General features: G+C 41.3%; 8 protein-coding genes across 18 annotated transcripts; 5 read left to right on the top strand and 3 right to left on the bottom strand.

Annotated features, from left to right (window-relative positions):
• The first annotated feature begins 1,987 nt into the window (after positions 1–1,987).
• On the top strand, positions 1,988–33,864 carry LOC138207386 (tenascin-like). 4 transcript variants are annotated; one of them, XM_069164570.1, is made up of 29 exons: positions 1,988–2,267; positions 8,235–8,791; positions 9,298–10,611; positions 10,905–11,168; positions 11,242–11,357; positions 11,987–12,140; positions 13,475–13,744; positions 14,458–14,643; positions 14,735–14,824; positions 15,057–15,320; positions 15,724–16,122; positions 17,300–17,728; positions 18,569–18,847; positions 20,155–20,427; positions 21,238–21,513; positions 21,605–21,877; positions 23,140–23,448; positions 24,377–24,649; positions 24,980–25,102; positions 26,249–26,392; positions 26,497–26,616; positions 26,773–26,916; positions 27,606–27,736; positions 28,693–28,825; positions 29,204–29,355; positions 29,508–29,604; positions 29,688–29,849; positions 30,992–31,155; positions 32,196–33,864. In XM_069164570.1, exons 2-29 carry the CDS (start codon positions 8,314–8,316, stop codon positions 32,304–32,306), a joined length of 7,128 nt encoding a protein of 2,375 aa, XP_069020671.1. In that variant the 5' UTR covers positions 1,988–2,267; positions 8,235–8,313; the 3' UTR covers positions 32,307–33,864. The 4 variants fall into 4 exon arrangements, with proteins under 4 accessions (XP_069020671.1, XP_069020681.1, XP_069020690.1 ...); XM_069164580.1 differs by lacking the exons at positions 20,155–20,427; positions 21,238–21,513; positions 21,605–21,877; positions 23,140–23,448 and having other exon boundaries at positions 1,990–2,267; XM_069164589.1 differs by lacking the exons at positions 15,724–16,122; positions 17,300–17,728; positions 18,569–18,847; ... (2 more) ...; positions 21,605–21,877; positions 23,140–23,448 and having other exon boundaries at positions 1,993–2,267.
• A 20,535-nt stretch (positions 33,865–54,399) lies between these two features.
• LOC138207363 (anthrax toxin receptor 1-like) lies at positions 54,400–69,188 on the bottom strand. 4 transcript variants are annotated; one of them, XM_069164552.1, is made up of 19 exons: positions 68,913–68,978; positions 67,496–67,692; positions 66,294–66,365; positions 66,120–66,191; positions 65,930–66,011; positions 65,784–65,817; positions 65,451–65,530; positions 64,904–64,972; positions 64,742–64,822; positions 64,562–64,622; positions 64,258–64,356; positions 62,075–62,144; positions 61,378–61,456; positions 60,918–61,013; positions 60,696–60,737; positions 60,500–60,592; positions 57,976–58,140; positions 57,191–57,271; positions 54,400–55,909 (listed from the first exon to the last, which is right to left on the bottom strand). In XM_069164552.1, exons 4-19 carry the CDS (start codon positions 66,176–66,178, stop codon positions 55,532–55,534), a joined length of 1,569 nt encoding a protein of 522 aa, XP_069020653.1. In that variant the 5' UTR covers positions 66,179–66,191; positions 66,294–66,365; positions 67,496–67,692; positions 68,913–68,978; the 3' UTR covers positions 54,400–55,531. The 4 variants fall into 4 exon arrangements, with proteins under 4 accessions (XP_069020653.1, XP_069020635.1, XP_069020645.1 ...); XM_069164534.1 differs by lacking the exon at positions 67,496–67,692 and having other exon boundaries at positions 68,913–69,188; XM_069164544.1 differs by lacking the exon at positions 68,913–68,978 and having other exon boundaries at positions 67,496–67,825.
• Positions 69,189–71,810: 2,622 nt separating this feature from the next.
• LOC138207355 (bone morphogenetic protein 1-like) lies at positions 71,811–86,203 on the top strand. The gene is made up of 20 exons (XM_069164522.1): positions 71,811–71,940; positions 75,640–75,750; positions 75,830–75,979; positions 76,108–76,225; positions 76,903–77,081; positions 77,158–77,263; positions 78,334–78,458; positions 78,642–78,757; positions 79,581–79,683; positions 79,770–79,886; positions 80,041–80,186; positions 82,298–82,493; positions 82,600–82,725; positions 83,320–83,483; positions 83,605–83,785; positions 84,048–84,173; positions 84,605–84,732; positions 84,820–85,033; positions 85,248–85,498; positions 85,588–86,203. The coding sequence occupies exons 1-20, from the start codon at positions 71,811–71,813 to the stop codon at positions 85,720–85,722; spliced, it is 2,922 nt and encodes a 973-aa protein (XP_069020623.1). The 3' UTR covers positions 85,723–86,203.
• A 57-nt stretch (positions 86,204–86,260) lies between these two features.
• On the bottom strand, positions 86,261–90,267 carry trim69 (tripartite motif containing 69). 3 transcript variants are annotated; one of them, XM_069164495.1, is made up of 6 exons: positions 89,534–90,267; positions 89,051–89,146; positions 88,631–88,864; positions 87,905–87,927; positions 87,693–87,826; positions 86,261–87,577 (listed from the first exon to the last, which is right to left on the bottom strand). In XM_069164495.1, the coding sequence occupies exons 1-6, from the start codon at positions 90,161–90,163 to the stop codon at positions 87,033–87,035; spliced, it is 1,662 nt and encodes a 553-aa protein (XP_069020596.1). In that variant the 5' UTR covers positions 90,164–90,267; the 3' UTR covers positions 86,261–87,032. The 3 variants fall into 3 exon arrangements, with proteins under 3 accessions (XP_069020596.1, XP_069020604.1, XP_069020612.1); XM_069164503.1 differs by having other exon boundaries at positions 87,693–87,808; XM_069164511.1 differs by having other exon boundaries at positions 87,067–87,459.
• Positions 90,268–96,092: 5,825 nt separating this feature from the next.
• Positions 96,093–111,307, top strand: LOC138207320 (calsenilin-like). 2 transcript variants are annotated; one of them, XM_069164474.1, is made up of 9 exons: positions 96,093–96,444; positions 99,885–100,059; positions 106,719–106,843; positions 108,850–108,919; positions 109,154–109,224; positions 109,320–109,427; positions 109,531–109,635; positions 110,276–110,338; positions 110,438–111,307. In XM_069164474.1, the coding sequence occupies exons 1-9, from the start codon at positions 96,439–96,441 to the stop codon at positions 110,483–110,485; spliced, it is 771 nt and encodes a 256-aa protein (XP_069020575.1). In that variant the 5' UTR covers positions 96,093–96,438; the 3' UTR covers positions 110,486–111,307. The 2 variants fall into 2 exon arrangements, with proteins under 2 accessions (XP_069020575.1, XP_069020584.1); XM_069164483.1 differs by lacking the exons at positions 96,093–96,444; positions 99,885–100,059 and adding an exon at positions 100,540–105,499.
• Positions 111,308–115,430: 4,123 nt separating this feature from the next.
• On the bottom strand, positions 115,431–117,513 carry LOC138207313 (calcium-binding protein P-like). Its single transcript, XM_069164461.1, has 2 exons — positions 117,419–117,513; positions 115,431–116,965 (listed from the first exon to the last, which is right to left on the bottom strand). Exon 2 carries the CDS (start codon positions 116,959–116,961, stop codon positions 115,525–115,527), a length of 1,437 nt encoding a protein of 478 aa, XP_069020562.1. The 5' UTR covers positions 116,962–116,965; positions 117,419–117,513; the 3' UTR covers positions 115,431–115,524.
• A 2,617-nt stretch (positions 117,514–120,130) lies between these two features.
• LOC138207306 (protein phosphatase PTC7 homolog) lies at positions 120,131–128,940 on the top strand. Its single transcript, XM_069164448.1, has 6 exons — positions 120,131–120,671; positions 122,356–122,535; positions 123,533–123,731; positions 125,452–125,575; positions 125,680–125,809; positions 126,234–128,940. The coding sequence occupies exons 1-6, from the start codon at positions 120,266–120,268 to the stop codon at positions 126,290–126,292; spliced, it is 1,098 nt and encodes a 365-aa protein (XP_069020549.1). The 5' UTR covers positions 120,131–120,265; the 3' UTR covers positions 126,293–128,940.
• Positions 128,941–129,670: 730 nt separating this feature from the next.
• On the top strand, positions 129,671–138,978 carry LOC138207296 (TBC1 domain family member 10A-like). Of its 2 annotated transcripts, none has more exons than XM_069164428.1 (9): positions 129,671–130,372; positions 132,547–132,646; positions 132,847–132,954; positions 133,373–133,479; positions 133,579–133,693; positions 133,896–133,961; positions 134,434–134,623; positions 135,428–135,582; positions 135,790–138,978. In XM_069164428.1, exons 1-9 carry the CDS (start codon positions 130,206–130,208, stop codon positions 136,192–136,194), a joined length of 1,413 nt encoding a protein of 470 aa, XP_069020529.1. In that variant the 5' UTR covers positions 129,671–130,205; the 3' UTR covers positions 136,195–138,978. The 2 variants fall into 2 exon arrangements, with proteins under 2 accessions (XP_069020529.1, XP_069020537.1); XM_069164436.1 differs by lacking the exon at positions 129,671–130,372 and adding an exon at positions 131,063–131,224.
• The last annotated feature ends 2,810 nt before the right edge of the window (positions 138,979–141,788 follow it).

Raw genomic sequence — 141,788 nt, 5'->3', positions numbered from 1 at the left:
ACCTGACTGCACCACATACCTGTCAATCAAACAGACACGCCCCAAAAAACACAACTTTTTGAAGCTTATTTTCTAATTAATGATGGATTATTTTCAGATGGACCTCCAGAAAAGTAATAAGGAATGACTTAAGCTAAAAACACAGAGATAACTGGTGGAGACATTTTATTGACTTTGTATTTGATGAGAGAAGTTGAATGGGAGTCTATGGAGCCGGAGGCTTTTTGGAGCCGACCTCTAGTGGCACACGATGGTATTGCAGCTTTAGGTACTTCTGCATCAGCCTCATTTTTTAGACCAGGAAGCTTCGAACACTTTTCTATACAGACTGTGGTCGTAACGAGCTGCTCGTCCCAGAGACTGTGGGGTCGTTTGTTGGCACACCATCTGTACGTTGGCTCTCAGTCATGTTAAGTGGGAGACATGGTTGCGCAAGTGTTTTGTTCCACTGTTGGCAGACATTCTTCAGATTGTCTTGTTTAATCATAACTGCCATTTGTTTATAGTTTCAGTAGCAGCATCTTGAAAATGTTAAATGGTTCGAGTCTGAACCAGCTGAACTTCTCTGCAGCGTTTCGTACATGTGAAACATGTGCAGCCATTAAAGGGGTCACAGTGTGTACTTTGTTCCACACACATTCTCTCGTTCTTTGTGGCCCCCTTCAAACCGGATCCCTGGGGTCTTCTCGGGCTCGGCGGATTTGATCTGATGAAGGGTTACAGATTTTAGGATTTATCCTGTGCATGTGAGCGGACTCTTCATCATGTACTTGAAAGCCATTCCAGACACATTTCCTGCTTTGCATCACTTCAGCCTGCGCTGCACACACTTGTGTTGTTTTCCAGACTCGACCATCCAGCAATGAAACGTGACAAATCTACTTAGTGTTGTGTCTTTAGGGTAATCAGGATTTATTGGTTCAGTCCATTAATTTAACCCTTTCAGGTTCGCCGTTCTTTTCAGTCTGCAACAGACTTTGTTGATTGGCTTGTTTTGCTTGCTTAAAGGATGTGCATCTCAAATCACAAATAACCACATTAATCCACACATCCATAATACTATTGCATTTGCATCTTTGAAGTCGTATCTTTGTCCTGATGACAGCGGCAGACAAAATGTGTTTTGGATGAATCCTCTGAGGACCACGCTGCAAGAAAAAAAATCCCAGCAGCCCATCCACTGGTTGTTGAGACGTTTCATCAAAGTGTCGGACTGACTGACACTGACTGTGTTTCTATCCACTAACGTAGCTCTCTCCCACACACACACACACACACACACACACACACAACCTCCCAAAATGATCCTCTTTTCCAAAAACCAACCGTAAGTGTGTCTTAAGCAACGTCTCCAGAGATTTAAAGTGACCCCTCTGATCCTCATCTAATCACATTAAGATTAAACTGCGGCGGCTGCGTCCGTATGGTGGCATGTTGCCCGTTTCTGACTCCGTTTCACATTCACGCTTTGTGTTGGCTTCAACTGATATCACAGATTCGCTTCCCTGTCAGCGGTTAGAGAAGAAGAAGCTGTTCGTTTCCTGCTCGTCTGTCTGTTAAAGGTGCGAAAATATAACTAAATATAACTGAGCAAAGAAAACGTAATTTCCTTCAGGAACTGCAGATCGACTTCCCTGTTTCATATTTATTTGTCACTTTTATTAGATTATTATTCAACCAGGAAAGAGTTCTTGGAGGGATTAATGGGAAACATGGGAATGGATGATGGATGGGCAATTCATTTAAATATGACATGACAATTGGAGTTAATTTAAGCTTTATTTTTGCTGCTGTATTGATGCAGTAAAATATCCTAAGTCTTTTTTATGAAGTGAATCTAGTTGAAGGCATCTGTCTGCCTGCCTGCCTCTCATCACCCGCCTTCCCCTCTAATTTCTCTGCACAACCACAAGCGCTGCTCCGTCTGTCATGACTCCAGGACGGTGGCAACTCATCTGAAGGCAGCAGCGCTGCATCCATTAGCTACAGCAGAGGGAGGGAGGACGGGGCTATTAAAGGCAGCGGGGGTCTGACCTAAACACTCGTCACACTTTTAAAAGACATTTACTCCACTTTCTCTCCCTTCTGCTGTGGACTCGTCTCTCTGTCAGGGAAGGAGCTGAACTGCGTCCCAGCTGTCAGAGCTGAGGGAGACGAGGAGCTGCTGAGAGTCGGCGCTTTAGTGTGACACAACAATCACTGTGCTCGTGAAGACTCGGGGGAGAGGCTCATGTTACCTGCAGGAACGTGTGATCACATGTGTACAGGTGAGAAGATGTATTCGTGTATTTCTCCTGATTTAAATGTAATTTCTGAATTGTTTCTGTCTTTGAGATGGAAGTTCTGAGACTTGTTTCTACAACAGTGATTCTAGTTGACTTATTATGGAGGTTCATTCTTGGTGTATGCTGCACCTTCTTCATCAGTGGTAGCAGCCAGTGCAGCGATCAGAGGGCAGGATGAACATATGGGAGAGTGATCCTCAGTAGAAGAAGGGCCAGCAGGCAGCGCACACAAACAAAATGCTCGCAAATGTTGTCAGGTTGTAGATCAATACTCTGAAAAATATAAATAAAAACTGTCCATCTGTGTGCATTTATGCTCGGAGGTTCTGCAGCCTGATGATTCATTGCGCATCTTTCGTTGTGCATCATTTTCCATGATGGAGATTAAAGAAGTGGGCGATGGTTGAGGATTTACAAACGTGGGCAAAAAGGAAAATAAGAGCTTCATCCTTTCAGTCTAATTGAAGTGTGAGTGTGTCTGACAGGAGTTTTAACTGTTTCATTGTGTGCTGGGTTGGAGTCACCGCTTCCACATTCAGCAGAAATAAAAGCTGAGGAAGATCCAAATCATTCAGTTCTTTTAGAATTCTTCCACTCGTATCTAAAATCCACATCATGTGCTGTCTGCAGTTCTTCAGGCGACTGTGTTTTACTGCCTCTCTTGCTATGTGCTGCTGTCCTGGATGTGTCTCTGCAGCAGTCATCAAGGTGTCTGTCGGAGGGACAGCTGGTTCAGGAGCTGCAGCTCCCCGGGGCTCGTCAGACAAAACTTCCCTCTGCGTGACTTTCAGTCAGAGCCAGTGGTCATCATAACTCAGCATCACACACCTCTTTATTTCATGTTAAAGTGGCTGGACTCTTCTTCTAATGGCCCAGTTTCCGAAAGAGGTGAAGGCTGACGTTGCCGACGGTCCGTGAAGGCATCGTGCTTGTGTAATAACAGTAATCTGACTGTCTTCAAAGCCTGAATGTACCAGCTGATGTCCTGAGTTTACAGTAGAAGAGACTTTAATTAATGGATGTATATCATTATCGAAGATTCGGTGGCTGTCAGCGTGTTTGACCTTTAACTCTGTAAATCTGTCTGGAAGCAGGTGTGTTGTTCTGAGCACAGATGTCTGTCTGTTCACATCAGTGGAGGAAGATCTTCAACAGTAGTGATAGTCACACCCTTCAGTTTATCTGGTTTCTGGAGCAGATTAGTTGATTACAAAATAATAAAAGGAGACGTGAAGAAGATACATGATTACAAACAGCAGCTAATCCTGGAAAAGTACATTTTTGTTTGAACTGGATCCAACTAGTGATCAATCAGCTCTATAAAAGCATGTCCCTTCATACACATCTTTAAATGTGGAGAGACTCGATAGTTACCATCATACTGAAGCCTGCTTCCTGTTCAGGGTCGCCACAATAAAAGTCCGGTTTATGGCTCCAAAAGTCCTCCTGTGGATATGTGAATGCAGCAGCGGGAGAGTTTGTAAGCTGTTAATGAGGTGATTTCTGTTTCTACAGTTACTGCTCCAGTTAACTTTCCTGATGATTTCCAGCTGCAATGACATTCAGGCTTAGCAAGTCATGGGCAATTCAAATGTTGATAATGACAATGTTTCAGCTGGCTGCACAGAAAGACGCCATCACAGACGACAAACTGCCTGCAGCAGCACTTTCACTTTTCCTCAGGGTAGATCTATGATGTGGACACTGGACAAGCATCTTGGTGCCTTTACTTTCTTTGACGCGGCAGAGCAGATGTGGTCCGTCCATGGCCAACATTTCTCCGTTGGGAAAGTTCCTTTCTCGCTGCCAGCGTGGGGGAAGAGTGCTAAAACTACAGCAACTGGATTATAGCTTAGTGAACAGGTTATATTTATTTCAATTTTCTCCCCAAATCGTCTTCCCACGTCCCGCAGTCACAAGGTGTCCTCGGTCCACCCCAGCCCGACTCCGAATTACGTTTTCTTCTGACTGTAACCTCGGCTGTAGTTTAATCGGCTCTTTATAAACAGGGTGTCTGCAGCAGGGGTTGAACACTATAAATGCTCTGGTAGTTACCTCAAAAAAGCCTCTGAGTGTATTAAACGTCTTCAATTTCACAGCTTAAATATGTTTCTACCTGCTGTAACTTTTTAAAAAGTTTGGTCGCAGGGTTTTGGACGACATTAAACATCTAATGTTCAGATCTTCAGCTAATGCTGCTGCTAGCCAGTTCACAGCAGCTGGAAGCTAAAGGACGCAAAGGGATTCACTGCGTTTGTATTGGAGGAATTAATGGTCGACGACCATTTAGGAACTAAATAGACAAAATTGTGATACATATGTCAATGACTCAATGTTCTTAACAAATTAAAATAATAAATACAGATATTTATTTGATTACTTCTTAATTAGTTCCTCCATCCATCAGTTTCCTGACACATGAACGACTGCGTTGGAGCCCAAATTACTCGATTAATAATGTCAATTAATAATTGCAAGTTATTGTGAAACACAACGTGAAAGTACTAATAAAATAAATATCAGTACGTTGTTTTTTTTACTTTGTAATTTTCCATGTGTTTGACTTCATAAAGGTATTAGGTTGCATTCTTTCTGTTTTTTAAATATAAGACCTCTACCGTGAACACGAACACATGCAGTCAGATTCTGTCTTCTCCTCCAAGACTGCAGATTGTAAGTCTTGTAAAGTTTTCTAGAGAAGAATCTGAAACATACTGCCAGACACCGTTTTCAGATTTACAGCTGCAGTCCGAACCCACCTTCATCCTGCCTCTCACCAGATGTGTGAGAAGTCGTGAAACTCAAGCTCAGTTTTATATCTGCACCTTAACCAATCAGATGAAGGGAAGAAGATGAAAGAGAGGTTAGGTCAAAGGTCGCGAGTGTTGAAAGGAGGTCTACCTGCATACCTGTATGTCAAAGCACCGCGCTGACGGTGATGGAACATATTTATCGTCCTCATCATTCAGGGAGGACATTCTTCATCCAAATATAACCATAAACAGCAGGGAACCCTCAGAGTCATCGGGCATGCTGCATTCAGTGTTGGCTCTGAACTCTTCGTTCCTTCTTCTTTTGTTTTATTGATTTTCCACTAATATAAATCTTTTCAGCACACCTGGACCGTCTTCATATTTTGGAGCCCACCTCGTGTTTCACACACGTTGATTTTTGCTTCAGTTCACCGTCCGACTATTACTGCGTAATCTTGTTGGCTTTTATTGCTCTGACAGTGTGTAGTTGTCGCCTGTTTGAGTAACGTTGCCTTCACTTCAACTGTCTACCGTTTTATTCCGCTTTATGTGTAAGGCGGGCAGAGCTTCTTCCTTCATCAAACAAAGAAAGTAGAGGAGAGAAACTAGCGTAACCATCACTGACCGCAAAACAACTTGCTGTCTCTGTTTCAAATTAAAAGCCCTCAACCACATCGGAAGTTTTGACAAAGTATTTCTTCGAGGGGGACGGTGGTCCCGATGGTAGCAGGAAACACTGGGTTTGAACTGAGGAGATCTTTTATTAGAACTTCTGACTCTTTTTAAACTAAAAGAGTTGAGTTCACTACAGTAACTGAGAGGACTCGATGCTTCTTAACATTTACAGATGCAGAGTGAGGCATTTACGGGACATGCGTCATGTTTATCTTTGTTCGTTGTCATGGCTTATCATTGCTTTTTATTTATGTCTTTGTGTTTAATTGCTTATCTTGTGTTTGATGGGATGTGTTTGTTTTTCTGAGGCCCAGCATGCACATGAGGCCCAGCATGCACCCACCCAGCACAAGTGGGAAACACTGAAATATATTCATGTTTCACAGACAATCCAACCATTGGTTCTGTCAGGACCACCAGAAGGTGGAACAACAAGTTACTACAGTTTGTCTCTTCTCAGATTAATTTCACAAAGTCTTGAAAGACATCCAGAGTCAGAAGACATGCTGTGGTTGAGAGTCAGAGGTAGAAATAAGGTTGAGAGATGGCTTTTTGTTGTTTGAAGATGCAGTGGGAGAAACAAAACTGTATTTTTGGCCAATTTTCATTCAAATTAGAAAAAAAAATAAAAATAAAATCAAGTAATGTAAATCTGTCAAAATCCAGATGGGGTGCTGAATTGCGAGGGAGATATTGAATGGGTCAAACCCAATATTTGTTTATGTTATAGTATGGCTAGTGGTGGTGGTGTGGCTCTCTGGTGTTATAGTGCGGATCAGACTTGATTCATGTGTAGGTGTTTTGATATCTCTGGAGGATGAAATATGTCCTACTCATTAAACATATGAGAGAAGAGAGGGTGAAGTCATGGTTGACTTCACTCATAGTTTCCAGACGCTGTCGTGAGAACGTACCATAAATCCACCTCTCATGTCTAGAAGAGCATAGATTCCCTTCTGGAAGTCTTCTTTGATTGGTTTGCACGTGCAGACGGCTACCAATCAATTGGGACAAAATCCTGCTGCACCTTCAGAGATGCAGCTCTTTTATAGACATGTAGTTTTCCAGACACAGCAGCAGACAAGCACGCGTGTTGGCTGGTGAACCGTTGATGATGAAATGTTTAACATGACATCCTGAACGACTCATCTGAAGCCAATCTTGTTCTGTATTAACAACCATATCAGAGCTTTTATACATCTCAGGGAAGATGTGCGTAAGAGGTCAGGACTGTATTTGGACCTTCGGTTCAGAGGTCAGGACTGTATTATATATAATAATAATAATAATATATTTGGACCTTTGGTTCAGAGGTCAGGACTGTATTATATATAATAATAGTAATAATATATTTGGACCTTCGGTTCAGAGGTCATGACTGTATTTGGACCTGTACAGAGGTCATGACTATTTGGACCTGTTCAGAGGTCAGGACTGTATTATATATTATAATAATACTATATTTGGACCTTCCTGTTAGTTTTCAGCTCCTTTGGAGACTCATCATGATCCAAGCAGACTTTCCCACGCTGAGGAAGAAGCTTCCCACAAATTATAGTGTTCCTGGTTTCCAGCTGATGAAGTCATCCCAGAGACGTGTGGGCGGTGGGGTGAGGGGTATGGGGTTAGCTGGGGTGATGTGTATGGCAACAATTATTCCTTTTCAGTATTTTTTTTCAACCCTTTATATGTATAGGAACCAGAAAATCCCACTAATGTGCTGCAACATGCAAAACAGCTGAGATTTTCCAGAGTTGACAGCCAGCACAGCTGTGAACTTTTTTTTTTTTTTTCTTTCTTTTTTTTTTTTCAGCAGAACATTCACAGGACATTTAATACGGTGATGAATGATTATTTACATCGTCAATTAATCTGCAGACTATTTTCTGGCCTAATCGATATTAGTTGTTTGGTCTAAAAAAATCAATAAAATGGTGAAAAGGCCTGACATGATTTACCTGTAAGGGCATATAACATCTTTAGAAACACAGAGACCCTCAGTCTGTAATGATATATGGAGGAAGAACGGCATTAAATCTGCACATTTAAAGAGCTGGAAACGGTAAATGTTTGGCAATATTACCAGAAAAAGGAAACGATCATTTCCTAGTTTAGTTGTCTGATGATTAGCTCACCGATTCATCAGCAAATCTTTTGATCCTTTTCTTTGTTTTTGCTACTAACTTCTACGGATGGTCCAAAGTTGTAGTGCAAAATAATAGGAAGACTCGTGTACCCTCAGAGGTTAATGGAAGTCGTTGGTGTGTGTCGTGGTTTATGGATCATTGCAAGCTTTTTTATTTCTAACATGGCACACATGCTCAGACGAACACAGATCGACTGTTTCAGCCTTCAAAGAGTTTAAAAAGTGGATCCCTCATATTCATTTAATTCTCAGATCTAATGTGTGCGCACATCGAACATCACCTTCAAGCTGTTGTCTTATACATTAGTTGTATTTTACAGCATTGAGTTGACTCTGCATTTGTTTGATTTTCTGTCTGTCTGTCTGTCTTTCCAGAACGTCATTAACCAGATTGGCCTTCAGTCAGAGGTCCCAAAGGATATTTATTTTACTGAATCCTGGTCCCACCTCCAGAATGGCTCCACCAAGCCTTGTGGGCTGCCTCCTCCTCATCGCTCTGATCAGTTTATCACATGCTGGGCTGGTGAAGAAAATCTTGCGGCATCGCCGACAGACTCTGGCACCCAGTACAGAACATAACATGAGCCTCCCCAGCGCGGCGCATCCTGTGGTTTTCAACCACGTTTACAACATCCACGTTCCTGCCAGTCCTCGGTGCTCGGTGGACCTGGACGCCCCTGAGAGCTCACAGTTCTACCCCAAAGATGCAGCCGTCTCGTCGGGCCATCGTATCACTGAACACAAGATAAACGGAGAGGACCAGATCGTCTTCACGCACCGCATCAACATCCCCCGGCAGGCCTGCGGGTGTAGCGACGACCTGCCCGGCCTGAAGGAGCTCTTGAGCCGGCTGGACATGTTGGAGGGAGAAGTTTCAGCTCTGAGGGACCAGTGCAGCAGTGACGGAGGATGCTGTGGTGCGCAGGCTGCAGGTAGGTGGGACGTCTCAGTCAGCCAGCACATAGAAATAATCCCCTGTTTATCTGAGACGTGCTTCACCAAGAAAACTACACGTCAACCGAGTCCGCTTCATAAGTCACATCTGTGGAATTTAAAGTGGGTTTTTCATTTTCATACTCATCTAGTAACTCTGAATTTTGGCTCCCAGAAGCATGACATCACTGAAAGTAAGAAGAGCAGAAGCTGCTGAAATAAGCCTCAGACCTATTAGTGAATAAAACACCATGAAGGAGAAGTTTAACATTTTGTATATATATATATATATATACACATTTTCACTATCTGTCTGCTGGTTATGAGTTCATACTGACAGAAAAGTGGCATCTTCATATCGAAGACAGGAAAAGCAGCTGATTTTCTGAAGGTCAAACTATTGCTGCAAAGACACAAAGTTTGGAGCTAAAAAAAATCTTACTTTGGAGGATCAGATTTTGACCACAACGACCTGTTAAACAGTCAAACATTTCTTTTTATAAAGGTGCGCTGGGAACGAAGCCTTTCTGCAGCGGTCATGGAAACTACAGCACTGAAACCTGCGGCTGCACATGTGAGCCTGGCTGGACGGGTCCCAACTGCACCGAGCCCGAGTGCCCCGGTGACTGCCAAGACCGAGGCCGCTGCGTGGACGGAAAGTGTGAGTGCTCGAAGGGCTTCACGGGAGAAGACTGCACGCTGGAGGTCTGCCCCACCGACTGCGGCGCACACGGCCGCTGTGTGGGCGGAGTCTGCGTCTGTTCAGATGGTTTCTCCGGGGAAGACTGCTCTCAAAGCAAGTGCCTCAACAACTGCAGAGGCCGCGGCTACTGTGACGACGGGTACTGCATGTGTGATGAACCGTGGACCGGCCTCGACTGCTCTGAACTGATCTGCCCTAAAGATTGCTACGACCGCGGACGCTGCCTGAACGGCACCTGCTTCTGTGATGAGGGATTCGCCGGGGACGACTGCGGAGAACGCACCTGTCCCAACACCTGTCGTGGGAACGGTTTCTGCGTGGATGGCCAGTGCGTCTGCACCGCCGGCTACGCCGGTGATGACTGCTCTCAGCTCACCTGCCTGAACGACTGTAACGGAAGAGGCACGTGCTTCAACGGGATGTGCATCTGCGACTCAGGCTATCAAGGTGAGGACTGCAGCCAGTTGGCCTGTCTGAACAACTGCAACAACCGGGGCCAGTGCATCAACGGACAGTGTGCCTGTGACGTGGGCTTCCAGGGAGACGATTGCTCCGAGCTGTCGTGTCCCGGCAACTGCCGGGACAGGGGGCGCTGTGTCAACGGCCAGTGTGTGTGCGAGGAAGGCTTCGCCGGCGAGGACTGCAGCATCCACACCTGCCCCTCCAATTGCTACGGCCGCGGGGAGTGTATCGAGGGACGTTGTGTGTGCCACGTGGGCTTCACCGGCGAGGACTGCGGTGAACTGAGCTGCCCGAACAACTGCCGGGACCGCGGCCGGTGCATCGACGGGCAGTGTGTTTGTGACGAAGGCTTCTCCGGAGAAGACTGCGGTCAGAAGGCTTGTCCCAATGACTGCCTGGCCCGAGGTTACTGTCTCGACGGCAAGTGCATCTGTCAGGAGGGCTACTCAGGAGACGACTGCTCGGTGCTCGCCTGTCCAGAGAACTGCAACAACAGGGGGCGCTGCATCAAAGGAAGGTGCACGTGTGAGAATGGATATGAAGGGGAAAGCTGTGCAGAGCGCAGCTGCATCAACAACTGCCAGGACAAAGGGCGCTGCGTGAACGGTCAGTGTGTCTGCGATGAGGGACACATCGGAGACGACTGCTCAGGAGGTAAGAAGCTCTCTGCTCAACTCCATGTGTTAACTCGATCTACTATAAAATCCGCAGTGACGTCATTTCCTTCCGTTCTGAAAAGTCCCCCACCACTCCTCCTAACAGACACCATTTCTAAAAGGTTCTGGTTTGTGTGTTCTCAGTTTGTTCTCTTGGCACTTCTTCACTCTGCAGCCAGATGCGTTTCTGGAGTTCACATTAACTCTCTGTGGTGGATACTTGCTGACTGTGGCCTTAAGAAACCATTTGACACCACTCCCACATCATTCCTGTTCCTTTCATGTTTCCAGTGTCTCCTCCGAAGGACCTGACCGTGGGTGAGGTCACTACTGACACCGTGGACCTGTCCTGGAACAACAACATGCTGGTCACGGAGTACCTCATCACCTACGTGCCCACCAGTCCTGGAGGTCTCCACCAGGAGTTCACCATGCCTGGAGACAAAACTGCTGCCACCGTGAAAGAGCTGGAACCCGGCATCGAGTACCTTATCAGTGTCTACGCTGTTTTGAGCAACAAGAGGAGCATCCCTGTCAGTGCGAGGGTGGCCACAGGTAGATCCTCATCATTCCTGCATTAGTTAATCTTCAGAAAACACATGCTGAACATTTCTCTCTTTCTCCTCAGATCTCCCGCAGCCAGAGGGTTTAAGGTTCAAGTCTGTGAGAGAAACGTCAGTGGAGGTGGTGTGGGACCAGTTGGACATCTCCTTCGATGGCTGGGAGATCTATTTCCGCAACATGGTCAGTCTGCCTCTCCTCTGAACTCTGGCTCTGGATTAAAATACCCATCAGGGAGTGAGGTGATAAGATGTGGCAGCTTACTGGAAGTCTCAGCACAACATGGATTTACTTCAGTGCTCACCATTAAATTTGCTTTGACATACGGAAAACCTCAGTGAGGTTCAGTCTGGATGTCGTAGAACTGCAGCAAAATCTGCTGCTTAAAATCCAAGGCAGAAAGTCGTTGTAGAGAAATGAGTGTTGGCTGATAAATATGTTGGACTTCTTCCTGAAATATGTGCCCATGGACCCAAATGTCAGTCAAAGCTGCCCCGCGATGATTATGGGTATCTGTAAACTCAAATACAGTTTAAATGGTTATCTTGGTTAACCAGCTATCTTAATGCTAAAATAGCTGTGTCCTGGATTCTAGTTTAATATTTAACAGGCAGGTGTCAAAGTGGTTCAGAAATCTGAATGCTGACCTGCTGAATGTAAACAGACTGATGAAGTGACTGAATGTAAATGTGCTGATTTCCTGCCTTCACCTGCTTCTCACAGTAATCTGGCCTCCTGCGTGTTTTTATTTTTTTTATTTTTTTTTTACAGCATATTTCTACATTGGTTTATTTTCCATGTTGTCTTGGCAGAAAGAAGAAAATGGAAAAGTGGTGAGCACCCTTCCATCCTCTCAAAACCAGTTCCTCCAGTCGGGACTTGGACCGGGACAGGAGTACGAAGTCTCCATCAACATCATCAAGAACAACACCAGAGGACCTCCAACATCCCAAACAGTCACTACCAGTGAGTCTTTAACTCCGATTATTTACAGTCACTACCAGTGAGTCTTTAACTCAGATTATTTACAGTCACTACCAGTGAGTCTTTAACTCTCAGATTATTTACTACCAGTGAGGTAGTTTAAAATCCTCCAGAGAAGTTCATGATGAAGATTTCTGTCATTTATCTGCTCTGTCACGTTGTTCAGGTTCAAATAACCTTCACGCAACTGACACAGAATAAAAACACATGAATGTCACAGAGTGAAACTCCACAATGAAGACTTGGAGCAGACATCCCTGATGGTTCTCCGTACTAACAGATTTTAGATAAAGAGTAATAACTCAAACACATTGAATCTCAGCCCAGCGGGACTCTGTCTCAGTCGTTTTTTTACTTTCACTAAATCTGGCTCTCAGTGCTCCGAGACTTTTTATTGCAGCGTGACTCCATACATTACACTGTGACGTGCTTCCAGCTCCTGGCACAGCCGCGCCAGGACAAACCGCTTTCTTTGTGCATGGAAAAGTAATTTAGTTTGCAGGGCAGTGTCGACGGACTCTCTGAGTTTCACACTATTTCACTGCTGATGTCAGTTATTTGCTCAGGCTGAAGCTCCCACACATGAAGGATAGAAGCGAGATGAAATCTTTCACATCCTTTTCTACCCCCAGAGCTCATTTTAGCTCCAAAACATGGATGACAGACATCTCATCCTCGTGTAAACACAGGAGGTTTGTCAGGTAGCAAACACTAAATGGTCACAATATATTTCTCACTGGTCTTTCCTGTGTCGATCCAAGTTATTGCTTCATTTTATGAGAAAGTTTAGGCTCTACTTGAATTTTCCTTGAACTATTTTTTTTACTGTAAGACACTAAATTATTCCTACATGGATAGATTACATTTTTGATCAAGACTCTTCTTAAAAATCTTAAATATTGTACATTTAGTGCAATATTTTGGGAAATGCACTTTTTTTCCCGTTTGCTAACGATTATCACATGCTGGGCTGGCACATTATTATCATTTTTACTTTAGCATGCTAATATTAGTTAATCACAAAGTATAACTTGCACTGAAGAGAAAGTTGTTAATTTTGAATGTTAAGGGGGAATAAATGTTGAACAATCTGCACTGAAAGTGATGATTAGTTCTCAAATAGAGCAGCAGAGGCCGTTGAGACGGACAGGAAACGGTCCCTCTGTTTGTCTTCCTCAATGTAATCTCAATGCTCAATTTTCAAACATATTCACATCTTTTTGACATTTGTGTGAGTCTTCCACCGCAGTAATTCAACACGCTGCGTTTGACATGATTTCTGATGTGTCTCCGTCCCTCGTGTCCAACTCATCCAGAGATTGACGGGCCGCAGCAGGTGGAGGTGAAGGACGTGACGGACTCCTCGGCTCTGATCGGCTGGTCTCAGCCGCTGGTTCCCATGGACACAGTCTCCATGTTTTACAGGCCCAGCTCCGACCCCTCGGACCAAACCTCGGTGGATGTTTTCCCGCCAGACAAGCAGCACAGCATTGCAGGTCTGAAGCCAGACACGGAGTACACGGTGTCGCTGGTTTCCAGGAGTGGAGACGTCAGCAGCGAGCCAGTCACCGCCACCTTCACCACAGGTCAGCTTGTGATAACAATAACCAGGAAATGTCACATGATGCTTTCCTTCAGTTAACAGCTGCATGTGTGCATGTTCTGGATGAAATATTGTGGTAAAAAACACTAAAGATTAAATGTCTTGAAGTGAAATGAATGAAGTGTGCTGATCCTTGGAACAACTGACAATTTATTGAAACCCTTTTATAACCTTATTAATATTCAACATTCACACAGTTGGACACCATTTACTGCTGTTTCAGTGACGTTTGTTTGTGTCCATTTATTGAGCTTGGACAAGTTTGAGGTAACGACGGGGTCGAGAAGACAGAAAATATAGACTTTAACTGTTTAAACACACAAGTAATCTGTGCAGGACGTTCGTTAGATGTTACGAGTCATCAAACTGCCATAAAATAAAGATAGTTTACTGTAAAGTTTTCACAGTTTTCACAGACGTGACGTGTTTTTTTGTGTTGGGTTAACAGCTGCTGACAGTTTGTTTTACACAAAATGTAAAATACCACCAGTGAAACCACATGCTGTTGGGTGGATATATTTGACCACATTTATATTTATTTTCTGTTATTTGAGGGACGGCACTGTTCATTTGCAGACTGGAGCAGCTTGAGCTCCAATGATTGCCAGAATAGTGACACTAAAGCTCAGTGTATGTTTGCAGATCTGAAGTTAATCATTATTAAGTATAATTAATGATAAAAACGTGTTCCGGCAGCCCTGGATGCCCCCGCGGCCCTGCAGCCGGTGGCCCAGACTGACAGCAGCATCACTCTGGAGTGGATCAACAGCCGAGCTGACGTCAGCAGCTACCGGGTGAAATATAGCCCCATCTCTGGAGCGACTCACGGTGAGGAGGTGTTCCCACGACGACCGGGAGACACCACACAGGCTACAGTCAGCGGTGAGGGTCAAACAGACCACATTCATGAAGTAGCACCACACACAACATGATCATATTCGATTTGAATTCAGTTTATCTGGTGGTGTCGCAGGTCTGCAGCCGGGGACCGAGTACGGAGTCGGAGTGACTGCTGTGAAGAACGAGAGGGAGAGTCTCCCCGCGACGACCAACGCTGCCACCGGTGAGACACGTCCTTCATTAATACACAGGCAGACAGACAGTTGTCCTTCATTAATACACAGACAGACAGACAGTTGTCCTTCATTAACACACACACACACACACACACACACACACACACACACACAGACACAGACAGTCGTCCTTAATTAATACACACAGACAGACAGACAGTCTAGATTGTTGGTATGAAATTAAACCATGTCTTTGCTGATCCACGTTTCTGCTGGCAGACATCGATCCTCCCAGAGATTTCCAGGAGGTCGAGTCCACGGAGACCTCTCTGACCGTCAGGTGGAACAAACCTCAAGCCAAAGTGGGCGGATACAGGCTGCTGTACGCCTCCAGAGACGGACAGGTGGAGGAGGTGGAGGCCCCGCCCACAGCGACCAGCTACGTCCTGCTCAACCTGATTCCTGGAATGAGCTACAGCCTCACTTTGACTGCAGAGAGGGGACTCAAGAGGAGCTCTCCTGTCTCCCTGGCTGCGTCCACAGGTGGGTAGAAACAAAGATTACAATGAATAAGAAGTGAAACATGATGTCATGTCCTTCAGGATGATTACAAGGTTTTAAAAGTTTTTAATGCAGGTGGAAAGAAGACCTTCAGCTGTTTCTTTTCTTTCAGTTTTTATAGTTCACACCAACATTTAAGTTGTAATCCAATCTCATTTCTGTGTTTGTTGGTCAGCTTCAATTCTGTCTAACTGACGTTTACAGTAACGAGATACTCCAGCTGTTCTATTTACAGTCAGCTGTAGTACTAAACTGCACTTGCTGTTGCCACGGTAACCACAGCTGCGTCAGTCAATCAAGCAGTCGATTTTAAGAATTATGACTACATGTTTTGGTGGGTTTGTCGGCAGGAAATAAATCTTGTGCCTGTTTGTTTTTCTCGTAGCCTCTTTCACTTTTTATTCAGCCACTTCAGATGACCGTGAGCTCTCGACTCCCGCAGGCTCCGAGGACGATGTCCTTAGCTTTGTGTATTTAGAGCCCTCGGAGTCCCAGTTTTCTGGGACGGAGCCTGAGGATGAGGTCGGAGCGCTGACCGTGTCAGGCATCACGCCTGATGGATTTGACCTGTCCTGGAAACTCGAGACTCGCCGTGTCTATGATAGTTTTACAGTAGAATATAGAGACACTCAGCGATTATGGGATGTGAAAGAGGTCCAACTTCCTGGAGATGCCGGTGGCTCTAGAGTCAACGGCCTGAAGGCAGTGACAGAATATCAGATCAAACTTTATGGAGTAACGAGCAGCCAGCGATCTGCCCTGCTCGAGGCTGTCGCAGTCACAGGTACAAGTTTCTCTTCTAGTGTGGATGGAAATCAGAAGTGCTGCGTGTTCGTTTCTCAGACGGCTGCTAGGAGGTCAGACGTGCATGCAGGTCGTAGATTTCCCATCAAAATATCACCTGCATGACTCACAAAGAACTCATTTGATCTCCTCCCACTCATCCTCTGCCACAACTTCAGTACTGGCAGCATGTGGATTCCCAATTACAATAAGAAATCCAGAGCCATGTAAACCTGCAGGAACACCAGGTTTACTCCATGAAAGCCCTGTCCACTAACTCCATCCACATTTTTCATCTTCTTCAATCCCATAAAAAGATTTACAGGGTTCCCACGGGTCAGGGAATATCAGGGAGTTTCAGGGAATATCAGAAAGTTTCAGGGAATTTTAAAAACTCTTTTCCAGACAGGGGAATTTCATAATTTGTTTTGGGCCAAGTCCTGGAATATCAGAGAATTTTGTTTTGCATGTCTAAATTTTAGTTGCTATTTCTCAAAACATAATATTTTCCATGTAGCTTTTTTAACACGTTATTTAACATGTTGTCTGAGTGGTTTTATCCTCTGCTCTTCAGTAAAGATGCTCTTTCTCTTGTAGCTGCTTATGAATGCAAACATGCAGGAAAATGTAGATTTCAAGAAGGTTGGCCACAAAATGAAGAATTCACAACAGCCTGTTTTTCAGTGAAAGTTAATGACAGTCAGAGAGTCTTTGAGAGTTGATAACAAACGGTGACATTAGTGAGTTATACCTTTGACTTGGAGTGGGAACCCTGGATTTAAATGATTCTGTAGCAGTCAGACAAAATTCCTCCGAACGTCACTCGCATGTCATGAAGCGACTCGACGGTCTTTCTTCAGAGCGGCTGTGCATGGCTTCATCATCATTTTGAAGATGACTGTGTACTTCCACTGCGGTGGACTACTCAGAGCCTTCAAACACTTAATGGCACTGACTCAAGTGGCATTAATGTCTCATCAGCTGCTTGGCGATTTTAAATGTCATGGAAAAGTAATAATAATCCCTCCGAGAAAACTTCAGGTCAAGGACAGAACTTTGTGCACATTAATTTAATCTGTGTTTTTATTTTAATCCAGTTTTTTTCTTGCAGGATCTTTTACAGTCCTGACCAGAGGCAGTAAGACATTGATTCTTTTACCTGCTTTTATTCACTGTAGCTCCGCAGCCTACCTCTGCAGACGTACTAGCGCTGGGCATCAAAGACGCCCCAACAAGCCCACAGTCCGCTCTGGATAACCAAGTAGTTCAAAACCCAGAACCCCTACATCCTCTAAACACTCCTGATGCTGGTGTGATGAGCTCAGGGGTGGAGCCTGACAGCTCAGGGCCCAACCCACTGGGGCCCCTCACGGTCAATGTTACCGCCAGCAGTGTAAGCCTGGCCTGGTCGGCGGCCGACGGGGCGTTTGACGGCTTTGTGGTGGAGCTCAGTGCTCCGTCGGCGAAGCCTCGTGTGACTACTCTGCCAGGAAGTGTGAGGAAGGCTGAGATACACGGGTTGTCCCCCTCCACTCTCTATGATATTACATTGCAAGGGCTGGTGGAGGGCAAGCAGTCTGTACCTCTGACAGTTTTTACTACTACAGGTACATGGAGCAAATACTTCTTATTGTAGGTACTCATCACAACCCATCGTCCAAATAACTAAGGTGGCTTTTTGTCAACAAATGGTTCATATTTTACTGTAAAAAAATAATCCTCGTCTCATTTCCTCTTTTGTTCAATCTTTACAACGAAGTATTAGGGCCAAAAAAAAAATCTGAGAAATGTAATTCATGAAAGTATATCTCAAAATTAATGTTGAAATGCTACAAGACTTTTGCAAGAAGTTTTTATATTTTAAGATTAAAGTCAATTTCAAGAATTTTTTACTATTTCAAGATTAAACTCATAATATAGATTTATCATGATTATGATATGATATATCAGGGTCAGTTATATTTTATGAATAAACTGTAAGATTTTGTCCTAATAGAAATCAAAATCTGAATATTTTGAGAAAAAAGTTTTAATATTTGAAGGGATGTAACTCAATATTATTAAATTCATGATTAGTCAATACAATTTTGAAAAAGTCATCTTAATTGTGAATAAAGTGATATTTCAACATTTGGGCCACAATATTTTGAGAATTTGGGGATTTTGCAAAAAAATTCAATCTTTTTAAAGAAAGATCTGTCCTAAAAAAGGGAATACTTCTTTTTTCTCAAAATATTATGACTTTATTCCTCTAAATTCTCAAAATATCCAGATTTAAAAAAAAATAAATAAAATGATCATATAATTTCTTTTGTTGACTTTTGTAATAGTCCCAAAAAGAGAGAGATTTGAACATCCGTGTCTCGGCCCTGATGCTCGGTTGTACTTGTTGCTTGTCTTAAAGTGAACGATCGAGTTGACCCCAGTCTGATCTGTCTATCTACCAGAGGAGCTGCAGCCCACGGTGGTGAACCTCACCATCTCTGACAATACATGGGATGGCTTCACTGCGTCCTGGAGCCCCTTGGGTGGGGGGGACTTTGACAGCTTTGTCATTGAGGTAACAAACTTGGAGAATTTGTCAGAGAGCCAGAACCTCAGTCTGTCCGGAGACGCTGTGAGCCTGGGCTTCTCCGGGCTTAATCCCAACACCAGCTACATGGTTGGGCTGTATGGGATGTATCAGGGCTCCTTCCTTGACCCCGTGTACAGTCAAGCCACCACAGGTACCTGCAGCCTGCGGCGGTGCAGCATTTTGTCCTCTAAACTTTATTTCTCTCCATTAATAACTCTTCTGTTTCAGTCCACCTCTGTTGTCACAGACCTTACTGCATGAAACCAGAACATAATAACCCACCGTGGTCACAGTGCACTGTACTGCTTCATGTTAACCACCATTCCTCACCCTCCAGCCACTGTCTGTCTCTGAGAGAGGCGTCGGGTGATGACATCACATCACTAGGCCGAGCGAACGCCCCTCAAACGTTCACTCTCACCATCCCAGTCAGCAACGTGCATGAAGCCCCTCCCCCTGCCATCCTTGCATTGTGGTCAGGTCTGATGCTGATGTGCTGCAATGATTGCAAAAGCAAAACCAATAACTACCCCACCCCACCCCCATCATACAGCGACAGCGTGACCATCTCATTTCATCCCATCAGCTTCTCATTCAGCGTGTAATTGATTAACCTTGAGCTGTCCTTTGGGTGTGTAAGTGCTCACACTATGTGTCATCTATGTGATACTATGTGTATCATGTCATTCCAGTTCTTCTAGTTTGTGTGGGTGACTGAGTTTTATTTTCAAAGAGCATCATAGTAAATATCCTCATTTCCTTTTGAACTACTAGGTGGCAAATGATTAAAGCTTCTTGTCATTTTCAAGGTAAAAAGATGAAGATATAATCTGAGGTTAACAGTAACACCACCGTGTTTTACATCATAATTTAACTGTCTGCTGCTTGTTTGAATGCATGACTGTATTTCTAATGGCATGTAAATTTACCTTTTTAGCTCAACCTCTCGCTTTGAATTGCTCGTGTGCGACATTTTGCCGGATTTTCCGTCATCAAAATGAGCAGATCGGCTGCATGATCTCATCGAGCTCCATATGCATGAAATCTTCCTCCTTAATTACGTTTTCACTTTTAAATCAATTTTGAATTCCTTTAAACTTACAGGCCAGTATTTTCAGCTATTCACCACAAAGGCTTTTTGAGTTTCTCTCCTTGCTTTACATTATTTTTAAAGAATAGAATAGGGTTAATTGGTTTAAATTAAATCTGCCATTTAAATTGTGGTGGAGGATTTTCTATTTGCTTTTTTTTTTTTTTTTGCAAAAATATTTGCATGTATTTAATCTTTTATTAAGCTAATCAAGAATTGCTGTTGGTTGTGGTGAGTGTCCTGTAATGCTACATATTTCTTTGACTATAAAAGAATCCAACGAGCTACCGATAATCTCTACACTACTTAGACTAGATAGTTCTGCAAAATGGCTTTGATGAAAATCTAACCATGGTTTCTATCTTTAGTGAATCAACCGGTGGTTGGAAAACTGTATATCTCAAACTTAACGTCAGAGAGCTTTTCAATCTTCTGGAACGGCACTGAAGGAAACTTTGATGGTTTTATCGTGGAGATAATTGATTCTGATTGGCTGATGGAGCCAAAGGAATATAACATATCCCACAATGTAAAGTCCCACGATGTCACAGGGCTCAGGCCCAGCACTGATTACATAGCCTACCTCTATGGGACATACAAAGGATCTCGAACAAGTGCTGTCAGTATTGTTGCATCAACAGGTATTTGGATTTTATGTGTATTCAATTATTAGTTTTACAGAGAATTGGGTTATTTACGAGGGGCGATCCAAAAGTTCCTGTTGTGCATGAAGAGTGATACGCACAGTAACATGCACGGAGGAGGAAGCAATAACGTTATTGAGTCTGTTCCAAGTGTCGTCTCTTGAACAACATCATCACTGAGTTCAACATGTTAACGTGACCACTGGATCGTGAACATCTGTGATGTCACCCTGGACCTAAAACTGGAGCAGAAAAATATCAGATTTATATCAAACTCTGTAAATGGTCAACAGAGACCCTTGAAATTCTTCAGAAAGTCTACGGCGATGAAGCGAGGTGTTCTGAGTGAAATTCACATTTTAAGAGGGGTGGAGCTTCACTGTCCAAGACCGAAGAAGGCGCGTCAGGTCAGGAGACACCAGGTGGGTTTTCTTTGTGTCACTGTGAGTCAACACCGAGTTCTACTGGGACCTTCTGAGGGGAAACATTCACTGTGAACCACCTGAACTGTGGCTCTTTGGTTCTCCATGATGACGTCACACCTGCTCACAGCATGTTAAAAACATCCACTAATGTTCACGTACCAGTGGTCACGTTAACGTTGAACTCTGTGATAATGTTGATCAACCGATATAATCATGGCGATGGTTTTGTCTTGAAACTTTTTGATCACCCCTCGTATTTTTGGAAATATTCTTCTATCGTTACCTGTACTGTAAAGTTGACTTGGGCCTGTATTCATACACTGGAGACAAATACATGCTTTTTATTTCTTTCTTTCTACATTTTTTTTTCTCTCCCCTGTAGTTGAAGAGCCTGATTTGTCCAAGCTAGTTGTTTCTAACGTTACCTCAGACAGATTCTCTCTGTCGTGGCGGACAGGAGGGAAGGCTTTTGATAAGTTTATAGTAGAAGTCAGAGAGTCTGCTTTGCCCTCGCAGGCGATGGGGCGAGCTCTGCCAGGAGACCTGCGCTCCACGGTAATGGCCGGGCTCAAAGCGAGCACAAGCTACAACATAAAGCTGTACGTCAGTGGTGGTGGTGGTGAGAACACACAGCCCCTATTCGCTGTAGCTACAACAGGTATTTCTCGACACTACCTGTACCAACCACATTGTTACGTACGTGTACTTGGGACAACATAACTAAAAAGCCTTGTTCTTCTTTTATTCAGAGGATGTCCCACAGTTGGGGCCCATAGCTGCTTCATCTGCCAGTCCACATAACCTCAGCTTGTCCTGGAGCACTGTGTCAGGCCATTTTGATGGCTTTGTTATCCGGGTCAGTGACCCTGAGCAGCAGTCTGATACGCTGGAGTTCAAACTGCCGGGTGAAACCCGTGATATTACGATCTCTAACCTGATGGATGCCACAGGCTATGATATTGAACTGTACGGTATTTCTCATGGGCGCCACACTCCCTCTGTGTTTGCCCACGCTGTCACAGGTACTATGTATTTTACTAATATCTTGTACTTTAATAACTTGCAGTTAAAATTTTGGTTTTGTATCAAAACTTTTAATGGACTAAGTCACCTTTTTGGGATGTTTGTCTCCTGGAGCTTAATGTAGCATAGTAACTCAAAAATTATTGCAAATGAAAATAATTTTGTTTTCTGCAGGTTTAAAGCCTGAAAGGAGCTTTAGGAGCAAAAACGGCATGCATCATGAGCAGTAGTCTTTTTTTGGTGCACAAAATTATTTATTTGATTCAAAGAGGTCACGTGGATGTTGAAGTGAGCATGCACAAATGCTTTTAAGAGAGGAAACCATTTTTTAAATCTTAATTATTGACAGAAAATGACAATAAAAAGTAGTCTCCGGATCTGAAAAGAGTAGCCAATGCACTTAAAGTGCAATACCACTAATGGCCACAAGGTGCTGGCTCCAAAAACCCTTGGGCTCCCATAGACTCCAGTTCAAAAAGCATCAATGTCTCATGAAATAAATGGTCGAGTGATTATGGTGTCATTCACTAAATTCATTCCTTCCAGTCGGTATTCTGGTGGTCTTCAGGAAAATGATTCCATCATTTATAAGAAATTAGGCCTCAAAAAGCGGAATGTTTTGGCGCATGTCTGGTTTGATTGACAGGCCTGTGGTGCAGTCAGATTTTTCCTATAGATGGGCGGGTGTAGTGTTCGAGTTTTCAATCAAAGTGAGTCAGATTTACCACAGGTTCCTCCCCAGCTCATCCAAATATGGTCACTTCCTGCTCCAAATTATTAAAATGACGGTCAAAATGGCAGTTCACAAACCAGTGGGTGGCATCATGGTGGATTGCAGCTTGGCTAAAAGCTATAGCCAGAGCAGAATTCTGTTAAGATGCAGTACCAGTAATCACCACAAGATGTCTAGGTTCTACACAATTTTTTTTCAAGGAGCTTTTGTCATCAGACCTTGTGATATGTCTTGCAATTATCTCAGATAGCGTTTGGTTCCGCGTTTTGGTTTTATGTTTCTAGACTGTTAGCCTGAAGCCAAACCTCAAAATGTCGCTTTAGCAGCTTTGGGTAAGGAAGTGCGAAGTGCTATGATGCATGCCAGATTTGCCTTTAATGTGTTTTAAAATTTTGAAGATAAAGTAGTTTTTACCTGGTAACAACTTTAAAATAATAGCGCACTGGAAGAACTGGTTCTGTCTTTTGCAACCATTGCACACATTATCCTCCTAACGCAATCCCCCCCAATCCCTTACCCCCCTCCCAGCTCCATTGCCTAAAGTGGAAAACTTGACCATTTCCAACATAACCCCCTACGGTTTCCACGTGTCGTGGGAGGTGAAGCGGCCGCAGCAGCAGGAGGAAATATCCCCCTCTAGTGGCGGTTTCAGCCATTTTCACATAGTGGTGACAGACTCCGGCTGGCTGCTGGAGCCGCAGGAGTTCACTGTGCCAGGAAACCAGACCCACCTGGACATGTGGGGCCTCATCACCGGCATAGGCTATGAGGTCCGGCTGACCGGGGTGTCCCTGTCAGGGCTCCTCTCTCGGCCTCTGACTACAGTGGCTGTGACAGGTACCACTCAGTGCACTGCAAGGCCCCTCGTCTTACTAAGAAGTCCAATTCCTTATTTTTTTGCATCTGCTGTGTGTGTATATATAAACTTGTCAATACAGTTCTGAAGTTTCACTGTCGCAACTGGCTCAGTTCCTTCATGTTCATGCATTATTTCTAGCAAACATTAGGATTAGTTATGTTATTTGGCATTAAGTATTGATACATGTTGGTTAAGGCCGTGTTTTGATGGTGAGACTTCAGCTCCGTACTCTGATCTAACCCTAATTGCTGTTCATAACACAATTTTTTCCAGAATATGTAAAGCAGTTTCTTGGAATGCAGCTGCGTCATCGGGAGGATTGTTTCCTCTCACCTCCAAAATATGAGCAAGCATATTTGTTTGTTTTCATATTTAAATGTGTTTTCCTCCACTTTTTTGATTTGTGATACACAGATATCTCTGGAAGAAAGTTAAAACTCCAGTGGATGGACACGAGCCACTGATTAAAACTTAAAATTATTAAAAAAAATTGTACGCAGGAAAACACTGATAAATCAACAGATTCTGAGCATGAAATGTCTGCTGATTTAACTTCTGATCTTATTTCTTTACCTTTGAATGCACTGAATGCGTCGAGGCTGGCCTTCAGGACGCAACTAGTGTCTACTGAAATCCTTCCAACGGATTCATTAACTGACACAAACATCTACAAAGTGCATCCTATCTTTGAATTCTCCCAAACGTATGACTTATTTACACTAACGGATGCCCGAGCATGGCAGATCAGTGGTGGTGGACTAAAGGTCTCCAGGCTGGAATCTAATCCCTGTCCGCCTCTCGGAAACCTTCTTGCCTGGTTGCTGACCTCTTCCTTCGTCTCTTGAGGTTGATGACGTTAGCTGGGAAAACTCCTTCTGCAACGTTAATGTCTTCTTGTCTAACCAGAGGCCGAGCCGGAAGTGGAGCACCTCTTTTTCTCGGACGTCACGGCGGACAGTTTCCGTCTGTCGTGGACGGCTGATGAAGACTTGTTTGACAGATTTGTGATCAAAATAAGAGACAGCAAAAAGTTAGCCCACCCTCAGGAGTACAGCGTCCGTGGCGATGAGCGGACCAAGGTTCTAACAGGACTCATGAGTGGCACTGAGTATGATATCGAGCTTTATGGTGTCACACTGGACCGACGCTCCCAACCTATTACAGGGGTTGCTCAGACAGGTATATGAAAAACGCTGCCGAGTGTGCAGTTTCGTACTAATTACTAAACTTTCTGAGCTTCTGGTGTGACATCACTTTTCAGAGAACTGAACCCAGAGTCCCACTAATCTTCTTTACTCCTCTGGTTTGGGCTAAACTCTATCTCTGTCTCTAATGTAAAACTGTCTTTTGGGAAATGCTATGTCTTGAGTTTTATTTGGATTCCCTGAGCTGAAGGTTTCTTTTTTTTTTGGTTCTGTTTTTACAGTGTTATTTGACATATTTCCTTCACTGTAATTAACCTCTTTATATTGATTTCCTGTCTGCGTATATCCATTTGCACTTTGCTAGGCCTGAGCACTCCAAGAGGACTTCACTTTTCTGAGGTGACTGATTCTTCAGCCATAGTTCACTGGTCCACGCCTCGCTCTCCGGTGGATAACTACCGCATCACCTATTTGCCTTTTGAAGGAGGTAAGAGATCAGTCAGGGTTTGAATTGTATTTGCAGGTTAAATTTACATTTGAACATGTGTAGTTTTGTTCTCTAAAGGTTCTCCACCACTTTGGTTCAGAATGAAATATCTCCAACTATTCAATGGATTGCAGTGAAATTCAGTGCAGACCTTTATGATCTCCAGACAATATACATTTGCAATGGCTGTGGTGATTTCTCTGAATTTTCTTGGGGCGTTAACATGATGCTGACAATTTGGATCGTCAGTCAAATGTCTTGACAACTTCTGGACGGATATCAATGACATTTAGTGCAGACATCCATGTTCACCTCAAGATTAGATTGTTATGACTTTGGTAATCCTCAGACTTTACATTCAGCATCATCATCAGCTTAAACTAATGTCAGTCCCCTCTCCCTCAGCTGTACAGATGTGAGCATGCTAACCCACCGTCAGCATTGTGGTTTTAAGCCATTGACTGTACACAAAAGTGTTCGAAGCTTTGGGGTCTGAAAAATGAGGCCGATACAGAAGTGCCTTGAGCTGCAATACCACCGAGGGCCACTACAGGTTGGCTCCAAAAAGCCTCCGGCTCCATATACGCCCATTCAATTTCTCTAATCAAATATAAAGTCAATAAATGTTTTTCACAAGTCACTACGGTGTCTTTCACTAATGTCACTCCTTATCAGTTTTTCTGGCATTCCATTGAAAATACATTTATCATCAGTTAGATATTATGCTCAAAAAGACGCATGTTTGATTGACAGGGCTGTGGTGAAGTGAGGTTTCTGCTCGTTTTGTCCCTAGCTTGTCCAAATATGGTCACCTCTGGCTCCAAAAAAGCAAGATGACGACGGCCAAAATTCCAAATTCACAAATGGGTGACTTGTTTTGGAGCCAGCCCCTAGTGGTCCTCAGTTGTATTACACTTTAAGGCACTTCAGAATTGGCTTCACTTTTCAGAAAAAAGGCAGGAGGCGACATCCATTTTTATATCTAGTGTGTAGGGCAGCTTCACTGCGCTGTTCTTAGCCGTGATCGCTTTTAATTTTTTACCACCGCAGTAGGCGAGGAGCTGCACTGCCGGATAAATTGTTTCACCACTGGACCGAACTCATGTTCCTAAGTACACCGTTCGTTTTGTTCTCTGTCCTCCACAGGAAGCCCAATGACCCTGACTGTGGACGGCGGTGTGTTCGAGGCGGTGCTGCCCAACATGGTTCCTGGAAAATTGTACCAAGTAACAGTCAGTGCTGTGAAGGGTCTGGAGGAAAGTGACCCCAACACGGACACAATAACCACAGGTGGGCTTCCTCCTGTCCTTTAAAAACACCGACACTCCAGACGAGTCAGATCGAAGGACTCTTATTTCAAACCTTTTTTCTGTATTCCTGTTTGTGTTCTCCAGCTTTGGACAAACCGCAGGGCCTCACTGCAGTGAATGTCACTGACACTTCAGCCCTGTTGTTATGGCAACCATCTGTAGCCACTGTCGAAGGCTACGTCATCACCTACAGCGCTGAATCCGGTGCGTTTCTATTCTTACTTCTTACTTTGTCTGTCGACAGTCATGAGTTTTATCTTCATCATCGCCTAATAAAATCAGCAGGTTCGGTAGTGCAGCGTGAATCAGCGACATAAGGTTGCTTTGGTCTGATTGGATGGTTTGATTCCTGCCTTGCAGTGTCCTCGGTGGTGAAGCATGTTTCTGGGAACATAGTGGAGTTTGAGATGAGCTCACTGGTTCCAGGAACCCATTACACAGCCGGAGTTCATGCTGTGAAAGAGGCTCAGAAGAGTGCTTCTTCAGTGACTGAATTCACCACAGGTACTGTTGTATTAATGAATAATCCCAATACTGAGACAGAGACTCTTTTAGGTTCCAAAGAGTCATTTGTTTTTAATACGTCAGATACGTTTCAGAAAACAAAGGTGGGTCAGAGAGTCATCATTATCCCTTAATTAGGAACTCTAAGTATTTAATGTGTCTTTTGATCTCCACTTCAAGGGAAGTCCAGAAACATTGGCAGCTCAGAATGTGCTAGCTGTGAGATGATGCAGATCCAAGCGGGTGCAAGGTTTTCAAGACCAGAATCAGTTATAAAGAAGGTCTGCAGCTAACGGTAGAAAATTTGCAGTGTTGAAACAAAAACTGAGTCCAGAAACAGGAGGAGTCAGCGACGGGTCAGCTGGGTGTTAAAGCTCCTCTGAGACTCTGGTGCACTCTCCACAGACCTTTGATAAGCAATTAAATAAAAATCCTGGCCTCAAGTCTGACAGTTTTAGTGTGTCTATGATGATTTGATTATTTAGTAATGAACAAGAGTGCAGACAATTAAATTTACTGAATGTTGAGAAAACTACATTTCGAGGAACCTTTAGACTTCTTAATGTTTTCCAGCGACAGTCGGTGCAGAGAGTAGATCTGTCCACATGAGAATGACCTTGAAGCTACACATACGTAGACTTTGTTACGTGACTGGATGGTAAATCCTCAGTGTGACGCTGTATTTGCAGATGTGGACCCTCCTCGCGATCTGACGGCTATTAACATTCAAACTGACAGTGCCACTCTGACGTGGAAACCCCCTCAGGCAGCCGTCACTGGTTACACACTCACCTTCTCCTCTCCTGACGGTATAATCAGGGTACGTACACGACCACATCACTTCACTCACTGACACCAGAGGCGACAGGTGTATTCAACTTGTGGCCTGCGGGCCAGATACAGCCCTTTTAAGTTTTTTTCTATGGCACATAAGAAGCTGCTTCCAAATCAGGATGAACTATAGATGTTGTCGAGGAACAATCAGCAGTGCACTGGCTGCTGTCTCAGCCTGGTTCTGTCAGAAGTTTCTCTTCCTGTAAAAGGAGAGTTTTTTTCCTCAGCTGGTGCTCACTTTGGAATAGTTTGGTTCCTTTCTATGTTGTACAGTTCTGTTGTAAGGCCTGTCCTATGTGAAGTGCCTTGGAATAACTTGTTGGGATTTGGCGCTCTATAAAAATAAGTGAATTGAAGACGAGGATGTAAGCAAGTAGGAGAGAGTCACAGACGATCACTGTGGGTAACCTTGACAACAGCATAGTGAACAATCAGCAGTGTCTGGAATTAATCATAATGATTCCATTAAAGGGAATAAAATGCGCATGACTATTTATATTGCCTGTTATTGATTATTCCATGCTGTATTATATCTATTAATATTATCCTGTTAGAGTTATTTGTATTCTGTGTGGCACGTTAGCCCTCAGTCATTTTCCTTTTTGGCACACTTGCTCTTGAAGTTGAATTGTCCTGCCATAAAGTTTTGGATTGATTTCCCAATCCATTGGCAGCCACTACTTTGAGTTTCGGAAAAGTTTGGAAAAATTTAAGAAGTTAAATTCAAAAATCTGCTTTTGAAACTTTAAAATGCAAAATAACTTCCAGCAACTGCATATCTTACTCGTTATTTCTAAATGGCAAAATACAAGCAGCAATATTTTGACTGTGATGGATTGTTTGTTTTGTTGTGCTGCAGTGAAATGTCTAAAAAACAGTGTTGAATTCATTCCAGTATGACTATTGTAAATAATTAATGTTTCCATGTGTGCGTGGATGCAGGAGGTGGTGCTCAGCCCGACAGCGTCCTCTTACAGCATGTCTCAGCTGAGCGGCTCCACGGAGTACAACATCAGACTACAGGCCATCATTGGAGCCCAGAGGAGTCGCCACGTAACCACCGTCTTCACCACCAGTAAGGATGAAAATGCAAATCTCCACCTCATTTTGATGTATGACTGAAAAGTGGCAGAGCTACAGAGGACCTGAAGGGTCCGGGAATCGCTCCAGATGAACGTCAGAAAGATATTACTCCTTCTAACGCACATTCTTTTCATGGAATCCGATATTCCAGCCGGATCACCTGCGCTTATGTTTCAGTCTGCCTCCGATGCTCACGATGGAAAAACCTTCCATTTTTCCTCTTTCAGTCCTTTTCCTTTCCAAGGTCCTCTCTCTCTCAAACAGTTCTGTGTGCCGTCGGGTGCATTTTTTTTTATGTCCCAGGGATGAAGATGAAGCAGCTGCGTCCTCCGAGCTCTCCCAGATGATGTCTTTTTAATGTGCTTTTCAGTTGGCCAGTTGTACCGGCGCCCCAGGGACTGTGCTCAGATTTTATTGAACGGAGAGACGACCTCTGGTCTGTACACCATCTACATCGGAGGGGATGAGAGCCAGCCCGTCCAGGTCTACTGTGACATGAGCACAGATGGCGGAGGATGGATGGTGAGGAGATCAACCTGTTGGAATCTTTCACATCATAATTCAGCTGGCATGCTGCTGATAGATGACATACAGCAGAACAGAACCCCGGAGCCGTGCTGCTTGTGGTTGTTTGTGAAGCTGTTGTGACGCTCACCAAAGTCAGTCCTCCTCAGGTTTTCCTCAGACGGCAGAATGGAAAGCTGGAATTCTTCAGGAACTGGAAGAACTACACCGCTGGCTTCGGGAACATGAACGATGAGTTCTGGCTCGGTAAGACTTCACAACTTTCTAACTTTCCTTCCCTCGCTGAGTCTCCTCTGGACTCTGTCATAATAAACAAACCTGGGTTACAGGTCTTTCCAACCTCCATAAAATCACGTCTTTGGGCCATTATGAGCTGCGAGTGGACTTGAGGGACAACGGGGAGTCGGCCTACGCTCAGTACGACAAGTTCACAATAGCAGAGCCAAGAACGCGATATAAAATCTACATCGGAGCGTACAGTGGAACGGCAGGTGGGTGTGACTCTGAAGGAATGTCTGACATTTGATCCAGGAAGCCAAAAGACAGAAAATCAAACCGGTCTCTGTCTAAAGCTCACTAAATAACACCTTATATCTCTACCAAAACCAAAGTGTAAAAATGACCATTTGATCCCTATCCCAGAGGAGCCCAATTTTGGGCGTGTGGGCCAAGTTTGGCCAGCACCTTCTTTGTTTTGGCCCACCACAGCATTTGACAAGATTCTTCTTCTTCTTCTTCTTCTTCTTCTTCTTCTTCTTCTTCTTCTTCTTCTTCTCCTTCTTCTCCTTCTTCTCCTTCTTCTCCTTAACGACAATAAAATCTCAACCCTAATGACAACGAATTGAAAATTTATTCCAGCTAAAAAGTACGTAAACTCACCTATTAGATTCCCTTTTACTAAATCGTATCTACTTTGAATGATGGTGTCCTTCATCACTGACTTTATCCTGCCAATCAACATGAGATGGAGGCAGCAGCACACTGACAACACAACATTTAGAAAAAAAGACGACTGTTTCTGACTAATTTCTGCAGAATAATACAATTTCAAACCTGTAGATTACAGAGTAGATTTTCAATTGTTCTCAAATTAAAAATTTTTAGATTAACAATGGTAATTTCCTATAAAATATATTTCCATGAAATGTACTTTCACTTAACATCAACATGTACTTCTGGCGGTTTCCCCCTGTTTCCAGTCTTTATGCTAAGCTAAGCTAATCGTCCTCCTGCTTGAAAACACGAGGCTGTTCAGACTCTTGTTTCAGATCTGTGTTGTGTTAAAAACAAACATTTGTGAAGATTTTCTCTTTTGCTTATTTGACTTTCAATAAAAAGTCCTCCTGTATGTAAAACAGTTTTTGAAGTTTATGAAGACTTTATAAATAGTTGAAAAGTACTTTTATGGCCTGAAGTCTTTGGTTTTCCATTTATCATTGTGAACAGTGGAAAGATCTCCTAGGTTTTGAGAAAAGATGTAATTTCATCTTCCAACCCTGGTCAAGAGAATTCATAAACATATTTCCCAAAATGATGAACTGTTCCTTTAAGAAAAGCCCCCATGAGTTAAACTAAGCAGACTGATGAAGCCTGCATGTTTGTGAAGCTTTCTGCCCTTTAACATGTTCTCCAGGCGACTCCATGACGTACCACCAGGGTCGACCGTTCTCCACCTACGACAACGACAACGACATCGCTGTGACCAACTGCGCTCTGTCCTACAAAGGTGCCTTCTGGTATAAAAACTGTCATCGTGTCAACCTCATGGGGAAATATGGCGACATCAGTCACAGTAAGGTATGTAACGTTCGCACAATGTTCAGAAAAACCCAAATTATTACAAATAATTTTTTTCAGCTGGAATCTTCATCAGAAAAATGAAACGAACCAAAGGCGACATAATGTTCATTCATATTAACACAATCCTGCTGAAGGCTTCATTGGCAGTTCTGTTCTATTTTTGTTGTTTTTCTTCCACATTACCGCTTTTTGTTCTCTTAAAATTTGCCCATTTTTGCTCAGACATTGTCAGCCTTTGTTTGTTTTTTTTCTCCTCAGCTCTGTTAACAATATTCAAAAAGACATCTGTTCCTTCCCTTAACAGAGAAATGACAGATCAATCATCATGCAACACACTGACGAGCGCTTTATTAGGAACAGTTGGCTCGCTCCCTGTTCAGTGGTAGCCGTTTTGTAACGGATCACTATTGTACTGAATTTAGCTGAATTGAACCAAATAGTTTTGTTGTGGCCGGACGCAGAGCTCGTCGGTCGGGTGACTTTGTTCATAGATAAAACGTCTGCAGAGTGGACATATTTTCCAAATTAAAATGAAAAGAGTTTAACGCACACTTTTAATGTCTGCAGTACGAGTATTTCATGAGCTGCTGGTTCTACTGATTAATTCATGCAAGAAATAAAAACTGAGGGTCGACTTGTACAATAGTGATTATTGGTCATCAAAGAGACGGAGAACAGATGTACATTTGGAGGAAAAGTGGAAATCTTTATTGGATAAATACTTTGATGTTGAGACAGGAAATGGAGGGAATGATGTGCTGCACAAGGTCTTTCTGGCCAGGACTCAAACCGACAGCTTCCTGCTTAGATGTCTCTGATGTGTGCTATGTGGTCGGCACCACAACCACTTGGCTACCAGGACGCACACTTGGATGGATTTTTGATAACTTAAATTTAGAGTAACTTAATGTGGGAGATAACGTTGTTTTAAAGTATCCGATGCAAATTTGACATGGCACATACTTCACATGAAACGACTCGGATCTGGAGAACGCGGACTAATTATTTCCAATGACTTGCTCTGGTTCTTTCCGCAGGGGATCAACTGGTTCCACTGGAAGGGCCATGAACACTCAATCCAGTTTGCAGAGATGAAGATCAGGCCGGCCAACTTCAGAAACTTTGAGAGCCGAAAAAAGCGATCGTAGACTCGTGAGCGCCTCTTCCTCCTCCTCCTCCTCCTCCTCCTCCTCCTCCTCTTCAGCACCTCACCTCCAGTCCCCTCGTCTTTTAAAGCGATACACACAAAACCAGGCCCCGGTTCTGGATGAGAGATCAACCTGGTGACATGACATCAAAGAATCAGTGGAAAATTAAACGCTTTCTTTTGTGTCACTGTTGTATGTATGTGATTGTTTCTGTGTTCACAAAAAAAGCAGTGATTTGTGTGAGTGAACATTTGTGTGTTATTGGGACCAAACATCTGTTTTGATCTGTAAAAAATTTGGAAAAGGATTCACTGAATCGGCAACATGTCAAGGGCACATAGTCACGAGGGAAACTTCATCCATCTTTAATCCAGTTACTGACAAGGATAGATTCATAAAATGAAAATAAATTAAGTGTTGTCATGTGTTTACCAGCCGCTATTGAAAACACGATAGAATTTTTGGTAGGATTTCTATTATTTTGATAGAAAAAACATCTGATGCTTCATAAACTCCAACACAAATAAAAATGTGACTTTAATAGACGTGTGTGTGTGTGTGTGTGTGTGTGTTTGTGTGTGTGTGCGTGCGTGCGTGTGCGCGCGCTCTTGTAAGTCCACAACTGAACCATTTCCACACCATCTCCAGGAGATGGCAGCATGTATTTGGACTGACTGCTATTTACTGGAGTTTTACACAGCAGCCTAAAACATATTAGTTATTCAGGTTATATGGAGGTCTTAAAGTATTAAAAAGCTCGAATAGCTTTAATTTACCATCAGCCAGGAAACTTGCTGGCTATTAATGAGCAAGTGTCCGTTTTATTTAAAATTGTTCACCCTGTCAGGCTCCAGGTTCCATCAATTATTTGGCTATAGTTGGATTAATGTCAAGTAAATGTACTTTAATTCATGTTCTTAATAAATGTGTCGGTCTTTCTGCCTCTATTGGGTTTCTGATATTTGGTAACTTCTGTAGACATAAAAAAAAGGTTGAAATATACATTTTGTGTAGTGTTTATAAGATCTTAATTTTAGGTTATTACATGTTTGACATCAGAAAACGTTGCTCAGAGGATAATATTAATAAAATATGTTACAGGAGGCCTGCTGGTCTGAGGGTTAAGTGCTGAGAAGTCTGAGATTCTCTTTCCTTTAATGTTTTCATGTTTATTACCTGTTTTATTTTGGTAACTCACCTTGTTGTATTTACTTCCTGTGTGTTCCCAGCCCTGATTGTTTCCACCTGTGTCTAATGATCTCCCTGCCCTCCTGTGTAGTAACTCCAACCGCTCCATTCCTCTGTCAGATCATCGTCATCCTGTCACCGCTGTCTCAAACTCATCCAGACGCTTTTTCAATCAGTTATCGGTACGTTTTAGTGTTTTCCCCCGATTTGTCTTGTGGACTCTGTTTTTGCCTTTTCCCTTTTGTACCACTGCGTGAGCGCTAACTTTCCTGGCTTTTGGACCCTGTGTTTGACTGAGCTTTTGAATTTTCCCTTTCTTGGATTTTGCTTTTGTTTTGCCCGATATCATTAAAACAGTTTTCTTTCCGTACTTATGTTTCTGGTCATGCATTTTGAGTCCTATTGCTGAATATGTAATACTTATTACCAAAAATATAGTTAAATACGAAAAAGATGTGAACCTATAAATTGCAACCTATATAAACCAAACTAATTCCCATCTAACCCATCATAGAGTCACACTCCCTCCAATAGGTTTCTGTGTTTTTGTGCTTTTTAATGAACCATGAGAGTCTTTCTAGCTCTCATTAAAGGGTGTATGTGTTCAGCCTCAATCCAGAGTCTCTCCTTCCTCCCTCCTCCTTCCACCTTCTCCTCTTCCTCCTCCTCCTCTTCCGCCTGTTAGTCCAGGTGGGTCAGGCCTCCAGTCTGGTTATAAAGAGATATTGTTGTGTTGAAGTCAGTTGGGTTTTGGTAGTTTCTTTGGTGCGGCTTGGAAAACGGTCCCGTTTTCTCCTGGATCGTACCACCGTCCAGTTCGAATCCTGGTTATAAGCAGAGCTCATGATCAGATTGTTAAAATTCTTAGCAACAATATTCTGTCCCAAATCGCAACGTTTCGACCGACAGTGGATCTTCTTCAGTAATCTAATAATGACTGCAGACTCCAGATTATTTAGAAGAAATACTGCTTTTATTTTGAAAGAGTCAGGTGGCGACTTTAATCCAGGTTAGGTTTTTAAATGGGTCATATGGTGACCTTAAATTTTAGTTTTTGTAGTCCCTGAATAGGGCTTTAGAGGGGGTCCTGTGAGGACCTTTAAATTATAATTGTTTCACTCTGATTTAGTTTGTTTGAGGTGATCCCGTGGTGACCTTAAATCACAGAAATTGGAGGCTGATTGTTATTTGAATTGTGTCATAAGTGACTTTAGAGTTATTTGCTTGTGATTTGGCTGAGAGGGGCCCTGCAGTGACCCTGAGCCTGGGTTTATACGCAGAGGTTAGGTTTAGGTTTAGGGTTAGATGTCGGAGGGGGAGACGGTTAAGATTTGGGTTAGGTTTGGGCATCAGAGTGGGAAACGGTTAAGGTTGGATAGAAACCAGCTGGTTAGGATGTTAAATTAAGCGCGGTTCATTGATTTGGTTATGGTTAGCGCGTCGGGCTAGGTTGCTGTTAATGTAGAGTTGGTTTTAGTTTTACCACAGATAGGGTCGTGGTAGCGACGTTTAAACTAGGGGTGGGCGCATCGATTCTGCGGGATCGATACTTCGATACTTACAAGCTACTCATTTGGTATTGAATTTTTTTTTTAAATATCGATAAATACAAAACGTGGATGGCTGCATCACTTCCAAATGTTTATATTTTTTATAAGTTTGTCATATTTATGCTAAAAGTTGTTGCTCCGTGTCACATGACCGTGGGAACCAATGAGGCACGAGGATAGAGTGAGTGAGCGCGCACTGTGCAGGTGCCAACTGCACACCTCTCTTGCGCATATTGAATTTACTCAACATGAGCGCCGGAGAGAATGGCAGAGAGAAAACGTAGCGTGGTGTGGTGCTGCTTTTCATTAGAAGACAAAATCACAGGAAGATGCACGAACTGTGACAAAAGGGTGCCACACAGCTGCAACAGTAGTAACGTTTTTAAGCATTTAAAAACAACCCAGGGGTCTGCCCTAAATTCCAAAACATCTTTATCACAATTTCATTTTAAGGCCAGACAGTACAGGTTACTAGAGTAATAAATAAACTAATAGATATCACAGTGAAACTTCCACAGTTGGTTGCTTGAGGTAAAATATGAGAATAATTTATGTATTAATGTAAGTGTAATGAACTTTTTTTTTCTAAAAACTATCATTTATTATGAAAAATCACATCCCCATTTAAGAAAGTATTGGTATCTGTAAAATTCTAACTAAAAGTATCGGTATCGTATCGAACTTAAAAAGTCTGCTATCGCCCATCCCTATTTGGAGGTGGTGGCTTTTAAGCAACTAGGAGACAGTGGCCAGCTGGCTCCAGTTGCTCTGATGACTCCACAGCCAATCCAGGAACCAATGGTGCTGGAAGACAGAAACAAAGCAAAGACAGCACACGAGCCTGAGTAGAGGCCCCAGAAGTGAAGTGAAAAGGTACTTTAAAGAGCTTGAAGTATACTGTCGCAGTACAGTCATATATCGGGAAAGAATAGATGCTGTATTTAGAGTATGGGCGCTGAAAGGATTAGAAAAAAAACATTCAGGACCTGTATTTACCCAACACAGATAATATGATGTCATTTCTTCTGCTGCTGCTTCTTCCTGTTGACAGCGTTTGGCATCCAGTTTATTGGTGCAGTACCGCCACCTTCTGCTCTGGAGTATGGACGAGATTAAATAAAAAAATTATTACATTAAATTATTACACGGTATCCTTTAGTCCTACTGTAAAATCTCTCCACGTCAGCCACGCAACCTCCCCATTACTGTTTCCATGATAAAAAAAAAAAAAAAGTATTAGCAGTAACTGGTTTATCTAACTAACTCTAATCTAACTTTTTTAAGTGGCATTGTGATTTTATGATAGGATTATGAAGCAGTATGACTTTTTCTGAACTGACATGCATGCCACAGGTGGGGATTGAACCCAGTTACATCTATCTGAGGCAACTGCTCTAACCACTGCACCACTGTGTCATACTATAGCATGTTGTCCAAATTATGGAAAAAAATTCAAACTATACTGATTGTATTCTTCTTCTCTGAGACTTCAAAGCGCTTCATTGAGATGTATTAAAGGGTCGCTTCACCCAAATTACCAGAAGAAAACCCTATTAATAAAATAAAATAATATATGAGAAGGTTCTCACTTTCTCCTGAGGAGCATCTCGCCGTTCAACCACCATTTTGGTGGGCTACCGTGAGTTGTTGTGGTTCGTTAAATTATCATGCACAAGGACAGAATTGTCAGTGCTTAGAAAATCATAAATAACCCAATGAAAAGATGTAATTCGTCAGACAGACAGCTGATTTGAGCTGAAGATTCATGATTTATTTAAAGTGGCTCTGTTATTGTTTCATGGGACTTTAGAGGTGAACTTTTTTCCCCTCAAATACACAGCAGCATGTTCTCTGCTGGTGTGAACAGGACCTGTACAGAAAAGAAACATTCGGTGACAGAGCAACTGTTACATGTAACAGTGTTGTGGCTGTAACAGAGAGACGTTATAGTTGTTCGACCTGCACAGTGACCACTGAGCCACCGACACACTTGACTAGGAAGAATACGTACTTCTCTACAGAGACACAGCTACACCACTTATGGAGGACTACAGAATTTATTTAAGTTGTTACAGGTTATTCAGCGTCCATTTGGGGAAACCGGAGTACCTGGAGAAAACCCATGAAAACGCCCTAGCCCTAAACCCTGACCCCTGACCTCTAACCCCTAAGTAAACACTAACTAAAAACGAACTAAATACTAAGTAAACACTAACTAAATACTAACTAAAAACTAACTAAATACTAAGTAAACACTAACTAAATACTAACTAAACACTAACTAAACATTAACTCAACACTAAGTAAATACTAACTAAACACTAAGTAAACACTGACTAAAGACTAAGTAAACTAACTCAACACTAACTAAATACTAACTAAACACGAAGTAAACACTAACTAAATACTAACTAAACACTAGCTAAATACTAAGTAAACACTAAGTAAACACTAACTAAATACTAACTAAACACTAACTAAACACTAACTAAACATTAACTCAACACTAACTCAACACGAAGTAAATACTAACTAAACACTAAGTAAACACTGACTAAAGACTAAGTAAACTAACTCAACACTAACTAAATACTAACTAAACACAAAGTAAACACTAACTAAATACTAAGTAAACACTAACTAAATACTAAGTAAACACTAACTAAACACTAAGTAAATACTAACTAAATACTAAATACTTTGCTTAAGATGTTTGTACTTGCGGTGATGTGCTGGTGTGACGGATTTCTTAAACCGTCTCCAAAGAGAGACTTTGACTATTTCAGAAACTTCTGGTGGTGTTGAAATCTCTTCTGGAGTTAAGATCTCTTTTGGAGTTGAAATCGCTTCTGGAGTTAAGATCTCTTTTGGAGTTGAAATCGCTTCTGGAGTTGAGATCTCTTTTGGAGTTGAAATCTCTTCTGGAGTTGAGATCTCTTCTGGAGGTGAGCCCTCTTGTGGTTTCGAGATCTTTTCCAGAGTAGAAACCGTTGTAAAGTTGTCCTCAGGTGTAGACTCCTGTAGGACGAGGACAGAATTGCGGTTGCTGTCCTCCTCCGGTTCAGAGTCCTCTGACATGGTTTCTAGCGTGGAGGTCTTTCCAGGTGTAGAGACCGTTGTTACGTTGCCCTCTGACGTGGACCCTTGTGAGACGACCTCGGGCTGGTGATTGACGGGGTACTTCAGCTGCTTCGTTAGCTCCTCCACCTTCCTTGTCAGATTCTGATTGTCCGCCATCTGGGCTTTATGCATGGTGGACAGTTCAATGTGGAAGTTGTTCTTGTCCTCCAGTTGGTTTATCAGCTCCTTCAGCTTGTCATGAGTGACGTTCTCCCTGCTGGCCTTTTCCTGCTGGAGTCTGATGTTCTCTAGTTGTGTCCGGAGTCGTTCAGCCCTCTGCTCTTCCTTCAGGATCGCAGACACAAGCTCCCCTTTGCTTTTCTTCATGTCACTGGACTCAACCAGACGCTCATGTCTGGAGAACCGGCTCAAGTATTCGATGACATCTTTGTACCATCTCACCTCCTTTTCATAGCAGAGTCTTGTGTGCTGTTCCTTTTGCATTTGCTTCTCCATCACACAAATTCTTTTCCAGTCACAGTACCTGTTGTTGTCGGCCCTGTGTCTCCTCTTTTGCTCCTCTAGAAGATGGCGTTTGATCTTCTGCAGGGACCTTTTATGATTGTCCACCTTCTGTTTCAGATACTCCACCTGTTTAGGATCGTTTTGTGGCGGTCTTGTCTGAACAGAAGTAGCAGGGTGCTTGGGCTGGACGTCTCCCTGGACGGCCCTCACCTCTCCTGGCTGGGTGGAGGGTTCCTCGTCCTTGTTGCTGCTGGCTTCATGGAGGATGGCTGTCAGCTGGTAACACTTCTCCTCCAGAGACTGCTTGTCCACCTCCTGTGCTTTAAGTTTGGTGGACAGTTGAAGGCAGGAGTTGGTCTTGTTGTCCAACTGCTTTTTCAGGATCTTCAGCTCATGCAGTGTCTCGTTCTCCCTGCTGACCTCCTCCTGCTGACGTTTGATGCTCTTAATCTCCCTCTCGAGGACGTCAGCTCTAACCTTTTCCATCTGAAGTGCACACACGAGCTCCTCCTTGCTTCTCTTTGCGACGCTGGACTCAGCCGGATTGTCAGCTTTGGAGGAGCGAGTCAAACCTTCAACGATGTCTTTGTGCCTCCTCAGCTCCTGCTCACTGCGGAGTCTCAGGTGTTGCTCCTCCTGCAGTGGTTTCTCCACCATGCAGAGCCTTTTCCGGTTGTAGTGTCGTTTGCTCTCTGACATTTTTTTCATCCTGTGCTCCTCCTGTAGACGGTCATTGGTCCTCTCCAGGACTCTTTTATGGTTCCCCACCTTCTGTTTCAGATAGTCCACCTCAGAAATGCTTGGAGGCAGAGTTAGCTGAACAGAAACGGGAGCAGTAGAGTTCTGGGGCTGGACCTCGCCTTGATCTCCAGTGGAGGGCTCCATGTCCATCTCATTGGTTTTGTTGCTGCCCTCAGAAATAGCATCTGTAAGGTCCCTCAGCTTCTTTGTCATAGCCTCGATTACCTGGTCAAAGTGTAGGCGAAGCTGCTCCTCAGTTACAATTGATTTACTTTGGATCTGATTCTGGTTTTGTTCCATTTCTGCTTCCAATACAATCAGTTCTCTCCTGATTGGTTGTTCGCTACGTGTTGAAGTCACTTTCCACTGTTCTTGAGTCTCAAATGCTCTCTGATGTGTGTGTGTGTGTGTGTGTGTGTGTGTGTGTGTGTGTGTGTGTGTGTGTGCTGACGATCGGTGTGTTCTGACCGTCTGAAATTCTCCAACTGAATGTACATGGAAAGTGGGTGTGGCAAGTGGGAGTGGTCTTCTAGAATCCTTTGATTCCTTGTGACATCACATCACAAGGGATGTCACATGGGTAGTTACATGGAATGTCACGTGACATGCCACATGTGACATGTCACCTGTGAATTTGAATTAAAAACAATCTCTTAATTCATCCCTGCTGTTTATTTTCTTTCAGAATTAAGGCCACAACAGCTTTACAGTTGGAATTCAAAAAACACAGGCCGATATTAAACAGGAGGAAATAGGTAGAGCTATTGATGGCAAGAAATCTGGTAAAATGGCAGGACCAGATGGGCTACCAATAGATTTTTTTTTTCCAAAAAATGTAAATAAAATTCACTGAAACCACCATTACAAATGTTTTCGGTAGTCGACCTGACTAAATGTCAGTGTTGTACATATTAGATCAAAACGGTTTTATTATTAGGATTCCATAATGTGAGAAGGCTCCTTAACATTTTCAAAGCTTAGAATATACCTCAGATAAAATCTTCCTCTTTTCAGAAGCTGAAAAGACTTTCAATAAGGTGGAATGGCCTCATCTTCTTAATACTCTGGAACGATTTGGATGTGGGAACACTTTTCTAAAACGGGTTCAGTTATTGGATTTAAATTCTATGGCAGAAATATTAACAAAGAGAATTATATCAAAACCGACTGCAGTTAAAAGAGGAATGCCGTCAAGGTTGCGCCGTATCCCCGCTATTATTTACTTTAGCAACTGAATCATTTGCAATAGCTGTATGGGCACATGCAGAAATCGATGCAGAAATGATGATCTTTTTCAAAAAGTGAGAAAACTATTCATTGAATTTATTTGGAAAGATAAAGGTGCTAGAATCCATCTGTCTTTACAGCAGAGCAGGTTTGAAGTGCCTCTTATAGTCTGGCACTATTGGGCGGCACAACTTGGATCTATTAAGTTCTATTTTGCAACAGTGGAAAGAAATGCAATCAGAATGCTTATGTTTGCCTCTGCCCTTATACTTATATTCAGATACAATATCAAATTTGGAGAAACAAAATCTACAAATCCAATTGTTAAAAATATGATGAACACGTGGTTTGAAGTGTTATGGCCCTGCTCCGTGATCATAACAAATGGCACAAGGGAGGATTAAACTAAAATAATGTTTATTTAAGCAAAAATGAACAAAAGTGTCGACAGAACGGTTCTAATCAAAATGCTTAACAAAGAAAATATGCTGTCCAGAGAACTATAGCAACGTGAAAATCTAAAGGTCTGGCACAGGGGAGCAGAAGTCCACAGACCTTTAAACTTTACAGCACGACAAACTGACTTCCTGATTTACTCTGGTCACCTGATCCGTGTCCGCCATTGAGGAGAGACGCGATGTGTTTGGCTCCATCTAGTGGCGAAATGTTGTAATTAACTTTACATTGATAGGCCACAGAGTGTACCATGAAACTTAGGTGTTTGGAAATCATAAATTGTTTAAATTCAGACAAATATAATAACTATTAGGTCGAAATTTCATTAATTTTTTTAATAAGATAATTTGATCTTTTTTTTTTTCTAACAAAGAGTATTAGTTTCATATTTTTGGGATTGTGGCCCCTAATGTAATAATATAATTCAATCTAATATAATAATCTGTTTTACATTTTTTTGTTCATTTTGTGCCAAAGCAAAGAGTTCACGACTATCTACTGTGAACAATATTAAATCGTGTAGGTGGCACTGCAGCAGCTACAGAATAACTTCATCTTTGCCTCAGACTGGTGCCTCATGACATATTTTTTTGTGGGATATGTCAGATTACAGTGGCTCATTAGTAGTGTGTGTCATGGCTTCCTTTCCAAACACAATAGCCATATTTTACAGTGTGTTGCAGTATAAAAGATGCAGAGGAAATAAAACTAAAATACTACTAATATATCTTGTGTTTTTCCTTTGTGTGTGTTTTGTTCATAATCTTTATGTTGCATGAACTGGAATGACAGTCTGCTTTTTCTTTTCTTTCTTTTTTTTTTTTTTAAATTTCTGTCACTGGACCCCAAACCCACCCACAATATCCCTCCCCAGAGAGTCCCCCAAATGGTGCTGGTTCTGCTTTGCCCTTCTCCACACCACACTGGAATGAACAGCTAAACCCAACAGATGTATCTGAAAGGCCTCAATTGAAGCCGGAGAGGAGGGGCACAGTATTTAAATAGGGGAGGAGGGAGAGAATGAGATGGAGGGTGGGGAGGAGGGAGAGGATGAGCTGGAAGGTGGGGAGGAGGGAGAGGATGAGAAGGGTTGAAGAAGCAGAGAGGAGGTGGAAGGAGAAATGAGTCACAGAAGGGTCCCACCCGTCTAGGTGGGAACATCTCGTACTCGTACCCTAGGGGCCCTCTGAGAGCTCCAGAGAGCCACAGGGGGCCCAAGGGCCAGAAGCAGAGAAGGAGTGAAGTGGAGAAGGTTGACGAGGAAGATTCTTTGAGTAAGGACCTCAGAGTATATTCACCTGTAGTTTAGGGGAGAGCCGCTTATCCGAGGCACGAGCTGGTTACATTTTTTGTATTTTTTGAATCACAATGACTCCCCCTGGTGGCCTCTCATTGAGTCCAGCAGTTTGGTAAAGAGAGTCAAAGGTAAATGCACAGGCCACCCCATGCCAGTCAAGCTCTCCTAACTTGTTTGTCAACTCTGAGGTGTTAGGATGAGGTCTTCTTGGTGGTGACATCGTCACAAGCGGGTCCTTGGTCCGGGTTAGATTGTAAAAAGGTCTAATAATGACTGCAGACTCCAGGTTACTTTGAAGAAATGTTGCTTTTATTTTGAAAGAGTCAGGTGGCAACTTTAATCCAGGTTAGGTTTTTAAAGGGGTCATATGGTGACCTTAAACTGTAGTTTTTGTAGTCCCTGAATAGGGCTTTAAACGGGGTCCTGTGAGGACCTTTAAATTGGAGTTATTTGGTCCCCGTTTGGGTTTGAGGTGGTCCTGTGATGACCTTTAAATTAGAGTTGCATGACTCTGATTTAGTTTATTTGAAGTGGTCCCGTGGTGACCTTAAATTGCAGAAATTGGTGGCTGATTGTTGTTTGAATTGTGTCAGAAGTGACTTTAGAGTTAGGGTTAGGGTACAGGGGTGATAACCAGAAATAAAAGGGCTGATCATCAAATAACTAATAATAAGGAAAGGTTTTATTTTCAATAAAAATGGTCATGGCGTTTTTTTTGTTTGTTTCATTTTGCAACACTATTATTATTGGAAGCACATCGTTTTCATATTTTATTGACAATTGTTTGGTACCTCCAATCACTTTTTTCTTAATGTTGAAGCAGCCTGTGTGACAGCAGCAATATAAACAATAAAGAAGGCTGAATACATTTTACATGGCTTGTAAAGGCTGAATCCAAGTGTGTGTCATTCTTTAAATAAATTCTTGATATATGCATTTTATCATTTAGGAGAACTACTGCTGGAACACTGTTCTTCTCTTAAATAGAGTAATCATTCTATCTCACATGGTAGTGTTGTCTCAAATCTCACACTTACTGAGAATTAAAGCATCATTTGAATGCATCAGCCAAAAGATCTTTCAGTTACTTATTTTTTGTCAAAAATAAAGGTGTTTGCCTCTGTTTTATGCACACAATAACATGTCTGTGGCCCCTCCTCTTCCAGTAGTTTACGATTGTTGAGGGACGGAAGTGTCCAGAATTTCAAACTAAATATTTTTTTACAGTTTTGAATGCACTATTCTGGTACTCATAGTCCACTGCATGTCACTAAACTTGTCAGCGTGAATGTATTTATGCACGCAAAATAGCAAATGTGAGTATGCGAGTTAGAATTGAGAGACAGCCATGTCTTGGCAGACTATAAAGAGGTTTTCATTTGAAATCTGTACAGAAAGTCATAGCAATCGGCGTAATTCTGCTTAACTTTACAGGCTGTGAGGGGCGGGAGAGCCGTAATCAGTGACGTAATTTAGGATGGACTTGCTGATTAGCTGATTTGACTAAATTGAACGCAGGTATGGCTGATTCCAGCCGCGCTGAGATGTTGATAAGCGGCTGGACAGAAGGTTCATTAGTGCTCCAGCTCCTCTGGGCTCCACGGTTATCTCAGGGTCTGTTGTACAGTGTTTCCCCACAATATTTGCCTGTTGATTTACTTTTGAAGTTGTGTTTTTATACTGTAGGCCTAAAATGTTGCATTTGTGATATGCGCCAGGATAAAACTACAACCGTTTAAAAAAAAAAAAGTTTTAACATATTCCTTTTTTTTTTTTTTAAACTGTTGCTTAATGTCACTTAAGTTTCCCTGTAGTTAATTTGGAGAGGTTTTATGCATCAATATTGAGCTACAGCCAGCTTTGAAAGCTTTTTATAGAAACAAATGTTTGCTATTTTCGCCTTTTCTGATCCTTCAACTCACCACAATGTGCTTCATTGATTACAGGTGTGTGCGGCAAGACCATGTGGCAACCCACCATGCGAACATCCATTGGCTTGTGAACAGCCAGTTCAAAGCCTCAAGTCTGGCACAAGGACCACCACACCACTGATCAGGAGTGAATAGAGCAAACTTCTTGTGGAAAGAACTTGTTGACCCTCTTTGAGAGCCTAATGGAGCCAAATCCTAGTGGCCCTCAGCACTGTTCAGACACAGAGACCAGGTGCATTTTCACATACAGTCTTTGAGCACAACAGGAAGGAGGTAGAGAAAGTCGACTGGACCAGTCCGTCTTCATAAACTCCCTCAAAGGTCATTAACGGTCTACAATTAACTGTGTCTGGAACAGTATTCATACTGCCTAAATCCTTTTGGGTGTGTTGGCTTGCGGCTTTAACATATTTCTATTTTTTTTAAATTTTTTTAAATGGCTGTTCATGGTACAACCCCACTTCTGATTTTAAGTTTCCATATTGAACTGTGAAAGGTTGGTGGCATAATTATGTTAACCTGCCGTTTCAATCAAATGCCATTTCAGTTTTAATTCCTCTGCATCTTTTATAAATGACTGCAACACTATAAAATGTGGCCATTGTGTTTGGAAAGGAAACTATGACGCGCTACTAATGAGCCACTATAATCTGACATATCCTGCAAAAAATGTTCATGAGGCACCAGTCTGATGCAAAGTTGAGGTTCTTCTGTAGCTGCTGTAGTGCCATTTACACATGATTTAATGTTGTTTACAGTAGATAGTTGTGAACTCTGCTTTGGCACAACACTGAGTTTCACTGTTTAATAAATGGCTTATTTACATTTAGACAAACTTTTCTGAGTATTAGTGTTCATTTGTAAGCATTTAGTTTGAATTGACAAAAGGTGCAGCAGCTCCAGAAACGGATTTGGTTTTGATCCCAGTCATTTACTAGTTAAATATAATTTGCACTGCTGTATTTTAAAAGAACACCTCACCTGTTTGCATCAGTCCTCCCACCAGCTCATCAAATTTCCCCAAATGCACAAGGTAAATTTGGTCAGGAAGTTACCAAGCTGTCATTGCACCACCACAAAAATAGGGCCCATTAAGTTGGAAACTTTATAGGCTGGAAGCTTCACTCACTCTTGTTTTCTTCACCCTTAGGCAGCAGCAGTAAGCGCTTCGAACTGTAAGTCTCCTATTTATTTTTTGATGCCTTGATGCCAGTCTATCTTTCCAACATAGCCACCGTGCTATGACTTTGCATTCTATCTCATCACATGTGATTAATTACCTTGTCTGTTGTGCTTTGATTTGGCCATTGGGGCCTGAACTTATCCTACAATCTTTTGCTTTGTCTTTCCACTTGTTTTTCTTCTTTCTCCCCAATCTGTCATTATTCAGATGGGAGATTGTCAAAGCTTATCCAATAAGGCTTTTGTGTTTGCATCTAATAGGTTTTGATCACTGTGCTATGGTGTCATGTCTACCGTTTGAATCAGTTTTAGTGCACTAACTTTTTTTTTCACCAGGAATATCTACAAAAATAACTTTTTTTTCTATTTTTTTTTCTCTTTCTTTGTGTGCCATGACTTTGCCTTGTGTCAACCACCATGCCGATCTCTTGCCCTGTCTCTGCTCAACATGGCCACTTTGACCATGTGTGTGTATATACACCATTGTCCATGAAGTTTGAAGCAAGAAGTGTCTTCAAAAGGTACATGTCAATTTTATTAATTTAACACTGGGTTTTTGCTTGGCCCGTGTGCCATGACTGTCGGCTGCTGTGCCGATATTTCTCTCCCTTAGCCTCCACAAACTCCATTGTCCATTTTTGTCATCCATCAACTTTGAAACTGTAGGCATGATCTACAAAAAGTTACGTGTCGATTTTATTCCTTAATGCTGGGTCTCCACATGGCCGCTGTGCCATGACTGTCGGCCGCCGTCCCTCGGCCTCTACAAACTTCACCGTCCTTCATTCACCCACCCAAATTGACATATCGATGTCTACGGTGAACCAATGTGCCTAACTTAATTTAGATGAATGTTTTTCACTAAGCAGCTTGGCGCTGCAATAATACATTTTAAGCGCTAGCTTTTCTTATCTGTTCCTATGCACATTGGCAATTGAGCACATTACTGTTTATGAATGTAGCTTCAAACCCTGCCAGCTTCATCCTCCACAGCTGTCAGAAAAGCGCAGACACCTTAACTTATCCTTCAGTAAATTAAAGCGCTGTCATTTTACTACAATCGGCAAAATATATCTGCACAAAATTAAAGAACTCAAAATGTAGATCATGACTTAAGGGTACAGCTACATTTTGGCCCTGGTAGCAGCCAAAACACCACCCACTCACTTCAATAGTGTACCATGTCAGCTCACTAACCTAGTTGATGCTGACATTGTGATGACTCATCCCAGTTGGACTGAAGTAGATCTACAAACCTGTAAGTCTCACTTTTCTTTATTTTTGTGTTTTTCCTTTGTCACTATCTATTACCAGTCTATTGTCAGTATTTCTGTCCCTATAGCTAATCAATCTTGACTTTCATTCATCATGGCTTCTGCTTTTCCGATACTCTTTATTTATTTCATTCATTCATTCATTCTTTACTCTTTTTGCATGGCATGCTACATACCTCTGTCTATCCAATGTGGCCACCATGCTATGACTTTGTCTCCATCCAATCAGCTTCAGTTACTATTGGTGCAATAACCTTTTTTAGTTGGCCCAAACAATTTTAAATATTAGTCAAGGGGCTTCTTTGACCAAGGCTGAGAAAAATTGTCCATCTGACAACAATTTCAGATTCTTTTACTTTGACTTGAACTGTCATTTGCAAAGGGTTTCATTTCCTTATGAATTTTTTTCAAAAGAACATTAATCTTGATTTGATAAATTAGATCAATTGGTTGTTACTGTATTTGAATTTGCCTCTTTCATGTAGTTATTCAGCCCATGGATGATGTATCATTGCGGATTTCCTTTGGTAATAAGCCTGGTTCATTCTGCCATTTTGAGCATGCGTGCTCAATGAGTGTATTTGTACTGCTGTCAAGATCATCACCACTCAAATTTTTTAATATTGTGCCTCAGCATTCATTCCTTTATTGTGGTAAATGCTGTCTGGTCTCGCTTTTCCAAGTTTAATTCCAAAAGTAGGCCTATTGCATCCAAATTCTTCATTTCACTTTAAGAATTTTGCCCAGCATGTTGGGAGGCCTCCCAGCAGGGGTATTTAATCTTGCCCCTGAAAAGCGTTGTCGTTAGGATACAGTTGTCAATTACTGACAACATTTAGTCACAATGTTTTGCCCATTTCTTACCACATGGGATGGTTTGGGGAAGGGTAGGGGGCTGAGGGTGGTTCTTAGTAGGGAGTAAGCCTGGCAGAGTGACAACTTAAGGCTTAAATAATGAAGAAATTTTGATATCTGGTTTTGGGTGTGTTCTCAATTTTCCTTCTAGTGGTGATGAGGATGACAACAGTGACAATGAAATTGTAATTGATAGTGGGTTGAAACCATTAAACAACTTGCTACTTATTTATATTGACATTCTCAAAATTGCAACTATGGGCTGAATCAGAATTGCAGTCCTTAATGCATCAGCATTCAAGTATAATCAGAGAAGCCCCTTCAATAGTAAATGCTTAATGTTTTTGATATATATGTAGTTGTTGTTCTTTTTAGTTTAATCATTACAGGATGCAATCCATGTTATTGTCAGAGGACTTTGTCTCGAGTGAGCTCATGGATCAATATGGCGTCTGCAGTTGCTTCAGCCGTTTCCCGTACGAAGAGGAGGCCAAGCTGGGCCATGCCCTCATTGATAACCATATCGGTGACCCAGTGATGTCCTAAAGGTTGTGTACAATTTTCTTTGTATAGAGAAATAATGACATCCTTAGCAGAGGATGAAGTCAAACTGTTTTAATCTAAGCGTTCCTGTTCTTTGTTTTGATAGACGGTCCAGTTGTGCATGAATGTAGGAGTCCCTCCCTGTGATACTACTGGCCCTCCCCAAGTTTCTAGAGACAAGACGGTGACCACCAACAAAACATTGTGAAAATGACCTTCCAGAATATCCGCCGCTGAATTTGAGATGGAGAGCATCAAGAGCTGCTGAAGGAACCAGCTTCTCCTCCTTAATGTGTAAGTAACATTGTGTACACAACAGTACATGTCTGTTTTCATTAGTGATTGGCTAGAGTAGGTGATAATGTCAACTAACTTGCTGTTACCGATATAAATTTGCTCAGACAAATATCTCTCTCGGTTGTTGGCTTACTGCCAGCATTGCCCTTGAGTTATATTGCAACAATGTCAGAATTAGTTAATAGTTGTGATTGTAGTGTTTTGTTTTCTACTGTCAGCTCATGTTAAAAAACAGCTTTGCATTTTGGGTAGGTAGCCAATTGGCTTGGGGAAAAACATTCAATTATCCAAAATGGCTTTAAGTTTACTACCACCACTGTCGGCTGTTTGTTATATTAAAATGTCAAATTACTAAGACTAAGCAATATTGTAAAAACAGGGCTGTAATTGTAAATACTCTCTCAACAATACAGCTAAATAGGCCTTGTTGAAAAAGTAGTTAAGCATAACTAACATTTAGTGACTGGCATTATACAGTTAAAACGAAGGAACGGTAAAAAGAGGCTAAAACAAGGTCTGTTTTTTTGTTTGTCCGCAATCTGTCAGTAAGGTGTTGCAGATATTAGTTTGCCAAATACAGAGCTTGATGAAGATGTTTTGTTTTGACCCAGCATGAGGACCCCTGAAGACTTGCCACCCATCCCTCTGACAATCCACTGAAGAACATGCTGAGAATCAACTCAGGAGAGGTTGGTCTGCCTAATTTCATCATGATATCATCAGCAGCAGCTTATAGCTGCAACTGAAGACTGAAAATAAATCTTTTCTGGGAACAACACCCACCTAACCACATATTCACATGTGCACATCCATTATGCACGGGCGTGGACACTGGCTTAAAGACTACCATATTATTCTAATTGTAATATTTCATAGCTATGTGTCATTTTATTTGAGTAGAGACTGGTAAACAGGATACCAGGCCATCATAGTACCGTTTAGTACTTCTCCAAAGCAACAGTTGTGCTTTGTTAAACTATTGACCTCTTTGACTGTATTTTTGTGGCTGTCAAGATCATCACCACCCAAATTTGGTGGTTTCTATGCCTCTGTAAAGCACTTTGAACTACCTTGTTTTTGTTGTATACTGTTCTCTCCCCAACCAGTCGTGGTAGATGGCTGCTCACCTCTGAGTCCGGTTCTGCTCGAGGTTTCTTCCCGTTAGTAGTTTTTCCTTTCCACTATTGCTCGTGGGAATTGTTGGGTTTCTCTTTAATGTAGTAAAGTTATCTTTTAAGGACTTTACTATGAGAAGTGCCCTGAGAATTATTTGTGATTTGGTGCTAATAAAAAATTAATTTAATCAAAATTGAATGCAGTTTTAGTCTGTCTTGGTTTTTTTTTCTTGTTTTTTTTTTTCCGTTTTTAAAATGCAATTTTAATTGACTAACATCTGCGCCTTTTAAGGTCAAAATTGCATGCCATATAGATGTTGTGTAATATCTGAAAGTTGGGAACCTGAAGATTAATTTGAGATGAGGATCAACACTGTCAAGTTATTTAGCCGCCATCCCGACAGCCTTTTATTAACATTAGCTACGTGCTCTCTTACAGGCTAAGAGTATGTCAAACATGGCGTTCTCTAGGTGTTTGTCAGTTGCTTATGATCTGACAATTTTTGGTGGCTTCAGAGAGAAATCAGAAACATCATAATTTAGTTTGTGGTCCCCTCAGGTGAGACCTTTGACCTGTCTGTCTGACCTTAAAGATAATTTCTAGCCAGACTGAACATTTTTAACTCAAGGTCCACTATTATGAAATCCCTTTTTAAATGTATTTTTTTATTTCATAGTTGTGAATGTGCAGGTCCTTTACCTTCTGCCAGGAGGTGCTGCAGCACCCCATGAACCCTTACTTTCCATTGCTTTGCTGTACAGACCTGGGAGTAGTATCTAGCTTATTTCATTCTTGGAAAGAAAGCAAATAATCATTAACACAATTTAGGTTTATACAATACTGATACACGTTTTAGTGTTTTAGACTCATCCACTAAATGCTATTTATAGGATTATTTCAAAATGCATAACCAAATGTAAATCATTCTCATGATCTTGAACATCAAAAATGATCAATATGGAAATAAGCCATAAAGTTAAAGATCAGAGACATGAATAATAAAACTGTCAGGGAGCAAGTATTACAGACATCAGTTACAGAGTAACTGTTTGAGTTTTATATCATGGACATGTGTGACCTCTGGAAAGTCACTGTGCAGCTGATTCTACAGCCGTTACAGATTGAGTCCTGTGATCGGATTTGTTCATACCAATATGATGTGCAATAAATTGATAAAAAAGAGGTCGTTCTCTTTTGTTCGTGTCATGATTCAGAAGAAGTTTTTTTTTTTGCCTCCGACCACACCAGCGTTCTCGGATTGTCTGTCTGTCCCATTCTTGTCAATGTGATATCTCAAGAATGTCTTCAGAATTTTTTTTTTCCAAATTTGGCACAAATGTTCACATGAACTCAAGGATGAACTGGTTAGACTTTGGTGGTAAAAGGTAACTGAGACAATACGTCCCTTCTGCTCCTGTGATGTGATCGGAATACTCTGACAAAATTTCCCACACATGGCAACAACTTTGTTCTATCAAAATCTGCTTTGTTGCCCAAATAAGTCTTCAGTATACATATATTATACAAGTCTGGACAGACATGGATGTAAACTGCACTTTGAGGGGTTAATGGAGGCATTCAACAGCAGGGTGGAAATTTTAGTTGTGTGGATACTCAGAAAGCTTGGAATTTGCTGCTCTGCTTTCCTGGCTGGCACCGTAGGAAATGAGCATACAGCTGGAATGTGAATGGATAATTCAATTAGCAATGTAAACTTATTCATTGTTTTAATAACAATACTGTTACAATTGAATATATTTGTATTGTAACATATTCATGCCAATTTGCTTCCATTTTGTGTAAGAATGTCTTTCTTTATCTCTGACAAACACAAAAGAAAGGGGGGAAAAAAATTAACTGGGGTCTGGCATTTTGTAAAAAGCCACAGAGCAGCCAGTCAGCTGAAGCTTATTCCACTCAGATCTCCTAAAATAAATCCTAATATACCTTTTCCATGTGTTTTTCTTTCTTTTCTTTTTTGTTGGTTTCAGTTCTTTTCTTCATTTGGAAATGCTTTCACAGACGTACGCAGGCAGACTCGCAGTCCTGTGGACGGTGAGCTCATGGAGGAGTGTCTGACAAAACCTCCAGACGCAGGCAGTCAGGCAAAAGGCAGAAAAATGAAGGCAAAATCCAACTATAATGCCATGAAGGTCTGGAAGAGGTGTTTCTGCCATTTAACACTTTAACAAAGCCCTAACCTGAAATTGAAAAGATTGAAGACAACTTTTTTTTGGCAGTTTAATGGGACAGTTAGATACTCTCTTTACTATCTTATATTTTTTTCTCGCTTCCAAAAGGACAATGTAAAAGCTGTCTCCAAACCATTCCCAGCATTGTTTGTGCATGCATGTGACAACCAGTTTATATATTTTTTCTAATTTCCTCCATAAACTTGAGTACTGCCCAAAAAATGGATGATGCAATCAGCTCCCCTTCCTGACCTTACTTCACAAATGTTTGTGTGATAATACTTTAATATCATGATCCCTTCTGTAACAGTAGAAAAAAAAAACTGCTGCTCATACATGTTGCTCTTTAAATATATTGGAGGACAATATAAAAATATGCTTTCCAGTGGCCTCAACTTGGCTAGTGTCACTGTCTACCTTGCCTGAACAAATAATGGCAATCACTGACCTCACACAGCTAATCAGCTCCACTGTGATGCAGGTTTATTAACCACAGTGAATTTTACACACCGCCTTGAACTAATATATAATTAAAAACCTCCCAAAACTATCTGTATCCATTTATGTTTTCAAATCCTGACGGGTTTAATGAGATTAAATCATCTCATGACCTGATCTGGGTCACTTTCCACATTTTCCATGCGCTCTTCTTGTCCCACGTTTAGGAAAATGAATCAGTCTAAGCTCACATGACAGTTTGCATATCGCTGAATGAAAACAAGAGGCTCGTCTTTCACAGATTCAACGTACCCTTCAAGATATTTCAGCAGTAACTCAGCAGTAACTCACGGGTTTTATGTGGTTTTACTGGAGGAAAAATTCTCTTGAAACTGCAAACACATTATGTTTGTAGTGATCTTGGATTAACTTTATTTTTAATCTTTTTTTTCCATTTTACCTCTGCATTTTCTTTAATCCTCATAATCTGGTTTTGATAAAAACAAAGATTGCCCAACAAAATTTTATGGGAAGACAAGAGTTTGTGCTCTGCTTCTACTTTGACTTGAGCTACATTTGCAGACAAAGTTGTGACAGCATGTGGAGCCACCATGTCCTGCTGGACTTCATTCAGATTTAGAGGACAAAGACTGACGAGTAAACATCACCAGGTCTCCAACAGAAAAATACAACATCCCACTGGAAGAATTTTTTTTATTTTTAAAAACAACTTAAAAATAGAAATATTTGAAATGAAAACCCCACCTCACTTTGCAGCTGCATGTCCCTCCTTTTCTTCGACCCGCAAGCTGGTCAAAACTGTCCAGATTTAGAAAAAAAAATCTTCCAGATACAATCTTGAGTTTTTAGAAAGAAATGAATTTGAGCTGGCAGTCTGAACATTGCCTAAAAGTTTTAGGATTAGAATTGTTCTTTAACACAAACAGGTTTTGTTCTGCAAGTGAGATCGACCCTGCAGTTGTGCTGTACACTGAAGTCGCCAATAGGATGCAAATGTGCAACAAAAATTGTAAACACACACAAACACTGTTGCAGACCTGATTATTAGGGATCGAAGCACCAATGGTGGTGGAAGCCTATTGTTTTTGCTTGGATTATTAATATTATTCTGTCCAAAGATATGGTTGGGGAGCCCCAACCCTACGCGGTGCAAAGGGGAAATTTTCATAGAAGATAGTGATCCTTGAAAGTTCTTTTCTTACAAGAAATGACGCATGTCAACCTTTAGGGGGCGCTATGATAAAGGTCAATGCTTTTTGTTGAATAACTCCTAACTCGTAAGTAACACAAGCCAATGCTGTGTATCCACGCGTTCCTTACATGGTGCCCACTGTGGGAAGCATTGGGTTGCTACACAGGTGGTAAAATACACGAGTTCAAATCTAGATCTTCCAAAGACATGAGGAAAATGTCAAAGGGTGGTGTGAAAGATGTTCACTTTCTTTCGTGAAGCAGCCAATCATGTCACAGTGTATCAATCAACTGGTTAAAATCCTACTGGAAGATACTCTTGTCCGTTTTCACTGTAATTGGTGAAGTTGGAGTTTCAAAAGACAACAGGATGCTTCCCTTGGATGGGTCTAGCTTCAGGTCTGATTTGTCTTTGGACACTTGGCTAAAGTCAATGTGGCTTCTGGTCTGAGTTGCGTGGGGGTACTGGGACCCCTTTGTAATTTCTTGCCATCCTAGTCTGTATTATTGTTGCTGTTTTCACACAGGTGGTAGGCTAATTAAACTTTCATAAGTGAGCGGTGGGAGGTACAAAACGATTGGCAATAAATTATGATAAAAATGGGTCATTGCGCCCTCAATAGAAATGACAGTATGCTATGGCAAAAAAATAAATAAAAAAAGCTACATGAACCTGATTAAAATGTTTACTCGAAGCTTCAAAGTACACTGTGCTTCATTATCTTCTATTTGACTTGTAATTATAGCATATTTTTGGGTCAATATTAAAGGTGAGAAATTATATGAATTAAATGATTGGTTTTTTTTGGTTTTGTTTTTGCACACTACATAATCTAGCCCACATCACCCTGCACTTCTTCTACTTCCTGTTGTGGGCACGTGCCTCTCACTGGTGTAGCTGATGATGCTTGTAGTTCTTTGGAGAAGCCACAAAGGTCAGCCTGTATTCATATATAAAAACATTACATGCTGTCATCAAGGAAATAAATTGAGTTAAAAATGTGAATAGTAGCGTTTCAAACAAATAGTTTATTGCCTCTGAATAGGAGCATGTCAGCGGTAAACGTCCTTAAAATCAAAATATAATGTAAATCTGCTTTCATAACAGCCTGTGCAGATCTGCTTTTTTATATTGTTTGCATATTTACTTTGTGTGTGCTTGCTATCAGATCATTGCCTGCTTTGTGAGTAAATAACAATGTTGTTGGTCGCTGTTTTACCATCAAAGTTTTTTGCGTAAATCTGGCTTTTGTATGAGCTAGTGCCCAGCTGCGTGTGCGTGTAGGTGTTGCCTATTTTGCATATGTTTTCTTATATGAATATTTTTCTTTTCATAAACAAATATAATAAGTTCAACAAAGTTTACTACTTACTTTTTAAAGGGTAATATGTATATAAGAAAATAGAAAACCTTTTTTCATATGGGACATCTCATACTTTATATTGCATCATCCCCACTAAACATTCGGCTGTGCTGTACAGTGAACGTGAAGCTAGAGCTGGAAGGCGATTAGCTTAGCTTAGCATAAAGACTTGAAACAAAGGGAAACGGCTAGCCTTGCTTTGCTCAATTTTCCAAAAAACCTCAACATCAAAACTGTCATCGTCCATCAAATGCAATGAGTGTACATAAATGTTTTGTGATTTAAAGACATTCATTTACAAAATATACATTTTCCATTTACCAAACAGACTTGCATGTATAAAACACATGATGCAGTTGAGACTTTAAACTCAAGATTTTTGTTTTTCATTATTTAGACCTCTGTGAAACATGAAAAGATGATGTTAGGATCAAAAATTCAAATCAGACAAAGGCTAAAGTGAAAGTCGATACTGCTCCATCACAATTGTTTGATTTTATATTTGGTAAGAAGAAATTTTCTGAAAAATTGAATAAATGCTAAACTCCAATTGCACTTAATAGCCAAAGCTTTGCTTTTTTACAGTAAACATACACTTTGTAGACTTTCTAAAAAGTCATAGTTCATGGCACATAATGTGCGAGCCATACACAGGTGGTATAAAACTACATAGTCACTGTAATTTCATTCTGTTTGGAAGTAATCAACAACAGACACAGTGAAAAGGTCTTTTCAGGTTTCCAATCTTGGATCCTTCTCCTCAAATGTTTGGCTCCATCAGTGGTTCTCCTGATTAGGGCGCGGAGGGGGGCGTGATGGAGGAGGCGCTCTACATGGAGGTGGGCCCTGAGGTGGAGGTGGCAGAGAGCCAGTTGGGGACGGGGGTGCAGAGACTTGGCCCATGTTGGACGGGGGCAGCGCTCTGTTTGGAGGTGGCGTGTACATGGGAGAGCTGGTGGAGGATGGAGGAGGAGTGGATGGCAAAGGAGGGAGGGTTGAAGTTGGCGAGGGGGGAAAATGGAAGAGCTGGCTGCCCTCTGACGGATGACGCTGGTAACTGTGGGGCAACGTGTAGACCGGTGTGGAGGAATGGTTGTAGATGGGGTAGCGAGGAGCAGGGTAGGATGGGCTCCGGGTGAAGTTTATGCACCTTCCCTGTAATCAGTGCACATAAAGTAATCACAGGTCAGTGAAAGTGTTTTAATTATGAACAAGATGGAAAGAAAAGTGAATGTACTAAAACAGGAAAATGCCATAAACATTTTTTATTGTGGGACAGCGATTGGCAGGTTTGGAGGGGTACGGCTCTCAGCAAATGGAAAGAGAAAATTCCTCTTTTAGTGAGTGTCATGGAAGCAAACGGCATTCCTGCCAGCCCGGCCATGCTGACGGACCTGACGGAGGCAGGCAAGCAGCATCTACTCTTAATGACTTCTGCAGAGAGAAGCATACCTCCACACTATACTGCAGTTGTTTTTAGCTTTTTCTACTGACGCTGCCACTTTAGAGTTCCTTTGAAGTCGATAGGCTTATGATTAGAAGCAGTTTGGACTTAAAAATGTTTAGTCTATGAAAAAACTGCAATTAATGTCCTGGAGATAAGATTTTGGTCTAATTCCTTTCTGCTTTGTTGTTTGATCCTAAGCCTTCACTCCAAACATCCCCTGTTCCACATTTCCAGATGTCCTGAATTAATTCTCTGAATTCTTAAATATCTCCCTGCCAAAAGTTGAAAGTTGGATCACAATCCGATTAATTGCTTTGTTTTGAATACGTGTGATCAATCTACATAACTACGTGTGTAAAGGGCTGTTACTCATTTTTGTTTCTCAATACAATTATTACATAACAAGCTGACAGCAATCATTGAGCAAAATCATTAGAATTTCTTGTATTCATCCGTATGAAAACAGTTGGATGAAATTAACAGAAATGTCATATTTCCATCACTATTTCAACATCATTTTCCACCGTTTGAGGTTTGTCTCGCTTAATGACGTCGTCACATTGCGTCCTCTTCTCTTGCTGTGGTTAGTGCCACCATAGTACATCGTTTATTTTGATTATTGGTACCTGTCATTATCAGTAATTTCTTTGTATACTTCAGTAATCAGCTCTGTATATTCAAGTGGTTATTTGTGTCATATCTGTCCTGTGCAATTTTTGTTAACAAAGCCTAAAAAGCAAACAGAAATGTAGTTTTTATTTGTATGTTCCAATGTCCAATGACAACAAATGGCTCTTCTTCTTCATACGGTGTATGTTGTTAAACTATGATTTGGCTTTATGCAGTAATCGTGGCATAAAATGAAAATGAAACGACAATTAACTCTGTGATCCGACTTTTTTGTGAGACAATTCATTTCCATGATGGTGACAGACCTTTTCATAGCATCACACCTCGACCCCTCATGGTTGTGTTATCCTATTTCTCACCTTGTCTCCGGGATAAGGTCGCATCACAGACACTCTGTCATAGCCTTTTCTCAGGAATACACAGAGAGCGTCCAGTTTTCCCTGTATAGAGATGACAGTCAGTAGAGCTGAACAGTCCCTCAAAAGACAAACAAGTGCAGAAACTATAGTAATGACAAGAAATTGTCTTTTGCTCCAGATGTCTCTTTGCATTGAAAACTACTGTATATACTGTAATAAAGAGACAGATAAACAAATATTAACACCAGCTGCACAGATTCCACGTTCAGGGGTTAGCTCAGTTCATGTCTGGTTCATATTACCCTTCATCCAGATGACTAATGTGTGAGGAAGCAAATGTTATAAACTATTTCCTACTAACATCATTCCCAGAAACATAACATTTTTTACATTTTCTAGGTTATGATCGAAAGACGACAGTGTAAGGAAGAGGCCTACATGTCAGAAACAGTTTTAAAGCATCTGGAATAATCATCTTCTACATATGTGATCCATGCCTTAACTTACATTTTATGGCAGTAATACATCTCTGACAACTGAGCAAACTTGGAAAGAGCATGAGATTTGTTTAAAAGCTCTGGAAAAAGCCATCAAGTGAACCCTAAGCTATGATTTCTTGTCAAACCATGATAAGTAATATTTAGTAGGAATTTAAAAGCCGTTTCAGGGATGTACTCATAATAAAAACACTTTAAAATGAGTAAATTATAAACATATATTTGGTAAAAAAATGGCAGAGGGGATGAATTGAAGCAGTTAAAATGAATGGAAAAACAGGGGAGCACCTTGATGGGGGAGTACCACTTCTGGGGACGGATAGTTTTGTGCATGTTGTAGTAAGGCCTTGATGGCGATGGATCAAACTCCTCTTCAGGCATCACAACTCGGGCGTTTTTAGCTTTTTCCAGTTTGGCTCCTTCTTCAGTTGATCCTTTATCTCCCCAACGAACCTGAACAGAAACAAGATGCTTTTAGTACTGGACTGCAATTAGTGACAAATAAAAGGAATTAAGTTAGTGTCAAAGATTTAAAATTGGTATTAAGCTGAGAATTTACTATTTGGTTGTATTTTCAGCAGCAGACAAGATTAATTGATATTAGATATTAATGTAAAAATCCATGCAGATGGATTAATGAATCAAGGGAAACGATTGATAAACTTTCTTGACAACACTTCTTCACTTTAAAAGGAGCTGTGTGCAGGATTTACTGGCATCTAGTGGAGAGATTACTGAACCAAATGACCCTCCCCCCCTTTCCAAGACTGTAGAGAATCTACAGCGGGCGCGAAACTCGCTCCCTATGCAGATATGAAAGGCCTATTCTAAGGTAATGAAAACACCATTTCTGCCCCTAAATCCTACACATTGGACCTTTAATCTAAAAGGCCCATTTAAAGAAATGATCCCTAAAAATGATAGATTATGTACAATATGCTTACTGCTACCTTTAGCTGCTGAAAGATTCCTCACAGTTTACATCAGCACCAACAGGCTCAGGTAAGGAAGTTAAATGAAATGTAATGTAAATCCCGTTTTTCCATCAGCCTCAGCAGAACTTTCCGTTTAGTGCAATTAACAAATGTTAGCATGCGAGCTAAGATGGTAACTGTAACAAATATACTGCTTAGCTTTCAGCAGGCAGCGTCACAAAGCTGTGAGCAAGGCTGTAGTGCATCATATCCTAAACTGTCATTTTTAGGCTCTGCATCTGCATCTGCAATTTACATAGAAAAAGTTTCTCTTTCCTTTCACATTCAGATGTTTGTGGCATGTCTTCATGGGTTTTAATTAAATCCAGTCCCCTGAAATCCACAAGAGAACAAAAGTTGGCTCCTTTGCCTTAGTTTAATTTTGTCAATTTATGACGCAAGTTTCAGAATTGGGTATTTTCATGAACCTCTGAGAGAGCATAAATCCTTCACTTTTGAACTTGTATGACACAAAACGCCAAAATTCAGCAAGAGACCTGCTGTCGCGAGTCGTTTACACTGTCAAAGGTTTTTTTTTTTCTATCACTAAAAAAAGCTAAAATGTCTAGAAAGATCCAGCACGTGAAGGGTGAAACCAGAGCTGTCAAAGCAGCCTTGAAAGTTCATTACTCAAAGTCACACCCCTCCAGCTGCCACAGAAAAGCCATGAAGGCTTTAACTTGGCAGAAAAAGCACATAAATGAAGCTGTGCATATTTTCCATGGCTGTGTTTGGAAGAGGAGCCGTTTCAACTTCACAGCACATATACTCCTCAGACTGCGCTAACAGTTTGTACAGCACTTCACACCGACAGAATGACTTCTGTCTCCTTGCCCTTATCTCCCAAGACAAAGCACACATCTGGTCCGTCTTGGTACGAGGCAGTCTCAGTAAAATTTCTATTCACCTCCTACAAACTGCTGCTCTCAAGCCTCACATTTCAGACTTTCTTATTCCACCATTGAGGTTATCATCATGACTCTGAACTTTTCTTACTGCTGGTCTTCCCCAGAAAGACAAATTCCTCCTTCGTTTTTCTATCTCAATCTGTAAAACCCAAGCCACTCAACAACTGTACAACAACCACAAACAAATCATGCAAACTCCGGCCCTTAAAACCGCCCCTCTTAGATTCTACCAAGCAATTCTGCCGTCTTTGCAGTTTACTGTCCAGATGGCCTCGTCTTAACTCGTCACAACAACACAGTGACTCAGCCTCTTCCAGGGTGGACTTTTGTTCTCATCTCTTTGAAGGAACGAGCTGCTTTGTGCTTCCCTTTTTGTTCCCTGCTTACTGGTGTTTGATCACACTGCCATCTTTTAACATTTTCTGTAAACTAACTGAGTCAAACATGCCACGTGTTTCACATGTGAACCTGAAACCAGTTTACAGAAACACATATAACGTTTGATATCATTTGAATATTTTGAAGATTACATGTTTAACGTTAAAAGAAAATGTAGGTACACTAGCAAGTAAGGAAGCACGACATTGTAGCTGACAAATTACCCATGGAAAATAGTCATGTGACTAAGACTTTTAGAAAAATATTTCCATATTTTCTTTTAATGCTTTCTCTTTTGCTTCTACGTGTATTGTTTGATAGTTTTGGAAACTGTTGTTCCTTTTTTACCTTTTGACTTACTTTTTTAGGTGTTCATTTGTCAGATATCACACTTTAATTCTATTCTAAATACCATTACCCAGGACCAACCAGTTCTTGGTCTTGGGTATTTACACTGTGTAGTATAAAATTGTGTCATATTTGACACTATGGTTCACTGTGTTTGCATGATTATTATATATTGCCTTGTTTGCAGTTTGCTTTCTGGGTTACCTCCATTCTCTTGATGCCTCCGACTCCACGGCCTCCGTAGTACGATGCATCCACTGTGGGCCACCTCTTCTTTGGAAAACCATCCTCATCATCCTAAAGTAAATAAATATGTGAATATTTTTTGCTGTGACAAACACAATACATATGTTTAAAGATATTGAAATGTAATTGAGCATTTGAATAATAAAACACTCACTGAGATGTCCTCTATTATTGGGGGAGGCGGCTCATGAATGACCTGCAAGCATGCAAGAAACATATTTACAATGAGCTTCACAGGATCGCTGGTGTGTCTTTTATCACATCATCAGTCCTGTTTTATTCAGGTTTTATTCAAGTACAAAGTGCAATGATGTATGATGAAGATAACTGTCAGTGATTGAGTTCATCCTTGAGATTAAATTTTCTGTTGTCGTACCACAGTGCAGCAGAGAGGCCAGAACCACCACAGCAGAACGATGGTCAGTAGGAGCAGCAGGATGAGCAGAGCTATGGCCACAAACGTCCCATCAGACTAGAAGAAGAAAAAAAAGTATCAAACAAATGTTACTTCCATCGCTAATACACAACAAAAAGTGTATATAGAGAGAACAATGTGGATTAGTTTCAAATTTTGTAACATCTTGTGTCAAGGCCATTAATGAAATGCAGCACCCTGTGGCAGAAGATCAAGCTGCTGTAGCTGCAGACATGTGTGATGTGGCAGTTCAGAAACAGCTGATTCATACAAGAACTAAAGAGCTGGTGATGACACGTTTCTACACAATAGATAATTTGCAAATTTGAAGTCAGTATCTACACTGAAGTTTATTGCACACTTTTAGCCATCAGGTCTGGGTGACTTTGGCTTTTTTTGTTTTAGTTTTTGTATTACTTACACAAGAGACTGCAGTGATTGTGACAGAGCTTGATATGAAGCTGAGGCCGTTATTCATGCTGACGTGGAGAGTGGCAGACCTGCAGAAATGGGAAGAGAGTAAAGCAAAGTGCCTCGCTGGCATATTCATGGCACCTCTAACTGTGAATATAACACTGAGAATCAGCTAATACATGTGGATGTGCCTCCATTTCACATTAAAATCTAGATCATAAAGGCAAAGCAAGTCTGCTTATAAAGCACTATTCAGACACGGCTGTTCAAAGTGCTTTACAAAGGCATACAAATCCATTAAAATAATTTAATTACATTCAAAAGACAAACAAAAACAAGTCAGTTCAAAGTACTTTACTGAGGCAGAGAAGTGGAATATATTAAAATTGCAGTAACAAATTTACTATACTGGAAAGCCCTGAGCAGACAAGCTTGTCCAACAGGTGAGGAGCATTAAAGCAGCGTCACCGTGCTTGGTTTAGATTAAAAAATCACTGACTTAACCTGTCCCAGTGTTTAGGCCCAAGACCATTTAGAGCTTCATAGATGAATAATAGGATATCAAATACAGGGATCCTCAGTTAAAACTAAATTTGTTGTGCATTTTAACTGATTAGACTAAAAAGAGAACGGCAATAGTGTTTATAATACAACTACTAATCTAAGGAAACCCATACTTTCTATTAACAGTAACAATCACTTACGTTCCCTCTTTCTCCAGAACAGGAGCGGGGCACAGAAGGTACGTATCTCTCACTACCAAAGGTCTTTTCACTGCGAAAAGAGAATTGTCGTAAGAATTTGTATACAGTAAATTAAAAAGTATTGTGATGAAAGAAACAGTAGCATAAGGAAAACCAGAGTTCGCTCTTTTCTAACTTCAGAAAATTCAAGCCTCAAAATTGTTTTATTTTTTTTTTATTAAATTCCTGGACTTCCTGTCCTTATGGAAAATGAAGCAAATGAGGGAGGGTTGTGGTTTATTTACGCTGGCTGAGTGAGTGTCTAGTGTGTGCAAAGACAGTGCTCGTCCCTGATGAGATCCACATTCCCTGCTAGACATCTGAGAGGCGTTGAGCGGTACACCAGCTGATTCAAAGCGGGGGGAGACGGCGCTGATGGTTTTTGAGATTGAGGCTTTAAGTTCTCGGCCACAAAGAGCTGCTGCCCCTACCCATCCTGACCATATGGCCAAAATAAACTTGGCACAGTGATGTAAATGGCAGCTGAGAGCAATCCCCAAAATGTTATCTTGTGTTAATCACTCTTTTGTGTGGACAGTTATTTATTATATTTCTTTGTAAATGCATTAACATAGTATTTGGAGAAACCCCGACTGAGTCTGTCCACTGTCACGCTTTGCATCTAAATTGTAAAACTTTTGAAATGACTTTTTTCTTCTCCTCAACCCTCCTCCTTTCTATTTGTTGTTTGTGTCCCATGTGAAAACAAAGTCAGCAGTGACTTACTTTAATTTGAGTAACTTAATTTAGGTATAGTATTTAACTTATTGGCGGCACAGTGGTGCAGTGGTTAGCATTGTCGCCTCACAGCAAAAAGGTTCCGGGTTCAAATTCGGGCCTGGGCCTTTCTGTGCGGACTTTGCATGTTCCCCCTGTGCCTGCGTGGGTTCTCTCCGGGTACTCCGGCTTCCTCCCACCATCCAAAAACATGCGTCTCAGGTTAATTGGTGGTTCTACAAATTGCCCTTAGGTGTGAATGGTCTTTGTTTCCGTTTGCCTCTATGTGGCCCTGTGATGGACTGGCGACTTGTGCAGGTTGTACCCTGCCTTCACCCAATGTGAGCTGGTATAGGCTCCAGCCCCCCGTTACCCTGTTCAGGATAAAGCGGGCATAAATAATGGATGGATGGATGGATGGATTTAACTTATTCACACGTTACGTGACGTACGGTCAAAACTTGCGTAACTGTAGCCCAAACTATGATCTTTTCCTGAACCCAACCAAGTAGTAATGATGCCTAAACCTGACCAAACTGTGACATCATCACAACGTTAACCATGCGTTAATTGTTGTTACCATGACAATTGAGGTCTGGTTCTCCTATCACTGGTACAGTCCAACAATCATATATGTGGTTGATAATGGCCTTCTGAACCTACTAGGCGTTTTATGAGCCCAAATAAGACCATATATTTGTGACAGCAGCGTCTTAATAATTTCATAATCAATAGTCTGATATACAACTGTAAGTCAAACTGATTGGTTTCATCTCCCCGTTTCTAATCTTTAAGCTCCACGAGAGTATCTTTGTCGGCCAGATGAATAAGTGTATTTCAAAATCACAAACTATTCCTTTAAGTAGTTTTAGCTTTAAGTTTAATGATTTACTCACAAGTTTTTTTCAATACATATGATTAAGTTTTGGTTGATCACCTTTGATGACCAACAAAGGAATTATCAGTTACTCAAAGATGGAGGAATACTTTTTTGTTTTATTGTTGCTTTGCTTCTTATGGGCAGAACTCCACAACAGCCTTTGCACATATGACTTATTAAACACATCCAGCAGACGCAGAGTAAGAATAGCACTAATTTGATGCCAGGTGTCTGCCAACCAGCTCCTGAAGGAAATATCTGACTCTTAAGCTGCTAAATGTTTCACCATATTCACCATCTCGCTGGCAGTTTCGTCTGTCTGGTGTTTGGCACTTGGCATGCACCACTGTGCTGGTAAAGTTGCAAGCAGTAAAAATAAAACAATGAGCAAGTTGTAATAATTCTCTGTGGAAATGAGTGGGCTGCAGAGCGGATAAATCAATTGGTCTAATATATAAATAAATGAAAACTCCTCAAAGAGATTTGTTTTTAGTGTATCCCTGTGTGCCTGGGAGAGTGGAAAATACCTCAAGAGCAAAGTACTTACTCAAAGTAACTGTGTCATTGATGCGGAAGCTGCAGAGGACTTTCTGTACATCTCGGGCGTGAAGGAAACCGTTTCCCTTGACAACCACCTGAAAGGACTCTGGAGAGGGAATAAATCAACCATTTATATAATTTTTCTTTGCAGTAGATTAAAAAGTACAGAAAATGTTTCAGAATAGTGGTCATTAGTGTATTTTGATTTTAATAATGCATCTGGATGTAACTTTGAGTACATTTCTGAACTAAACATTGTCTGTCTACAGCACAGTGCTCTGTGGTTTTATTACATATTTATGTTTCTTTACCTCCTTCACAGATGCTGGACGGCTCCACAGCCAGGATCTCAATGCACGATCTCTTCAGGATCTGCATGAGAAAATCACAATATCAGATGGACTAAAGGTAACGTAGTTTAAATTATGCCCGGATGGATTTCATCAGGAATTGAAATCTGTCTATGAATGTCATGCTTGTGTCTTTCCTACCGAGTCAATGACCCCTTGCAGCGCTTGAAATCCATCGTTTACAGGGAACACGTGGTCTTTACTGTCAGCTATCGTTGACAGCTGTCAATAAACAGGGCTTATTGATTAATTGATTGTTTGCAGGATTGATTACTTCATCTGTTGGTTAACTGACTGATTTACCTGGGTCTCATTGAAGTCTTTGACTCCAACACAGTACACAGTGGCACCCAACTGACGCGCTCTGCCGGCCTGATTCAAAACAAGACAACGAACAAACAAACAAGCCACAGTGGAATAATGAACACTATCCACATCACACTGAAAGAAAAATGCTGCTGCCGACAGGCTGAAACTGAAACTTGTTTTGTGATGTCACTGCTCATGTTATGCCATTGACAGCGGCTGGAAAACATCTGAAGTGACGTAACTGAGAGCGATGTGATCACAAACACAACAAGCTTCCTGTAGAGAAATGAACGCAAATGCAGTATTCAATTCAGGGTGAATTAACCCTTTAAGTTCTCTAATGTTGAATTATTTTCAAGCAATGAGACACAACCATTGGCTGTTTGATGGTATGATAGACATCATAATTACTGGCTTTTGGGGAAATGGTGTGTTTGAGAAGATATTAATGATCTATAAACTTGTTAATTGTGCTTTTATAGGTTTAAACACTCCACAGTTTAGTAAAAACTCCAAATGGTTCTCATGTCACCTCTCTTACCTCTCTTTGTGCCAGGTCAAACTGATTTTCTCTCAGTTCGCCGTCTGTCAGGCCAATGATGACACTCGCTGTCCTGTAACCTAGGAGACAGAAAAAAAACTGCGGTTAAAATTGTGAAACAACTTTACTTTCGACAAGTGAACTCCGTTGTAGATTGGATTCATTTGGAAAAATATTTAGAATATAATTGTGATGGGAAGAGCAGCTGTGTTTCAGTTGTTTCTCTCATTATGTGATGACTCTACCATACAGTGTGCTTGGACTATGAAGAATATGAATGATCAGTAAAGACTCCACATGATTAGGTGTTAAAAAGGAAAATGTTCTCCTCACCATCTCCGGTCCCGTAGTATATTTGCTCGCTGGCCTGAGAGAGAAGTTTTGAGGCGTCAGTGGCTATAAATTTAAACAAGCCTCATTTGAAGAGGTAGATGCCAACCTGTTGGGTCAGTTTTCCATTGACTTAACAGATGACTTACTCTTTGAAATCCTCTGTGCATGAAGGTGTCTCCGCCTGGCTGCACCATGCGCAGCTCCTCCAGTCCGGCCCGAATCTGTTCTCTGATCATGAGAGCAAAAAGTATTGATCGCATTGAAAAGACACAGCTCAGAAGGATTAATGCAAAAGTGAATCATAAAGATGTGTTGGTGTGTCTGTGTGTATGCCACCTGTCTTCTGTTAGTGCCATGAGAGTCCTTCCTTCTGTTGAAAATACAATAAAAGACATCCGCAGCTGAGGACTGGAAAAAAAAAAAAAAAAAAACAGCAGAATATTGTCATGTTTCACAGTCTGTTATTTTCTCCTCACTTTTTAAATATCAGCTGTTTCTGTGTGGACATACCTGATAAACTTGTGAGCCAGATGATCAACAAAGTAATATATCTCGTTCCAATAATGTTGCACACTGCCTGACCTGAGAAGAAGACCCAACAGTTAAACGATTAAATAAGGGATTGAAAAAACTTTAGTTCAGAATTGTCTCTAAATATCACCCTACAAACTCTATACTATGAACACTTGAAAGACTAGTCCAGTTGATTAGTATTGCACTTCCATAAAGGTGACTTACGGGATATTTTATAAAAAATTGTAAGATCTGATGCAACTGAAACAGACAACTGATACTGTTCTTACAGACTGTGAAGTGCTCCTCATGGTGGGTAAAATGACAATGCATAAAAAAGTGGAATGTCTCTTTTAAAGTTTTGATAGGCTTTTTATACAATAATCAGATCAGATTGAGGATTGCAGTATTCTAGCACTGCAACAGCATAATAACTTAATAAATTGTACCTTTATTGATATTGCTTATCCTTTTTATGGTATATTACAGCTGTGCAAATGAATTATTTTCACTATTAATGAATCTGCTGAATGAATTAGTGTATAAAACAACAATAAATTGAGTAAAAGTCAGTTACACGTCCTCAGATTACAAGGTGATTTTTTTTTTCACTTTGCTTGTTTTGTCTGAACTAAACCCAAAGATATAAAAATGTATTATCACATAGGATAAAGAAAACACGAAATCTTTACACAAATTAGTTGCATTTTTTTCTTATAAAACATTAAACTGAATGGTGAGTTATCAAAGTTTAACTAGTAATTTACTCTTGATTGATTAATCAGGTAATGAACTAGTAGTTTCAGCTATAATTTCACATACCAAAAGTTCTGAGAAAAAAAATACATTTACAAATAACAAATCAATTGCATTACTTGTTATATTGTTGGTAAATGACTTGTAAGAAATCACGCTGCAGATGCTTCTTGCACTGTTTAGTCCCTATCTTCTGTCAAACAGAAGTAAGTGGGTGGTTCCTGTGTTTGTGTTTCCTCCTGACTGCTTAATATTTCCACTCGTTGCTTCAGTGCCCATTTTTAGACGCCAAACAAAAACTAAAGTGCCACATGATTCTGTCTTGGCTTCTTTTTAGGTCCAGATTTTCTGCTTGTGCAGATTCACCAGAACAATCAGCAGGATGCAGATTTTTTAATTGGTGTTCCATAATTTAAGAGAAATGTGGGGAAAGTATGCTTAACCTCTGCAGCCTGCTCTGACACTGCACTGCCTCTCTTCTCCTCCCTCCCTTCTGTTTTCATTTATCCTGTGATGTGAGTCTCAGTGCGGAGACCGCCAAAAACCTTGGGATCTTTGGAACATCTGGCTCCAATGGAGAAAGGGTTCTGCAGCCCGAAGCACAGAGAGAGACGGAGCTGGGACGAGATGTGGGCTGCTCCTGTCAATGAAGTGTGGCTGCAGTTTGACAACAAGAATCCCTGCAGTGCACTTTATCATCTCAGTGAATGCACAAACACATCGCAAATGAGGATGTCATAACATAAACACACATTCTGTCAGTTCTCAAGGCTTTTAACTGGCTGAGACTGAATGTTTGCAAAAATCAGCTATTAGTGAGTATTCTTATTTCTATAGCTGTTTTTAAGAGAGAGTTTATAAAGCAAAACACCAACGTGACCTGTTCAGGAGCTTCATGTTAGCTTAAATGAAAGTTTAATGTGCAGTGTAATATAACCCTTACGTTAACCCTTGGAGGGCATTCAAGTCCTCAGATATCTGCTCCTTTGTTTCATAAAATGACACGGTGTTGCAATTAGAGCTCGAACAATAACTAGAGTGACAAAAAACTATTCAGCATTATAAAAAACAAAAATCATTTAAGTCTTTTCAATACAAAAATGTATATTTGAATAATCAGGTTTCAAACTGTGGATTGGAGAAAATAATCCATCTGAAGATACATCTTAGACTTTGGAAAACTCAAATGTGTCACTTTTGTCGGGCATTTTATTCGGTAGCACAAACAACTGATCAGTTAATTTTCAAAAATTAGCTGATAATGTAAGGAATTACTAGTTGCAGCCTTTGTTTGTTGTGGATTGCAATCAGATAATTTCTCTCTTTGTGATGATGTTATTGATTTTGTCCTCAGTTGAAAATGTTTTAAATGATGAAGCTTTAAAAATAGTGTGATAGATACACATTTCATTTTGTGCCACAGGAAATCATCAAGAGATCTGATGAAAGGATGAATGTTTTCACTGTCATAATTTAAATTAAACTTTAGAAAACCTCTCTAACATTTCACTTGAAGTCCAGAGTTAAACAGGTGAAATTTCAAAATAAACATACATTGGATGCATGCTGCTTTTACAGGACCTGCATGAGCTCAGTTTTGGCAGTTACAAGTCCAGGTGATTCACATATGATTCTCTGTCTCATAAACCCCAAAAACTTGCCCTATTTTTTATATTCACACTGATCTGTATTATAAATAGCCTAAAATCTGTCTGTTACAACACAGTAGTGGCCCATAAATTCCTCATGAGGACCTCTTAAATGAAGTTTGCACCTGTGTCTTCAAGACAAACTCAGATGAGTCATGCACCGAGCATTAGAAGACCTCGTCTGTGATCAAGTAGAAGCAGGAGCACTCACTTGTCCAAAACAAAGTAGAGGTCAAATCCTCCGTAGCAGGACGACCCAGCTGCCCTCCTCTCGTAGAACTGTGCTGCACCGCCGGCCGCCAGGACCGCCACCAGCATGCCCAGTTCCACGCCGAGCAGGACCTGCCTGCACCAGCACTGGGACATCACCCCAAGTTTAAGCGAGCGCTCAGCCCGGGAGAGGGTAAACATTAATATTCTCCAGCAGGAGTTTTCCTCTTGACTTCTCCCTCACAGTGCGCTGATGTCATCAGCCATGCTGTGAAGACTGATCTCCAAGGCATGAAGTGCTCTTGTCTGGATCAGTGTCCCATCTCCTCAGGAGCAGATGTGTGCTGGCAGAGGAGGAGTGAAGCTGGTGGGACTGAGTCCTTGACTCCCTCTCTCTCCACACTCAATCATTTTAGCATACGGTGCCATGAGTTTGCACAACAAACCAAAACAAGCATGCTTTAGCTGGAGGATGATTTATTGCTTCTTTCTTGTATTTATGTGAATGAACCCACAGCTTTGATCACACTTCTGTTCTCCCTCATGTTTTTCTTAGTTTTTTTCTGTTACTTCTGTTGAAGGCTTACGTTATTCTTCACCTTACCCATCAGTGCCACATAGTGGCAAATACATGCATCCTGCAAATCGCTGCACTTGAACATGAAACTGTCACTCATTTCATCTGCATCCAAGAACTTGGAACTTTACCTCTGTGAAAACTTAAATAATAGCACGTCTTTCGTAAACTGATACTTGTTAGAACAGTTGATTGCAATTAATAGCAAACGGAAAACCCTCATAAAATTCACAAAAAGCTATCCATTGTGTTTTAAACAGTACATGTAGAAGAGAAAGGCACTTAAAAAATCTGATTAGTTGTGAGGTTTTGTGCAATTCCCAGGCTGAGTAAAAATCAAAGAAGATAAAGATTAAGAAGACAATATTTATCATTAAAATTTAACCTGCAGTGTAGAACTTCTGTCTCCCCCTTCTGCCAGTGAAAGTAATAACAAAACCACTTTTAACGTGATCATATCATAGGCTCCAGAGTGACCTACTCAGCCATAATACGGGGGATAAACCGTGTCACAACCCCAGCCGAATGACTGGTTTTATTATCTGAATTTGATCCATTCAGTCTGACAACATTTGATCGTCACAACTGAAATATTGTATCTCCATTTAATTAGCATAGGGCAATGTTTTACCAGACACCAGATTTAAAAACTGTATTCTGTAAAATACAGAGGGATTTACCAGGTGAAGACATGATCTGTATTTCGTGAACTCATTTGAATACAATCAATGTTCATTTAGGTGTAAAATCCCACCCTTTAGACTCCACACTGCATCCACATGGTTTCTTCATGACAGGAAGAGAGAGTTTTCAGGGATGAGGATACTGTGAGAGCCACAGACCACTATAACATAAGGAAAGAATCACTGCCACCATCGTTTTAACATTTCTGTTTGTGTACAGATTTAATCAAGGACCTTTGAGGCAAAAAGAGACAAATACACGCTGTCCTCTAGTGGACTGGTGGGTGTACTACACACGGTGACGCGACACCAGGTTGTTTTTCTGACCTGTGTGTATATTATTTCTCACCTGTCCAACAGGTGTCTTCAGTCTCCTTCCCTGTTCTTCATCAGGTCTCATCTGCCGTCCCAGCTGCTCCTCAACTGCAGCTAGTGTTGGTGTGTATGTAAAACAGAGTCTGCATTGTTGTGCCTGCTTATTTTGTCAAGTTCTTTTAATGTTCAAGTCATTCATGATTTCCTGTTTAGAGAATAGGCTGAACACTGAGTTTTATTCTTCTGTTTTACTGTACTACTTCTGGCTGTTGCTTCATATTTAAGTGATATAACCATGGTATTGATCTTCTTACAAGTAAATAAGAATATGTACCAAAAAGTCACACTATTCCTTTAAAACTTTGCATCAGAAACAGGACCTGCATTCGTAGAAATCCTATATGACACTAGCTGAACTGGAGTGACTGTAGTTTGGACCAAACATTATGGCAGAGTCCCTATGGTTTTATGTGAAGCACTTTTAATTGCCTGGTTGTTGAAATGTGCTATACAAATAAACTTGGCTTGCCTTGTCTTGCCTCTCTTTCTGTGCCAGCAAAAAACAGTTCATAGGAGGCTGAATCTTCTCTTGGCAGAGGCAAGCTGGAGTCTGCACAGCATGACACTGTGGAGGCAAACTATCTCAGCTGGGGAACAGAAAACAGGATTTATCTCTTGCCAAAGGTGATCATTTGGCTAATTAGAGAGGACAAACTAAGAGGGGGAGTTTACAAGCTGCATCCATCATTAGAGATGGACTAAGGACAACAGTTGAATGTGTGGACCTGCAGCCTGCAGGTGGTCCACCGGGTCAAGAATCAGACCTGATAATGTCTCTGAAGCATGTATAATTAATTTTAAATAGTTGATGCAATTTAAAAATGTAGGTTATTTTAAATAAATTATATAAGCAACTGTTACATGCCAGGAGCTCAAAGCTGCAACTTTTGTTCATATCCCTCAATAATTTGGCTCCATGCGTGATCATATGATCTAAAATCTAAGACACTGTACTAAACATAAAGTAATAGAAATTAAGTGAAGTTTACCGGGTACTTACTCCTTATGTAAGTGCACATAAGCCATCTGCCTGCAGGTGAAGTACCTCTTCAGAGGCATGGATGTGTGGTTGGCTGTGCGCTGAGCTCCCCTCTCGGTCCTGTATGACAGCGAGTCTCTGCAGCAGCATGGAGACGTGAGAAAACAGCGTTTATAAAAACCACACCGCTGCTGTCGAGCAACTTTTTCTTCTTTCCCTTTTTTTCCGCCTACAGTTACCAAAACCTCCCCAACTTTACGTCCCCCAGACATTTGATGAGAAGTCATGGAAGTCGCTCCTACGTTTTTGTTCCTGCTGTGCGGGCTGCGCGTTTCTCTGGCGGCTGATGGGAAGCTGGACACTACTTTTACTCACCTCGAGGATGCAATCGATTACAAGGATCCCTGTAAAGCTGGTATCGTGCATTTTCCTTCCTATGAAATTAATTGAGTTTTTTTGTTTTGTTTTTTAACTCCCTTTTGTGTATGAATGATGTCTTATTTGGCCAATAACCAAAGTCATCTAGACCCAGAACTGGACTGATGAAAAGGATAAACTTTGAACAGTTAAAATAGCTTTCAGTGATAAAGATGTGAACACCTCAATGAATTAAAGTAAGCAAAAGTAACCAATAGAATTAAAATGTATAGTATAGTATACCATAAACTATTATATAATAAAAAATAATAGTAACTAATTGTTAATGAAATGTAATGGCACATGAATAAGATGGTGGTGTAAATGTTATTTTTAGTGTTTTGCATTAAAATCTGGATTTTCAAACTAACCATCAAGCAAATCTATTAAATCAACACAGTTGAATAAAAGTGCAGTGTTTGCTTCAAAAATGTGAAGGAGTAGAGATGTAAAGTAGCATAAAGACTGATGATGTTTACACCTACTTAACATGAAGCACCTGTATGAAAGGTTACTGCAAAATCAAAAATACTTTCAAGGTCCAATGTATACTCTCTTCACAGTTACTATATTTGAAGGACATATTTGGACCCCTTACTCTTTTCCCTCCACATCCTATTGTAAATGTGTTCAATGTGATTAAATGTAAAACAAGTGTATTGTAGCTGTGAATCACCTTTCTTCAGACACTCCCATGAGAAGAAGTGGTGGAAAATGAAACAATAGATTCAAAAAATACTTGATTACATGCGGAATTACAAAAGTACGAGCAAAAGGTACACAAGTAAGTAAAGTAAAAGTACTTATTAAGTGATATAGTGGTCCCTTCGTTAATGTTATATTGTATTATTGTATTATTGTATGCCATAACCATGCTTAAGGGGCATTGTGCTGTTTTTCTTATGTATTAGTTGATAATCATTAAACTGTTGGGTAAATTTCTACAGCAAAAAGAAATGTGGTGAGGTATGTACAATATTTGTTTCTCAAATCTAGTATAGAGCAGCTTACAATGGATATATTCAAGTAAAGTACAAGAACCTTAAACTTGTACTTAACTGAGTTCATGGACTTTGTGATATATTGTTGTAATATGTCCTGGAGTTGAAAGGGTTGTATGTATGTTTAAAGCTGCTCAGGTTGAACGACAGGAGGGAAATCATAGTCTTCAAAAAAACAACCATTCAATAAATCACGCATGTGTTGGTCAGAAATATGCAGAGAGTACCCTGATGATATATTAATGCATTGGGAATTCACATCTAAATTCACTGACATGCAGCTGCACAACATATTTTTCCCATCATCGAACATGACAAACACTTTGGTTATCCGGGGGCCTCCGGCAGGTTGGGGTCCCTTTTTCACTTGTGACTTCTGAAACGTTCAAAATACACCACTCTTCCACTCCGAGGTAGTTGCCTGGAGACTGGAGGTCATTGAGGCCGTGCCAGCCTCAGTCCTCGGCTGGACGCCGGTGAAATCCCTCTGGCTGCAGGGCATGGGGTGCACGCTGCAGGGGTGACAGTCATTTACAGTCACCCTTTGCATGAGTGAATTTACTTCAAAGGCTGACACAGGGCCCGCTACGTCCTTTCATTTATACTTTCAAAGGTTGTTACATCACACGCCTGAAAGAGGTATTTACAGGGAAAGACTCCAGTGAGCTGCGTTGCTTGTACAATATGACCATCCAACAGGAGACAAAATATTATTTAGAAAACATGGCTCCCGTGTGTGTGTGTGTGTGTGTGTGTGTGTGTGTGTGTGTGTGTGTGTGTGTGTGTGTGTGTCATCTTCGTCAATCTCTTGAGGATATCAAATGGCTTTTCAGATTCTGATGTCTCTGAGTAAGACTTTGTGATTTAATACAGACGTTGAAGGTTTTCCTTGTTCACTTAAAGATTATGTTGTAGCCTTTTTTTTTGTTGTTACAGACAATCTTCTCTGTTTCTGACGTGTTTTTCAAACCGTTGTGAGCTGCTTGAGAGATGTAGTCTGAAACTCCTGAAGGGTTTAAGCTGCAACTATTTTCACACCACTTTTGCTTCTTTGCTTCACTGTTGACAATGTTAGAAATCTTGCAGTGATGCAAATTGTTTTGGGAAAATCAAAACAGCAAAGCAGTAATTCATATTATGACTGATGATTTTGGATGATTGCTGTGTTTTAAAAAACACAACTGGTTTTGAATGGGATTGTTGGTGTTCACTTAGTTTGTGTGTCAAAGGGCAAAATCAGTCCATGACTCTGCTGTAATTATTCTCTACCTGTGGAAATCTGCAACTGGCAATTTTATGCTGCTGCAGAAAAGGGAAGCATAAAGGTGACATTATTGTGATTTTGTCAGATATGAACAACCTTGAGTTTTATGCAAGTGATAAATGTAATGTTTGGTGAACTTTATGCTGCAACGCACACACAAAGCAAACAAACTATGTCCATAGTGTGACTATAGTTCACGGTCGATAATGTGGTCAGTCACAGGTGACGAATTTTAGAGGACAATACATTTCCTCTAAAATTCCTTTGTGCTATTAAGCAGTTACAGTATGCGTTATTTCACCTTTTCAGCAGTGTAAAAGTCAGAGTTGCTAAAAAATTCAGCAGGAAATTGTAATTCAGGAAATTTCAAAATGTTACTCTATCTTTAAATTAATAAATTAAAAAAAAAAGATATACACTGTCTAATTTTTAGGATGCATTAAATTTTGATTTTATGTAAAAAATATCTTAAGCTGCTTATAATCAAGGCACTACAACAGTGGTGTGTAAATTTGGAAAAAGTAAAACTACACAGAGATCCTCTATTGGCCATTTATATGAAGCCCCTATAAAAATGATTAGGCACAAATCAAAGAGTGCCTTATTATTCAGCAACGCTGTAAAATGTAGCACAGCGTGATCAAAGTCCTGTCACGTATCCAACACGTATATCTTCATCCTTTGAAATGACTCAGCAGTCCTCCAATCTGTTTCAGTTTGTGTGCTGTTGTGCACTGCACAGGCTGTAATCACGACGTGTGTTTGCTGATCAAACAAACATATGGAGTTCAGCTTCTTTTCAGGACAGAGATCTGCAGAAGCAGAAACAATGGAGCCTACTACAGCCACTATAAATCCTGCATTCAGAGTTATTATCCTCGTTCATTTAAGTCATTCCAGGACAAACTAGATGTGCCAATCATGTAACAAATACCAGGCATCATTGTATTTACTTTGAGTTTGAAAAGTGTTTATTAGTAAGAGTTCATAGTTAGGACTTTTTTTTAGCCTATGTTTCCATGACTTATCTACAGTAATCTTTTGAATGCTCTCATGCTGTTTTGTGAATCATATCTGCACAGACAACACAGGCTCTACTGAACAGTTAACCAGTGAGCTAATCAGCTAAGATGTGTTAATTATATTTTATGACCAAGGTCTATATAGTATGGAACTTTGAGAGTTTGATGATTGGTCTGATGATTTCAATTCTTTTCTTCAGTTGGACTTGTGGTTTTTTTTTACTCGAAGCTTCTTTTGTCAGAAATGCTCTGTCACATTCCTGAACACTTGAAGTTACTTATAATGCAGTCCTGTAGGCTACATGTCAATGTATTAGTGTATAGAAGATAGCAGGATACACTCTAAATATATGCTTTTGTTTTATTGTTAACACATATTTATATATATGTGCATTTACCTGTCTGTACAGCTGCCTTTTTGGGAGACATCGCTCTGGATGAAGAAGACCTCCTCCTGTTCAAAGAGGCCCACAGGGGTAACGATGCACAGCACGCTGTCCAGAGCAACCATTCAAACTCAGGTAGCAATGCACTAATCTTCTACAATATGAACAATTCAAATTAAGTGAAAGTAAGTAGGGTAAAGCAAAATCTACACAGTTAACAGGTCCACTTCCAATGAAAGTGTCAGAGTTGAGAGAGTTGCAGACACACAGAGTCTTCATCGTCAGAGGAGAGCAGCCACATCCAGACCGGAACGAGTGTGGCCAGACGGCATCATCCCTTATGTGATCAGCGGGAATTTCACTGGTGAGTTTCCGAAGCGAAATCTGTTTTTACCAACAAGTTGTGCTCTGTACTGTACAGCATGCGCCCTCTGCCATGTGCCGCTTGGACATCCTGAAACTGTCAAACTCTAATTCAGAGTTTCCTTACAGGCAGTCAGCGAGCCATTTTCCGTCAGGCGATGCGTCACTGGGAGAAACACACTTGTGTAACGTTCACTGAAAGGACAACTGAAGAAAGCTACATTGTTTTCACTTATAGACCGTGTGGGTGAGTTGGGATCACATTACCTGTCTGTAAATGCACAATTGTCCTCAAACTAAAAATTCTAATTAATGGACACTACAAGTGCCTTTGCATCTTTTATTAAATTTACTGTTTTAGACATTTTAAATCACCTCCTGTTTCAGGTAGAGAAATAAACTTGATTAATTTGTTTCATTTACTTTGTACAATGTGAAAATCAATTAGCCGTCTCTACAGTCAGAGTGTGTTTCATCCCAGTAAACCTAATGTGTGGTTAAATTTTACATGCATGTTATATTATTACTATTATGAGGTTATTACGTGCAGACTTTCCTATCAGTCTGTGCTCAAACTGTTAAAGCTGCTAAAATCAATTGAACATAGTAAATGGGTGTGTAAAACATGTCACTTGTGGTGATAAACCCACAAACATAATTACATGACTTTGCAGGTTCTATGAGCTTCTGTGAGCGAGCATTTTTTATCACCTTTCAGCTTGTAGTTTTGTTTTTCTGGCCCATAAAATGACTCACTAATTGAATCACTGTTGCTGCTCTCACCAACTGCATTTTTATCCACAGCAGGCAACACTTACACATTCAACAAATTGTAAACAAAGTTAGTGACTGTTGGCTGGCTGCAGTAACAGAAAAGAAACAGTGTTTCAGGATGTGGACCTGAACGGTGTCTCTGCCAACCAGATGCTGCTCCTACGTGGGGAGGAGAGGTGGCGGCCCTCAGGCCATCTCCATAGGAAAGAACTGCGACAAGTTTGGCATCGTGGTGCACGAACTCGGCCACGTGATCGGCTTCTGGCATGAACACACACGTCCGGACCGAGACGAGCATGTAAGCATCATCAGAGACAACATCCAACCAGGTAATGTCACTGCATGGTTGAAAGTCAATGCATGTGTATTCTCACTGATGCTCCAGATGTTTCTCCTTGCATTTAGGACAGGAGTATAACTTCCTGAAGATGGAGCCAGGCGAGGTTGACTCACTGGGAGAAGTATATGACTTTGGAAGCATCATGCATTATGCGAGGAATACATTTTCCAGGTTGGCATGTGATGATTTCCCGTGATCACATTTTGTATTTCCTAAAGCTGGAATTGTTTAAATGGGATTTTTTTTTTTTCAGTTTTGTGTCCCAGATCAGTGTTTCCTGAGTTTTCAGCTCTGCCCTTTTCACATTAACTGGCTCTTAAACGGCACCACTGAGCCAGTTGTTGGTTAAATGGTGTTTAAACTGGTGACTCACTCTGTGTACCCCACCTATATATTAGAACTGGCAATTGGCCATGACATCATCAACACTACCTTACTCCAGACACTTTTAATCATTTCTTTTTAATTTTTTTGAACTTTTGAGTTTAAAATACATAATCTAATAATATGACTTTTAACACTGTACTTAAGTTCATTCACATCCATCTGAAAAAAATGTAACACTGTTATCCTGCTACATCACCAGCTGAGCCACCACACTGACCTGGTGTTTGTCCCTTTATTCAGCACTGCTGAACATTGGAGCCCTGCAGGGATTTGGTCCTTTATTGTCACAGAAATGGTTTCACACTAGTCTCCTTTTTATTTCTGTCTCGTGCATGTTGTTGCCCCATTGCTTTTCTCTGTGCTTTGGTTTTTTACCTCCATAACCGGTTTGCAGGTCTGGGTCATGGAGGCAAGCCAAGCTAAATAAAGGCCTGGTAGTTCAGGCTTTGTTAAACAATTTGGGCTTGGAGTGGCCTTTTTCTCTGGCATTCAGGAGCGGGCTCCACTGAGCCGGCTGGCACCGGTCAAAGGCCCCATTCAGAGCGCTCTGTTTGCACATGCCTGTCATTCATGGGTGCATCACCATGGGAACTGTGCAAGAGTGAGAGCTCCGAACTCAGTGAGAGATTATCAGAATCAATAAAGTATCGAGGTGTTGAACGGAAGGCGGAGCAGATAAAATCCTGAACTCTGATCAGTCTTTCTGTTTTAAGTTTTGAAAATCAGATTTCCCTGAACATCAGTAGAGTTAGAAGATGTTGTTTCTCATCAGGCTTTCTGCGCTGGAATTGATTTTTTTAATCATCACAGTTTTCAATATTCTTTTGCTCATATTTGGAATTTGTTTGAAACAGAGGCATCTTCTCAGACACGATCCTGCCACGTTATGACGTCAATGGGGTCAGGCCATCTATTGGACAGAGGACGAGGCTTAGCAAAGGGGACATCGAACAAGCCCGTAAACTCTACAAATGTGCAAGTAAGGTGCATTTGATGAGCAGAAGATATACTTACCTGATAATCCATATTATGAAATCACACTGTGTTTGTAGACTTTTATAATTTTCATAGCCAATCTGAATGTACTCAAAATAAAGCTCAAACCTTTGTACACAGGAAGTGAAAAGAGTTTTATGTTCTTCATGGTGTGTGCTTGTGACAGGGTGTGGGAACAGCCTGCAGGAAAGTGCTGGAAACTTCTCATCCCCTGGTTTCCCCAACGGGTACTCAGCCTACGCTCACTGTGTCTGGAGGATTTCTGTCACTCCTGGAGAAAAGGTGAGTGATGACAAACATGTGGAAGCATTAACTACAAAAGGGTCACATATATCAAGTTGTAGATAAATGAAAGTCAGTGTCTTTTTATATTCATTTTCAATAAATAAACTCACCATATCAACCCAATGTCGAAGTGTCCTCGAGCAAGACACTGAACCCAAGTTGCTCCTAATGGCAGACAGCATTTCATTTAGCAGCTCTGTTGGCATTGGTGTTTGAGTTTGTGTGAGTGGGAGACAAATTGTAAAGCTCTTTGAGACTGCTAAGTTTAAAAATATACTGTATAAGTGAAGACCATTCACCATATCACATAATTGGTGAGTAAATTTAAAAACCCAATAAGTCTAAAGTCTAGTACAGACTCTTTAACCGCAATTACAAGGAGATGTTGTGCACACGTGTGTAAAAGAAGAAGTTCTAAAGTTGTATTTATCATTACGGTCATGTTGTTCACCATCTCAAGGTAAATGGATTAGCTTTAAATAATTTTGTTTTTCTTCTGCCTTCAGCTCAAACAGATACCAAACAACATGGTTAATGTAAATAAACACATTTCACACAAAGGATCATTAACTAAAATAATTAAAAACTTGCATTTTCCGAGTCACTTGAATGAAATTATTTTGCACATTGATAACTAACACATTTGTCCAACTCAGATTTAACAAAACGATAAAAAAACACTGACAGTTTTATTTTTGTTTGAATATCTTTGTCTCTTGTGAATCTTATGAATCTACAACATTGTAGATTGATGTTAAATCTTGATGTCTAAAATGTCTTGTAACCCTCCTGCCTTCCATCTGCTTCCTCTTCATCTTAGATTGTTCTGAATTTTACCTCAATGGACCTCTTTAGGAGTCACTTGTGCTGGTACGACCACGTGGAGGTCCGAGATGGCTTCTGGAGAAAAGCTCCTCTGAAAGGTCCATTTTATATGCGTGTTATATACTCAGCACTGTGAAGTACTTACTGACAGGCAATGTCATTATTTTCTAATGTACTTCGGCAGGCCGATTTTGTGGCGACACACTTCCAGATCCAATTATCTCCACCGACAGTCAGCTGTGGGTTGAATTCAGGAGCAGCAGCAGCTGGGTGGGCAAAGGCTTCTCAGTTGTTTATGAAGGTACGACACGGTCAATTTAAAAGACACACTCGATGTATGCTACATTCTCATTTTTCTCTTTTTATTATACCTGTGTAATGTAGACAGCTGAAGATATAGAAAGTTTGTGAATGAAATAAACTGCCATTAATCTCACCTCTCAACTCATGTGCAGCCATCTGCGGCGGAGAGGTAAAGCGGGACAGCGGCCAGATCCAGTCCCCCAATTATCCTGATGACTACCAGTCCAATAAAGAGTGTGTGTGGAAAATCACAGTAGAACAGGGTTTCGACGTTGGCCTCTCATTTCAGTCATTTGAGGTAAAATACACATTATTGGTTCTCTCTAGTCTAACCTCAGTACCCGCAGTTTTATGAAGTCATTAAGTTGCAGCCCAGATTTTTTTTTGCCACTTTATTTCACAGAAACTAGTGCAGTAAAGCACAACACCTTCATCCACTGTTGAAGAGTCTAAACTGAACTTTAGACTTTTCCTAAATTAAATGTAAAGGCAAATTTATCTAATTCTGAACCTGTTTACAACTACTAATGTGACAATGCTAATTTTAGTTGTTACTGTCATGACAACGCTGACAGCAAATGTCTACTGCACATACAGTGGTGTGAAAAAGTGTTTGCCCCCTAAACCTAATAACTGGTTGGGCCACCCTTAGCAGCAACAACTGCAAACAAGCGTTTGCGATAACTTGCAATGAGTCTTTTACAGCTGTGGAGGAATTTTGGCCCACTCATCTTTGCAGAGTTGTTGTAATTCAGCCACATTGGAGGGTTTTTGAGCAGGAACTACCTTTTTAAGGTCATGCCACAGCATCTCAATAGGATTCAGGTCAGGACTTGACTAGGCCACTCCAAAGTCTTCATTTTGTTTTTCTTCAGCCATTCAGAGGTGGACTTGCTGGTGTGTTTTGGATCATTGTCCTGCTGCAGAACCCAAGTTGGCTTCAGCTTGAGGCGGACATTCTCCTTCAGGATTTTTTTGGTAGACAGTAGAATTCATGGTTCCATTTATCACAGCAAGTCTTCCAGGTCCTGAAGCAGCAAAACAGCCCCAGACCATCACACTATCACCACCATATTTTACTGTTGGTATGATGTTCTTTTTCTGAAATGCGGTGTTACTTTTACGCCAGATGTAATGGGACACACACCTTCCAAAAAGTTCAACTTTTGTCTCGTCAGTCCACAGAGTATTTTCCCAAAAGTCTTGGGGATCATCAAGATGTTTTCTGGCAAAAATGAGACGAGCCTTAATGTTCTTTTTGCTCAGCGGTGGTTTTCGTCTTGGAACTCTGCCATGCAGGCCATTTTTGCCCAGTCTCTTTCTTATGGTGGAGTCATGAACACTGATCTTAACTGAGGCAAGTGAGGCCTGCAGTTCTTTGGATGTTGTTGTGGGGTCTTTTGTGACCTCTTGTATGAGTCATCGCTGCGCTCTTGGGGTAATTTTGGTAGGCCGGCCACCCCTGTGGTTCTCTGGAGTCCCAAAGCTTTAGAAATGGCTTTATAACCTTTTCCAGACTGATAGATCTCAATTACTCAATTAGTATAACTTAAAATTGGAAATCAGGAAGGGGGCAAACACTTTTTCACACCACTGTACACTGTCATTGTAAATGTATGTTCTTCATAATTAGTTGATCAAATTAATTTATAACAGGGACCATGTACAAAATACATTAATCTCAAAAAGAGGAAAGATGCTTTGTACCAGATTTAGCTACAAACTCATTTCCATCTCCAGTCCCTGGGCGTGGTGATAAATAAAAGCGCAGCAGCTAAAGTTTTGTAGAATTCACAATAAAGGTTTTATATTTTTCTCCTCAGCTTTTATCTCATTCACACATTCATGAACCACTCAAAATGGCTCTGTAACCTTGTGTCGTGTCCCACCAGTTGAGGACCACTGACCTATATTGTTGTTAGTTACAAAGTATTGCAGGGTGGATACAAATAATTGTGACAGGTGGTTTTAATACTGAATGCCCCATTTGATGGTTGAATTGTACTTGCTAGTTTTCCAAATGAATGGCCAATCTGACAAATGCTTTACCAACTTAATTCTTTTTTTCTTTTTAAATTTAACATTTTCTTGTTCAGTTCCAAGTCTTTGTCTGCTGCTCAGTGATAACAGACAGTAAAATAATTATTCAGGTTGAAGTATGGTTCAATTAACTTGATATACGCAGTAAGCTACTTGAGGTTTGTCTAAATCCCTGTGTTCCTCTAGTGTCTCTGTAATCTGAGGGAATCAGAGTAGTAAAACTAAGAAGTAAAACACTGTGAAATATTTCATAAAGTAGTGCAGTGGAGGAAGAGTGAAGGCCTGTTTAAACATCACAGACTGCTGAACATACGAGGCCTCACCATCATCTGCTGTTAGAAAACATCACTGCCCATGCTGTGACTGCAGGTGGAGAGACATGACAGCTGTGCCTACGACTACGTGGAGGTGAGGGATGGCGGCTCAGAGAGCAGCCCGGTGCTCGGCCATTTCTGTGGCTACGACAAACCGGACGACATCAAAGGCAGCTCCAACCAGCTCTGGCTCAAGTTTGTATCCGATGGATCAATCAACAAAGCTGGGTTTTCTGCCAACTTCTTTAAAGGTCAGAAAGTCAATGAGAGGGATTTAAAAAATATATATATATATATTTAACGTGATGCATATTGTCCAAACATAAAAACTTTTAATTCCGATTTTATTTTTGTTAGAGATGGACGAGTGCTCCAGACCCGACAACGGTCAGTGCGAGCAGCGCTGTCTGAACACACTGGGCAGCTATAGGTGTGCCTGTGACCCTGGGTATGAGCTGGCAGGTGACAGACGCAGCTGTGAGAGTGAGTGCAGAGCCTCACATTAACTCATCACCAACATTAGAGTGCCACTGCTTCCAAATATCAAGTACAGCTTGCAAGTTCGCTCCGCCAGTCAACTGGAGTCTGCATCTGCAACACATGGTGTCACTGTCTGCTCTGTGATGCTCACAATTTGGTCAAAATGTATGTGGCATTTTATTCGTTACATTCGTCCAGACCCACAAATGTTAAAATAAACAGATCTCCTTTGCCTCATGGAGATCTTATTCTCAGGAAGCTTTTTTTTTCCCCACAAGAGGGCATTGCTCTCCTTCTGCAACTTGTCAGAGCAGAGAGACAGATTTTACTCACTAGCCAACATTGGAATTAATTTTGCTCCTGGAGAGTTCGGTGCATTCCCAGATATTCTAGAAACTGTATGAGGCTGTCCTTAATGTGTGATTCCAGTGCCCAGTAATACACCAAGTATACCCAGTTGGATCTTTATTTTGATATTCTTCCTCTGCAGTTAAAGGTTTAAGGATAAGGTTAAAAAAAATTCACAAACTCTCAAGGGGGTCTTGTAATTTATGCCAGTGTCTGTCTCTCTCACTTCGACTGCTAAAACCCCACCAGCAGCTGCCTGTGGCGGATTCATCACCAAGCTGAACGGCTCCCTCAGCACCCCCGGTTGGCCCAAAGAATACCCACCCAACAAGAACTGTGTGTGGCAGCTGGTGGCGCCCATTCAGTATCGCATCACCTTGGTGTTTGACGTGTTTGAAACCGAAGGGAACGACGTAGGTTTTCACTGACTTGTTTGTAAAGTGCTTGTGTACATAGTTAAAGTCACAGTAATTCTGCAGAAGTTTTAGTTGATTCTTTCCTCATTAGTGCAACATATTTCTGTCTCCCCACAAGGTGTGTAAATATGATTATGTGGAAGTGCGCAGTGGGATGAGTTCTGACTCAAAGCTTCATGGGAAGTTCTGTGGAGCAGAGAAACCTGAGGTCATCACCTCCCAACAGAACAACATGAGGATTGAGTTCAAGTCAGACAACACTGTCTCCAAGAGGGGCTTCAAGGCTCATTTCTTCTCTGGTAAGTGATTGATTTACTCAGGGAGTATTGATTCAGTCCACACTGAACCAATGCTTCTAAACTGTAAAAAGTACTTTTAAACTCTATATGTTACATCTTTTTGAAAACCTGTTCTTGACGCTTCTTGAAGAATACAATATAGTACAACACAGATCTGGACCTAAAATGTCTACAAAATAAGTTTTGCAGCTTTCTTGTGACTTATTACTTTGTGCAAAGGAATTGAAATCTTTTTTCTTTTTCTTTTTTTACATCTCAACAGATATAGACGAGTGCTCCAAAGTCAATGGAGGCTGCCAGCATGAATGCGTAAACACCTTCGGAAGCTACAGCTGTCAGTGCCGCAGCGGCTTCATGCTTCACGATAATAAGCATGACTGCAAGGAAGGTAGTAGTATGTCTTCTGCTCTCCTACATCAGTGTGATTTAATATACTGATTTAAAAGGTCAGTTCACTCTTTAAATCAACCATATTCTCACCTCTTGTGGTATTTAGGCCTGAGGATATTTTGTATGTCTATGTCTGAGGTTTCTATCTCTTCTGTTATTTTCTACAAAAGAAATAGTCGATTAAAACTGTGTTCTCTTAAGTGAACAGACCTTTTACTGGCTACTTAACAATGACCTATAACCCATTTATTATTTGGCCTTTGTAGAAAATATGTTTGCACGTGGAAAGGTTTGGTTTTGCTTTGGTTTGTCTCCACTTTTGATAAATGCCTATTCAAATTACCCCGGATGATACTTGCGCTGTGGAAAAGGAAATGATGTGAGCCCTTTCATTGTTTTTATCTGATGTGTTGTTTTGTCATTCTCCAGCTGGCTGCGACCATGTTGTAAACAGCGTGTCAGGAACAATCAGCAGCCCTAACTGGCCTGATAGATATCCCAGTAAGAAGGCCTGCACCTGGTCTCTGTTCACAACCCCGGGCCATCGAATCAAACTTGTACGTCATGACAAATTTAAAGCCATGAAAAGCAGTTTTCTTTACAGCATTCGTATCTATTTCAATTTCACTCTGAATGACTTGCAGGTTTTTAATGAGGTCGACATGGAGGCTCATCTGGAGTGTGCGTACGACCATCTGGAGATCTATGACGGGAGAGACCATCGTGCTCCGAATCTGGGACGCTTTTGTGGCACCAAAAAACCTTCTCCGGTCATCTCCAGTGGCAACAGGATGTTCCTGCATTTTTTCTCAGACAACTCGGTGCAGAAGAGAGGGTTCGAGGCTTCATACAGAGCAGGTGGGCACAGCAACCATGAAGTTACTGCTCTCATCCCCCAAAAAAGCCTGTAAAATAGACTGAAAGGGTATTTTGGAGAAAGAATAGAACACCAAAAAATTCGACATTTTCAACAGAGGGTTTGTTTTCTGTCGTGTTCAGAAAGCTGCATTCTTTCCCCACTTTTACGAGTTTCTCCTTTTGACCCTCTAATTTTGTGGTGGTGAATTCCCAGAATGCGGAGGAAGCCTTAAAGCCGAGGTCAAGACAAAAGATCTCTACTCTCATGCACAGTTTGGAGACAACAACTACCCTGGAGGCTCTGACTGTCTGTGGGTGGTCATGGCGGAGAAGGGTTACGGAGTGGAGATCATCTTCCAAGTGTTTGAGATCGAGGAGGAGGCAGACTGCGGGTATGATTACGTGGAGCTGTATGATGGCGCTGACATCAAGTCTCCGAGGCTGGGACGATACTGTGGATCTGGGGTAGGGCTGATACCGTGTGTCGTGTGCAGTATACACAGCTCAAACGAAATCATTCTTTGAAAACCTTTTTGTCTGTTTCTTTCCCTCAGGCTCCAGATGAGGTCTACTCAGCTGGAGACGCCATCGTTTTAAAATTTCACTCGGATGACAGTATCAACAAAAAAGGCTTTCATGTACGCTACACAAGCACAAAGTTCCAGGACACGTTACATGAAAGCAAGTGACTTTCAAAACTTTCCCCAAACCTAAAGAGAGACTTCACCCCTAACATTTGGTCGGTCACACCCATTTCCAGGCGAGGACTGAATGCACTGGTCGATACCACAAACACCAACCCACATACTTTACATTGACTTCTGCTAGACAGAGTGAAGCAGAGAAATTACATCTTTACTCTTCCTCATTATATAGCTGCGTAGGATAAAAGGACTAGTTTGATTTACTTAAAGTATTCTCAGTCACACCGCCTGTAATGAGCTGATTACATCATAGCACTGTGTCAAGATATAAAATGTATATATTGTGATATAGTTTTTCCTGTTTTTAAGCTTTCTGAAGTGAAAAGGTTGAGATTTCAGAGGTTATTGTGACCTCCAGCCACTCATTCAACACTTCTCCTTGTAGGTTTGCAAAGACATCTCTGAAACATGAATCCAGCTTTTTTTAGTGAAATTTTCTGTGTGCATCTTTGAGGCCTGCCATTTAAACATTTTTTAAATCATGAATTGAATTTTGGTAGCTCACCATATTCCTTCATGCCTTTATTCGTGCATTGGTTTGTTTCTTTGTGCTTTGGTGCCACAAGCTCTCAATCAAGACAACACATAAAGCTGGCGGCAAGAAAGTGCGAGTCAGCTTCTTGATCACAGTCGTGGAGTATACAAAAAAAAAACCTTGCCTTAAAAATGACAAATAGTTTACAATCTAGTATAAGTCTGTGCTATATTGGGTGCCTCTTGACATTCAACAGGTTTTTGATCAACTTGGGTTAAAATTACTCTCAATTCATCTTTTACATCAGGTACAAAGAAGAGATCCAAAATCAGAACCATTTGTGCGCTGTATACGATTAAATCTGATGATGATTAAAAAGCTTAATATTTAACAAACAAAAGGCGATTTTTTTTTTCTATGTCCAATCATGTATTGAGTGAAAAAGATGTTTTATTGAATGTATTAGTGAATAATGATCAAGAAAGAATATTAAACTGTAAAAAAAATAACCACAAGACCACATTACATTGATCTCATTCAGGTAACCAGACAGCTTCACATTCTCCACTGAAGCACAGCTTCTTTGAAGTGAGCTGTGGCAGTAGATCCAGTCTCCAAACTGAACAATGTTGTACATAAATGTTACTTAACACATACATGTTTCTATTGAATAGGCAAATCTAATATTCAATGTCTAGTACAAAATTACAAATCCACTGTTTACACTGTTTAGTTCTGTACAATAGAGAGTATAAATGTTTTTCAATTTCATGCTCATTGAGTAACTTTTAACTTCTTGTTCCCTTTTTTGTCACAGCTGTTAAATCTTTGGTAAGAATACTTTGAGAGGCTCATTTTCATGCACTTTATCCAGGAAGCCCAGGTTGAAGTAAGGATACAGCGTCTCAGTGAAGGTCTCCCTGAAGGTGTACAGGTGTGTCATGCTCTCTGCATTGTAAAAGGACACCAGGCCTCTCTTGTAGTCCAGGTACACGCCAATCCTGGCCAGTGGCTCCTCCAGGGACAGGACGGTGGGAGGTGAGGTCCCAGCCATGTACTGGATCCCATAAGAGAGGGAGAGAGTCCAGAAGCCATTAGCAGGGAGGGCTTTGATGACTCCCTTTCTGGGCACCGACTCCCGGGCCACCCCGACGGTCCAGACTGTGCTGCTGTAGACTTCAATCTCCCAGTAGTGGCGCCCGTGGGTGAAGCCCTGGCTGCCGAGCAGTGACAGGGCAGCGTTGAACCTGTAGGGGTTGTCCAGCACGTTGTGGTTAAAGGTCTGGTACCGAACACAGGTGAGGGAGGAGGTCAGGCTGAGCCAAGGGTTGGCTGTGCTGGAGTTAAATGTAATGGCTGCTGGGACTGAGGAGAGGGAAAGTATGAGGCTAAAGATTTCAAAGTTTATTTAATAATACATGTTCATGTTTGCTAGATAGATTTCTGTGGAGTTCAGACATTTAGGAGCCAAAGTAAATACCTGGATAGAGGCTTCCTCTCATGGATTTCCACACTCTGTACTGCAGGGGCCCTGCAAACCGACCCTCACATAGGCTGGGCGGTGTAAACACAGGTTTCTCAAACTTCAGTGAAGGCCTGCCAACAAAAGTAAAGCTGAACAGTAAAGAGAGGAATAGAGCAGAACCCTTCAGAGATAAAAAAAAAAAATCGTCTGACTTTTCCCAAACTCACCTCTGGAGCAGCACTTTGATGCTCTGAAACAAGACACAGGAACAAACACAGGAAAAGAGACACAGACTGGTAATGAGTTCTGTTGTATCAGAAAGAAGCTTTTTTCCAGATTGCATCAATGTCTGAGCTCACGCTATCCCACCCTGTGGAATCTCCTTGTGGCTGGGGAAAGTCCCGTAGCCGTGGCCAGAGTATGGCCCCATGCCTGAACTAAACTTCTTATTCTCCAGATCAGCGAGGGAGATCAGTAGCCTACATCCTGTCTGAGCTCACTGACAGGAAAAGTCTTTTGTTAGAAAAAACTTGGCAACAGTGTCTGCATTATTACCAGTATGTCAGTCTTTTTTTTTGGAACACATGCACACTGACTGATCAACATGATTACAGCCTTTTACGAACGGTGTGCAAACTCAACAGGAAATCCAGAGTGGTCCCACCCTGCTCAGTTAAATTTTGAGTGTTGATGTTGGAGCCTCTTTAACATGTTGGCACAGAAATGTGAGTCTGCTCCTCAACAGTTGAAGTCCAACACTAATTTTCATCTGAAATTTGCCCTTTTTACTCCTTGTTTCAATGTGGTAAAAAAAAAAGTTTTGGAAACAAATAAGTTTGAAATCAAGAGCTCAGCATTTCTCGGCTTGATCCTCCCCAGATCTGACTCATCATGCTGTTAACAACTTCCAGATGAGCTGTATCATGGATGAAGTTCATATTAGCTGAACCTACCCGGAGCAGAGTGAACGGGTCCTGCTCTTGCAGCTTGGCCTCTATCTCATGGACGGCCCTCTGCAGACGGGAGATCTCCACACACAGCAGAGCCTTGTGCTCATCCAGGCGAATCAGCTCCCTCCGCTCCTCCGTCTTCAGCTTCACCTGCAGCAGCTTCTCCTCCTGGTACAGGAACTGGTGCAGGTCGCTGAACTGGGCCTCGATGCGTTGCTTCAGATCAGCAGTGTGCTCCTAAGGAGATGATGGACATTGTCACTCAGGGCAACGAGCATAACAGTGCAACCACAGATGGACAAAAGCGTGAAATCCATGAGCAGACTGAGACAGGTCACTCTGTCTAGTCTAATCTTTTTTATATTGGCAATTGAATGAGCCAGACTTTATTGAGTTACGTCTCATCTCTATGTTTCCTCTCACCTTGAGCTTTTTCACCTCATCCTCAGCTTCCCTGTCGTACTGCAGGGCTGTGTTGAGCTCAGCTTTTAAGGAATCCATCGAGCTGTTCAGAGATGCCTGTCGGGACAGAGACACAACATCACTGCATGTCGACCCACATTAAACAATGTCACTTCGACTTTTAGGAGTTGTTGTGGAGCAAAAACCATCAAAGGATACAAATTAAAACCTTAAAAATAGTCACTGAAAATGAATGCTGCCTTTTTGTTTAAGATTTCTGCTCATGAATAAGGAATCAGGGAGGCACAGCAGTGATTAACATGCAAATTACAAGAGGAAGACCATTTGCAACCTCAAAACTTTTTTGAAACTATCAAAGATGTTGATGTTTAGATACAGTGTAGAGTAAAATTTGGGAAAATAAACATAAATCATTAAAAACTAATTTTGACATCCTGCTGAACCTTTTACTGGAGACAGACACTTAATTAAAGCTGAACTTACCCTGTATTTCTTTTCGGCCTCCTGGACACACACCATGGTATGATTCCTGTGCTCCTGAGAGAGACCACACACCAGACACACCAGCTCCTGGTCCTCATCGCAGTACAGCTTCAGCTCCTCTCTATGTCTGTTGCAGCGTGGGACAGGAGCCCTCTCTGTCATCCCGACATCTGCCAAGCAGGCTTCCGTCCCGCTCTCCTCCAGACCATGACAGTAACTTTCCACTATGTTGGCAACGATGCGGTTGGGCCTGTAGCACTGTCCGGGGTACACCTTCCTGCACTGAGGGCAGGAGCCCGTGCCCCCCTGACCGGGGCTCCGGGGCCCGGTCCAGTAACCCTCAATGCACCCCCTGCAAAAGGTGTGATCGCAGGGCAAGGACACTGGCTGCTTGAAAAGATCCAAGCAGATGGAGCAGGTCAGATCACGGCTGATTCTGTTAGCTGAGCTCTTGGCCACTTGTCCAGCTGTGGGGGGCTGTCGCAGCTTGTCCATTGCTGTTTGCACAGCAAAGTCTCCTTCTTTTGGTTTCCAACTTTTTTTGTCTGGCTTTATCCCCTGGTTTAGTTTCTCCAAGTTCTGCAGATAAACTGACTGGATTTTCTTCACTTCTTTCTGATTCTTGCTCATTCCTTTGCCTTTGTTGTTTCCCTTTGTTCTGACTGTACTGCTGGACCTCTACGTCCTTCCTCTACTGCAGAGTGTGGCCACTCTCCTTGGCCTCCAGCCTTCCTGTTGACTGTGGGGGAATGAAGGGGGTGGTGCAGAAGCAGCCTCTCACATCCACATCAGATAGTGAGGGGATCTCAGTGGCCCCCCCTTTTCCCTTCAGACTGACGTCACATAATCAGGAAACTGAGGCGGACCATGGATATTCTTTCCTTGGCATGTTTGTTCAATGAAGTCTGCGCAGAAAGTCCAACTTCACTAAACTCTTAATCTTCTGGAGAGTAACTACAGAAAAATGTAAATCCACTTTATGTGACTGTGTGTGTGTGTGTGTGTGTGTGTGTGTGTGTGTGTGTGTATGTGTGTCCTTGTGTCCTTGCAGGAATGTGTTTGAGACGGAGAGAGAGGGAAGAAATCTGTAAGTAGTAACAGATAACAGATTTCCTGTTTCTTTTTATGACAGTGCTCTCTGCCAAGTGAGTAATCATCCTCACCAGTGGAGAGTAAACAAGATCATTAAGAGAGTTACACAAAGAAAGAAGCTGTCCTTCCATGGACAAATACAAATACTGCAGGCATCATGTAGCATCCCTTTTCCCTCTGTTGTTATTATAACAGTTTGCTCCCTCAGGACCTCTGAACATCTGTCCAGTATTTCAACATGCAAGCTGAGTGTTCATGCTGCTCCGATTGTTTCCACTCTGTAAAAAGAGCGAAGCAGGACCATGAAGAGACTGAATATTACAGGATGTCACGTCAGGCTAATGACAAACTACAAACTCTGTGATTATGTGCTGGAGCATAATCAAAGGTCAAGGGAGTAAAACCACAGTTGGATTATATTGTTTGAAAAAAATAAGAGACAGAGATAGAGATTTATTTTATCCCCCTCGTGTGTGTGAAGTGTATTCTGATGGTCTGCCTTTGTTGAAGAAGCACTGCGTAGAAAGAAAGGTATATCCAAAAGTGGGTCAGCAGCTAACCTCTTAAATGTTTTTAAAATAATCATCCCTCTGAACATTTTCAATAACAGCCTTTAAATAGCGTCTCATTTGATCTCTTCTCATTGATATTAGTGACATGCTTCTCTGAGTGTTTCTTTTGTGTTGGGAGGCAGAGCTTATTCTCTGCCTTTATTGTATGTCATGAACAGTAGTGACATCTGGTGTCCAAACGGAAAATTAAACAAAGAGGATTTATTGTATGTACAATAGAGGAGCACTTGTGTTGAACATAATACTTAGATTTGTGTTGCAATGCTGCTTTTGTTACAGGTGTCATCAGAGCCTTAAGCTCAACTAGGTATCATACAAAGTGTGTAATACACCCAGTCTGCTGCAGCATACCGTGTCAGTGTAACGTTTTTTGAAAACAAAACGATTTCCAAAGAGATTTCGCCAAAGAAATCCATGCCGTTTTCCCACAGACTCAAAACTTGTTCTCCATAGTAAAAGTGATGGGTTTGATCCATGCAACAAACCACAGGCTGCTTCTCTGAGACTTAAACATGACACTACTATTACATACTTTGTGGTGATACTGGTCTGCCAAGATTGTGGCATAACATGAACTCTGCCCTGAGACCATAGTGCTGAACTGCTGCTGGGGCTCTACAATGGTTTATACCTGAGCATCAACAGGTATAAAATCCTGGACGGCGGCACCTCAGGTGGCCTGACTTGACCAGCTTTAATCCACAATCACAAAACAAGTCACACTCTGTGCACAAACTGAAACACTACGCTTATGAATTTTTTTTTTTAGCACATTTTCTTGTACCACAAAGTCAAAGGCTCCTCCTCGATATATGTTTGTGATGATTAACATCGCAATACTTTTTTTTTTTAGCTAAAATAAAAAAAAAAAAAAGAAATATATATAGAATATAGAAATAAGAGAATATCCTCAACCTACTGTGGAGTACTTAATTATCATCTGAAAAACTCAATATCACCATGATACACACATGTTTTAATTAGACAGTATGAATATGTGATGAATCCTTTGCAAAGTGCTTCTGTGGCTTCTTCATTTTGTTAAACTCAAACAAACATGCAGTTATATTCATATTAATATGAAATAGCCTGCAAAAAAATCAGGTCGCATATGGCGTACATGTTGCATTAGTCATGATGTGCAATGACTGGAAAGAGAAGAAAGACAGTAGGATATGAAAGTTTCATCGTCTGAATTTTAAATTCTCTGAGGCTTTAGTAGAAAATAAGTAAAATGATGGCACGCTGTGTAATTAACCTGTAACCTTCAGAAATGACCATGGCAGTCTCTTCAAAGCTGCTCAGGGCAGCAATTAACAGAGGCGAGCGATTAGGATTGTTGAGGTAATTAAAATGTTAAAGTACCTTATGATCCCTGTCACACTCCTGGGTCAAGAAAAATTGAGTGGGCTGCAACATGGGTGAATGAAGATGATATACTCTGCTTCATCACACACAGTTTGAAAAAGAAAGTTCAAACAATTTTAGCTGGATTGCTAAACTGAAAGCTGTCTAGCTGCGATAAATGTTGGATTGTTTTTCCAGGTGCACTTAAACCCAGCAGCAGTTTTGGCTTTGCACCTAAATTTGAGTGCTGAAGCACTGGAGATGAAATGATAGCAGCAGTGAGGAGAGGTAGAAGGAGAGAGGAGGGAAATAATATGAGGGTCAAGGTACCTCCTGTATTCCAGGAAATATTTTCCTGATGCATAAAAAGACATAATAACGGCTTCCAGCATGGACAAGAACCAAAAACATACCTTCACCATTTAAAAAATCTTTGATATATTGTTTGACAGCTAAATACAGTAATTTTACAAACAGTGATTAGATTTATCACCACTTAAACAATATCACCAACAATGTCATTAACATATCACAGGTTTTTGTGATACACAATGACACAAAAGAGTAGCAGTGAATGTGTGCATAATCGTGTGCAGCCATGCATGTGAGTGTTTGTGGCAAATTCAGGGGGAAAAAAATTCAACATTTATGAGAAAATAATAGAAACTGCTTTTCACAGACACACACTAAGCACACACACACACACACACACTAAGCACATCTGCACCGAACACACACCCTCAATTAAACCCAGAGCTCATGTGTAAGGCACCAGGGAAACTGGAGGCTCTCTGGAACTTGTGAGGCTAAAAATAACTTCAGTGTCTGCAGGAGTGAGACAAACCTGTGGGAAGATGAAATGCACAAGACGGTCTGAAAATGCAGAATTTCTACAGCTTCTTTGGTGATGAAGCGGGATATTATTTTCAATAAATGTGTTGACAATCCTCTTAAGCAAACAAAATATAATAAATTTAGAGGCAGACATGTTTTCATTGTCCAGCTTTTTTTCTTCTTCATATTTTCAGCTTTGCATGGCTAAAATTACAGTTATCATCCCCTGAGGAAATCGGTCTAATCCTCTCATTTATCACTAAATACCTGCAAAATTAATGACATTCCCATCAGCCTCAGTTGTTTGTTTTCATGCCGAACGAAGATAATGAACACATAGAGCCTTAGGCCTGGTGAAAATCTAAATTTGAACATTTCCACTGCAAGCATGTTGCTGGGCAAATGTTAGCATTTAGCTTAAATCACTACTGTAAGCTAAATTCTGTCATTTTAGATTTCAAAGAACTTAAACTCTGAAAAATGAAAATGCTCCTCAGAGAAAGAGACCAAGCCCATATTTGCTGCCAAATATGTACCCGCATGCCACAACCTGAGGGACAGTGAAGGACCTACAGACGCAGGACACAAACACATATACATGCATAGGACTCTCCATGTATCTAAACATGCATCATTCCTAATATTGTTGTAATATTTATGTGGATGTCTCTGTGTCGAATATTTGGACAAACTATATTTTAATACTGTAGTACATTTTTATTTTATTTTTTAACTTTCAATAAAGCCCCAGTGAATTTAATTATTAGAAATGACATTATATCCACACAATCATCTGTTTTGTTAATAGTAGCTGCAATGAAAGTGAAAGTAATCGTGTACACCCCTGAGGATTTTATACTAGATTCATCTTCTCTCTCTTTGTCCTCCTCTTCATCCCTGCGACACTTTCACAGACACAGATGCAATGTCAGTCCCAGCATATTTCGGGACGCTTCCTGCTCTCGTATTCATTTACCTTTCAAGTTAATGTGAAACCATGGATAGATACAGATGCACAGTACAACGTGTGCTCTGACTGGGCTGTAATTTCAATTTTCAAAGTCAAATTGAAGGAACACACGATGCCTTCTTGGCTCTGTGGTTTCAGCACACTAAAACCTCCTGTACAGTACCTCCTGTATAGTTTAATGTTCCAGAGGACAGCTCTTTTAACAACAGGTGAAAAACCTAGCATATGGCTGGACTGTGTATGAAACGCTAGTGGGCTTTTAATTTGAAACTGATACAGGAAGTGGTCAGAATGACCAGAGTTCAATTGTTATTTAGTGGGTGTACTGTAATAAAAGGCCTATCTGGAGCTCAGGTAGACAGGTGGGGAGGTCACTGTTGTTGTCAGGTGTTTGACCCCAGAAGGGCAAAGGCTTTTTGACTGCTGTGGTGGTGAAGTTTGGATGTTGTGCTGTATGTTGTGAGTTGATTTATGACTGGAAACTGGACATTTATGCACTGTGGAAACAATCAATAAAAGGGATTGTGATTCTGCAACCCAAGGAACAGCCTGCTGAAACTTTAGTCTACATAACGCACATTTAACGTTTGGTAACATCAAACAGAAGTGAAACTCGTCAGCCAGGTCACTCTTGGGTTTCACGTCTCAGCAGCTTGAAGGATTAGACTAAACTCCTGCGAACTTCTCATAGAACTTCGTACGAAGCCGTAGACAGTGAGGTTGTATTATCTGATTAAATATTTGATGATAGCTTGAATTCAGCGAGCGCGAGACAGTTTTGGTGGAACAAATTGTTATTTATAATGAGTAAAATGTTTGAATACTTGCTGTACGTTTTGGGGTTTCACTAAATTGTGGCTGCAAATGTTTTTGCTTCATGCTGACTGGAACTGTCTAACTAGCAGTGGTGCTAATCTTAGCTTACTGCTGCTGGCCTTTATTTTTTTTTTAGAAATGGTTGGGTTGGATTTGACTTTCAAAGCTCTGTTGTGTCATCCTCTGACTCTGTTCATGGTTTCTTTGTGTCCTGTTGGAGCCGGGCCAACATTGTTAGGTTAATGTAATGTTACTTAGATAAGCATTTGAAATAGGAAAGCAGGCAGGCGAGGACAGGGAACAGATAAGTGTCACACAGTGCCCCCTGGGTAATGCAGTTTATTCAGGGCCATTATGATTTATGATTACCTATAATGGAGAGGGCAGAAAAGAAAAGCCAGTACACTAAAGACTAAAATGTCTACGTGCTAGTTGCATATTGGTGAATACTCATATATTGCCCACTCCGAGCACTGGTTATTTATATTTTTAAGCTGGATGGGTCCCAAAAAACTAACAAGTCAGCTGAGTTTTTTTTTTTTTTAGATAATGCATTAAACTACAGTTGCATGTTGACATATTTTTCTCATTTTGATCCTGAAGGTAGCATATTGCATGGCTTCAGTAGAAGAAAGTGACGCATCAAAATCTGACCCCAAAACAAACTCTGATTTATTGAGAAATTCTCACAAGCTTTTATGCAAGAATGTCCTTTGTGTTCACGGAGGGGGGGGGGGGGGGGGAGTAAATATAATACTTTTCTGTTATTATTATTATTATATGAGGAGGTTCATACAGACAACACAGCAATCCTCTTTAATTTCCTCAGAGAGTTAGCCTGTTAGGTCTGTCTGACTCGCATCATCACTGCAGCTTCTAGTATGTCTGGCGCTTCTAATAACATTTGTCACGATGTAAACACCTCGTCCGGCTCTATATAAATTGTTTGCCTCTTCTTCACCTGTTGAGACCAGCTCGTGCTCTTTTTGATCCTGCTGAAGATCACGACTCTCCTGCAGAGCACTGACTGACTCTTTTGTGTTTCAGGTTGGGGCTTTTACTGTGCTGCAACACGCAGATGTGATGGGTGTAGTTTAATGGTGTTGAGCCTCCTCAGCTCAGCGTGTGAGCGCAGGACTCTGAGCAGCTCTGCTCCTCCTTCAAACAGCTGCTGTCTCTGCACGGTGCAGTAGCTCACCGAGGGTCGTCTGAGAAGCAACAGTGGAGGATTGCAGCGCTTTTTCCAACCAAACAGCAACTGAAACCCAGACGCAATGCAGGTACAGTCAGCATTTCTCCCTTTAGGCTTTCGTTTTGTTATTGCTGAATTAGATTAAACCAGCATGAATTAGTCATGATAACATTCCTGCAGGGGGCTGGCAATGTAGGCTACCTGTGGTACTCTGTGCAGCAAACTTCCTCTGACCTGCTGGTTCTTTCTAATTTATCAACTGTAAAAAGTCTCACAGCTTAACTGACCATGATAGAGGAAAAGTATAGAACCCTGCATGTGTGGAAGAGAGACTGGGATGCCTCTCAAGTCCACTGAAGTACACAGCTACAAAAGTCCATTTGAAATTTACTTAAAATGAAATTACACCAAAATATTAAAGACCCCTTTATTTCAATGGTTACAGTCTTATGTATACTATTATTGATATGTTATCATTGATGCATGTAAAACATGTTGAAGCTGCTTGATGTGGGGGTAACATTACTTTTATACTGTTATGCCAATCATATATATATATATACACATACATACATACAAACATACATACATACATATCACATAATAATAAGATATATTTATTTATTTATGTTGAACATTGGGTAATATCTGCATCTGGAACATAACTAGAAATGTTTTATAACTATTGTGGAGCAAAATTAGAATATTTTCCACTGAATGTAAAATTATTCAGAGTGCAAATACCTCGTAATTAAAGTCAAGTAGATTATATTTGAGTAAATGTAGTTAGTTTCCTTCCAATAGTAGTGATTTCAAGCTTTAAAGAGAGTTATGATGAAGCATTATGTACTGTATGTGTTGGTCTGACCTCAAGGAAAATACTAATGCAGTATGTGGTTGTGTGTTTTTAATGACTGCAATTTAAGGTAGTTTAACACATATATTGAGGCAAAAACATCTTAACCATAATAAAGAATTGTGCAAGCATGTGCGGCCTTGAAGAGACCAAAAGCAAGACATGCCTCTGTGTGTGTGCAAACAGGTATCAAATGTGAAGATCAGTGGAGGTCGGTAGCCCACAGCTTTCATGATAACTTAGATGATCACAGGGACCATCTCACTACTCAGCACACATGGCTTCTCTCCGTTTAATAATGCAGCGCTCTGGATTTTAAGAGCCCAAATTACCTTCTCTTCTGATAATTTAGGACCAGAGATTCTTAGCTGACAGTTTTATCTCACTGACATTTTATAATTTGATGGATATTTTTTTTACAGAAATCTCTAATTGCTAAAGTTTGGGAACTAAAATGAGAATTCAGATCAGGAAGTGTTGACAGACCCTGTTTTAGACAGTCCAGAAGAGTCTGCTGCATTTATGTATGAGACAGCTCTATCGACTTGAATTAATGCATCTGTAAGTGTGATTGTGCTCCAGGAATGGATGCTTTTGTGTGTGTGTGTTCAATTGTTCGTGTGGATTTCGGTTGGTCCATCAAGAATCAATCTTAGTGTTTTACTCATACTCATCATTCACCCCAGCAGGGCAGGCAACTCTGATCTTTTATTGATGCAATTTTAAGGAGTGTGAATTATTGAGCAACAGTCTGGATGCTGCGTATGCTTTGGCATCCCTTCATATTCACAATAGGGCACCAAGGGGACCAAAGAGATCCCCAGATAGCAGGTCTGTAGATGTTCTTTCCAAACTCTTTACATTGCCTTCTAAATAACTTCTAAGACAAAGTTGTTTTATTCATACAGCCATTTATCAAAACAAGTAAAAGACTGCTCAGTCTGTCTGCGCAGAGAGTCAGAAAAAGGAGGCAAGACAACCCTTAGACCTCGATGATAACCCAACAAAAACTGGTTTTGAATAGTCAAATAACTAAAGGAAGAAAAGAGCCTCATCAAAATCTACAAGAAAAGGCTCAACATGAAGCAGTGCCTGTCACAGAGTACATCATAATATCACTGTCAGTGGCTGCAGTCAACAGTTACTATATGGGACTGGAAAACACAAGACATGACACTCAAGAAAAGAAAAAAAAAAAAAAAAAAAAAAAAAAAAAATATTCAGACTGGAAAAATAACAAAAATAGCAAAACATAGCAAAAAGCACTGCAGTTTTATTTACAATAGATCGGTTGTGCTATTTAAACTCAGAAAGTTTGTCACTGAAATTTGAATCTAAATACAGAAACATTGAGTGTAAGGTGAGAACAAATTATGTGATGGTGAAAATAACTGGAAACAGGAGAGCTTGCATGACCCCGTTCCCAGAAATGCTTGATATAGGAGAGCTTTTCCAATTTTTTCAGAATTTTTTCCATAAAAATTTGCACTTTAAAGGATGTTTAACCCTTTATGATATAAAAAAAAAAAAGGCAACAATTTTTCAGAATACATAAACTGATTTCCTCCTAACAGCAAAGTTAAAACCTGCTTGACAAAAATGTTGTATTTTGTATGTTGTGACAAGTGCAGGAGATTTAATGAGAGCACCTCCAACTTCATTAACATAAATACCTTTATTCCGAGTATTAAGTACTGATTACAAAATTATTGATCCATTCACCCCGTTAGCTCGCTGTCTAAATGTGTTTGAATGGAACTCCTGCTTACATTTCACAATAAAAGAAGATGCGCTTGCAAGTACCACACTTGCTTTCATATTATACCACCATGTAATTAAAAGCTTTTATCAGCTCTAATTCTGCATAATACCCTGACCTTTATATATGGTAGGCTGAAGTTTGTATTGCAGATTCATTTTATTTTCTTTGGAGGGATTTTTTTTTTCTGTTAGAGTCTTGTGTTTCCCCTCACTGAAATCTCAAAACGGCCTCATCTCTAACCCCAGCCTGCCATCTCTGAGCCCTAACCAAATCTGAGTCCTACGCCAATCATAAAGGGTGGTGTCATAGGAAACTCAGTTTAAATGTGAAGAACATAGAGTACAGTGGTATGGCTGTGTAGGTTTTAGGCTCTGCTGAAGGAAGGATGATCATTAAACCTGCATAAAGCAACATTACCACTCATTTGTGTCCTCCTGATGAATGTTCACCCTCCTTCTAAATCTGTTTTTGGTCATCAGCAACACCTCGGGGAAATATCTGCCTTGTAAACTGCTAAATGTTCCACGAGCTGATCTCAAACTGTGTGTGTAGCTGTTTTCAGCTTAAACGTAGTGAGAGTGAACCAAACCAAAGTTGTGGTCTGTAAAACCAAAACAAGGAGCTGAAAGACGCTAAAATGCTCAGCAGAGTTTCGCTAAAGAGTTGAGTGATAATTCCCTCTATGTCTCCCACTATTAGTGACCCCCTTTCACATACAAACAGTCATGTCATCCATTGTTATGACAAAAATGTTAAGTACACTCAATTTAACCTCTGTCTTTCAATCAAGTGTGTCGTTAAATATTTTAATCAAATAATATATTAAACAATAAGTTAATTCTCCTGGTCCGAGATTTGGTTCGTCTTAAAAGCACCATGAGGTCTATCTTGATCTTTGTCTCCTCCTCAGGCAGACGAGAAGACAGTGGATGGTGGGCTGCTGCCCGATGCCAACGGGAAAGATCCAAACCCGGGCGGGCAGACCGAAGGCTCCAAGTGGCAGAAGCCGCGTCTAACACGTAAATCACTGATGAAGTGCTGCCTTGTTAAGTGGATCATCGCCAGCACCACGCAACAGGGGCCAGGTAGAGGCACACAAACATGGCACCCCACCAGGCGAACACCCTGAACAACATATTGTATATCTGTATGATTGTGTGTGACAGCAGGGGAGATCAAAGCAGGATTAATACAGTAGGAGTGCATGACCTCAATCTCGTGTGCTGCAGAATACATACATTTCAAAGTCCCATCTATAGAATAGATCTACATTTAGAATTCTACGTTTTTCCCTGTTTCCTCGCTCTTCACCCAACGACACTTTATTTCAGCAGTTAATCAGTCTGTGAATGATACTTTCACCCACTTCATATTTCTAATGTTTTAATGTTCTCTCTCTCTCTCTTTCTGTCTCTCTCTCTCTCACACACACACACACAAACACACACATACACACACACACACACACACATGCACACACACACACACACACACACACACACACACACAAATCTGCTTTCATGCTTTGTTTGACTGCTTCACCTCTGAAATTTTCATACATAAAGAACAACATAACACATTGGTATATATCTACAGTGTATGTACACTAAATGAGAAGTGGCACATGTTTTAGTTGAAGATAACAGAGTCTTTCACTGACTGCTCCTGTATACTCCCAATCTGGTTTATCTAAATTATTGACACTGCTCTTCTATGCAGGTGTACAGGACAGACTTTTCTCAATCTGTCCTCCCAATATCACATCTTGTCTTGGTTTCCTGTGCAAAGAATCCTTTTCATCAGTTTTAGAGACACTAAAAAGCACTAAACAGCCTACAGAATTTCTCCTCTGTGGTTTTCTAAATGATCGGCTGTTGTCATACATACTCATTTACTGCTGACTAGTCTCTCTATGCCAGCAGACAGATGGCCATGTGCCTTGGACAGGAAAACACAGCCACAGGACAAATGGTCTGATGGCTGACAAAGCATTGCATCAAAGTGTTTTGCCTGCATAACAGGAGCATTATACAATTTAAATACAGCAGTATCCCATCCTTGAATTGGACATCAGCAAGGACATACTTTAGATGTTTATTTGCAGTCTTGTGTTTTTGGACATACAGCACTGAACCACTGAAATATTCGCTACTTTCTCTGAGCTCAGTCTGTCACTTTTATTGTTTAAAATCCATCGGTGCATATAGTTACTCTTTGAAATGGAGATATCTGTTAAGGCTAAAGCACATTTCCTGCCCTTTATTACAACTTCATCACCATCTGCTGGCCTGCAGACATTTTACCACTTGCATGCCTCATGCACCACCCTCTGTCTCCAGCAGATGGCACTCTGCACTCACTCTCTTACTTTACAGGTGTTCATTCTAGGGATTTACTTGCAACAAAATGTAACCTAACACAAGCAACAGTGGAGTATGGAGGTCAGCAACATCAGCAATGCAGAGCTTGGTTGTGTTTCATTTGGGCTGTGGAGCTGTTGAAGGTGCAGCTGCAAAAGACTATCAAATTTTATTTAAGGACTACTTAAATGTCTTCTTAAAACTCATGAACTGTAATATTACCTCTCAGAAATAATTACAGTATATTGTGTATTTGTGTGATGCTTCTTTGCTTTGAAGCAAAAAAGTCAACATGTTTCAGAGTTTGTAGAGATGAATAAATCTACATTGTGGCTGCTGCCGGCTCTTCCGCACATTGTTTTGCTTGATAACTTATAAGACAGGAAGATAATTGTCATGTGATGTTTCAGAGTGAGCACATTTGGTTACTGGCAAGTCAAATTAGCTGTGAAAGGGACAAGGCCATCTATGACACATGATGGAAATACTGAAAAAGAAATGGCCTTCATAAAACTGTCAAATACTTTTATTTGATATTTTCTCAGGGTAATTAAAAGTTTGATGATAGATGGACAAAACTGAATGAAAAGGCAGTAAAATCCTTTTCTATATGTGAGCCCTCCCCTGGAAGGTAATTTTTTTTCTCTAACAAAATTAAATGCCTGAATCCAACGAAAGCGCTGTGCGCACTCAGAGCAAAGTTCCGAGATAGGAAAGTTAACTGTGACGAGACGTGACAGTTTGTAATTGATGGCCTCGGTCTCTGAGCTGTAATGTTGCTCTCACTGCAGTCATTAAAGCCTGATGGTGAGACTGATGGCTGCACTGTCTGCATCTCTGCATGCTTAAGCCACCTCACTCTTGTCTGTATTTAATAGAAGAACAGGGATAGATCAGGACTTAAGGTGCATTAAACAGCATCAAGAATAATTGCAGCAAATCTTCAACTGCATGCAAAAGATGGAAAGTTGTAGCATTTTATTAGTTGTGAATTTCAGAAGGACATTGGTGACGGTGCAGTTCTTCTTTTCTTCTTTCTTCTCTTCTTTTTCTTCTTCAGAACTGAGTGCTCTGCTAAACTTTCAGTGTATAAAGTGCAATAGTGGCAAACCTTTATCAATTTATTCCTGTTATTGCTGTTACGTTTTCACAAACTGGTGATCATCAAAGCTCCTTTTAGAGTGGCATTCTCCTAGTTTTTACAGAGTGGGCATTAAGGAACCTATAGACACATACAACACGATACAAGTATTAGGCTTAGGGTCTAAAGGGAGCTACAACGTGACCTGCAGACCACAGTAGCTGATGTGAGGCTTCAGGACAGTGTGTCGGGTGCGGTGGATCGTGGTTTGTATCGCAGGGACCCTCCAGATTAGGGTTATTTCTCCCCTTGTTCACGCCCCATATGTCTGACTTGGACATAGTACTGGCAACTGTTATCTCAAGAAGTTCTCTGGATGATACAGCCATTGTTGGATATTTATTAGAAAGGAATGAAGAGTACAGGAAGAGCAGTTTGTTGACTGGTGTGAAGAAGCCCCAGATCACACCGGTGAACACCCAGGGGTTGAGTATTGAGATGGGTGGAGAGTAAAAATACCTTCGTGTTCACCTCCCCCATAAATTGGACCGGACTGACTAACATGGGTGTCCTGTGCAAAAAGGGTCAAGATCGTCTCCATCCGTTGATGAGACTGAGGTCGTTCTGAGTGAGCAGACCACTGTTAAGAGCATTTTGTTACACTGTGGTTGCATCAGCAGTCGTCCATGTGATGGTCAACTGAGTAGCTGGAAGCACGGAGAGTGAAAGGAAAGGACTCAAAAAGATGGATAGGACAGCTGAGGTCTGGACTCCATAAAGGAGGTGGGTGAGAGGAGGAAGCTGTTGTCCATCTTGGACAACACTTTTTGTCTACTCCGTGAACCTGTGGGGGCTTTAATCAGCTACTTCAGCAGCAGACTGCTGCACTCACACTGCAAGATGAAGCTGATGCTCCTGCAGATCCTTCATCCCATCTGCAGTCAGGCCATGCAACAGTAGCTCACAGCCACTTTAAGTCATATTTAGTTATCATGATCTGTCATTTCCCAATTATCATAATATTCATCCCTGTGCAATAACACTTTTACCATCTTCTCTGAATTTCCAACCAGAAGTTTAATATTTTCCTTACAATGCGAAACACCACGTGTGAATGATTATAAATTTCTGTCGACAACAGTTGTGGCTGGATGCATTATATTAAGCTATGAATTTCTTCAAATTTGCCACAAACATTCAGTTGGACTCAAAAATGAACTGATTAGATTTTGGTGGCTAAAGGTCAAAGGTCACAGACCAGACGAAACCCATTTGAGGCCATAATTCACGAATTTTAATACAAATGTCCAATTGGATAGAATTAAGGGGCATTATATATTCAAAATGTCAAAGGTCAACTTCACTGTGCCATCAAAATGATCCACAAAAAACAATGCAAGAAACAGATCCAATGTTTGCTCCCCCCACCCTTTTCAAATATGGTCACTTCTGGCTCCAAACTGCTCTGAACTAGCAAGATGGCGATGGCCAAAATCTGAACTCGGGGCTTCATAACAGCCGTTCACAAACCAACGGGTGATGTCAGGCTTTTCTTCCACTTCAAGTAAATTAATTCAAGTAAACAAGTAAATTTTCCCCGTGTGGATGAATAAAGTCTTATCTTACAGTGCATTATGCCCTATGACACCAATTGTCACTCTGAGCCATGTCTTCTGCTTGCAAATTGCAAATTTTGCAAACAGTACTGAGATTTCTTCTTTTTTTTGGCATGGCATTATCTCCGTTCATTAAGGATTGCAGTTCATTTGGTTGTAGCTTACATAAACTCTCCCTATCATCGCAATGTATATCTGGCCCACTTTCTCTGCCTGTTTAAAGACCAGTATTTTACCTTTCAACAATCATTGATTGGCTCTCCACGCCCTTTTCCTACTTAAACTAAGTCCATTATGTTGTGCAGACTCATCAGTTGTGAACTATACTCATATTCTTCTTTACTCTCATTATCCTGCAACACAGCACAATCATAAAAGGGCTAAAGAGCTACCTTACGTGTGGAAAAGTGTCTTTAGACTGTCGTGTATGTGGAGCATTTTACAAAAGCTACATGCAGTGTATGAAATATGCACCTCTGAGGTGTGCAGTTCACCTTCGCAGCATGGATATACTTCACTTCAGCTTTATTACAACGTCATAAACAAAGCACAGTTTTTACATCGGCCTCATTGTTTATCCAGCTCTGAGTGGATCCATCGGAGTTATTGAGTGTGTGATTCAGTGAACAGCCCAGTAGACACAGGCAGCGCCACACTGGGCAGGGCCGACTCCCTCACCCTAAGTGCTGTTCATATCCCAGCCATCAGCAGAGGCGGATCAATGCTTGGTTTTACAGTTTTGCGTCCTTGAAATGACTGAGCAAATAAAGACAGCTTAGACTGTCAACCAGAGACTATTAGAGAAGAAATTCCGTCAGTAACAACCTGCTCCACCCACCAACACCAACCTCAAACACACATGTACACACACACACAGCTCAGGACAGAGGGAGAGGAGATGGAGTAAGTGGAGGTGGAGCCCAGAGTTGATGGTGTTGTGGGAAAGATCCTAAAATGAACCAGGATGAGAAATGAGTAGTAACAGAGATGGATCGCTGGCGAGTGGAGTTAACTTTGGATGATTTGGGGAAATTGAGAATTTATAAAGTTGATATTCCTTTGCAAGAGCATGTGATGGACTTTGGACCTGTTTACTTAAAGAAGGATGCCCTGCAGTCTCTCTGTTAGCATTTTCCCCCCAACTGGTCAGTGATTAAAGTCAAATAATACCTGCTGATGCTTGTACAATAGCACTGATTTTCAGAAGAAAAGGAGGCGGAGATAATAGAAAGAGAGATGATAGGCAGCAGGTGATGTTTATAGATGCAAGCTGCTCCGATTTATCAGCTTTGAAAACAAAATTTCAAATTACATTTTTTTTCTCAGAAGAGTTTTTGCTGAGGTGATATCTAATGCAAGGCAACAATGGGGTTGGACGGCATGGAAATTATGGCCATCATTGCGGTCATTGGACTTTTTTTTGTTGTGCTCAAACAGTTTGGGATTTGGGAGCCTTTGTCACTGGAAGGTAAGACACAAAGAAAGACACAGAAATCAAGTTGCAGGGTAAAACTGTAGTATTTAGTATTTACCGTTCTGTGTAGTTCGATCAGTGATATTATTCTTCCTGTTCATACTGACAGTGAATTCCCACTTTTCAGTACAGAATTACCTTACTGTGTTTATTTACTCTTTTTTTGCTGAGCTGAAGTGTGCAGGGTTGTAACAAAAAAAAAAAGAGAAAGTCCACACTAAAAACACAAATCTTTGATTTCCAGTGTTATTTTTTTTTTAAACAGACTTGAAAACATGTGATTCAGTCCTTCTATAGTGTGTTGGAAACATTTCAATTAAGTTGAATATTTTAACAGTCCCGTGAATGTCTTTTCATTTCTTCATCACTTCTTCTTTTTTATCTTTCTGTGTGACATTCTTGTAAAGATGGTGAGTAGCTCCAGCGGTATTCCTCTGAACATTATTATTGAGTTTCATCTCAGATGTCTCAGGAAACGTTTCCCCTTAATTCAATATCAAACCGACCCTGTAAGTCTTGCACGCGGACATGATAAACCTCTTCTCATGGTGGACTTTTACACCTTTGGCATAAAATGTCTCGAGATTTGCACTAATAATTGGCAAAAATGTGACACTTAATGTCAGACATCTTAATTCATTGCTCACTGTAAACTATCAAGTTGTATTATAATGAATAGTGAATCAGAGAGTAAAGCAGTTATTTCAAACAATGTGACAGCAAAGTGTCCCCAATGAGGAAGGTACTTTGTCCCGGTAACTGCTCTTATGCACTAGATATCATTTATTGTATATTTACTTATTTTATCTTATCATCCAAATTCCTTTGAAATATTTCTTCATGCTACAAATTCCTTGATTTTCCTGCTTTTCTCTCTCTCAAATAAAATCCTATGTCTTTCCCTTCTGTCTCATTTCTTATTTCTGTCTAATACTGTACATTTTTCTTATGGCACTGTATCGCCCACCCATTTCCTTGTCCCACCTTTCCTTCCATTTCTGTTTTTACATTTTTGTTTGTGTAAAGATGGTGAGCATTTTGAGTTACATAGCATGATTACATTTTTTTGGTATCTCTTTGATTTTCTCGTATTTTCAGCTCCACCCCGTCCTCCCTTTCTTTTTTCTTTCTTTCTTGTCTTACTGTTGTTTCCTACCTGTTTTTTCCTCCCTTCTTTCCCGCCCTCCCTGTTTTCTCTGTTTCCGTGTGACAGATAGCAATGACGGTGACCTCGAGCTCTCCATGGTGCGTCACCAACCTGAGGGCCTCGACCAGCTCCAAGCCCAGACCCAGTTCACCAGGAAGGAGCTCCAGTCGCTCTACAGAGGCTTCAAAAATGTATGAAAACAAGCAGCACAGTTTGGGGTAGCTCTTCGTCAAATTACCTTCTCAAGAGCATTTTTGATTTGAAAGGATGAGTTTCCATTTTTGCTAATATTTTTTGCATTGGCTGCATTGCAGAGCAACTTCAGAGGTTGTTTGAGTTGCTATGATTTTACAGGCAGTTGTCCTTAAAAGAAAGGAAACGAATAAAGTCGGCTTTTTGATCAAATTTGCAAGACCTTCTACTTAAAGTATATGGACAGCCATACAATGTATGTCATTGTTAATTATCTCAATTCACAACCAAGGACATACATACAGTATTTCTCTATTGCAGCCTCCACTCTCCTGGGAAGGCTGTATTATTCAAATCTTTATGGTCAGCCGACACGTGCACAAGGATGTACAAACATCGGAAGGACTTGATGCATTATTTTTGCCTCCTGCGGGAGTGGGTAATGCATATCGACAGTTAGTGGCTGTAATGTGCCATTAAAGGAGGGAAAACTCCATTAAAGAGGAGAAGAAGAAGACCACAGGCTGATGTAAACAAAGCCTGCTTTAAACTTTAAAAAAGACATGCACATGTTTAATGAGGTTTAAGAGACATCAATGATACACATAATGAGGTGTGCTGAGAAATGTTAAGTGTCAACAAAACTGTAATTAAATCTCCACAAGACAACTTTAAATAACCAAAGAGACTTATTTTTTACAGCATGACAGGAAAAGTACAATTATAGTTAAGAGCATTAACCAGTAAATTGGCAGCAACTTCACAGATTTTGATTTTGCATTTGAGTTTTTGTTAGAAAAATTACTCAGAGGCTGTATTCAAAATCAAACATATCGGACATTTATTCTTGCAAGAAGGAGCAAATACATGTACACTCAAAGAAGGATGTCCAGCATTGCTCAGCGTCTCTCCTCCGTTGGGCAGCTTTTATACAGTGTGACAAGCAGTTGACATCCACCCCCATTTCCTTTACATCTGAGTTCAGTTGTAGGTCACAAGATAAGGACATATGGACGTCGTAAAATTAGACGTCGTAAATTAGATCATGCTGTGGACAGATAGTACTGAGTGAGGTCGTAGGTCACAGGATCCAGACATGGAGACGTCGTGTCTGAGAACATGTCCTGTCTGAGACAATAAGAACATGTTGTGCAACAGATAGACAAACGTTCGACAAGTATGATGAGTTCATTATTTTTCCATCAGTTTTCTTGTAACAACTCAAAATGTCTGCAAAGAAAAAGGTTTTTTTTCAGCAGATTATTGCAGTTATCAGTGAAATCAGCGGTCATGGGTGTTTTGGATGAAATTAAACTGTAGGTGGCATTTTGCTCTGTTAGGTTATACACATGAAGATATTTTATTTTTCAAACTCTAACGTTCTCTAGCTCGCTTTTTCTGTGTTTTTATTGATAACGGATATCGCTTGCATCTTCTCTTGAACCTCAGCATGACGTCAGGTCTTCTCACAGCAGCTTATTACTTTAGGGTATCTGCTTTCTTTCAGTAAAGCTCATAAAGTCTCAAAAGGTTTTTCTCAGTTGAATGACGTTATTGCGTATCCAGCTCTTTTCACCCTCAAGTGGCCACATCTGTGCACTGTCTGCACAGCACCATGCAGAAGAACAGGTTTTTATCAATCAAGCCTCTGCAAAAGCAAGGACATTGACATGTTTGATCATATCTGATTGTTTGGGAATTTACGCATAAATAGTTTTTCACTGGAGCACTAATATCTCTAAAATAATCAAATAGACATGTGTAGATGTATCATTTTGGACACTAAGTGATGAAGGCAGCATATTGTTCCTTCACAGTGTTTGACAAAGGGGCAGCTGCAGTTTCATCATCAGTGTTGGATTCATTTAAATTTTAAATGTTCACATCTCCTGTAATTCACAAATGGTAAAAGTCCACATATGTTTGTGATTACAACAAATAACAGAAATCTAAATATATAATTTATTGTAGTATTATTTTGTTGGTGGTGTTTACCTTTCAATAGGAATGTCCCAGTGGGCTCGTGGATGAAGAAACATTCAAAACCATTTACTCACAGTTCTTCCCTCAAGGAGGTATAGTATGTCACTTAATGAAGCAAACATATAGACGAGTGACCTAAGAGTACAGTTTATTTTTGCCAGATGTGGTTTCTTTTTAATTCTGCCACTTATAAGAGTACAATTAAATTAATTTTACAAACCAGTTAATTTTCCTGATCACTCAGTCATGGCTAAAATAAATGTGTTGTACTTAACAAACGTCACTTCCTGTTAAATTTCAAAGCTGTGTCCATTATTTGCTGTCAGATGCGACCACATATGCACATTTCTTGTTCAACGCATTCGACATGGACAGAAGTGGCTCCATCCGGTTCGAGGTGAGCAAACCAGGAGCTGCATGCATCTAATAATTTATGAACAATGATTTTTATATAAAGAAAGCTAAAATACAAATACTGAATTGCATTCACAGGACTTTGTGTTAGGATTGTCTGTGTTGCTTCGAGGATCTGTTACAGAGAAACTTCGATGGGCATTTAATCTATACGACATCAACAAGGACGGCTACGTAACAAAAGAGGTACAGTGGATAAATGAATTCTCATGAGAAAAAAACCCAAATTGGTTGTATTGTCAGGATTTCTACAGATTTCTACAGATTTTTGTCTGTTTTTTTTCTGCAGGAAATGTTGGCAATAATGACGTCCATTTATGACATGATGGGCAGATATACTTTACCCAGTGTACGAGACGATTCCCCCTTTGATCACGTGGAGAAATTCTTCCAGGTAAACCACAGTCTAATATTTGCATGTAAATACTGCATGTATTATTACATCTAGTTATTATACTGATCCAATATCACAGCGTGTGTGTGTGTGTGTGTGTGTGTGTGTGTGTGTGTGTGTGTGTGTGTGTGTGTGTGTGTGTGTGTGTGTGTGTGTGTGTGTTACTGTAGTGTTTTCTACTCATTACATATACTTTACTCTCTCTGTCAGGCCCTCATCAAAGAAATGAATCAAACTTTTAACAGAAAACAAATCGAACTTAATTAAGATGCGCAAGCCAAGAAAAAGCTTTTACAGCACGCTACATAGCACCTGGTGTTTTAGCACCCTGTTTCTACTTAAACAAGCCAGACCTCAAAATTGCAGAGACGCACAAAGTAAAAAACTAAATCAGCCGCTGAGCCGTCATGTCCAGTTTTGGTTTTGTACCATCTCGTGATTCTCATGAAAGGTCACATCTCTAAACAAGGACCCACTTCATCACCAACACTTCATGACTCACTTCTGAGCCTCACATTAACGTTTCTGAGTTATTATTGTTTTTAGGGGGTGTTTACGTTAGCTTGCGAGCTCAACTAATCCACAAACTATTGTTCTTACTTATTTTCCTGTTCAATTAAACATTCTCTTTACATGACAGAAAATGGATCGTAACAGAGATGGAGTGGTAACTATAGATGAATTCATAGAAACCTGCCAAAAGGTAAATCCATCATCAAATTGACAACATTTACCACATGGTGACATTTTTGTTTTTCACAGCAACACATTTTCTTTTGCATCTCTGTTTCTCTCTCAACAGGATGAAAACATCATGGCTTCAATGCAGCTCTTTGAGAATGTCATCTAGTTTCTGTAGAGAAATGTGGATCTCTAATGCTGCTTAGTGCTTCCAGCTACAAGCTTTTGGGCCTGAATAACTTCATTTATCCTGAAAAGGAGAAACTGGGTCATGCAACACATTCAACTCGTTTCAATACAACCAGGCAAACATGAATCGTATTACCATTCAAGCTGTCTCATGCAGAGAAATGTATAGAATTCACCGAATAAGAAGAAACGTTTCTTTGCATGACAGTTCGGTTTTTGTTTTTGCACATGAAGGAAACTAAAATCGTCATCGCTGGATGAGCATGAGTGTTTGCCCGACAGCAAAAAGCATGTGATGGAAACCACATTGAGCACAAACGAGGGGTTTTATTTTTTACCACTTTGAAGTTTGTGATTCAGAATATTTTGTTTCACTGTGAATGAAATGATTTGTATCTGAGTTTTTTGATTTTTGGGTAATTACGACGCCCCGTAATTACATTACCAGAACCTGCGAAAACAAATATCTACATTCACCGACTACTAATTCTAATAAATCTGTTCTATTTTATGTTTCAGACAACATCTGTGTGACAGGTGGTCTAAATGTGCTAAGTCTTTTTCACAAGTGCATTTTTATCTTATTTCTCACCAGTATCAGTTTCCACTGGGACAACACACAAGGCTAAGATCTGTGAAAGCAGTAGGATGTTCACTTTAAACCGAAATATGGAACAAACCATTTTTACCCTCAACTGATGTTAATATCTAGCAAGTGACTGCATCCAATTGTTTAATTGTATTTGATGTTCTGTAACTGCACAGCTGCAAAAAAAAAGCAATAAAACAAAGTTTTAAGGAATTCGCGACTGTTCATGCAGATGCTTCACTGTTTAATGTCACTGAGTTAACAACGCTCCAATTGTCCAAACTGTACCCTAAAGAGGATCCTCGAAATCCATGACACAAAACAGAACTTTTTCTTTGCATCACAGTCTTGGTGTTTCATATGAAAAAGTTTAATTCGCTCAAACTCTGTGTCCAGCATCAATCTACAAAGTTTAATCACAGAACTTAAGATTTCTGTGTGTAACAGTACATTATGTTGTTGGGAATGATAAAAAATAACCAATCAATAGCAACAAAGCAACTTTGACTGCTCCCTCTCTCCCGGCAGGCCTTACTTCCACTTAAAGAGCCAAGTTCAAAAGACCAGGTTCAAATTAAGGAGACAAACTAACCACTGCTGAGCTGTGATAAAAAAAATGCAGACGGTAATATGTTTCTGCTGCTGGATGTGAAATACCAACATCAGCAAAAAACATTGAACCTGTTCTGTATTATTGATCCAGAGCCAATAGCAAAGCAGAGTTTGTTTTGGGGAGGAGCTGTGCTGACTGTGTTCACTGGATGATAGTATGGAAATTATCATGAAAACCAACATGCTGCTCTGCTGCACTGTGCTCCAACATCACGACCTGTCTGTGTGACCCATCTGAAAGGTAAATAAATCCTGTTGTTTTACTTTCAACATGTTTTCTGTTATTTAATGCAAGATTATTTAAAATGTACACTTTTAATCCACATTTTTACCTGTAGGATTTCAACTATACAAATGCCCTCTTTTCAAATGTATTGCAGTGATATACAGTTACATACCTTAAATGTTTTGGGACGACATCACGGATATGTTTTATAATAACCAATGAAAATGTACACTGCTAATCAGGGAAAGGAAAAACAAACACATCATGAAAGGGAGAAATATGCATCACATAATAGCCAGCTAATCCTAGTGTTGACTGAGCATGTGGATTGTTCTGGATGTCTGTTGTTTTTGTGCTGCTGATCACGTGACTTCTGTTGTGCAGTGAGCTACAGTTAATCAAAAGCTTTGATGCCAGTTTGAATGGCTGCCAACAGACTTTGTAAAACTCTTGTCTTTCAAATGAATAAATAAAATGTACAAAAAAGGAGGGAAATATCTTTTCAATGATATCAGCTTTAGTTTTTCAGACAATACATTCTCTTGTTATTCACCCTCAGCCTCTCCCGCGTGTGTTTGCAGCTTTACAGTCATGGCTGGCCAGCAGATGCTTCTCTCACTGTGGGTTTGGATGCTGCTTATGGCAGCGTTGTGCCCCGGCGCACAGTATGCATACAGCAAGCGTGCAGGTGGCTTCAAGGTCCGCGGTAAAGGTGATGATGGTAACAAAGGGCCTCCCTCCAAGAGCCGGGGCCTCTCCAAGCAGGGCCTGAAGTGGGCAGGGGCAGCAGCAGCCGGGATGCTGGGAGGTACAGGCACCGGGTACGGGCTGGGGTTCCTTGGCAAGTCAAAGCATGGCTCTGGGAATCACTATGGCCGTAAAACAGCTCACACCTCCGAGCAAAATCAACAAGTTTCCTACCATGAAGGCCGAGGACACCGCAACCAGTCTCTGTGGAGAGCCTTTGTGAAGGGGGGTGCCCCAGCCCCCATGACTAACATCTTTCTTACCCTCGGACATGTGTTGCCTTTCCTCACAGTAGCCTGGATTAGAGACATTTAATCCAACAGCTAACCAATGAGAAAGCAATCAATTATCAAATCAGATTAAAGGCTCTTTTAAACAAATAAATAGTCCTGTTATTTATTATTTAATACAAGATGATCACGTTTGTCCAAGTCTTTTTTATTAACCAATCCTAGCTTTATGACTGCAGGACTGCAGTCTCCATTCTGGGCACTAAAGTCAAGTGTTTTCTGGGATTTAAGCAATTTCTATGGGTGTATGCTTCTAAGATTAAAGACAAACAGTGGTTATTTTAGTGACTTTTTCTAGTATAATGTCTGTCTTAAATTGATTAGTTTTGTGCCCACAAAAATAAATAAAAAAATTGTCTTAATTAATGTATCTATCAGTTAATTGTTTGGTTTGTAAAACATAAGAAAACAGTGAAACTGCCTCAATATGTAAGACATTAAATGTCTTGTTTTGTCTGAGCAATGATTTAAAACTCCAAAATATAAAGCATTACAATGTACTTTAAGGAATAGAGGCCAATTCTCAGTTTAAACTGGAACCTTTAAATGTTTATAATTGACAATTTTCTTTCAATCAACTAATCAGTTAGTTTGAATCATTTTTCATTCACTAAAGCATATCAAGCTGCTTTGTGTATCACTGTTAAAGAAACAAATAAAAAAAATTCCTGAAGAAATTTTCTGTTTGAAACTAAATGCTCAAGATGTTTTTAAAATGGCTGCCATGAACTGCCAGTAACTTCAAGTGCAGATATCTTTCTGCACTTATAATGTTCTTATTTTAATATTTAATTCGTCAAAATAAAGAGATCATAAAAAAGAATGTGATATGTTTGTGAAATTGTATCATTTAGGCAGGGAGACCATTTTGCACTTTATTGTATATAACACATAAACATCCATGATGAACCATATTAGTCATATTATTCAATGAGTAACACGTATTTACAGCTGAGTCAAAAACAAGCGAACACTATACTCGCAAAATGACAAAGGTACAGAATATCCAGTCCTATAGGGAAGTAAGTGCACTTTACAGATATTCTACAACCTGAATTGTCTGACAAAGTGAAACTGTAATTTAAAATCGACTAAAACCAATTTGCCAGAATCAAAAAAATAAACAGAAGGAGCTGTGGAGTGGAGTACATAAACTAATAAACTGCAGAGAATAAACAAAAAAGACGACTCCATAAAAACAAAACAGAGAAACTTTACTATCCATCATGTAAAGGGATGCATACAATCACTTCAAGATATACTGTACAGTGTTTTCAAATTTAAAATCCCTTGATTAAAATACACCGAGCGCTTTACAAAACCTAGAGGGAAAGAAGATGGAATAGACACAAACAAATAAACCAACTGAGAATTCAAACTCTGCAACTTTTAACAAAAAAGAAAACAATTTTTTTTTTCCCGTTATTATCAGAGATGCATACACTATAACAGCCAGGGGAGGTTAAGAGTTTTGGGAAAAAACAAACAGAGATATTTACAGATCCAACAACACCTGACCTCTGACTATCTCTCTGTACTTCAGGACGATGCATGTGATCAGAGGAAGACGCAGAGATACCGTATGTTGACCAGCTCAACACCAAACAGCCTGGAGAATTTGTGTCTCTGGAAACAAAATAAATCCTGGAAACGTGAATGTGAATACAAAGATGGGCACAAATCTTCGAATGATTCATGTTCAGAATGACGTAAAGAAACAACCTATTTGAGGAAATATTAAGTCAAGAGTTGGAGCTTCCAGTTCCACTGTTAGTCTTAAAAGACTGTTAGTCCAAATGATGACACATCATGGGACAATGTGTGACGAGTATGGTTTAGAAAAACACAGTTGAAGCTTGGATGTGAGAATTGAGTCCTTAATTGCTGTGGACCTCATTTGTTTAAAGACTGCAGTTTACAAGCATCAAGTGCTATTGTAAGCTAAAGTACTTATTGTTCTCAACAGCTGCAGGCAAGGTAGCAACACCACTAACGACACTATTTGCTGCTCATTAAAGGACCCGTGTTCACCTTTCTGGCAAAGGGTTACATGCAATATGCAAATATTGTGAGTACCACGTACCTGAGGAGAAGTCACACAACTATTACAACCTTTAATCTTATTTTGATTTCTATCATTCAAGTGTGTAAAACACCTATTTGTAGATGGTTTAATATGCCACAAAAAAAAAAAAACCTGAATCCATATTTCTATGCAATCAGTGCTCAATAATCTGGAGTTTAAAAGTGCAAAATAACAGAGTTGCAATTTTTTTTTTTTTTTTTTTAAACATAACAGAATAATAGTGCAGCTTAAACAACAAGAAACTAATGAAGTGTAACATTTTAAGGCAGAAGTCGCCTCTGATGCCTTAATTAATATACAAATGTTAACATTTCGTTACCTTTCGCTAGTTTTCTGCTGCGATATTAAATGATTGTAGTGTATAGAAGAGTACAGGTATAGTCTGAGATAATGTACATTACCAGTGGACATGCAGATATATGGAGGCAGTTGAAAGCCTTTTTGGGTGTGGTGGAAGGATTTGTTTTCCTCACTGCAGCAGGAGCATGCTGGACAGCAGCACAATGGAGGAAATGAAAAGCTGAATTACCCCGTTGCTCAGAGGGCTGCTGCTACTCAGCTGAACTTGTTGCTCTGCTTTTCGTTCTTGCAGGAAACGCTCGGAGTAGATCATGAAGTCCTCCACGCAGCGCCGCGACTTCAGTTGCTCAATTAGGGCGGGATACCCAATCTCCTCGATGCTGACGGTGTCATCGTCCTCGCTGCTGGCCTTTTTTTTAAGAACGTTTGTACTATTCATGCAGCGATCCATGAACTTCTCATAAGAGTCTGCCCGTGGAGGAGGTTTGTAAACGTAGTCACGGCCATAGTCCTTTTCATCTGTTGACTTGGTGCCGTAATTACGGTACATGTAATTGTTGTAGTAGGACTCTTCTTCAGGGTTGCGGAAATTGAAATGTGGTCGAGGGAAGCGGCCAAGTCCATATCCAACGGCCATTCCAGCCACAGCACCAACGCCGGCTGCCAACATGGCTTTTTTGGCAAAACCTGTGGACTGGGGCTTGTATCCCATGTTCTGCACAGAATGAGAGAAAGGGGAGCCTCCCGTCCCATAGCCACCATGTCCATAGCCTCCTCCGCCAAAGCGGGGACTGAGGATCTTATTATTCGGGTTCCAGTTGGGGTTACCACCAATCCCTCCGCCAGGGTAACCCCCTGGATTCCCACCAGGCACACCCCAACCCTGCCCTGTGTTTCCCCCTCTGACTGGGTAGCCCCCACCACCTGGATACTGGTTCGGGTAGCCTCCCGCAGCAGGATAGCCTCCGGGGTAGGAACCAGCTCTGCCTGGGTATTGGTTGGGGTAGCCTCCCGCTGCTGGGTAGCCTCCTGCTGCCGGGTAGCCTCCTGCAGGGTTCTGGTTTGGATAATTCCCTCTCCCTGGGTTTTGATTAGGATACCCTCCACCTGCTGGGTATCCACCTGCAGCCGGATAGCCACCTGCAGGGTTCTGGTTTGGATAATTCCCTCTCCCTGGGTTTTGATTAGGATACCCTCCACCTGCTGGGTATCCACCTGCAGCCGGATAGCCACCTGCAGGGTTCTGGTTTGGATAACCTCCAGGATTGGCTCTGCCAGGATACTGGTTTGGGTTACTACCAGCGGCTGGATAACTTGGTGGGTTTTGTCTGGGATATCCTCCTGGATTGGTGTTGCCTGTTCCCGGGTGAGGGTAACTTCCACCAGAGGGATACGGATTGGTCTTTCGGTTGGGATTCTGTGGCTGTTGAGGGTAGGAGCTGGACGGCTTTGTCTGTGTCCCGCCCTTGTTGCTGGAAGATGAGGTTTTCTTGCTGCTGCTGCTGCTGCTGCTGCTGCTGCCTTTTTTAGCCCATGTCGAGTCAGTGTTCAGAAGTGACATAATAAGAAGGACCAAAGGAGCCATCTCACACAACCGCCCCATCATGGCTCTAAAGAGAAAATTATTTCAAGGTGATGATCATATCATAACAGCATCATAGGAACAAACATGACTTTCCCTGTTCTTTATAAAATGACATACAAAAGAACCAAGTGGTGCAGATTCATTTTATAATGATAAACCAGCCACAATTGTATACGCCTGTATATATTTATATACGCCATATAGAAGCAAATAGTCTGATTCAATCCGTGTCCTCATTAAATTTCGAAGACATTCAAGTGGATCACTCTCATTATTTTACCACCATTTAGTTAATCCGACTCCATAAATACGCCAGACAAAATCGCATTGTTTATCAACAATTACCGCATTATTACCACCGTGCCTATTCGCTTAGATAACATGACCTACAGAGCCATATCAAGTCATAACACGACCCACGAACACTTGCATAAGATCATCATCGTTAAATATCCCTGAAATAAAGGTTATTTCTTACCGGGAAGTGATGGTTTGTCTGTGGGCTTCGATGATAATTCGTTGAAAATGCGTAGCCCCTCCGCCTCTCCCTCTCTGTTATGAGGAGCTTCCGTTCTTCGCGTATGTTTATTGGCTTTTTTTCCAGGGTTGCTTTTAGGTGCAGTAGCGCCACCAGCTGGTTGGAGGGTGGCTGAAAAAGGCAACCCTGCTTCAGTTTTCCTCATATTTTCTCTGATTTCTAAAAGTTTGAAAAAAAAACTTTACCCTCCATCACCTGACACGTTTTTTTTCTAGTGTCATGTGATTCATTAGGCTTGCAAACTAATGTATCTGTCAGTATGACAGTATGAAAATAGGTAGGTAGGTAGGTATTTACTTTATTAATCCCTGAGGGGAAATTTTTTCCGCTACAGCAGCATACAGAAGCAATAAGATAATAATAGAAATAATAGAATAAAATACTAGAATATAATAATAGAAAAGTAAAAAAAATAGCATGCTCCAACATAGTTTGCAATCTTCCTAATCATGCTTATTTATTAACCTGTTTAGTAGGACCAACCCTCATCCACTATATAATGTTTTTCTCCTTTCTTTTTCTGTTGTTTGCTCTCATGAGTAGCCTACTATAGTAATATGTGCCCTCATTTTCAGCCTTGCTATATTTAACAGTATTTTTTTTTTTTTTATCTCCAGCCACACAATTAAATGCTTGAGTCCACATGGATTTCGATTTTCCTACTCTCTTAATTCTGAAGATTGTTTGAGCCATGCTCACCCAGAAAATGCTGTCAGAGCTCGAGCTACTCTACCAGTGGTCTTTCAAAAAAGACTTAGGAATTTATTCAGAATATTCCTTGCTGTTTGAATTGCTCCCTCAACTCTGCTCTCCTCTGTTTTTATTATATAATAACAATATTGATAATAATAAGAATTACAGTAAAACAAATAGTAGTGTGGATATTCTTATCATTATTAGTCACATTTTATGAAACCTCAACTCTGTATTTATATATACATTCACATTTTTTTTTAAATGTGTTATTATTTAAGCTAATTAGTGTTGGAGCAGCATGAGCGAGGATGTTTCCTACACCCTCGCATCTCCCCATCCCACATTTATATATTGGAAGCAAGCCTGGATGCTTACACATAAACATCGAATTGCTTATATGATTCAATCCATCGAAATTATTCACACATGTTGCCGTGCCCATCACTATATGCAGAAAATTAACAAGAGAAATATAAACAAGCTGTTCTGTCTGTGATGACTATCCAGAAACAGCTTTACATCTATTTTGGCATTGTTCTAAGACCAAGAAATATTGGCAATACCTTTGCAGATTACTCATTTATTATATTTCTTCAAAGATTTATATTATTATGGAAAAATGTAGCATTTGGTTTCCTAAAGAGATTCCAGAAGAGAAGATAGCTATTTTCTGTAATAAATTTGATAATATCGTTGGCAAAACTACAAATTAAAATGTAGCCATAAAAATAATTGTTTTTTTGTCTTTCTGAAGGATGTTGAGAAATATGTGAAACGACTATTTGGACTCCAGCAAAAAGACCAAACCGTCAAAACAATGTAAAAATGTCTGTATGCTATGTTTTATTACAATGACTAGTGCGATATATCCCTCACTCTCTTTCTCATTGATCTGCTATCCCCCGAATACTGAATTTGTGGTATATTATTTCATTAATCAAATTTTAAAAAGGTACTACAATTTTTTTATTATTTATTCATGCTGGACTTTCAACATTGCATGATGGTAAGAACTTTTGTCCGACTTTAGCCTGCGCTGCAAAAACGTCACGATGTCACATGATATTATAGATGAATGGGAAAGCAGGATAGAATACACCAATCAGTCAGCAAGATAGATCAGACCAATCACACAGCAGGATAGAATAAACTAATCAGAAAGCAGGATCGAATAGACCAATTAGATAGCAAAAAACCTGCAGCTGCTCTGTGGTTTGTACTTTAAGCTTATAAGTAAACCTCAATATTTCAGACTGATGAGCGGACACTCTGTTTATTCACCCAAATATGTTGCTCTCTAAAATTTACAGACCAGACACAGTTTACATCAGTGTTGGACACATACAATTAAATCTAAGTACATTTAATAGAAACCACCTCTTTTTACAGCTTTCTTGCTGGATGTAAAACTACAGTGTGATTGAGTCCAAATGTAAAACTACATTTTGTCTGTGTCCAGATGTAAAACTACAGTGTGATTGAGTCCAAATGTAAAACTACATTTTGTCTGTGTCCAGATGTAAAACCTGAGCGGCAGAAGGAGCTGGTCAATAAATTAGGAGAGATTAAACTACAGGTGATAAATGCTCTTCTCAGAATAAAAACAAACGTCACGTCAGTAAAAGTTTAAACCTATCAGGATAAAGTAGTGTCGTCACAGAGAGGGTTCTCCACCGTTGCAACTGGAGGAGAGCAACTGCAGCCGCCTCGCTCCTGCGATGTTTTAATATCTTGTGGCAAACGCACCGACGGCGTCCGACTTGACAGGGGCGTTTTTATACGCCCCCCCCCCCCCCCCTGCAGCCACTGGCAGTCATGCGCACTTGGAATCCTCTCTCTCTCTCTCTCTCTCTCTCTCATCTTCGCTGGGAGGAGCCATATCAAGGCACGCGGCTCTTGTCATTGGAGGACGTCGAGTTCCCCGTGACGTCACGGTTGTAAACGGTTAGGTACCCGTATGTACTCGCAGCTTTCTGTCCGGTGGAAACATGTCGGGAGGGCGAGAGCCCAGCGGAGGAAGTGCATCTCTGAAATTTACACCTGAGACATAAACGGCTCGCCGAGCAGTTCAGGACTAACAAGCAGCGTTTCATGCGAGTTTACAGCGACTGCCAGGGGGGGGGGGGGAAGGCCTACGTTAACTATTTCACAGAAGAGGGCCGGACAACAACAAAAACCCCAGACAACCGGGGTTTGATCCGAAGACGTAGTCTCACGGGCAGGTGTCCGGGACAGAGAGGAGGGAGAGAGGGTGTTTGGGCTCTAATCAAGACCGGGGTTTCTCCTTGCTGGGGAATGTTATCCGTATTGTCTTATGGCAGACTGGTAGCCAGGGCTGTCCTGGGCGGACTCTCTCAGACAGACGGTCGGGACTACAGCCTGGTCACCGCCAGCTATGGCTTCGGTAAAGACTTTCGGAAGGGGATCCTGAAGAAAGGGATGTGCTACGGGGACGACGCCTGCTTCATCGCGCGGCACAGGACCGCCGATGTGTTGGGTAAGGAGGACTCTGGAGGTGGTGGAGGTGGTGGTGTCAAACAGATGCGTGTTTAGAGAGCCTGCGTGCTCGGGTGACCTTCAGTGAGCTGCACGTGTACCGACCACTCGGATGAAAACACAGCAGCTCCCTCCTCTTCACCACCCTTCATACCAAACCGCAGCTGCAACTCCACCACGTTTGCGGTCATCAGGTTAGCCGGAGACCTTACAAGCCGCAGTACGCGCATGCTACCTGCAATTGTGGCATTTTTTTTTTCCCTTCCTCCACCTAAATAAATTTAAAAAAAAAGCCGATTATTAGCGGTGCAGTTTGAGGTGAAACACCGGGATGACCTTTCACCTCGATGAGCCGCAGCGGTGGGACTCGCGCCGCTTTAATGCAAGATATCAGACACGTGAAATTAGACGACGTAAATGAGGTTCGTTAGAGGTGGACACGACTGGGGGGGAAAAGAAAAAAAAAGACCTCGTTTAAACGTCTCTTGACTGAACACGACAAAATGTCTCGCAAAGGTCAGAATGGTTGAGCGTGGAGGCAGCCATGTTGCTAACAGCATCAGCAGCCTGCTAGCTGCAGCTGGGTGAAATTGCTTTGTCCTCACACAACCCAAACCTGCACAGACAAATAAGTGAAGAATCAAGTGGCTTGGCCGATACCTACACGGTGTGTTTTGTAGTTTCCATGCACTGTTCAGTTTTAAATGTGAGGGGCTACTGATTTGAAGATAATAATAATAATAATAATAAATAATAAAAAATTCCCCCCAAGGTGTTTCAGGCACAGAGAAATGACGTGGTTGTGAAGTGTGTGTAGTAGTAAAGTCTTGCCAGACATTTCTCAGACAAAAAAAAAACTTGACTTCTGGCCTGGATAATTGTAATTGAAGGCGGTACAGGGTGGAAATTGGGGGGGGGGGGGATCCCAGGGTGTGTTTTCAGTTTCTTATTCGAATCTCTGGTTAAAAGAAAAGAGAAAATGATACCAATGCAAGTCTGTAACCTAAATAAAGTGAGGTGAGACTAAGGAAGCTTGTTGTACGGTTTTACAGTATTGGTTAGCGGGATTGTCCTGACAGACATTAGAAGAATGTGAAAAGGTAAAGCATGACCTGCCAACAAGAAATACAATAATTGTGATAAATTATAGTTTACTTGTTTTAAATTTGAAGCGCTAAGTGAAACTTGACTCAAGCCTTTCATAAACCCACATATTCGTATTTAACAGGGTGACAAATGTCTGCAAACGGGGCGATTTTAGTCAATGTCAAAGCAGTGTTACCTGCAAGAAAGGACGGGACAGAACGTCAGCAGGGATTTGCAAATGTGGACGTGATGTTGCCTTCGACGGGCAAAGAAGTAACGGCTGCTGTAGTTATTGTGCTTAAATGATGTCGGGTCATATCGTTTGCTCTAAAATGTCAGCATGTTGCTTGTTTGGTCTGTTTCATAGATATTTGAAGAATGAAAGCAGAAAATCCTCACATTTGTATAGACGTTATAAAAACTGCATTTGGTATTTTTGTTTGGCAAATAATTAATTTTCTTTTAATGAAACTAAATGATCACCATGTGTGGGAAAAAAAACCACAAAAAAAAACCATCCTATTTGTTTGTGCGTGGGTGAGTAGCGAAACAAGAAAATAATTCTTCTTCTTTTTTTTTAATCCCATTTTCTCAATCAGGTGTAGCAGATGGGGTGGGTGGTTGGCGGGACTATGGTGTCGACCCATCTCAGTTCTCCGCCACGTTAATGAGGACCTGTGAGCGACTGGTGAAGGAGGGCCGCTTCACTCCCAGTAATCCAGTGGGCATCCTGACGTCTGGTTACTACGAGCTTTTACAGAACAAAGTCCCCCTGCTAGGTGAGGGCACTCAGACAGAAAGAGCTGCGTAGACGACACACACACACACACACACACACACAGACACACACAGACACAGAGTCACGGGTGGAGTGAGCTATGTTGAACAACCATACTCGAGAAATAAATAACATGGCTGCAGTATGAGTCAGACTGTGAGTAGTGGCCTTGCTTGGAGAGATGCCTAACATACTGCAAGTCATGACAGAACTTTTCTCCATTTAAATCACATTTCTTCTTCTAAGCAGGCAGATGATATGGGTAGTGATATAACCGACCAATTATGAAGCATTTCTTCACAGAAATTTGCTTCAGGCCTAAACTTGCATCCCTCTGAACGATGAAGCACCAGTGAGTTAACTGTGTAACTTGATGAAGTTGACACTTGGAAAGTGAAACTCGGTGACCTCGCGGGCTTCAAAAATGTACACAGGCTGAACATTTTACGTCACACTGCATCTTCAAACATTCAGGAATCCATCTGTTCATTTGATACTGCAGGAGGGTTGATGAGATTTTAGAGCCAAAAAAACGATACCGGGGTCACATTTTCTTTTGAGGCTCAGTAACCCTGACCCACAGCTAGTGCAAACACTGAAGGGCTGCCATTATATTTGTCAAACGGCCTACTTTTATTTTGGGAAGCTGTGACGAGGTCAGTGCTCGACTGTCCCCGCTGAAGGTTAAACAGACTGTCGCTCTCTGCAATCGCTGAGGAACTGGGACAAGCAAAGGAGAGGACCTGTGCGTTTGTTTTTATCTCCTTTGACGGGAGGCCATTTGTGAAGGGCATCATAATATTTCCTACTCACTCTAGAAACATGACATACTGGTTGGGCAGCATTCTTACACTCATCAGCCAACGCTTCTTTTATTATATTCTGTCCAAAGTGTACATTTTTCCCACATTGACATCTTTTCTCCTGTCCTCCTCTTGAATTTGACCCTCCATACGTATCCATAACCTTACCGACATTTTACTCTCCCGGGTTTTTAGGGAGCAGCACAGCCTGTATCGTGGTCCTGGATGGAAGGAGTCACCGGCTACACGCGTGCAATCTCGGTGACTCTGGCTTCCTGGTGGTGCGAGCTGGAGAGGTGGTTCATCGCTCAGACGAGCAACAGCATTATTTTAACACACCCTTCCAGCTGTCCATCGCTCCGCCGGGGGCTGAGGGGGTGGTGCTCAGTGACAGGTCAGTGGGTCGGTGTTGGATACATCCTCATAAGTCCAGCGTCAACGCAATGTACAGAACATATTAAAACTTAGATCGTATGCACACACCAATGTGGTTTAACAAAAGAGGCTCCGACAAATTAAAGTGAACTTGTCCTTTGTGAACTTTCGTTGTTGAGCCGAGCTACTCTCAGTTTTTAACCCCCAAACGGGGTTCTGCATGGCATTTTGCCGCTTAAATGATGATTTGAAATGGAAATGTCGGGCATGACCACTTTCATTTTCACTTCCAAACAAATGTTCAGACAATTAAATTCAACTGGACTTATTTTAAACTTACTTTATCCTCCACTGTGGGAGGTAAATGTAGCTGCAGGTAAGACCTTTCAATCACTTGAGTAAACAAGTAAACAAGACCTGCTTAGTTATGACACTCTAAAGTGTGTTCACATGTACTTGGGACTATTCCACGTCTCCACATAACCACCAAAACTACATCTTTTCATACGTGGCCCACATGCAAGAAAATCCTCTCTGTCCAGTTTATAGTCTGATGTTTTGGTTTACATTTTAGTGATTAAGGTGAACACACTTTATCTTTATCACCACAGCTGAATAAAATACTTCCCTCATCAGCACATGTTCAGAGATTTATCTGAAGTGGTGGCTATACGGCAGATGTTTTCTGAATAAAAACATTGGCTGTCTGTCAATGCTTGTTTCAACAAAGACAGGTCTGGGTTTACTGTTTCTTCTTGTCTTTTTTTTTTTTTTTTTGTAAATTCACCTAATCTGTAAATTGTGACGCACACCAGACCCATGCTGTGGAAAAGCTGCCATTAAAAACTAATCGCATAATTCTATAGGTTCAGACGGCCTCATTCAGTGTATTATGGTTCAGCCTTTAACAGACACCAGAGCGTATACTGGATGTTGTCGTTCTCAACAAGATGACGGGGAGTCCAAACACACAGAGGATATTAAAGTTTGTTCTCTCTATTGCTTCACATCTATTTTTTTCTGTGTGAATTGAATTCGGCCGGCTCAATGATTATCTGGGTTTTTGCTAATCCTGATAGCAACACCCCAAGCCACTCTTTATGGATTTATATAGATAGATTATTTGTGTTTTCAACAGTTTCAGATTAAACAAGCACTAAGGAGTATCAAGAATGTTTAAAAAAAAAAAAAAGTCTCATTGTTGCCTGCATGCAGGCTTGCCACGTGGTGTCACAATTTGATTCTGGCAGTGGCCACCTTATTAACAAGGGATAAACCTTCTTATAATCCTTTCGGAGCAGCCTTGGAGTCTTGTTTTTGGATTCCTTTTTACACTGGTTTAATGTTGTTCTTCTGAAGTGTGATGAAATTCAAGATTTAACAGGTTAGCGTTCTTTTTAAGGTACATTTATAGCTCTGTGGTATGCCAACCTAAAATAAACCTCCCCCAAGACTTGGCAGGAACATACGGCTCCCAGGAAATAAAACTTGAGTCTTGAATGTGGCGCCAGCTAGTAGCGCGGCCTCGGTGCGTCTGGCAAGGTCAAACAGAGTAGGCTGCTTTTGAGTCAGCTGTCCGATTAAACGCACATGCCACCCCGCCACCTTTCCAGATTTGGCAGAGTGATTCCTGACGCGCTTAATTCCGAATTGGAAACTTGTCGCCAGCAGCTCAGGTGCTTCTTGCTCTGGTTTCACGTCTCATGTGACTGATCTCACTGCCCCCTCGTTTCTTCCAGTCCCGAAGCAGCTGACAGCTCCTCGTTTGACGTGCAGCTCGGTGACATCATCTTAACAGCAACAGACGGGCTCTTTGACAACATGCCGGACTACATGATTCTTCAGGAACTCAAAAAACTCAAGGTGTCACCTCTGGATATTGATCTTATTTGTACATGTGATGAAGAAAAAAATGAACTAATTTACATATTTTACATTTGAATGCTTTTTATTTGTGTTCCTTTCAGACTACAAACTACGACAGCATCCTGCAGACTGCACAGAGCATTGCAAAGCAGGCTCACAATCTTGCCTATGACCCCAACTATATGTCCCCTTTTGCACAGTTTGCCTGTGACAACGGTCTGAATGTACGAGGTACGTGTTCTGGATTTCAGGGGCTTGTTGTTTTGTCCCTTTTAAACCACCGTGATTTACACACGCAAGTAACTCGGATCTTATTAAAAGCTTTTTCCTTCTTCATCAAAACATCCAACAGATGTTTGCTTTAGTTGTACAAATATCTGAAGTGGATATGTTTTAGAGAATTGGATATGTCATAATTATTACAAGATATTATGTAGTACATTAAATATGAATGCAATATAAATGAAGAGGATGCATATTGCAAATATTTTGTGGATTTCCTTCTTCAATTTGCAAATTGTTTCTGATAATTAGTCATAAAAGACACTAGTGGAGTGGGGTTTTTTTTCTGCATTCACACCGTAAATTTGTCTCTGCTTGTTCTGACTAAAGAAAAAAGGGCCTTCTTTACATGAGCTTTGTTCTTGTCCTGCAGGTGGGAAGCCTGATGATATCACGGTACTGCTGTCCATTGTGGCTGAATATACAGACTAAAAACGAAGGGTGTCTGTGTGAGAGGGCTTCTCTGGGGCTGATCCTTCCATGCCGCCTGCCTGAGTCTTCCACCTGCAGCCCCTCCCAAAATGCACTGCGTCTTGTGGGCTGACGGGGAGGCCCTCCAACACGATACACACACTCTGCACACAGCGCTGCAGACATCCACCTGTGTGACATTTTGTTTTCTTTCTCTGTCTCGTTTTGGTGCTCCAACGGTTGAGGGCTGGCTGGCTGCCTGCCCGCCCGCCCGCCCGCCCGCCCGCCCGGGCATTTTCATGTTGATCATGATGCAGGAGGCCGAGAACGACGGGCTGACGGATGCCTTTCGGTCTCCCGTGTCTCACTGCGATGCGACTAAAAGACCCATTAACCAATGGCTTTGAAATCTGGTCGCCTTCTTGTGTTAAAAAAAAAGTGATATAACAAGGTGTAAGCCATAGGTTTGGCTCATTCAGAGAGTAGTTATAGAGTTGACTATTCAACCTGGCTATCCGTTTTTGTCGTTCAGCTTAATCTGTCCCTTATAAATGTCTTTGAACAAAGTGTACAGATTAGACCGAGATGGTTGATGTTGGGAATAATTGATTTTGAAGAACGAAATGTAAGCGTTGGTTTTTGGTGTCTCGGGTTTGGGAATGTGAACGATGGAAGGGCAAACTAGCGCAAATCGAAGAAATCCGTGAAGAGAAACCGTAACACTTGTTCAAGCTTTCACTTGAAGGTTAATCAGGTTTTGTCACTTGGCTGAGGAAACTGTCGGTGCACACATCCTGATAAGTTGTAAATATTTTTGCGTTTTTTTGGGCTGCGCTCTGGCCTTACTGTCGTCTTTGGTTTGGTTGTTAAAGCAAAGAGCTACTTCGTTACTATTGTGGAGGATATACACATGCATTCATAAATATATATTTTTTCGTATACGATATTAATCTTGAAGTGAGCTCCTTCGGTACCACACTTCTCACTCTGCCGAAATGAACAAGCTGAGATTGATCGCTGCAGCAGCTGTGTGGTAAAAAGAATGTTTAAAAAAAAAGTGTGCGGCATACATGTGAAAAGTTGTTCTTGGAGTACGTGTTGTATTTAATGTTAATATTTGTTATCTCACAAAGCTAAAGCTAGCATCTGGGAATGCTTACAATTGCAATGATAGGTCAGGAAGAAATTTAAAGGAAAAGATGTATTTTTTTAACATTATTTTGTTTTAAAAGTAACAGATTGAAGCGTCTGCTGCTGACATTGAGTGTGATGGATGACTAATAGATCCAGCTATCTTAAAATATGTGTGTGTGTGTGTGTAGGTGTGTGTGTGTGTGTGTGTGTGTGTGTAGGTGTGGGTGTGTGGTTCAGATTTGTTTTTATTTGTTAGTTCCTTATTTCCCCTCGCATTTGTTTGCTGCTTCTCCTTTTGTAACTCGGATGTCGGTACATGACGCATATGATTTACATGAACATGCTCACCATGATTATGATGACTGTGCGTAAACGTGTGTGCTGGATTTCACCAAATTACATTAATCGAAGACACTGATACAGTAATGGTGTTCTGCTCATGCTTTGTCTGACGCCTCACCCCACACGGTTTGGACAAAGTTTTTAGAGTTTCAAAGCACGTGCACCAAAGACACATTTTCTTTGTGTATTTCTGTTATGCTTTGTTGACACAAACATCATACAGCAATACTTTAAGCTGCATGTGCTCAGAATCGGGTGTGATGGCCCAAGCGAAGTATTGGTGGAAATGTTCAGAGTGTGTTGTCTATTCCCGAAGTTGTATCATTTTCCTGGTTTAAGTTACATGTGACTGATTTTCTCTACGTATAAGACAGGTTAAAAGAACCAAAGAAGGAAAGCCATATATAAATACATGATTAGGGCCCTGTGGGTTGGTGGAGACCAGTATCGTCACTGTATTGTTCATGTAACAACCATGGTAAAAAATAATACAGCTGCAGAGTTGAATCCACTGGTCCTCCGTGTGTTTTGCATTCGCGCACAGACAGCTCAAACATACGATGAGGCAGCAGTACAACAACTGAAAAACCTTATGTTCTACAATGAACACATTTTACATCGATTCAAATTTGACTGGTCTCGCGTCCTCATACTGGAAACTATTATTTGAATATTATGTGTCCTGCTGTCTGCACTGTTCTTTGTGTAGTTTTGCTACTGGCACCATTTTACAACAATTTCCAACAATTTTCTCAAAGTCGTAATCAGTTCTTGTCCTTAATGGTTTGTGTAAAAAGGTTCTTAACTTGTGTTATTCGAAAATAGCCCTATATTTGACAGAGCTGTCACCCCTTTATAGAAGGAGTCGTCGTGAACTTGCAGTATGAGGGTGAGCAAAATTTCAGCCTTAACAAATAGCTAGACCTGTAATCAAGAGGCCTTTCCTGTCATTGCAAGCTTGTCCCGTCTCCGTCGTGTTGCCCAGTGTTTGATGTAAACGAAGTGTGCCCCCGCCCTCTTTTTTCTCTCCTGCAAAGGTGCTTCTGCAGTTTGTATGGTCTGATTGTCCACCTTCCAGCAAGCGTGTGAAAGATACACTTATGTCTACAGTGTAACAATGCAGGTCTAATTTATGTAAATATGTTTTAAAATATGTACAATATTTAAATAAAGAATCTAGTATTTATACTAAACTTGTCGTAGTGAATTTTGTCTACATTATTATTATCATCAACATTGGATGCCAAATGTTTTAAAAATGGCTCAGGAGGTGTGTTTTTCCCAGGAATTGACTGAGATTATCCCTATTTTCTATTTTACTTTGGTATAATTTTCTACTGTTGGCGGAAATATTGAATCAGGACAAGGAAATAAAAGTAATACAGCAGGTGAACTAAGGTGGTAAAGTGAGCTCTCTTACTCTGTAGCCTGAAGCTACTTTTAGATTAAGACTTGGAAATAATGAAATATTTTCATTGTCAAATAATCTTGTTTTATTATTTTCTCAATTAATCGATTAGCTCTCTGGGCTTTTAAAAGTCAGGAAATGGTAAAACGTTTCCAAAGCCGAAGGGAAAACCTAAAATAGCCTCACAGTTCACGAGCCAAAGATATTCAGTGTATCATCATGGAGGAACAAAGGAACCACAAAATATTTACATTTCAGAAATTGAAACGAGACTTTTATCATTTATTTATTTATTTATTTTTTAAATGACTTAAAAACGATGAGTCGATTATCAAATGAGCTGGCAATTAATTTGCTGTCAATCTACTAAATCATTGCAGCCCTGTTTTTTTTTAATTTATTTATTTTATCAGATCAAAGAGTTATTTGATAACTACTGCATGTGATACACACGGCTGCGCCTGAACACGTGATTTCCAGCAGTAGGTGGCGCTAGAAAAAAACCCACAGGATGCAGAGGATGTTTTGTTTACTAATCTCCTCCAGGCGGCTCCTCTTCCTCGTAGCGGGCAGCTAACCTGCTGACAGCAGAGATTCTGCATCTAATAGGTGTGTGTGTGTGTGTGTGCGCGCGCGTGTGCGCGTGCGCGTGTGTGTCAGCTGACAGCTGTTTAACGCTCGCCTGTCAACTTCGGAGTTAGCAAGCAGACCCGGGGCTAAAAAAAAAAAAAAAAGATCGAAATCGCTACGTTTGGCGCTTAAATAGTTCGCCCAGCTCCAGGGGCATTATTCTGCGACTCGGGACCTCGATTATGTGGCCAACGCGAGGAGGTTTACCAACGAAACAAACTCCCCTAAAGTGGCGGTTTTAGCATTAGCGAGCCGGGCAGCAAATCTTCCTTAGCAACCGTCGCTAGCCGTGACCGGTCGGTTCGCAGGTGAAAAGCAGCGCGCGACTTCATGGAGACCGTTGAGGTGTCCTCTTCGAGACACGTCCGGAGTTACGTGGACACGTCGTTGGGCTTCCGCTGAAAGGTAAATGTTGAGTAAATGGCCAAGACCGAGCAGGGCAATGGACTCGCGGAGAAGCTGACGGACGACGGGAAAGGCGGCTCGGACGGACCCGACCCGGAGGTAAACGGCGGCGACGTCCCCGGAGACGTCCAGGTGGACAAGTACGGATTCACGGGAGGAGCCCAGCAGGACGCCGCAGACTCGTAAGCAGTCGTACCGCCGAAGATGTCCTCTCGTACGGCGCAGCGTTTTGTGAATGTTTCCGCACGCTGCCTCGGTGTTGTTGTTGTTGTTGTTGTTGTTGTTGTTGTTTCATTTTTAGTTGGGTTAAAGACGGTAAACGTAAACAAACAAAGTCGCAGACAGCTTAAACTGAATTTGTGAGCATGCGGGGAAAAAAAAAAAAAAAAAAAAAGGTTTAGATGAGTCCAGACTGGGGAATAGTTGGCGAATTGATTTATTTTTTATTTTTTACCCTGATGTATAGTTTAATTTTATGACACCAGTAGTTCCCATCCTGTCTCTCTTATCCGAATCAGATTTATTGGCCGAGTTATTATGTTATTACAACACCAGTGATTTGCTTTGGTATGCAGCAGCTTTCAGTGCACATTCAACAACAGACATCAAAATAATCAAAGATTAAAACAAGTTAAAGTAACAAACGAAAATAGGACAGAACCCAAAAACAAGATAACAACTGGCAACATCTGTATAAGTATGTAAAGGTTGACTGGTGGTGGTGGTTTGTACTTGTACCTCACAACCATGTGCAAATCCCTATTTTTTTTTTTTTTTTTACTTAAATACTTAAATATTTTTTGCAGTAAAGTGCTGAAATTTACAATTGTGCATAGATGCTGGTATATACAGTTCAATCGAATCATTGATTTTATACAAGTAGTGCAAAGTTTTAGGTTCAGTGAGTACTGAAATAAATATTAGATGTGTTGAGAATGAATTATACATACGCTTTGTGGTCATTTACAGTACATGCATGCTTGTCTATATTTTGTACAGCCTGCTAGGATGTAGTGAATATTTGACAGTGACAGGTGAGTGATTTAATTGTTCTTTTGGGTGAAGGCGAGAGACAGAAAACTGTTTTCACGTCTGGTGGAAGCTGGACTGTGTTATATCCAGGGTGTGAGGGGTGATTTTCCCTTCGGGTTTCCTGACTCTGGACTTCTGTACAAGTCGTAGTGGCAGTCTGTTTATGACCCTGCGCACGTCAAAGTGAAACTGCGTCTACTCGTGACTTCTTGACATTGTCGCTGGCTGCATGTGTTTACGAGTTGTGAGCAGTTTTAGAGTCACTGTTCCAGTTGGACAGTTTTTTTTTTTTTTTTTCAAATGCGTGAGGATGAAAACTGTCCTGTATGTAGTTATTAAAAGGCAAAGATGAAAGTAAATTACCAAAAGAGAGAGATCACCTTCTCTTCATTGGCCTCCTTATGGAATAGTACACGATAGGTATTGAGTTGATTTTGAAAAGGTCTGTTGTGAAGGGACTCGATGGATTTACCCATTCTTACGTCCCGGGATTTCTAAACCCTCGTAATTTCCTGTGTGAGAGCTCTTTTGTTCTGGAGCTGCCGGGTGTTTTAATGTCTTGGCCGGTGGTTCCCAGCTTTGTGGTGCGGATCCATCAGTAAGGCCCCGTTAATCTCTGCCCGGTACCAGAGGGGACCGAAAAAAAAGGTACATTTTGACGTCTTTTTTTTTTTTTCAGTTGTTTCTGTAATAATCGTTGCGGGGTTATTATTACACAGTGAGTTTAAGAGTCATGAGTAAACATTGCATTGTTTTAAGGCATCTTCCTCGCTGGCTCTTAAAACTGGTCTTGGACTTTGCCTTGAAATTAAAAGTTTTGCAGGAAGTTTTTTTGTTTTGAATGCGCTTTATAAACAAAGAGCTTTGACTTGGAATAAATGGTGATACTTGAATAACTGGTCAAACTAGGCTGGTTTTGTTCTGTTTTAAACACAATGCAAATTGTCCTTGTCTTGTTGTGTGGGATTATTAGTTAGATAAGATTAGCGTGACTGACAACTTGTCGTCTCCCTTTAACATTTGTAGTGCAAAAGCTGTAAACCAAACGACACCTCTGTGAGTGAAGCGGGATATTGGTGAATGTTTTGCGTTGGAGGCTGAAGTGAAGTGAACGAGGGGAAAGTTCTCACACAGCTTCCTGTTTTCCTTTTACTTGGCTGTCGATGTCAAGTGTTCAACTGCTTTGTCCGAGGCTAGGTTTCCTGCATGTACAAGGAAGAGATGAGCCGCTGTCCCGCCCTCCTCGTATGACAGGATTCCCCCAACATCAGTACAGAGACGTGACAGAGTAAAGTACAGCCGCTGTCGTCTTCTGTCCCTACAGTGTGGGAGAGATACCCATCGACGTGTTGAGGCAGCGGGAGGCAAAATGGCTGGAGATGCTCAACAGCTGGGACAAATGGATGGCCAAAAAACACAAAAAGGTCGGCTTTAGAAACTGTAAATTGCATCTGTTATTATCACTACACTTAATAAATTCATTTCAAAAACTGAGCTGGAAAACATAACCATTGCCTCATTATGCCAGTTTTTGTATTGATTATCTCTAAAAAAAAAATGTGTCTTGCTTTTACTTTCGCTGCCAGCGGACTCTTGAGTAAATGTACACGTGTTGAATAAACAGGTGAAGGAGCGCTGTCAGAAGGGGATCCCTCCGTCGCTGCGGGGCCGGGCCTGGCTATACCTCACCGGGGCCAAAGTGAAAAGGGAACAAAACCAGGGCAAGTTCGAGGTCAGTGGTACACACACACACACACACACACACACACACACACACACAAATATGAAACTGCTATCTTTCTGCATTGTAGAAGTTGTCATTCAGCTATGTGTGGCTTCTTTTAATCAGATCTACTTGCAGACTGTCACAAGAAACGTTTACAGTTGACCATCGTCATCTACAGAAGAAATACAATTCCTGCCTTTGTTTTCTTTTGTGTGAACTCGGGGATCAAAATTCAAATACAGCAACAGTAGCTAAGTTTGGGGGGGGAAGTATAATTGTACATGTATGACATTATGTGGAGTTCAAGGCTCATAACTTAGCTGAGGTTTTAAGTTCCAGAGCGAAATTGCTTTAAACTAAAGAAGAAATTGTTCACAGATGTGACTAACAATGTTGCAAAAACTGAATAAACCGTGTGTTTTAGGAACTGGACCAGCAGCCGGGGGATCCCAAATGGGTTGACATCATTGAGAGGGACCTTCACCGACAGTTCCCCTTCCACGAAATGTTTGCAGCGAGAGGAGGACATGGGTATGCAATTCTTTCTGGTGGCCTATGATGATTCATATTTTTGTGTTAATGCGGCTGAAAATTAGTCGCAGTATAGTTTACGTATGTTTTTACATGCAGGCAGCAGGACCTGCTCCGAGTGCTGAAGGCTTATACTCTGCACCGACCTGAAGAGGGTTATTGTCAGGCTCAGGCTCCCATTGCTGCTGTACTCCTGATGCACATGCCAGCTGAGGTGAACTCATAAACGCACATAAAACTGCTGCTCTAATGATACGGCTACAAAGAGTGACAGAAGTGTAAATTCTCAGATGACTTTTTGCACATTATTCACCAAAGTGCAATTTTTCCGTCAACATTTTCCGTCTTTATCGAAACGGTTTACTTCACACCACGTGATGCTGTACTAAACGACTCATTTCTTGTCTTTGTCCCAGGATGCTTTCTGGGTTCTTGTCCAGCTTTGTGAAAAGTATCTTCCTGGATATTACAGTACAGGACTGGTATGTCATGAGAAGAGCTTCAGAGCGTAACAACATTATATATTCACCGGTCAGCTCGTCAAATATTGTCTACCTGAACAGATTATCTTCATATAGGTATAAAATGAACATGTTGTTTAACCTACACCCACATTATTTTTGCGAAGACTCCTTATTGGACTGAATCTTTGCCAAAACAAAAAAAAACTGACACCTCGAAAATAAGCTGCGTGTTGGTTTCAGTTTATAGAGTCCGAGCTTCCTTGTTGTTCAGCTTGCTGCTGGTATCTGTGGCTCCGGAGGGTGTCAGACCTCTGTGGCCAGTGTGTCTCTAGCTTGGGACTGATATGCTGCCGACCTAATACCGCGAGGAGGTGACGAGTCTACAAGGACGAGATAATCACACAATCGGATTAGGCAAAGAATACAAGTAGTCTGCTCTCTCTCTCTCTCTCGAATCCCGACCGACTGCTGTTCCACGTCGTCTCCACAGGAGGCGATCCAGCTGGACGGGGAGATCCTGTACGCGCTGCTGCGGCGGGTGTCTCCTGTGGCCCACAGGCACTTGAAGAAGCACAAGCTGGAGCCCATCCTGTACATGACCGAGTGGTTCATGTGCGCCTTCTCGAGGACTCTGCCGTGGGTCTCGGTGCTGCGAGTCTGGGACATGTTCCTTTGTGAGGGTGAGGCGCCACACAAAATATTTTTGTCACATGGCAAATAGTGTAAACAAATCCCAAATGTTTTCCCCCGAGCTGATCAGTCACTTTTACAGAGATCGTGTCCTGGTAGAATCGATATCATTTCAGCGGCTCGAACCTTGAGGGGAAATTAGTTTCGGCTCGCAGGCGGCAGCTTTGCGCGATGCGGCTTTTGGTTGGTTGTTTGTTTGATTCATTGGAGCGTTTACGGTGCGAAGTGCAAAATGCCACAGCAAAATACGCCAAATGAATCAATACGCTAGAAGAAATCAAAGTTTCCAGGAAAATGAAGAGACAGAAATCGTTCAAAACCCCTGCATTTATATAAGTGTGGTCTTCAATCAATGGACAAAACGAAATGTTTTGAAGGGTTTTTTAAAAAAAACGATGCGCAGCCAGCCGTACTGCTTCTCGACAGAGAAGGTATCTTGGTATATTTCACTCTGCAGTAGCCATAAGGATCTGCTGCGTAACGATAGCAGAGAAGCTTGTTGTTAGCTCGGAAAGTAATATTTACTGTCGTGTTATGTAGCTGCTCCGTGATCAAGCGGTGACGTGTCGAGGAAGGAGGGGGACGACTAACCTCAAAAACGGGCAGGAAGTGCTGCTGCCGCTACCGGGCCCAAAAGACAGTCCATGAATGTTGCACTTTAGTCCAAATCCAATAAGCCCGGAGTATTTAAATCGGCACTGTTCACGGCAATCGGCCGGTCTGCAGCACCATATCCAGCCTCTGTTCGCATGAAGCCTGCTGCTCAAGCCGCATGTTGATCTCACTGTTCTCAGGAGTGAAGATCCTCTTCAGGGCGGGCCTCGTTCTCCTGAAATGCATGTTGGGATCCCAGGAGAAGCTGAAGGCCTGCCAAGGTCTCTATGAGACAATGGAGCTGCTGCGAGCCATACGGCAACAGTACATGCAGGAAGGCTTCCTGGTGAATGAGGTATTGTGTTTCATATCCATTCTGTCGTTTTTTTGAAACTGCACCTACTGCGCGCTCGGCATCCCTCTTGCACTTTGCCCCGCTGAGGTCGAGTGAGCGGGGGGGGAGGGGGGGGGGGTTTAAGCTGTAATGTGCCGGCACACTTCAACCGATAACCCACGCGTTACCTCACGTGTGGCTCGCGCTTGTCATCTGTCCGTGTTTCAGATTATAGAGCTGCCCGTGTCCGAGAAAGACATAGAGAAGGAACACCACGCTCAGCTGCGGCGCTGGAAGGAGACTCACGGAGACCTAAACTGCAAGTCTCCTCCCAGGATGCACGGGGCCAAGGCCGTCATGGCTGCCGAGCCACCCAGCCGACAGGACCTGAGACAGAGGCCGACCATCATCGTGGAGTCCCCTCCGGCACCCAAGACGGGCGGGGAGCAAGCGGAAGGCGCCAAGGGAGGTAGAAAGACCAAAGAGGACAGCCAAAAGAAAACGTTCCTCCCACCGGTGGAGACGGTTAACCCGTCCCCTCCTCCCCGCGGCCCTTCACCCCTCGTCAACCACGTGACCGTGCGCGGGTCCAGAGAGAGTCTGAGCAGTGCAGAGCACGACACTTACCTGTAGCAGGGCAACACCGGTTCAGAAACGGGAATCCTTCCACGCAGCTCTGACTTTTAGCGGCGACACCCGTCACAGTTTTCAGTCGCAGCTGTCAGTGACCTGATCAACTTCATCGGCCGTCGCAGCCGTAACTGAGAGTTTTACTATTTTTTACGGTCATCGCACTCCAGACAGAAATCATTTCCAACATTATTCAGACTGCTAAGCAGCTGCTGTAATACTCAACACATTCTCAGCGTATTTCATTATTTCAGGTTTTACAGTGACTGGGCCTTTTTTAAGCTTAACGATACAGTCATGAACATTTAGCATTCATGTGTAGTCAATTTTTAAATGTAACGGAACTCAGACATGTAATTTCCGGGGAGCAGCAGCAGATGGCGACTGTGTGCACTTTGCGCCCACTCAGTGGGGTTTTAAAGGGATAGTTAGGATTTTTTTTTTTAAGGCGGGGTCGTAGGAGGTACTTATCGATAGTCAGTGCACAACCTGCAGTAGATGGGGGGGGTACTAAGTAAAGTACTGCTGTAGATGAGGGTCAGCAATAAAACATATTTGAACCACCTTTAAAAAAAAACAACAACAAAAAAAAGTCCCCTCAAAATATTTAACATCAGTTTAAATGTGCACAATATTTAGAATATTTTCACTGATTTATCGGGGCCAAACTACATTAGTTTGGCTCCGAGCCTCCGAACCAACCCGATCAAACACCAGTCACACGACAACTAAAGGAAACCTGACTGACCGAGGCAAAGACCAGCAACTTTCACGTTCTGCAAGGTAAAATGATTGTTTTATTGAAGTGAGTCTGGTGGAATAAAGTGATATAACGAGTTCACTTCCCTCATATCGGGCTGTCCAACAGGAAGGTAAAGCTGTGGAAATATTGGAAACACAGCGCGCACTTAAACTGGAATAGATTTCATTTTTAGGGGATCAGAGTATGATTTATTGCCGGCTCCGTCCGCAGCAGCACGTTGTTTAGCCTCGTGCTGCTGCAGTTGACTGCTTCTCCAAACTGGGGACCTCCGTCGACTTCACGTTAATCACCGACTGCTGAAAAGTCCGTCGCGCGTCCCCACTTCAAACTATCCGCATCCCTTTAAACCGGCGGGAGCGTTACGCTGACGGCGTCGTGGGGCCGAACCGTACTTGCTCGCGGTTAACAGCTCCTGCTGCTCTTTACCTCTGAAAAGCGGAGCGCTGACAGTCTGCTTTGTTTTTAAATGAAGTCTGATTTTGTCTCTATCGATGAGATCTTACCTGGAGCGCTTTGGCTTTTACAGTCTTCCTTTTCATCCGCGTTAGTCACTACGTTGCCAACGTAGACATTTTTTTTTAATTTTTTTGATCTATCCTGCTTGGCTAGTTTCAGTCACACTAATTCGCAGACACACAGTTTACAAGTGTGTCCGTTCAGCTCTGACTGTTGACTGTTGTGCTGCAGCCCGGGAGTCTTTGCTGCCAGCGGACACAGGAGGGCGTCCTCTGATTATCTTTCGGCCTCAGCAGCTACCTAACGGTCATCTTGACGAGAATAAAAACTGACACCGGCCGTGAGCCCCTCAAAATGAAGGAGGAAAGTGCAGGGACATTTTGTACCACTAAGCCAAAGATTTGTAATGCATTTTTTTTTTTTTTAAAGCTATATCCATGGAGATGATCCAATTAATCATGTCTTATAGTATTTCATTGTTGTCTTTTTGAGAGTGTAAAGAGTTTATATTTATGTCGTGAATGAAACGGTAAATTTTGAAGAATGCTCAGCTGGTTTTGTACAATCTTAGAAGTTTGTGGCTCCTTTTATTTAGTGATTTCTAATTATACAAGAAAAAGACAACATGAGTCTTGGAATATAAATTATTATGCTTTTTATTTTTATTTTATTTCATCCTGAACCAAGAAATCCCTCTGAAGTGGAAATTCCAAGTCAAAATCGAAAAATGTTACATGAAGTCAAAAGTAATTATCAAATATAATATTTAGTAGTTGTCAGACAAAATACTATTTATAAAACTCCTGAGCTACAGGAGTTTGATAATCACCCATTTTTAAATGAAGAAACTGTTTGAAATGAGTTCATAAGCAATCAACTATTAACTGTCCAGGAAGTTGCTTTATCAGCAGCTACACATGTCATCATACATCAGATTATTTTATGTCAAGAATTTCATAACAGGGAGTGGTCCTGGTTATGTGTTGAATTTAAACACTGCGGGGGATTTTTTTAAGTGTTCAATATGCTGCAGGATATGTGTATTGTTTTCTATTAGAAGAGCAACGTTTACCCGCTGCGTCCTCTGACGCTTTTTAAAGACACATTGACGCTTTTAAGATTCCGATTTTAAAACATTTAATCGTTCAAATTTCCAGCAATAACTCGGCTCCCATTTAACCAACATGTCGTTCATCAGAGAGCTTGCTGCTGTCGACTCGTGTTTATGGTGCCAATGAGCGTCATACAGGGATTTGAATGACGAATGATTATGAAAAATATGGTAATGTTTTAAAGATTTTGCTTCAACGTCCATCAGAATATTGTAAAAAAAAAAAAATGAACACTTCATTACATCACTAAGATGCTGCTTATCACAAATCATTGCTGCAGGCGTATTGAAAGAGAACATTAATGAAGTCAGGGGCTTGTAAATTTGCAGCTTTTCTTTTTGTTGAATTGCTCTATGTAAGACTTTTACTTCTGATTTAAAAATCAATTTGTTTTTTTTCTGTTTTTTTTTACCGAATTACATTTAAATCAATAAAACTTTCAACTCTGATCATACAGATGATATTTTCCCCGTTTTATATTACTACGCATTCTCCGTCTCGTTGCCTGCATTTACGGTAAAACAAAGAAAACGAGACAAGAGAGGAAAAGTCCCACACAGACGGGCAGTGTTTGAATCCGCCCTGCGTTATCATTCAGCGGCCTCGCACCCGCCCTCCCTCACCCACGCAGCAGCACACTTCCTCGGACACCTGTTTCTCCGGCTCTTTCAGCTCTCTGAGGAATTTGCATCTCAAATAGGGCGAATTCCCACAGCACCGTCCAAAGCGCCTCACGCAGCCACGAGGGCCTTCGGCCCCTGAATGGAGTCTTCTGCGTCTATACAGGCCTTCTTATTCTTCCTCCTCTTCCTCAGTAAGATTCAGCTGCAGTCCAAGAACACGACAGCCAAGAATCCTCTTCGCTACGCTTTCATTTACCCGGCCGGTGAAATCCCAACACGGCTTTAATAGTGCTTAAATACGAGATGGGGCCCATTTGAATATAATTGCTTTCCCATTGTTCGTTGAATTGTTGCGGTCTTCCAGTACTTCCGCTCATTTTCAGTAGAGATTTTTTTTTTCCTGTCGTTTGACGATAGATTTAATGGAACAGATTACAGACGGGGTTTTAATTTAGCAATTTGTCACATTACTCACAGAAAGACTCCCTCACAGCCCTCACAGTGGCCCTTTCTATTTCGGCACAGGACTTTGTGTGAGTTTTGCCCGAGGATGCCTTCAATCAGAGCAATTTTTTTTTTGTATTTCTGTTCCTACTCATCATCTCTTTTGTGCCTTCCTTTGTCTGTAAACAATGTAAGCTTGTTCTGCCCCTTCACAACCCAACTCCGCTCTTCACCTCAATCCCACCCCACTCAGCTCGACCTCGCCCTGGTCGCCCCACCTTTCCGTCTTTCACTCTGCTACTGCATCAGTGACACCAACCGGATCCGGGCCCAGACCAGAGAGGGTGTAACGGGAGCCTGTCTTTATGGCTAATCTGCAGAGGAGGAGGAGGAGGAGGAGACGTGACCCAGACGTGCCCCCCATAACCGCAGAGCTGAGCACAATTTGAAGTATAATAACTTGGTGCTTGAATTGTAAACCAGAACATCACGGTACCTCCTCTAGCACGCAGGATGCTTTACCCCCAGCTGGAGCGCTTCAAAAGTGCAATGATATTTTCCAAGTGACCAAAACGAACCTATAAAAAAATGGTGTCATCATTTTGAGAAAATACATGCACTATTTTTTTCTCCACCTAATTTGGTCTTGCCATTTCTCACGGTCCATGTTGCTGCTGTTGAAGCCATGTTCAGACTTTTAAGTAGTTTAGTGTTAAAAAAAAACAAAACAACAACAAAACAAGTGGCTATGTTGGTGTGGACATGTTGCTACGCGCTCTGGTGTGAAGGTGAAATATGATCTGGGAAGTTCAGCTGGAGTAATACAGTACAAGCGTGAGCTTTATGACTCATCCGACACAGAAACACTACACAGCACTTTATAATACTGGAGACGGGATTATACAACTCTGGAAAGTCATCACAGCGAGTCGTTTCATCCTCCAGCTTTGTTGCAGGACAATTTTGATCATCTGTCTGAAAGTGTCTCCAGGTCTAAACAAAACCACCAGCAGTACAAACAAAGTCATTTCATTCCCCTCACAAAGTTGAACTTATCTAAAGTGCACTCAACCATGCAGACAACTAGTTTAGAGAGAATGGATGTTATGGAGCTGTTGTTAAACCAGATGTAAAAAAAAAAAAAAAAAAAAAAAAAATCCAAATCCATATTTGTAACTATATTATCAACTAAAAACGAACTAATAACCTGCTGTAGTGAAGAAATTTCCCCTCGGGGATTAATAAAGTGTATAAAATCAAAATCAAAAATCAAAAATAAGCGAATATTTCCCAACGTCCGAGCTTAACGGAGGAGTTGAGTCCATGAGCGATTCATTGGACTGCAGGCAGCTCTAACGCTTCTGTAATAGGAGCAGGACAGGGACGACTCACTGTTGTTGGAAATAAGTAAAAAAAAAAATTAAACAAAAAATACTTAAGAGAGAGTTTCTGCGTTTTGTGAAACAAAACTGTTACACAAAAGCACCCTGCTGCACTTGTTTTTTCATCGTATAACTTTAATAGTCTCATATCTGCAGCGTTCATACAGTGCCTGTATATAAACAGATATCTCACACGTGATGTCTGTTTATACACTGTAGCTGTTTATGGGGAGGAGGGAGGGGGGGGGGGGTGTACAGTACAGTGAGGTGGATGATCTCACGAAGCCATATGTGTGAAGCGTCTGGGAGATTATAGTCTGGCTTCATGAGCTGTAAAGCTCCTCTAAAGCTTTTTGGTAACAAGGACTGAGGGTCTGCAGCTTTATCCCCACCTGCCACCCCACATCATGCCCTCTGCCCAAATCTGCCCAATGGGGAGATTAGAAGGGGTATAGGTCGGGGGCACGAAACAAAAAACATTTAAGTAAGTCCATTTTTTTTCATGCTGAACTTTTGTAAACCATTACACAGTGCATCACTGTGAAATATAAAACTATAAAAAAAAAAAAAAAAAATGCGGGGAAAATAAAGAGAAGGGACTCATCAATAAAATGTCTTTGAGAATGAATAGGTTTTGAAAAGACATTTAAAACACTGAAAAGAGACTGCTGATCTAATCTGTGGGGGCAGGACATGAAACGCTGAATCTGATTAAGAGAGGTGTTGGTTTATTTTTGAGACTGGCATTTGCCGTGCTGCTGAACTGCACCGGGTTATACCGAGAGCTGTTTCTGTCAGTTTTTTATTTCGAGCCTCA

The sequence above is a fragment of the Embiotoca jacksoni genome, unplaced genomic scaffold (assembly GCF_022577435.1).
Source record: "Embiotoca jacksoni isolate LCO1_2020_lvr unplaced genomic scaffold, fEmbJac1.0.p SCAF_10, whole genome shotgun sequence".
Lineage (NCBI taxonomy): Eukaryota > Metazoa > Chordata > Actinopteri > Embiotocidae > Embiotoca > Embiotoca jacksoni.
The sequence above is the reverse complement of the archived record's forward strand: the minus strand, read 5'-3'. Positions and strand labels throughout refer to the sequence as shown.

Excerpts from the sequence above, each read along its gene's own strand:
- LOC138207296 (XM_069164428.1), top strand. The coding sequence starts at position 130,206 with ATGGCCAAGACCGAGCAGGGCAATGGACTCGCGGAGAAGCTGACGGAC. Across the intron at positions 133,480-133,578 it reads GCAGCGAGAGGAGGACATGG|GCAGCAGGACCTGCTCCGAG; the intron begins GTATGCAATTCT and ends TTTTACATGCAG. Across the intron at positions 133,694-133,895 it reads TGATGCACATGCCAGCTGAG|GATGCTTTCTGGGTTCTTGT; the intron begins GTGAACTCATAA and ends TCTTTGTCCCAG.
- LOC138207363 (XM_069164534.1), bottom strand. The coding sequence starts at position 69,112 with ATGTTTACCCTCTCCCGGGCTGAGCGCTCGCTTAAACTTGGGGTGATG. Across the intron at positions 62,145-64,257 it reads CAATGACACAGTTACTTTGA|TGAAAAGACCTTTGGTAGTG; the intron begins GTAAGTACTTTG and ends CTCTTTTCGCAG. Across the intron at positions 55,910-57,190 it reads GACCTTATCCCGGAGACAAG|GGAAGGTGCATAAACTTCAC; the intron begins GTGAGAAATAGG and ends CACTGATTACAG.
- LOC138207386 (XM_069164570.1), top strand. The coding sequence starts at position 8,314 with ATGGCTCCACCAAGCCTTGTGGGCTGCCTCCTCCTCATCGCTCTGATC. Across the intron at positions 29,356-29,507 it reads CAGATGGCGGAGGATGGATG|GTTTTCCTCAGACGGCAGAA; the intron begins GTGAGGAGATCA and ends AGTCCTCCTCAG. Across the intron at positions 29,605-29,687 it reads GAACGATGAGTTCTGGCTCG|GTCTTTCCAACCTCCATAAA; the intron begins GTAAGACTTCAC and ends CCTGGGTTACAG.
- LOC138207313 (XM_069164461.1), bottom strand. The coding sequence starts at position 116,961 with ATGATGGGGCGGTTGTGTGAGATGGCTCCTTTGGTCCTTCTTATTATG.
- trim69 (XM_069164495.1), bottom strand. The coding sequence starts at position 90,163 with ATGAGCAAGAATCAGAAAGAAGTGAAGAAAATCCAGTCAGTTTATCTG. Across the intron at positions 87,928-88,630 it reads ACCCGTTCACTCTGCTCCGG|AGCATCAAAGTGCTGCTCCA; the intron begins GTAGGTTCAGCT and ends GTCTTGTTTCAG. Across the intron at positions 87,578-87,692 it reads GAGAGGAAGCCTCTATCCAG|TCCCAGCAGCCATTACATTT; the intron begins GTATTTACTTTG and ends CCCTCTCCTCAG.
- LOC138207355 (XM_069164522.1), top strand. The coding sequence starts at position 71,811 with ATGGAAGTCGCTCCTACGTTTTTGTTCCTGCTGTGCGGGCTGCGCGTT. Across the intron at positions 75,980-76,107 it reads GATCAGCGGGAATTTCACTG|GCAGTCAGCGAGCCATTTTC; the intron begins GTGAGTTTCCGA and ends GTTTCCTTACAG. Across the intron at positions 83,786-84,047 it reads CAAGGCTCATTTCTTCTCTG|ATATAGACGAGTGCTCCAAA; the intron begins GTAAGTGATTGA and ends ACATCTCAACAG.
- LOC138207306 (XM_069164448.1), top strand. The coding sequence starts at position 120,266 with ATGCGAGTTTACAGCGACTGCCAGGGGGGGGGGGGGAAGGCCTACGTT. Across the intron at positions 120,672-122,355 it reads CAGGACCGCCGATGTGTTGG|GTGTAGCAGATGGGGTGGGT; the intron begins GTAAGGAGGACT and ends TTTCTCAATCAG. Across the intron at positions 125,810-126,233 it reads CAACGGTCTGAATGTACGAG|GTGGGAAGCCTGATGATATC; the intron begins GTACGTGTTCTG and ends CTTGTCCTGCAG.
- LOC138207320 (XM_069164474.1), top strand. Across the intron at positions 100,060-106,718 it reads CACCACGCAACAGGGGCCAG|ATAGCAATGACGGTGACCTC; the intron begins GTAGAGGCACAC and ends TCCGTGTGACAG. Across the intron at positions 108,920-109,153 it reads ACAGTTCTTCCCTCAAGGAG|ATGCGACCACATATGCACAT; the intron begins GTATAGTATGTC and ends ATTTGCTGTCAG.